At 51.8% G+C, this 123,629-nt stretch overlaps 19 protein-coding genes across 19 annotated transcripts; 9 read left to right on the top strand and 10 right to left on the bottom strand.

The window, feature by feature from the left end:
- Positions 1-4,883: 4,883 nt before the first annotated feature.
- Positions 4,884-9,044, bottom strand: EMWEY_00002340 (hypothetical protein, conserved; the record flags this gene model as incomplete). The annotated part of the gene is made up of 6 exons (XM_013479383.1): positions 4,884-5,002; positions 5,218-5,275; positions 5,534-5,654; positions 5,951-6,037; positions 6,342-6,670; positions 6,855-9,044. The coding sequence occupies 6 exons, from the start codon at positions 9,042-9,044 to the stop codon at positions 4,884-4,886; spliced, it is 2,904 nt and encodes a 967-aa protein (XP_013334837.1).
- Positions 9,045-10,890: 1,846 nt separating this feature from the next.
- On the bottom strand, positions 10,891-15,390 carry EMWEY_00002330 (hypothetical protein, conserved; the record flags this gene model as incomplete). Its single annotated transcript, XM_013479382.1, has 6 exons — positions 10,891-12,461; positions 12,708-12,828; positions 13,098-13,226; positions 13,439-13,541; positions 14,015-14,172; positions 14,521-15,390. 6 exons carry the CDS (start codon positions 15,388-15,390, stop codon positions 10,891-10,893), a joined length of 2,952 nt encoding a protein of 983 aa, XP_013334836.1.
- A 1,008-nt stretch (positions 15,391-16,398) lies between these two features.
- Positions 16,399-20,411, top strand: EMWEY_00002320 (adenylate kinase, putative; the record flags this gene model as incomplete). Its single annotated transcript, XM_013479381.1, has 9 exons — positions 16,399-17,193; positions 17,349-17,460; positions 17,728-17,875; positions 18,315-18,359; positions 18,691-18,792; positions 19,079-19,217; positions 19,505-19,645; positions 19,909-20,076; positions 20,199-20,411. 9 exons carry the CDS (start codon positions 16,399-16,401, stop codon positions 20,409-20,411), a joined length of 1,863 nt encoding a protein of 620 aa, XP_013334835.1.
- A 750-nt stretch (positions 20,412-21,161) lies between these two features.
- EMWEY_00002310 (hypothetical protein, conserved) lies at positions 21,162-22,202 on the bottom strand (the record flags this gene model as incomplete). Its single annotated transcript, XM_013479380.1, has 1 exon — positions 21,162-22,202. The coding sequence occupies one exon, from the start codon at positions 22,200-22,202 to the stop codon at positions 21,162-21,164; it is 1,041 nt and encodes a 346-aa protein (XP_013334834.1).
- A 1,807-nt stretch (positions 22,203-24,009) lies between these two features.
- On the bottom strand, positions 24,010-25,011 carry EMWEY_00002300 (hypothetical protein, conserved; the record flags this gene model as incomplete). Its single annotated transcript, XM_013479379.1, has 1 exon — positions 24,010-25,011. The coding sequence occupies one exon, from the start codon at positions 25,009-25,011 to the stop codon at positions 24,010-24,012; it is 1,002 nt and encodes a 333-aa protein (XP_013334833.1).
- A 30-nt stretch (positions 25,012-25,041) lies between these two features.
- EMWEY_00002290 (hypothetical protein, conserved) lies at positions 25,042-30,080 on the top strand (the record flags this gene model as incomplete). Its single annotated transcript, XM_013479378.1, has 7 exons — positions 25,042-25,124; positions 25,859-25,961; positions 26,402-26,910; positions 27,024-29,282; positions 29,465-29,549; positions 29,732-29,801; positions 30,007-30,080. 7 exons carry the CDS (start codon positions 25,042-25,044, stop codon positions 30,078-30,080), a joined length of 3,183 nt encoding a protein of 1,060 aa, XP_013334832.1.
- Positions 30,081-32,073: 1,993 nt separating this feature from the next.
- Positions 32,074-34,048, top strand: EMWEY_00002280 (Pdz domain protein, related, related; the record flags this gene model as incomplete). The annotated part of the gene is made up of 4 exons (XM_013479377.1): positions 32,074-32,520; positions 32,892-33,223; positions 33,399-33,520; positions 33,705-34,048. The coding sequence occupies 4 exons, from the start codon at positions 32,074-32,076 to the stop codon at positions 34,046-34,048; spliced, it is 1,245 nt and encodes a 414-aa protein (XP_013334831.1).
- A 4,935-nt stretch (positions 34,049-38,983) lies between these two features.
- Positions 38,984-40,424, top strand: EMWEY_00002270 (hypothetical protein, conserved; the record flags this gene model as incomplete). Its single annotated transcript, XM_013479376.1, has 2 exons — positions 38,984-39,684; positions 39,935-40,424. 2 exons carry the CDS (start codon positions 38,984-38,986, stop codon positions 40,422-40,424), a joined length of 1,191 nt encoding a protein of 396 aa, XP_013334830.1.
- Positions 40,425-44,134: 3,710 nt separating this feature from the next.
- EMWEY_00002260 (hypothetical protein, conserved) lies at positions 44,135-46,294 on the bottom strand (the record flags this gene model as incomplete). The annotated part of the gene is made up of 1 exon (XM_013479375.1): positions 44,135-46,294. One exon carries the CDS (start codon positions 46,292-46,294, stop codon positions 44,135-44,137), a length of 2,160 nt encoding a protein of 719 aa, XP_013334829.1.
- Positions 46,295-47,382: 1,088 nt separating this feature from the next.
- EMWEY_00002250 (hypothetical protein, conserved) lies at positions 47,383-55,771 on the top strand (the record flags this gene model as incomplete). The annotated part of the gene is made up of 7 exons (XM_013479374.1): positions 47,383-52,172; positions 52,432-52,663; positions 52,815-52,970; positions 53,093-53,241; positions 53,534-54,500; positions 54,773-55,213; positions 55,511-55,771. The coding sequence occupies 7 exons, from the start codon at positions 47,383-47,385 to the stop codon at positions 55,769-55,771; spliced, it is 6,996 nt and encodes a 2,331-aa protein (XP_013334828.1).
- Positions 55,772-60,166: 4,395 nt separating this feature from the next.
- On the top strand, positions 60,167-61,572 carry EMWEY_00002240 (hypothetical protein, conserved; the record flags this gene model as incomplete). The annotated part of the gene is made up of 6 exons (XM_013479373.1): positions 60,167-60,217; positions 60,329-60,366; positions 60,526-60,572; positions 60,691-60,793; positions 60,989-61,162; positions 61,536-61,572. The coding sequence occupies 6 exons, from the start codon at positions 60,167-60,169 to the stop codon at positions 61,570-61,572; spliced, it is 450 nt and encodes a 149-aa protein (XP_013334827.1).
- A 1,512-nt stretch (positions 61,573-63,084) lies between these two features.
- Positions 63,085-64,637, top strand: EMWEY_00002230 (hypothetical protein, conserved; the record flags this gene model as incomplete). Its single annotated transcript, XM_013479372.1, has 2 exons — positions 63,085-63,141; positions 63,675-64,637. The coding sequence occupies 2 exons, from the start codon at positions 63,085-63,087 to the stop codon at positions 64,635-64,637; spliced, it is 1,020 nt and encodes a 339-aa protein (XP_013334826.1).
- Positions 64,638-65,268: 631 nt separating this feature from the next.
- EMWEY_00002220 (DNA repair enzyme, putative) lies at positions 65,269-67,121 on the bottom strand (the record flags this gene model as incomplete). Its single annotated transcript, XM_013479371.1, has 3 exons — positions 65,269-65,661; positions 65,966-66,180; positions 66,359-67,121. 3 exons carry the CDS (start codon positions 67,119-67,121, stop codon positions 65,269-65,271), a joined length of 1,371 nt encoding a protein of 456 aa, XP_013334825.1.
- A 2,122-nt stretch (positions 67,122-69,243) lies between these two features.
- Positions 69,244-78,100, bottom strand: EMWEY_00002210 (ATP-dependent helicase, putative; the record flags this gene model as incomplete). Its single annotated transcript, XM_013479370.1, has 23 exons — positions 69,244-69,324; positions 69,556-69,808; positions 69,960-70,007; positions 70,100-70,299; positions 70,508-70,640; positions 70,877-71,012; positions 71,419-71,622; positions 71,726-71,923; positions 72,095-72,190; positions 72,403-72,510; positions 72,599-72,764; positions 72,955-73,082; positions 73,826-73,937; positions 74,189-74,287; positions 74,426-74,527; positions 75,085-75,218; positions 75,375-75,564; positions 75,784-75,933; positions 76,115-76,378; positions 76,481-76,632; positions 76,943-77,030; positions 77,143-77,337; positions 77,621-78,100. 23 exons carry the CDS (start codon positions 78,098-78,100, stop codon positions 69,244-69,246), a joined length of 3,717 nt encoding a protein of 1,238 aa, XP_013334824.1.
- A 2,474-nt stretch (positions 78,101-80,574) lies between these two features.
- On the bottom strand, positions 80,575-86,659 carry EMWEY_00002200 (hypothetical protein, conserved; the record flags this gene model as incomplete). The annotated part of the gene is made up of 8 exons (XM_013479369.1): positions 80,575-80,625; positions 80,746-81,393; positions 81,506-81,615; positions 81,897-82,791; positions 82,992-83,423; positions 83,616-83,738; positions 83,972-85,381; positions 85,529-86,659. 8 exons carry the CDS (start codon positions 86,657-86,659, stop codon positions 80,575-80,577), a joined length of 4,800 nt encoding a protein of 1,599 aa, XP_013334823.1.
- Positions 86,660-88,223: 1,564 nt separating this feature from the next.
- Positions 88,224-100,279, top strand: EMWEY_00002190 (hypothetical protein, conserved; the record flags this gene model as incomplete). Its single annotated transcript, XM_013479368.1, has 42 exons — positions 88,224-88,346; positions 88,641-88,745; positions 88,926-89,015; positions 89,171-89,189; positions 89,500-89,611; positions 89,803-89,914; positions 90,073-90,193; positions 90,338-90,484; positions 90,616-90,719; positions 91,181-91,432; positions 91,589-91,689; positions 91,862-91,943; positions 92,085-92,139; positions 92,297-92,397; positions 92,512-92,646; positions 92,734-92,895; positions 93,042-93,121; positions 93,288-93,380; positions 93,510-93,610; positions 94,167-94,219; positions 94,355-94,433; positions 94,610-94,748; positions 95,122-95,203; positions 95,319-95,408; positions 95,946-95,998; positions 96,104-96,179; positions 96,273-96,436; positions 96,639-96,738; positions 96,869-97,147; positions 97,272-97,361; positions 97,471-97,608; positions 97,758-97,806; positions 97,933-98,023; positions 98,123-98,176; positions 98,331-98,497; positions 98,605-98,772; positions 98,947-99,105; positions 99,262-99,367; positions 99,507-99,613; positions 99,723-99,839; positions 100,005-100,110; positions 100,210-100,279. 42 exons carry the CDS (start codon positions 88,224-88,226, stop codon positions 100,277-100,279), a joined length of 4,632 nt encoding a protein of 1,543 aa, XP_013334822.1.
- A 1,445-nt stretch (positions 100,280-101,724) lies between these two features.
- Positions 101,725-107,964, bottom strand: EMWEY_00002180 (MORN repeat-containing protein, putative; the record flags this gene model as incomplete). The annotated part of the gene is made up of 12 exons (XM_013479367.1): positions 101,725-101,778; positions 102,211-102,648; positions 102,869-103,090; positions 103,275-103,452; positions 103,951-104,058; positions 104,210-104,508; positions 104,733-104,959; positions 105,061-105,324; positions 105,939-106,052; positions 106,179-106,370; positions 106,945-107,006; positions 107,471-107,964. The coding sequence occupies 12 exons, from the start codon at positions 107,962-107,964 to the stop codon at positions 101,725-101,727; spliced, it is 2,652 nt and encodes an 883-aa protein (XP_013334821.1).
- Positions 107,965-112,022: 4,058 nt separating this feature from the next.
- EMWEY_00002170 (Ribosome associated membrane domain-containing protein, putative) lies at positions 112,023-112,582 on the top strand (the record flags this gene model as incomplete). The annotated part of the gene is made up of 2 exons (XM_013479366.1): positions 112,023-112,028; positions 112,379-112,582. 2 exons carry the CDS (start codon positions 112,023-112,025, stop codon positions 112,580-112,582), a joined length of 210 nt encoding a protein of 69 aa, XP_013334820.1.
- A 498-nt stretch (positions 112,583-113,080) lies between these two features.
- On the bottom strand, positions 113,081-116,460 carry EMWEY_00002160 (hypothetical protein, conserved; the record flags this gene model as incomplete). The annotated part of the gene is made up of 10 exons (XM_013479365.1): positions 113,081-113,172; positions 113,354-113,537; positions 113,649-113,717; positions 113,841-113,933; positions 114,049-114,110; positions 114,256-114,655; positions 114,792-114,868; positions 115,043-115,199; positions 115,386-116,182; positions 116,364-116,460. 10 exons carry the CDS (start codon positions 116,458-116,460, stop codon positions 113,081-113,083), a joined length of 2,028 nt encoding a protein of 675 aa, XP_013334819.1.
- Positions 116,461-123,629: the final 7,169 nt, after the last annotated feature.

Genomic DNA, 123,629 nt, shown 5'->3' with positions numbered 1-123,629 from the left:
GGACTTTGTAGATTATATATGGTTGGAGATTTTGGTTATTTTTTGTGGAGCTGTTCGGTTGTTCAGGAAGTGAGTTAGAGTTTGCTGATGAAGTAGACAATACATGATAGCACACAAGTATCTGGTGAAGCCCAATATTGGATGTTCTCTGGATGTTGTGTTTCCTTTTGCTGAGGCTTCTGGGTGGATTTTGTTGTTGGTATATGGTTGCAGTTCTGGGTTATTTTTTGTGGAGCTGTTCGGTTGTTCAGGACGTGAGTTAGAGTTTGCTGATGAAGTAGACTATGCAAGATGGCCCAGAAGTATGTGTTAAAGAGCAATGTTGGATGTTCTCTGGATGTTGTATCGGCTTTTGCTGTGACCCTTTGAGGGGAGTTGGACTTTGTAGATTATATATGGTTGGAGATTTTGGTTATTTTTTGTGGAGCTGTTCGGTTGTTCAGGAAGTGAGTTAGAGTTTGTTGATGAAGTAGACTATACATGATAGCACACAAGTATCTGGTGAAGCCCACTGTTGGATGTTCTCTGGATTGTGTACCTCCTTTTGCTGAGGCTTTTGGGTGAACATCGTTGAGAATATATGGCTGCAGTTCTTGGTTATTTTTTGTGGAACTGTTCGCTTTTTCAGGACGTGAGTTATAGTTTGCTGATGGCTTAGGCTATACAAGATGCTACACAAGTACCTGGTTGAGCTCAATATTGCATGTTTTCTGGATGGTATATCTCCTTTTGCTGAGACTTTTGGGTGGTACTTTATTTGCATGGCGTGGCTTTCGTTTGATTGCTCAGCTAGTGAGGCATCTAGAGACGTACTAGAACTGCTGTAGTGATAACACTGTTTGCGGTGCACGCCGTTGTTGTCAATTATCCAGCATGGCTTTGAACACAAATTATTGTTTTCGAAGGCCATCTAGACGGCGGCTACTACGTCGGAGTCTCAGCAACCCGGCGATTGCATTTGTGACTTCCTTCTCAGGGGATATTAGCATAGTCACGGCATGATTCTAGAGGTATTTTGCTCATGGGGAAGATATATTTGGTAGTCATCAAGCAACGCTTTCCGTTTTCCCAGGCCGTGAGTTGACTAGGGACACGGGTATTTCTTAGCTCTAAAACAGACCATTATATAATACGACTCGGTCAGCATGGGTGGTCTTAACTAAGCATGTAGATTTTTGGCACGACGTGGTTTGTTCGTTGCTTCTCTGAAGGGCAGCCTCAGAAGTGCATGATCACGGTCTCCCCTGCGCAGGTAGTATGCACCGTCATGTCGGGAAACGACGGTTTTCTGCTGCAGCATATAAAGCCTCTAGCTTTTGACAAATATGTCCCCTTTCCCGGTTGTTAGCGTTGGTGGGTTTTTTTTGCGGTGCTGGTTGGACGTTCAGTGGGTATGTCACCTTGTCGCATGGTCAGCCTTCGCTTCTTTGTTACTTTCTGGAGACATCTTTAGCTGGGTGGACGGGTTAGATGCGATCCAAACACTGTGTACCAATTTTGCGAGGCGTGGGAGTTATGTGGTTGCAGAGAGTGCGTTTCTAGCAGGTTCTTGAGTACAATATTGGCGCTCGGTAGTGTTATCGTTTTTTTCATTACGTCCCGATGCCAACTGTTCACGCGAAGTGCCTGGTATCCGTCAACCCGTTTGTTCTGTTGTTCGACATTCGTAGTGGATCGGAAGTTGGTGAATACTCTGATGTACACGATTTCGTGTGTAAAATTTCGTCCTTGTGGCATCAGATGTGGACAACGAGGGGCAGCATGTGATGGAAGGGTGCGGTTGCGGTTATGCTTTTCTGGTAATGTAGCTGTTCGCTTGTTCAGCATGTGAGTTTGAGTTTCTCAGTCAGGCTACACAAGAACGTGCGGAAGTGCTGGGTAGAACGAAATTCTGGTTGTTGTATTCTTTATTGTGGCAATTTTGGCTGGCTTGCCTTTTGTCGGACTACTTAGGGAGTGAGTGATCCGCCATTTCGCACGCAAGAGCTGCTGCACAGTCTAGTATAGCCTTTTTGGTGTAAACTTCCCTGCTGGCAGCATCACCTATGGACGGTGGCTAGTGCCGTGCATAGAGCTGTATGCTGGTTCAGAAGGTGAGCTTCAGTTTAGCTGTGCGTTGAGATGTTGTATACTATGGGCTGTTTCTGGGACATTTTGGAAAATTGTGTGTGCCGGTGTGTTAGAGCAATCGTTTTGTTGATTATTTGGAGCCGTTCAATCAGTTTTGACATTTTGTTGCGTAGAGAACGCTTCGCTAATGTGCGTGGTGTGGACGGAGAGTAAGGTGTTTTGGTTGGTTTGTGCTTTTTATGGGCTAGCAGACGGAAGCATGAGGCATATGCTTACTATTATCATGTTCGGCTTTGTGAACAGCTTTACCGGATCGGTGTCCGGCCCCTTGTGAGTAAAATTTCATTCATATGCTGGTGGCTAGCTTCTGGATGGTTCCCATGGATACTTTCCGGCTAGTTCGTCGATTGAACGTATGAGTACTGTATAATGGAATGAACGCTTGAGTAATTCGCACCAACAGGGCGCGTCTGTGTGTAGCCATTCTGACGGCTCCTCTTGTCAGCCCAACAGGGACGAGTGAATGAACAATTGTGGACCCCTTGGTATGGGTAAGGCTCTCAGTGGGTATGTCTAAGCTTTCCTTTTCTACTGCTGGTGCTCTATTCCTTCTTACAGCCGGTGAGCTGCGGTAGTCAACGATGAATTCTTTAAGTAAGAAAGTCACTATGTGGTGGATGCATCTGGCCATTTCCTCGTAACTCCATTTCTGTCTCATAGTGAGTGAGTTCCAAGTAATCTGCTACCCAAAGGACGCCAATTAGCCGTTTCCAAGTCGCTTTAGTATAAAACTTTTGTGTAGAATCTCACAGCCCATTGGCTGCATTTGTTTTGAACAATGACTGACTGTTTTTGAGTTGTTTTTAACACTGACAATCTACCGTTATGTCTACTGCGTAGCAGGGAGTGCTTCAGTCACTGCTTATTGCAGTTTATATTGCAGTTTATAGGTAGTTGGATTGGAACCACGCCAGTACACAGATATGTGCTCCGCACGAGTCTTACATAGGTAGAATAACCAGATGCTCTATCGGAGTTGACGCAGATACCTCCAGCTACTGCACCGCTGTCGCCTGACATTCGATGCTGCCGCTTCCTCGAACGCTGGAATTCCTTTCGGGACCTGCTCTCCCTCCTTTCTGTAGGGAGGAGAATGATCTGGTGTCCATGCCAGTATTGTCCCTCCACGTGGGATACCCATCGACGCATTCTTAACCGTGGTATATGCAAGCGGTTTCCAATTGTTGTGGGTTCGGAGGTATAGTTAGTTTACGCCATCGCCTCATGCAAGCACAGCACATCCCCGTGGCTAGCACAGTTTTGACACAGCGCACCATTTACGGGGGTTGCAATGCGGTAGAGCAACCGCCAGTAACGCTCTGCAACCATGTGCTGGTGACACTTCCGTATGTCTACTTCAATGCTGTCTATGGTAGGTACAAGCCGTAGCCCGTTCCAGAGTTGCAACGAATTCACTTAGTTTAGTTAGATCTAAAGTACGGGACGGTTTGTGGTGGGTATGGAATTCCGAAGTGTGCCTCCGTGTCGTCCTCAGCTTACATCAGGGCATAGCCGTGGCGCCGCCAAAAATATTGCTTCTACTGCCTGCGTCAGGCCTTGTACGTGTATGAGGCCACTATACACCAGACGCCCAATCCCACTAACGCACCCATCATCCCTCCAACTATCACATAGGTGTACGGGTTTGTGTACCAATTGAACATACCACGGGTTTGCTTAGATTCTGTTGGCAACACCCAACTACCTGCAGAAGCAAAGGCAGCCGCAGCACAAAGATATGCATGTACTACGCAGTTGCTGCTAGCTACGGATATTAAGTAGTTCCCCTTTAGGTCAATAGTCATTTAGCCACTCACCATGCTGGAAGAACGATGACGCCTTCTGCATGGATGTCGGCGAAGGGCCAGACACCGAGGACGAAGGTCTTGATTCTTGGTGCTGCTGCAGCGACGCAAGCGAGAGTGGAACGCAATCTGTACTGTTGGATTTTGTATTGTCCAGGGCTTCGGGCTGTACGACTTCCATGTAAAGTTGTTGCTGTGGCAGCTTGCGGCGGAGTGCATGCGAAGTCACAGCGCCCAACACTAGTACCAACAGCAGCAGTGGCTGCTGCTGGTTGAGGCATTTCCAATAGCGCATTATTGGTAATGTAGAGGACTTAGTGTGCAGTGGAACAAGATTATCCAGATCAGCGGCTGTTCCCTGCTGCTGCTTGCGCGTGTCTCCTAACGTGGATTGTTCGCGCTGTAACCGAAGATGGCTGTGATAACGAATTCAAGTACATGCGAGATGAAATATGCATCTACAGCGATAATGAACTAGAAACTTTGTATAGTAAAAGGCGGCGCGCTCCTAAGCCATTCAAAAAACACAGGGCAACAGGACAAGCGGGCGCCGCCGTCGGTCCACGGCTGGTCAGCACTACCACCGAGCGGGCCAACGAGCATTTTAACTTGGTCTAAGTATTCCCTTGGCCCACATCCTTGAGCTAAATGAGTATTAAGAGCTACAAAAATAGATAATCCCAAAACTAGGCGAAACTTCACCATAAACTTCACTGGGTTTGCTGTTCCATCTTAAGCTTTTCCCTAAGCCTAGTGACCCCACCTAATGCCAGCCCCCTTCAGCCAAGGGTGCAACATCAGCCATTTCGGGAAGCCCCAACAACCACAAAGCTGAAAGTTTTCAACACAAAAATTTGAAATAGGCTCTTCTGGTCCATTTCCCTACGGCCAAAGCAAGAGCTGCCCGCTAGAGCCCTACGCTGGTGAATCTCGAGGTATGGATCATTCTCAAAATGCGTCCCTTTGAATGCGCGGTTGCGGATGGGATCGCAGCCATCCAATTACGCGCTCCGTCAGGGACTTCTGCCGCTGCTGAAGCGCAACCCCGCATGACGGAGCAAGCGAGCCTGCGTCACCGGCACACCAAGCGAAAAACTCATGCACAGACATGTGCAACAACGCACCGCTTCTGACCCTGTTGGTTCACCCAACAGGGTGAGAAGCGCTCCCGTTCCTGCTGCAGCAGAATGTGCAGGAAGCTGCAGAAAACTACTTTTAACGTGCATCTGCAGAAGCATCGTGCTTCATTTTCTGCTGCAGCAGGAACGGGAGCGCTTCTGACCGACCCTGTTGGGTGAACCTCTGAATCTTGCCAAGGATGTGTACCGCGGCTCCAACAACTGCGTATACAAAAGCAAAGAAAGGACCTGGCAATGGTACCCCAACAGCACTGACAGAATATGTTGGCTGCTGCAGGAGCAGAAATCCTAGCAAAGGTCGAGCGTTTAGCAGTAGCTGTAGCAACAGCAACAGCTGCTCAAAAGCAAGGGTCACGAGTTTAGCAGTAGAAACAACTACAGCTGCTGCCGCACGAAATCACAGCAAGATGCCGTGGGTCACTGTCCCCGCGTGTGCGATACAAATACGCAAAAACTTACCTTCGAGGGATTCTGTCCGCAGACTGCAAGATCGAAAGCCTCTTCGAATATCTTGCAGCAGCTGCTCGGCAGCTGGGGAACTCGTGGCTGCTGCCGCCCTCGCAATAGCTGCTCGTGCTGTCTGCGGCATGTTCCACTCCACCGAGGCAGCTACTGTTTTCCCTGCGCCTGTCGGCAGCTTCTGATGCATACAACCCTCCAGAAGGAGCGAATGGCATTGAAGCAGCACCAACACCTGCAGGCGGAGGCAGCAAGCCACACAACCCTACACTTGTAGCAACAGCAGCAGCACAATCTGTGCGCCGACAGCATCGGCTCCCCGTGGTGTACCAGCTGCTGCTGTTGCAGTGGTAACACGCACTGTAGCACCGGTATCAAGCTGACCTGCTCTGCAGTTAAGGCTACAGGTGCGTGTACCGGGGCTGCAGCGTCTCGGCAGCTTGAGAAAAAGACTGCAGCAGAGTCATACAACCGAGCAAGAAGACCAAAAACACCCCAACGAGCCTGAACAGCGCAGCAGCAAAACCATCAGCAGAAATCAACACGTATCGGGTGTACTAGCCGCAGCACTGCGAAGATCATTATTAACTGCAGCACCTGGAAGTGGCGCAGCACCAGTTGCTTTATTTGCTGCAACTGTCGCTTCCTTTGACGCCCCTAGAAAGCAAATAGCAGCAGCTCTAAGGAATGTAGCGGCAACGACGACAACGGCAGCAAGCAGCAGAATGCAGCAGGAACAGCAGCAAGGTTAGCTCTGTTGAAAACCTGCACCACCTGGTTCTCGCGGGTGTTACAGCCTTGCAAGCACCGTGTGAGAGCAGCAGCAGCAAGGACCAAACCATTGGAGTGTCTATGCACTGCTGCTGTTGATACACTGCCAGAATGCTGGTCCTGCTGATGTCCACCAACTGCTGATTCTGTTGTGGAGGCTCCTGCTGCTGCTGCGGCAACGATCTCCCCTGTGCTATGCAGCATATTGATCATCTCGCTCAGCACTTGCAGTAGCAGCGGGCTGCACAAAAGACCGTGGAAAATGTCTGCTGCTGCTGCTGCTGCTGCTTTTCCACCTTGCCATGCTTCATCACATCCTGCTGCTGCCACAAGCGGAGCGCTGTTATCTTCACCCAGCTGCAGCAACTGCGGAATAGAAACACCAGCAACCGCAGCAACAGCACAAAAGAAACACCCGAAGCAAATCAAATCTCTCGGGGCTGTCATTCGGGCGGCCGCCTAAGTGTTAGAAGCAGCCGCCAAAGCAGCTAAAGCGGGGCAGCTGCATCAACAGCAATAAAAGACAGCAGGCAAACCACCAACAACCCACAGAGTGAGCCCCAGAGACCATCTTAAGGACCGCAAGCACAACTTGCTGCTGCAGTTCCAGCCGCTGTTCTATGGCCAGCCGCTGCTGGCGTTGAAGCAGCTGGATTTCGAGAAGCAGCTGATCAACAAGAGATGACGCTGCAGCAGCAGTAGCAGAAGATGGAGGCCGCATATGCCTTCTTAAAGACGGGGAAAAGAGAACGTCTGCTAGAACTATCAGCCTCTGGAGTCTGCTGCTACTGGTGCTGTCATGCTGGTGAGGCTTCACATTCCGCTCGATTGCCAAGAGCAGAGCACCAACGAAATTCCCCAAGTCAAGGGCCGGAAAAGGCTGCTGATGTCGTTGTTCCTGCAGCTGCGCTGTTCGCTGCAGCAGAAGTAAAAGCTGCTGCAGGTCGCAAGCAGGCAGCACCTCCCGAGAGACGCAATGCAAGAAGTCGTTTAACTGTTGCAGCCCAGGAATATCGGCAAGCAGAAGCAGCTGATGCAGCAGCCCCAGCAACGCTGCCTCTGAGTCAGTTGACGCTAGGGGGCTTAGAGCACGTGTGCACACTCCAGCTACTGTTCTTGCTGCTGCTGGCTCTTCTGCTGACACTGCGGCTCCTTGTGCTGCACCAGCGCCAACACTGAAGGGAGACAATAGAGAGGGACGAGGCACCGGATGACGGCGATGCATCACGTCGTCCTGTTGCTGCTGCTTCCTCCACAATCGCAAAAATGTCTCCTGGAGAGTGGTTACTGCAGCAGTTAATTCTTCACTGTGCTCTTTTCGTTGTTGTTGCTGCCGCTGCTTTTGTTGTTGAACCAATCGCCGTATGGCCCTCGAAAAGAGCTCACTCCTCGGGTCTGGAGACTCAGGTTCGTCTCCTGATCCTGATGCTGCATTTGCTGCAAACTCAGCCCGCTCACGTATCAGCACAAGCGCCGCTGCGGCTGGCTCTAACATGCGTGCTGCAAGTCTCACCGCTTCCAGCCCTCTTTCCGGCTGCTGCTGCTGCAGTTGAAGGAGAGAACAACAGATGGCTGCCTGTACACCTGGGAGCAGCCGGCGCACGAGCGGTAGCTGCTGCTGTTCCAAGCACAAGGCAGCGGCTACGTCACACCAAGCTGCAAGCTGCTGCTGCTTCTGCAAGAAGAAGTTGCTTCCCGGAGGGGACTTAGCAGCAGTAGCAGACGTAGCAGCAGCAACCGGGATAAGGAAGTTGGCGATCGCATCCTTTACATCTTTAGGCGGCGCAGCAATAATAAATGAGCGTAATAACGCCGCTGCAAGCGCCACGCGAGAGTTATTGCTGCCGACGCTGCTGCTGCTGCTGCTGTCACACATGGAGTGTCTAAGATATTTCGCTGCTGCCTGCTGAAGCAGTTGCTGGAGTCCCTGGTCGGAGGCCTGCACCAGCGCTCTAGCAAGCAGTGACTCCCGCACCAGCACCGGCTGTTCGTGTAGAAGCAGGGTTGACAGCAGCTTCATCGCAGCCATAAGCGCCCTTTGTTGTTGTTGCCGTGTTTGGGGCGCCTGCAGAAGCAAAAGCTCTTCTATCTGCTGCTTCTGCTGCTTCCCACCTAGAACGAAGCTGCGCGGCTGTAGCAACAGTGCGAGTTGCAATATGTCCTCTGCCGCCTGCCGCTGCTGATGTTGCTGCTGCTGACCAAGCAGCAGCAGACGGTGTTGATGCTGTTGCTTCTGTTGGATGGTCTTCTCCGCAGCAACATAGAATGCATCGGCAAGCGGAAGGAGTAAAGATAAATGCAACGAATGCTGCTGAAGTGCCTGCAGCAAAGCCTGAATGCACACAACAGGGGCTGACGCAATGGCTGCTCTTGCGGCAAGAAGAGATGTCGTAGACCCTGCATCTATCCCTTGCTGCTGCTGCTGCTGCTGCTGCCGTTCAAAACTTCGGCAGGCAGCGACAAACCGGCCAAGAATAGTAGGAACAGCATCAGCCCTAGAAGGCTGATCCAGCCCACGGTGATGCTGCGGTAGTTTCTGCTGTTGTTGATGCTTTTGCAGCTGCTGCATTTGCTGCTGCGTCGGCCTCTTTGCTACAGAGTGTGCGCTGCTTTGGCTGCAAGAATACCGCCGCTGCACCAGCTGGTGGTGCGGCAGCTGGTGCTGAAGAAGCCGCTGGTGCAACGCAATTGCTCCCCTGATCATGCAGCAGCAGGGACATCGAGTCCCACTGGCAAGCATCCTGGCTGTATGCCGTGGCGGCAGCAGCTTCAGGATGACTTAAAGCGTGTGGTTGCTGGTGCTTCCGGTTCTGTTTGTTTGCGATTAGCGAAGAGACAGCTGGTCAATTGTGTGTGTTCTGTGCAGCAGCTGCTGCTGCTGCTCTTGTCTCCGCAAAAACAACTGATGCCCCCCGCGAAGAGCCCCAATTAGTAACAGGCCCCCGGCTCCCAACAACCCCCAGGGCTAGACAACGAATTTCCCTGCTAAAGTTGAGGGTTCAGACTTAACAATTTGTTTCCAAGGTACTTAGGCCCATACATTGATTGGCTGTTGGTCAATGGTTTAAGGTTTAGGTTTATAGATGCTCATGTACTTCGCGACAATATAGGCACCGAGAGGCCATAGGGTCCATCATACACAGGTAGCCCGTCAAATAATGTTTTGAAAAATGTTGAATACTTGTATAAAATCTTAGTTATTTAGGCCTCATTTGATATTCTCAGAAAGTAAGATGGCCCGACCCTGACAACAGGTGACCCTACAGACTCGAAGCTACCCACAGAAGAATGCCCACGGAAGAAGACAGGCCTAATTGGTGATGCTGCTTGAGCAGGAGGAAGTTGCTAGTGCTGTAGCAGAAGCCACGCTGGTCCTACACCAGACATGTACTGTCGTTAAATTGCAGGGTACTGGGACGCCTAACCCGTAAACCCACAGATTCCGTCCGCATGTCTGTATCTGGGTAGCCCAAGTTCATATGCACTGCACCTTCATCAGGGCTTCTGTATAACACTTGATAAGGCCTACAGGGATGCATTCGCCTACATTAAGCATTTTCCCGTCCTACAGTTGAGCCATGTACCTTCTGACGCTATTACCTGTGTGATCGGCAGTATGTATATATTCCGGCTCCACTACTGGTGCTGTAGCGGAACAGCAACAGCAGCTGACTCTGCAGCTACTGCCTTTCTAGGGTTCTTTCAGTGAGCTGGGAGACGCCTGCCATCTGCAAGGTGAACTCACCAGCACAAGTCCACACGATGCGTTGCCTAAAAAGCAACCGTAGCTGCAGCTGCACCAGCTAATAAAGCAACCGTAGCTGCAGCTGCACCAGCTACTCCAGCTCTAGGCTAGATGCTGCTGCTGCACACAAGCTTTCCCGCAAGATCAAAACTCCCCTTGATCTCCATAGAGAAGCATCAGGTGCTGCTCCTCCAGCTGTTCGCCCAACAACTCAGCGGATGCAGCTGAAGTGTCGGATTGTTTGCTCCCCCCAAGCCATTGCTGCTGCTTTTTGCTCGTTTTATGCACTGACCAAAATATCGAATTGCATGCATATCCAGCTCTACCTAACCGTGTGCGCTTGCTGCAGCGGCGGCGCGGCAGGGGCTTTTGCCGATGACAAGCTATGCGCTTCCGCGCTTAGCTTGTAGGCACAGCAGCGGAGGCAGCACAGCTGAAAGTATCAGCAGCAGCAATAGAAGCAGAACCTACACATGCCCACGGCGACCTGGTGCTGCTCAACCAATTAAACTGCAGGCGAATTGCAAAAGTGCGCCGAGAACCCGTGGGCCTGCTTAATCCACATGGGTCGTCAAGAAGGGCTGTCTCGAGAATTTGCTGCAGCAGCTGCTACTCGTGCTGCCGCTGCTAATGCAGCGGCAATTGCTGCTGCTGACTGCTCCACTGTGTAATGTTTACCTCACGTTGTTCCGGCAGCTGCTCACGGCTGCCTCCCCGTGCTTCCGTTAGTGTTGCTGCTACTACCAATGCTGCACTTGCAGACACAGTAGCTGAACGCATGCAGGACTTCCTGGTCGCCAGAAAGTTTCAGCAGCATGCGTTCCTGCAGGTGCTTGTAATGCTAATGCTCCTGCTGCGTGCAGCGAGCCCAGAACCGACTGCCTGGTCCCAGCGAGGTAGCCCGTGTTGTTGAGGAGCCAATGGTTCTGCGAGAGTGTAGAAGACGGCGCTGCTGGCGCTGTTCCTGTCGCTGCTGCTGTTCTTGAGTGGGTGGGGTTCGCTTGCTGCCTTCAAATGCAGCAGAGTGACACAACCTTTGCCTCGAGAGGAACTTTTTGGCAGCGGCTGCACCTGCTGCTGCTGTTGGCATTCTGTCGCTGCTGCTTTTAACATATGCAGACACAAATGGACGGTGAGAAGCGTTTATACCCCTCCCCGCTACCGTTGCTGCTGGAGCAGTACCTGGGCCGGCGATTCTAGGCGGCCTTGATGATTCCGAAGCCCCCAAATCAGTAACAACAGCGACAGGACCTTCTACTACTGCTGCTGCACAAGCTGGTTCGCCTACGTTCCCCAGACGCCTCGTTAGTTCAGACGCTGTGGGAGGAGCAGCCGAACCAGTAGCTGGGGCTGCTGCTGATTGTGGCTCTGATTTAGGCAATACGTTTGCTTTGGCAATAGACTGGCGTTGCTGCTGCTGAATGTGCCTGCAGGCTAGAAGCAGTCGCCTGTGGATCTTCGCTTCGGTTGCGAGAAAAGCTCGTGCTGCATTGATGCGTTCTGCTGCAGCTGCAGATGCTGCATCCGATGCCGCTGTAGACACAGCGGTCACTGCTCCTGAATCTGAGCTGTTGGCCCTGAGAAAGTCAACGCTCGTTGCTGCAACCCCAGCACCACCCGCAGCTGGAGATGCCTCACCATCCGAGTCGCCAAAGAAGGCCTGGGGGAGCCGCACCTTCGCAGCGTTCCCTTCTGCTGCTGGTGCCACGGTTGCTGCAGAGTCAGAGGCGTCTGATGCTGCTGCTCCTGCAGCAGTAGCAGCAGCAGCTGCTGCTGCTACTGCTGCAGCACGGGGCGATGCCCTTGAAAGACTGCTGCCAGCGCCGCTTCCCCCTTTTAGCTCCTGCGCCTTCTCTGCAGAAGGATCATCATCCGTGCTGCTGCTACTGGCTTCTAACCTGCTGGAGCGGAAAAGTCGTAAGGATCGATGGTGAAGTAGTGGCTGCTGCTGTTGCATTGAGGAAGCAGCATGCTGCATTACAAGCGGCCTCATGAGTCGCGGTTCAACAGAGTGGTGACGCTTGATGGTGCTGCTGTTTCCACTGCGTTGTGCTGCAACCGGAGCTCTTATACAATGCCTGGTTGAAACGCTACCTGTTGCTGCTGCCTTTTCAGATTGCTGCAGCCGCCCTTGCTGTTGCAGCAGCAGCTCCTGCTGCTGCGACTGCCATCTGCAAACGCAGCTTGTCCTTTCACGAAGCAGACGGGAAACCTGTGGCTGCAGGTGTCCCACAAGTGAGTCCGCAGCAGCCGCAGCAACTGCTGTTGCTGCGGCATTCGCTGCTGCTGCTCTCCTTGCCTGGGCCTCAAGATGCTTCTTGTGGTGCAGCTGCTGCTGCCGCTTCAGGCGGGCGGCACATCGCACCTTCCGAAGAAACAGCAAAAGCGGCTGCAGCACCTCCTCCTTCATTGCTGCATCCACAAGCAGAAACAACGGCAACAGGAGCAACACCATTGGCAGCACCACTGCAGTAAGACAGTTTCGGCTTCCACCGTTGTGGCCGTCAGTGAGTCAAGGCAGCGGCAGCAACAAATGCCAACAGCAGCAGTAGCAGCAGCCACAAGTAACAGCAGCAGTAGCAACGGTTACAGATGCCAATAGCTGAAACAGCGCCGGCAACAGCGGCACCAACGGCTGCAGCGAGAGCGGCAGCATACCTGCGGGATCTAGGCCTACTGAATGGTTGGCATGGGGCGGGAGGTGGGATACGCGCAGAGAAGCTGAGTTCGGGATACTCGACAGCAAACGCCGCGAGTGCGACACCGGAATAATCTCATCCTGTAGCATAAACAGAAGCAGCAACAGCCGCAGTAACAGCAGACGCAGCGGCGGGCGGTCCAATGAAGAGTCCTACGTGAAGGCCCAACCGAGGCATAGCAAAGTTAACTACAGCAGCATCATAGGCAGTAGCCACATAGCACTACAGCGGCAGCAGCAAATTGATCAGTAGAATAAGTTGCAATCGAAGCAGCAACGACAGCTTTTTCATCCCAAAGCAGCTGGACGGCCCAGCGACCCAAATAAGACAGCAGCAGCAGCCGACGGACTTGCTGGCCATGAATGATGCAGAGGGGCAGCCCCTGACACTGCTGAAGCGCGGCCTCTGTGTCCCAGTGATGGGTCACCACCAGGCGAGCCAAAGATTCCGGCAGCTCCGCCATATCCGCCGCCAAAGCCTGCAGCATTGGGGTGTAAAAATACATCGACGGACGACTCAGCACTCTTCTTGTGTAACATCCGTACGCACGGCCAGCTGGCATTGTCTTCTACAGCTAACTAGGATCGCTTCCAGTGGCTCTCTGGGAACGCTTCCTACGACTAGCTAGGATCGTCTTGTGCGAACAGCTGGGATCGTCTCCTGCCAGCGAGAGTGCCTGCAGTCGCTTACCGCCAATGAGGCGAAGGGCGAGATGAGGACTAGTCCCCCCAACTGCAAATTACATTTAGCCAAACGGGAGGCCAAATAAGCCGCAGGACCCGTGCCTATAGACCTGCCAACACACCCAGAATCCTAGGCCCTAGACCCTAAACCCCACAAAAGCGCAAGCCAATCAGTTTGGGTAACGCATGCAGTTATCTCCTTCGAGCCGCTCTGCATGCGGCGTCCGCTGCCAAGGGTGTATTAGCAACTGTGGAGGCTTTTCGATTAGGGTTTACTAGTGTTAATTTGAGTTTATCAATATGGGCTTATAGGTACGGACTACTGACTAGGGTTTGCTTGCTTGGATTTATGGGCTAGGGTTTGTCGTATTGGCTGTCACCAAGCAGGGCTTCTGCTGCAGGGAACTGGAGCTGTTCTAGGCGGGTTTGCTAGTTAGGGCTTGCCAACAAGGGTTTATTGATTAGGGCCCACTGGTAAGGGATCAATGGTTACGGTCTACTCATTAAAATTTATGCATTAGGGTTCAATGATTGCCGTTTATTTACTGGTTCCGGTCTGCTGCACTAGGGTTTGTTGCACTACCTGCCACAGAGGATGATTTTTTCTGGAGGAAAGTGAAGTTGTTCTACGAGAAACTCGAGGGCGACTTTGGCGCAACGGTCGACACCAACAGAAGATGAAGGGAGGCCGGAGAGGAGGCCGTAGCCGGGGTATTCAAATACCAGGATAGGAAGACCCAACTGGCGGAAAGAACAACACAAAACAGCAAATACAAGACGAAAGTGTACGCAGGCTCTCAAAGCAACAAGCAAACAACAGCAGCAAGCACAGCAGATGGAGACAGACCATCAGCTGCACCTGAAGCAGCAGAAATACACCTCAAGCCACATCTGCTGCAGCACGCGCGCATCGGACAGCAGCAGCAACAGGAGCAAGAATAAGCAACAACAGGAGGAACAGCAACAGTAGCAGGGGAAGTAGCAGAAGCATCAATAATATCAATTGAAGCAACGGCGCCAACATCCGAAACCAGAACAACAGCACCGCTGGAGGCACCGTCAGCAGCAGCAGCAACACCAGAAACACACCTCATCTGCGACCACTTGAAGCCAACCCCTAACCATATTCGCATCGCATGCATTTCCGTGGAAGTAGATAATGCAATAATCGCTTCGGCTTAGACCCCCTGTGGCCTCCGTATCCCAATAGCTGCCAGCTGCTGTTGCTGGTGCTGCGCCTGGCATTGCTGCATCTCCTGCAGCAGCTGCTTCTCCTGAGGGGCTATCGTCTGGGGCCGCTGCTGTATCGGAGCTTGTGGAGTCGGCCGCTGCCTCGAAGGCATCTGGAGCATCAGCTCCTGCTGCTACTGCTGCTGTTTCCGCCGCACATCCTTCTACACACCTTGCTGCTGCAGCTGCAGCTGAGCCCATTTCATGCGGAAGCACTGCTTTGCGAGGCTGCCGCCGGCGCAGCACCCGTTGTTGCTTCTGTTGGCGGTGAAGCTGCTGCAGCAGTAGCATGTGCTGCTGTAGCTCTTTCCTCTTCTGATCCAGCTGCTTCAACAGCTGCTGCGTTCTCTCGTTCTCCTCATCACTCGCGGCTGCTCTTTGTGCTGCAACAGCTGCTTCTGTGCATGCTCCTTCAACGTTACTCCGGCGGCGATGTTGCTGCAGCGGCGGAAGGCCACTAGCAGCAGCTGCCGCTGCTGCTGCCGCAGAAGCAGCTGCTGCAGCAAGTCTTGCTGTTCGCAGCGCAGCAGCATGCTTGAGGTGAGACTGTGGAGAAGGGACAACAAGGAAGGCCGGCACAGCAGCAGGAGTTCCAGCAGCAGCAGCAGCAAAGCGAGAGCGCAGCAGCAGCAGACCGTCACTGCTGCAGCTGTAAGACGACGGAGGAGCCGGAAAAACCAGGGAAGAATCTATCAAGGGGTGCTTCCCAGGACTCAAAGCCGCCCCCATTTGGCCCTTGTACTGCTGTTGATCTTTCCACTGCTCCTCCTGCTGCTGAGCGTGCTGCACCTGCTGCTATGCCGCGTTCCGGTGATGCAGCCGCGCCTAGCGATGCTGCAGCAGCAAGAACTGCTGCTGCTGCTGCTGTTGCTTCCGTTGACTTCTACGCCCAACCTTCTATGGCCTAGACTGCAGAAGTACTTTCTCCCCCGTGTAGGGCTTAGACGTTGCACGTGTGAGCTTTTACTGTGGCTACAGCTGTTGGCGTTGACGCCGCTGCTGTTTCTGCTGCCGCCGTTGGTCTTGCTGCAACACCTGCTCGCAGTGATGACCCTGTCAGAATGAGAACAACTGAAAAAATCAATCCATCTACTGGCATGCGCACAAGTCATTGGTACTGCTGCAATGGGTGTTGCAGCTGTTGCATTACCTGGTGCAGCAGCGCCGGCTACAGCAGAAGGGCACGAACCCGTGTCCTACCACACAGATAGATAATATGAAAGTAAAAAACAAAACATAGAACTGAGGTGGACACAAGCTGCGAACACGCAGCCAAACCATTGACTTGCTGTTGCTGCTGCCACTCCCTCCGCTGCTAATGGGACAGCAGCAGAGGTCGACCAGCAGCAGCTGCTGCTGTTTATTTACGAGGACGTCATGAAGATCAACAAATACAGACGACAGAAAGAGGCACAGAAACCCATCGGGCCGACGACAGCAGAGGACCGGCTGCAACAGCAGCTGCAGCCGCTTCTGCTGCTGCTGCTGCTGCTGCTGCTGCCATGCTCACATGCATGGGCGGGAGATCGGCACACTTGTTCATTTACAGTGAAGTTGATGCTGCATTGGAGAATTAAATTGTAAGAGGGGCTCGTAAGGCGTGTCTGTAGGAGAGAGGAGAGTCGTCGTTGCTGTTGCTGCTACTGTTGCTGCCGCTGCTGCTGCGTGCGGCTTTGTACTGGTCTCCTCTCTTATTTAGACGGGACAGACGACTGCGGGAGCACCGGAATTTCAGCTATGGAAACAGAAGAAGTAGCAGCAACTGCTGGAAAGTCTCAACACGATGGCCCGCAGCAGCAGAAACAGCAGCTACCTCAGGAGCAGCAGGAGTACCAGGAGCAGCAGGCTGCGTTCCTGCGACACCGCGCAGCGGCACGGCAGGAACGGTTGCTAGCGCGGCAAGCACAGCGCATGCGCATTGTGCAGGGGATGGAGACTGCTGCTTCTGCCTCTAGCATCAGGAACTGCACAGACCCAAGGAACAACCAGGAGGGCTGTCAAGATGTTGGGCCGAGTGACCCCGCAAGGCTCCCCTCGCCTGGAGCGGACTTGCAGGCTTCATCCAGCAGCAGCAACAACAAGAGCAACGCTAGCAGATTGAAGCAGCGTGTTGATTTGTTTGCGGTTTGCCTTGGTATCGGTGCAGGTGTCAACACGATGCTGCGAGAGGAGGTGTCTCCTCACCGTTTGTTTGAAGCCCTCGGCTTCCCCTACGGCCCCGCTAGTTGGAATGTGCTGTGTTGGATATGCGGCATGTTGCTGTATCTCCCACTTCCTCTTGTGCTGGTGGTGTCTCTAACCGAGCAGCTCTCGAGGAACTGTAACAGCAGCATTAACGGTAGCATAAAAGGTTTCTTGTGCGCAGCAGCAAATCGCATCTCCCCAGCTCCGCAGGCTGGCAGCTCTGATGGGCCTAGGCCAAGGAAGCTGCAGCTCATTTTTGCGGCAGCAGCAAGGACAGCGGTTGCTGCACAGCCCCACTTCACGCGGCTGTCTCTCTTTCTTGTAGCCTTTTGTTGCACCACCACCCTCGTCAGGATACTTGCAGCAGTAGGGGGCTGCTGCAAGTAACAGCTGCAGCTGTAGGAGGAGCAGCAGCAGTAGTAGACACCGCACCGCGAGCATTCGCTGCTGGGCCAGCACCAACAAGTACGGGCGTGCAGTTGCTGATGCTGCGACGGATTCAGACTGCTGCAGCAGCAGCTGGCGCTGTTGCTGCCGCTGCCCATGTGGTGGGTACAGAAAATGCGATGGCAGCTTGCGCGCTTTGGCCACCGATTGTAGACGGGTCGAGTTGGAGTCGGTAGGGTGAAGAAGGGCCAGGGCTAGGAACTAGGAACTGCCAAAGCCTTCCTGCCCGTCGGCTGTTGCTTAAACCTTCGCCCTGTTGGGAGTGCAGCACACAGCAGCTGCTGCAGCAACCTCGTTTCACCAATGCCGCAGTCTCTGTTCCAGCTCTAACTAGCGCTGATCCATAATCAGCCAACACAGACGCCTGCTGCACCCAGCTGCTTTATGGTTATGCTGCACCCACCTACTAAGTTTTGCTAGTTTTTATTGCTACAGGGCAAACGGCCCTCGATGTATGGGTAACTGGCATGCTGTGTAAGTACTATATATTCACACTCATGTACTTATTTTCTAGGACGTACCCGCCTCCCGTTTCCTCCCGTGAGGGCGACGGCGTCGCGTTGGCTGCAGGCAACACCCAGTCGTATGGCTCAGAGCCACGTATTTGACTTAAAGAACAGTTGTTGTGTCGCTGCTGTTGTTCAGTTGCCTGTAGTCAAAAAAATGGGACGAACGAACAGAGAGCAGCGGAAGTAACAAGATGAGCACTGAACACCACGAATAAAACGAGAAGAAGCGCGGGAGGTACCGTAATACAATAATACAGTAGGGGGCCTGTAGAACTTCCCCGTCAGCAGTCCATTGTTCGTTTTGGATCTTGAGTAGCCAGATATATCCTATAAGTTGCTTAAAACATACCAGTCTATTCTATTGTTCTGTAGGGTGCACTAACTCACTCCGTTTTTCAGTAAGAGCAACACAACGCAATATCGGCACATGCAGCTCTGGGCCCCAGAGCAGGAGGGGTTTGGGGCCCTGTTTCTTCGGCGGGTTGCAGGTGTTGTTCGTATCTTACATTAAAGGCGACTCTTTTCCATTTCTCTAATTCCTTTTCGGCTCCTTGTAAGGTACAACCGTCTCGTTCCCCCGCACACTACATACGAGACCGACAGGCTCCGTCGGTGGTTCTCTCCACATCTTGCCAGCAGTTTGCAGTGTTGAACAGGTTCTTCCATGGTTATGACCAGCAGTAGAGCAGCTCATTATGCACCACATGCGCTGTTGGTATTCTCCTCATTAACTTCCGCTTAACGCCACCACCACTCTCCGTGCAGCCGTCTTGCTTCACTGTCGGCTGCATCCCTACTCCTCCATTTCCGATGAGTCGACTAATTATGCATCTTTTTTTCTAGTAGCAAGGCTATTTCGACACCTCCCCTGATGCTGCTGTGCCTGCAGCAAGATGGCGAGCACCGGTATCTCGTTAGATAAGATCCCAACGACCGATCTACTGGAGGAGCTGAAGCGCAGATACAGCTGCCTTTCCAAACCCGAAGGCCGGTAGGATTCAAAGTTTATGGTTTAGGGGTTGCGGTTAGGCCGGTAGGCGGAAGATCTGCTATTGACATATTGCAGCCACAGCAGCAGCAGTAGCACCAGGCACCAGCGGCAGCATACAGTGCCGCTGCAACGAGCAGCAGCCCACAAGGGCCCCTCAACGGTGCAACATTGTTACATAGTTCTGCTGCTACTGCCGTCCATGCTGCGCAAGAAGGATGGCTCTTCACGCAGGCATTGCTGAGTGTCCCGTGTTTGAGGAGGTTGTTGGTTTGAATCTGTTTTCCAGGTATATTTTTTTGGGGGCCCCGGGGTCGGGTAAAGGCACACAGAGCGCGAATCTGCAGAAGTCGCACTGCTACTGCCACATATCTACGGGCGATATGCTGAGAGACGCAGTGGCGGCAGGCACAGAGCTGGGCCAGAAGGTAGACGGTTTCGTCGTCTTCCCGTGATTATTATCCTTGTTCTTGTTGTTCTTTCTGTTCTCCTTGTTCATTCTTTCCTTTCTCTGGGTCGTGTTTCTGCTCTTGTCGTTACGCTCCAGCTTCTTAACCTTCTGTCGATTCTTTGGGTGCTCCGTCGTTCTCCTTCACAACTTTCTTCGGCGGCGTTTAAACATTTCGGGATGAGTTCCTGAAAGCGAACTCACGGGAGACAAGCTGTGTTGTTTTTTCCCCCCTGTCCCTTGCTGCGACAATCTTGTAAACACCAGGCTCAAGGAATAATGGCTACTGGGCAGCTGGTCCCTGACGATTTGGTCCTTCAGCTGCTTTCTGAAAGAATGAGAAGCCCAGAGTGTTCCCGGGGGTTCATCTTGGATGGATACCCAAGGAATCTGGAACAAGCGAAGGCGGTAAGTTGGCGGTAGCCGGTGTGTGTTATATGCAGCATATATATGCATATTATATGCAGCATATATCATATAGAATACGCAGTATTAATGGATGTTAGTGCATATACATGTGGCTCTTGCCGCTTTTTACACAGGTTGAGAATATGTCAACAGTGCATCTCTTTAAGATGTACTGAAGAGAGCGTTTTCAACCATGTATTGCCAGGGCTGAATGATATTTCTGGTAGTTGTGCCATTCTCTCCCCTTTTCCGTTCCTGTTCAGCTGGACAAGCTGCTGGATTCTCAAAAACAGAAACTCGACGGTGTTGTGTTCTTCGACACCCCAGAAGAAACTCTTGTGGAGAGAGTCTGCGGGCGCCGCATCCACCCCTCCAGCGGCCGCGTTTACCACACAGTTTTCCGCCCCCCGAAGGTTGCAGGCAAAGACGACGTGAGGCATAAAGTGCTGCAAAGATGGAAGAACACAATCTCCGCTGAGTTCAGATTAGTTAGCCGTTCTGTCGTTGTTCTTTAAACAGTACGCCTTCTGATTAATCGGTGCGCTCTCTTCAGATTACTGGGGAGGATTTGATTCAGAGAAAAGACGACAACGAAGAGACGCTGCGCAGCCGTCTGCAGGTCTTCAATCAGCAAACGCTGCCGCTGGTCCAGCGCTACGAAAAACTGGGGCTGCTGCACCGCATCGACGGGAGCCTCCCTGCTGCTGCCGTGAGCGACCAGCTGTATGCCTTCGTTCAAAAACGCCCCCATAGCGGCAAAGCATAAACCGCAAACTTAGTACTTCCTACTGCTGCTTCCAGATGACACCGACGCATTGCCAGAGGCCACCGCCTCAACACCGGCAACAACCCGCTTCCTCTTCCTTTTTTTTACTTCTTCACCAACTCTCCTACCCTTTTGAGTTTGAATGATATGCAAAGAAGGCTTCCTTCGCTAACTTGCTTAGCCTTACGAGTTTAGGTGATAGGCATAGACGGCTTCAATGCCTGTTCACTGCCTGCACGGCTTCCTACAGTCTCCTCGGCAAAGACGCTACTAGAGGTGCCACAATATAGTGGGTGGACCCAGATATGTGTGAGTAAAACTTAACTGCATGTTCTGACTAGAGGAAAGGGAAAAAGACGCGGGTTGCTCCTTCCTCCGAGGACGCCACGGGGGTGTGGCGTTGTGGTGTGGTGCGTTGTGTTGTGGCGTGTGGCGGCTGTTTTAAACCGGGTTAAACAATGAGCATTCCCCCTCTGAAAGTGTGTGCTATGCGGCACTATACTTGCTTGAGGAGCATCATAATGCTTGGGCAGGGTATTGCCTAAGAGATCTTACATACATAAATATGCGGCCTGGACGGAAACACTGCAGCCGCGGGCAGCCAAGAAGATGAACTTCCGGAGGGTGATGCATAAGCAGGGAGTACTGCACGTTGCAACAGGCAGAGGCTCTCGGCTCCACTCCTTCAGCTGTCCAGCTACTGTTGTTGTTGCCGCTGCGGGCTTCTTCGTCGTGTCTTTTCTGGCCCCTTCACGATTGCACGCGGTAGTCTGTGCGCGCCTGATTTGCGACAAAGAAGAAGCCGAAGAGGGCGCCGACGGTGCCCAGAGCCACTCCCGCTAGCACGTCTCTGACGCGGTGGAAGTGTTCGACCACTCGTGTGGCGGGTACGTACACCGCAAGGAGCAGCAAGCCGAACTGGATGAATGGAACGGCCGCCTGGGTGATCCAGTAGAGTTGTTCCACAGCTGCAGCGCATCGGCTTTGTCTTGGGCGCATCTGTTTCTTCGGCGCAGTGGTTTGCTGCTGCCACAGCAGGCGGCACTGCAGGTAGAGAATCGCAAACACCATCCCGCAAGCAGTGCAGCTGCTGTGGCCTGAGGGGAATGAGCGTCGCGCCTCTTCCACCCGATGAGGGTCTCCTGTGCAGAAGAAGTCTGGAATATAAACATCGTACAGGCCGCTGCTGTCTCTGCATGATACACGACTCCAGTCTGGCCTGCACACGTCAAGGAAGTGAGGCCTCAACGACCCGACCGCCGCCTTTAGCGAGTTCGTCAGGAGGAATACAGATGCCACCGACATGGCCAGAGAACCGCAGTAGGTGTACAGGTGCACACAAGTCTCGGGAATTCTTCGGTCGAGCACCACCACCACCGCCTGCTGTTCCCTTTCGCTCTTATCCTTTTCTTGAGTCGCACGCACAGCCCACAAAAGCACCTCCACTACCACAATGATGAAAGCGGGCAGCATCGTGCTAATCCAAAAGGCACCGGCAGCAGAAATTGACGCGGGCATGTAGGGAAGCGCTATGTCATCCTCGCCGCAGAAGGCCCCCCTCTCAACCGGTAGGCGAATCAGCATGACGAGGCCCCAAATCAAGATCGCAGCACCGCTCACCATGTGCACCCACAGACGAGAGAAGTACGCTGGGTACACTCGAGATTGAGCTCCTGCAGCACCTGCGGCTGTAGACGGGGGCCCTCCTCCTGGAGAGGCGGGAGGGCCCCTTGAATTCCCGCTCTCCACATCTCCAGAGGCCCTCGTACACACAGACTCACAAACCTCCATTTTCACAACTCCGCTACTGCACAGGGCGGCCCCTGACACCCCAAGGAGAAGAAATCAGCCGCGCTTGAGCCGGTGCGCTGCGGCTTGTTGCGGCGTCGCCGCATGCAAGAGGAACGAATTGCTGCAAAAATGGGCTTCCTCGTTCTCTTACTATTAGTTTTGTTTAGAGGAAAGGCAGAAAAAGGAAACGCACGAAGGGTGGAAGAGGTGAAAAGCCCCAAACCTACAGCCGCTCCTCAGCAATCCAACCGACGAGGACAGCTTCAAGCTTCCTCTCAGCAGTCGTCGGGCTGCTCCGCTCTACCCTGCAATAAACGGAAGATGATGGTAAAAAGAACAATATTTTAAGGTCTATTTAATATGTTCCGGCTATCGGCTTTCAACTTGCGCTTCTGGGTTGAACCAACCTTCCGCTCCCTGGCCCCCACACAGCTCACGCAGCTCTGCCTATCACAGCCTCGATAGGGCTCTTCTTTGCTGCTGCAACACTCGGGCAAACAAAGCAAACAGTAAACCCTAGACTTCAGACCATGAAAAGAAATCAAATTACTTGTTTTCCCTTTCAAATAAATGGGGTGATGAAAAGAGACTGTATATAGTGGCCCTTCTCAGAACAGGAGGCAGCCATCTCTAACAGCTCGCCAGAGTCTGTTTCCACACCGATCGATACAATGAATACACACTGCGCATTACCTACATAGATGCGTGCATATTAATTAAATTAGTGCACACGTAGAAACTTTTTGTGCGTACATTTGCCTACAAAACACGCATAAATCCATACATACACGACACAAATATATGAACACACTAGTCTCGAAACAGAAAAATGGCACAAATCCACACACCAGGCCAGCTCCTCGTCCCCGGTCCTCCGAATAGTATCCCAAGAATTCCATAAACCAACGACGGATAAAACTCACATATGCCGTCGTTCTCACCGATGTTTCCCCTGTAGCTGTCCACAAGTCTAATTCAACTATTCTAGACCTATGACCCCGAGCCCACCTCAATCTCCGGTAACACTCAATGGGCCGGCTACCCATAGGTACATCTTTGACTACAATATAAGCGAAAGACCTAAAAGAAATAACTAAATCTTAACCACTAAGCGAAAGACCTAAAAAAAATAACTAAATCTTAACCACTTAAAAAAAAAAAATGTCCGCTATTCACTGCACCCGGTGGAAACAGCGGGCGGTGGTGGCGAAAAAAAAAATGGCCGAGGGGAGAGCCGTTAGGGTGCGGCGACCGCCTCTGGACCCAGCACTTGAAAAAATAATTGACTGCGCACTGCACTGAGGAGAGTGCATGGGTTGTACATACAGGCACAGGCCCGTGCAGCTCCTGCTGGGCGTTCGTTGGTCCGCACATTCCGCCGAACGCATACATAAATGTTTTATCCCACACATTAATATCGGCGGGGGAGGGGGAGGGACAATGCCGCGCGGCGCAGCACAGAAAAAAAAAGACGTTGGGCTCCCCTCCTAAAAAAACAAGGGCACCGGTCTAACGGTGGACAGGCAAATAACCCGATAGGCGCCCCACTCCCCTTGTATTCCCGCGGCATAATGTGCAGTGAAGGCTAAATGCACACAAGCCAACCACTGCACCCTGCGCGTGTACAAAGACATTACCGTTACAAGGAAACATACGCAGGCGGTGAGTACGAGATGCTATCTCGTTAGGTAGTACAAAAGATGCAGCAAAAAAAGAAACAGAAATGAGGACCTGCTTGATAACAAGAAGTAAGCAGAAAACCAAACAAGAAGCATCCCGCCGTTCGTCCCTGCTGCTGCCGCCCAATTTAGGGGCGCAAGTCGATGATGAAGAAGGCACCGAATATAGCCACCATGCCGCCCAGCAACATTCCCGTGCAGACATCCCGGACGTGATGGAAATGTTCCAGCACGCGCGTGGCAGGCACATACAGGGCGAGGAGGAGCATTAAAGCCTGCAGAATGGGGACCAGGGCCTGAGAGAACCAGAACGTCTTCTCCATGAAGGCACCGAAAACCCCCTGTCTGGTCCGCAGCCGCCGCTTAGGTGCCGTTTGCTGCTCATGCCAACGGAAGCGGGCCTGGAGATACAGAACGCCGAAGAGCATGCCGCACATGGTGTACGTACTGTGGCCAGAGGGGAAGGAGCGGCGGGCGTCTTCAACGCGGTGAGCATCGTTCATACAGTGGAAATCTTCAACGTAAACATACTCGCCATTGCTACCCTTGCATTTCACCTGAGACCAGTCCGGCTTGCAGGCGTCGAAGAAGTGGGGGCGCAGAGAGCCCACAAAACACTTAAGAGAATCTGCAAACAACCACGCGGTTGCCATCGTGAAGCCAAACCCTCCGAGGTAGGTGTACAAATCTACAATCCACTGCGGCACCTCCCAGCAGAACATCCTCACATTGCTGCTTTGTTGTGCTTCCTTGTCCTCCGTTGCCCGCACCAGCGCTATGAGCAATTCCACCAAGATGATAATAATGGAAGGCACAACGAAGGAAAGAACCATCAGCTGCCCCAAGTTAATCGATCCCTTCTTCTTCGGCAACGCGATGTCGGTGTTATTACAAAAGGAACCCCGAACAGTCGCCGTACCGGTTAGGGAATTCGCTGCTATTAAACACACAGCCAACAGACTCAATATGTGCATCAGCACGCGAATAGGGTAGGAGGGGATGACACGGCCCAAAGAAAAACCCAAGGACCGCTTCAACGAACTCGGAACACCCGCAGCATCCACCTGCACCTCGCAAACCCCGGTTTTGGGTCCTGCGGTAGCAGCAACACCCGCGCTGGCGCTATCCATCTTGCGTCAAAAACTCTGGAAAAAAGTCAAATGAAACACAATCAGATGACCGACAGGCCGAGAGATACGGACGCAGTGACCCGAGCCACAGCGTCACTGAGTAGCAGCAACCTGTACGGGATGAGAAAGGCAGGCAAGTAGGGGCGAATGCTCTGCTTCGCTGCAAAAACCAAAAAGGCAGAAAGACTGCACGCCCCACACCTCGTCGGGCAAAAAATCGGACTACCGACTATTCAAAAGCACAAAAAGAACGCTTCCTTCGAATTCAGGAGAAAGCAACGAGGAAGGGGTAGGGGAACACCAGCGGGGTGTTCACTCAAATCGCAGAACCTGATTGGGTGACAGCCGGTGTGGGGTTGCTTGCAGACCTCAAGGTCAGCCCCAATATCAGTCGAGGAAGGGTTAAAATGCATGCAAGAGAATCAATCTGTAGTTTTCGCGATGCTTTTTGTTGTGATAGTTGATTACAACACCGGAAGAGCCTTAACCTACCCTCTAGCACCGGCACCCGGCGGGGGGAGCAACAGCACGAGCAGCAGCACCAGCCGCTGTAGCAGCTGCTGCAGCTGCAGCACCAGCAGCCCCAAGTGGCTGCAGCAGTTGCAATATGTAGAGCAAATATAATAAGTTCTCTAATTCAGTAGTTGGCAAATGCCATTATCACATACAGTTAACCAGGTTAATTAATCTTACCAGCAATTCCCCCTCCAGGCGCCGCGCCAAACCCTAAACCCGACACGCTATGCCCTAAACCTTCAACTGGTCGGAGCCCTCGCCAGCCAACCCCACACGGCCTCCTCTGCTTTGTGCGCACCAACTCTTCCTGCGCTTGTGCCGTTATCAGCAGCATAAGGAGAGCAAAGGGCAGCAGCAACAGCAGCAGTGGTGGCGGCAGCAGCAGTGGCAGGGCTGCCGCAGCGGTAGCAGCAGCAGCGGATGGCCTCGTGACTGTTCGGACTGGTTGTGCGTTTGTTCACCTTACAGGAGCAAACGGGTGTCAATTTCTGCTTTTGTATTACTTATCTGGGGCCTCCTGTAGCAGCCCATACCTACAAACAGCACAGGGGCCCCGCGGGGGCCCTCGGGGGCCCCTCCATCCAGTAGTTGCAAAAAGACACGCAGTGGATCCTTTTTGCATGCAACGGCCGTTCTAGTGGGCATGCGGCCGCGGCAGCCGCACCGCCAGCGACTTCCTCCACCCCATGCGCCCTGGGTATAGTGCTGTTCCCTCTGCTGCTACTGTTGTTGCTGCTACTGAAACTGCAGGTGCCTCTGCTGCTGCTACTGTGGCTGCCACTCTCTGGGGAACGCATATTGCAGTTTCACCTGTACCGTTGTACAAAGCGCCCCCTCGCTGTTGCTGTTGTTGTTTCTGCTTCTTCTGGTGCAGTCTTCCGGCCCCCGCGATGGCAGCGGTGTATCAGAGCCCCCTCCCGCCATGCCTCCAGACCGCTGGGGACCCAGGGGGCCCTTAGAAGGCCCTCCATACGATTACTATGGGGGCCCCCGCGGGGGACCGCTGGCGCCCCCCATGTACTCCTTACGCCGGTGTAGTGATAGCCCAGGACCACCGATGCTGCGTATCGCCTATTATGGAAGAGGGGAGGAGAGGGACGGGGGCCTTGGGGGCCTGTCCGACCCCAGGGGCCCTCCCCGTTTGCTGCAGCGGCGAGTGCCTCCAGACCAACTGCAGCAGCTGCATGCGCACGAGCAGCAGCAGCAGCAATACTACACAGAAATGCGGAGGCGGCCGCCGTCGTCTGCATGGAGAGCCCGACGCAGGAGCTTAAGCAGCAGAGGCAGCAGCAACAGCAGCAAAAGCTGCGGGGTAGATAGGCAGGGGCCCCCTGGCGCCCCCCGAGACAGACGAGGGTCTTTGGGGGATAGAGAGAGAAAAATGTGCGCTTGTTTGTCTGCACTCACAAATAGAAATTATTGTAGCATTTGCTGCTTCTGCCACCCCCAACCAACTGGTGCTGGTATTTATTCTGTTGCTGCTATTGCTGTTGCAGGAGCCGAAGCCGAAGCGTGAGCACTATTAGCGTCAACGAGGCGTCAGACTCGTCCTGCAACGAAGGGGGCAGCAGTTCGTATGAGCAGCAACAGCAGCAGCATCACCGGCCCCAGAGGTCGTGGCAGGAACGCCCCACTGGACCAGCAGCAGCAGCAGCCAGCAGCAGCAGCAGACCGTTGGAGGGGCACTTTCGGAGATCTTTCTCCAGGGCAAGCGGAGTTTCCGCTGTCTCCTCCCGCCGATCCCGTTCCCGATCACGATCACGATCTCGATCTCGATCCCGTCGACGCTGGCAACAGCGGGGAATGGTAATGCTCATGCATCCTTCAGGCTCCCACAACAGCAGCAGGTGGCATTCGGAGCAGCAGCAGCTGCTGCTTCAACGACAACGGCAACACGCGTGGCAAAAGCAGCAGCAGCAGTTTATGCTGATGCAGCGGCGCGCTACCAGGCGCAGCAGGAGCTGCAGCAGCTCTTGCCGCTCGGCCTCTTGCAGTAGCAGCAGCAGCGGCGGGAGGCGGCGGCGGCAGCAGCACCAGCAGCAGCGGAGACAGCGGGACATGTCTCCTGCTAGGTGGCGGCATATGCCCTCCAAACACCTCCCCAGGCAGCAGCAGCACCAGCAGCCTTCACCAGCAGTACCAACTGCAGCAACTGGCGCCCCCAGTGCCCGAGGCAGCCACCCAAGCAGCGGCGACGCCCTGCATGAAAGTGGAAGCAAAACGGTCCACGCCAATTGTGCAACAGACACCACCGGGGACAGCAGCAAGACCAGCAGCAGTATGGACAGCTGCAGTAGTAGCAGTAGTAGTAGTAGTAGCAGTAGTAGTAGTAGTAGTAGTAGTAGTAGTAGTAGTAGTAGTAGTAGTAATAGTAATAGTAGTAGCAGTAGTAGTAGCAGGCCAAGCGGCGCTGCTGAGACGCTGCCGAAGAGGTCCGAGGCCCACGGATCGCCACAACCAGAGGCTGCAGGTATCATCGCCAAGCCAAGCAGCATCAGCAATACCAGTAGCAGTAGCAGCAGCAGTTCAAGCAGTGAAGACAAACCTCACAGCAGACCAACAGGCAGAGCTGAAGCTGCTGGCAACAGCATCATCGCGCAGGAACCCAGTAGCAGCACCAACACCAGCAACAGCAGCCAGCATGCCGGCGACGTTATGGAAAGGAAACGGACGGCTGAGACGCTGCAACCCGCTATTGTTTCGAAAGATCTAGACGCGTGTAGCAGCAATGGCGGCAGCACCAGCAAACGGCCCCGCGCGAGCGGTGCCGCAGGCGAGGCCACTGGCAGCAGCATTGGCAGCGATGGCAGTGAAACAGCTCAGCAAACCTCAGAGCCAACAGCCGCAGCTCCCGCTGCTGTTACTGCTGCTCCAGAGGAATTCCAGGGCATGGGAGTGGCCTCAGGTGATGGCGTAACAAAGTTGGAGGTGACCAACAACCACAGCAACAACAGCAGCACATGCAGCAGCACAGCAAACAGGGAAGACAAAATGCGGTGGAGGCAGCAGCGTTTCAATGAATTCAAAGCGACCCTAAGCAGCAAAGCAGGCAGCCCTGTAACAGCAGATGCTGCAGTGGTGCCTTCTGCGACCGTTGCTCCTGAGGTCCGCAAACGGACCAGCCACGAAGCGCCTCCCTCTCAAGTACCCGCTGATACATCTGCTGCAGCTGCTGCTCATCCAGCCGGCGCGATGCAACATCAAACGCACAGCAGCAGCAATAGCAGCAACTTGTGTCAGGCTCCTCCCGCCACAAGCAGCAGCAGAGGCTCGAGTGTCGTGCAGGCTGAAATTTCCGCAGCAGCCGTTGCTGCTGCTGCGGCTGTCAGCTTGGAAGCCGCACACGGCCCAGGAGATGCAGTGAAAGCTGCAGTGGCAGCAGCAGCAGCCGCAGCGGCAGCGAAAGTAACAGCAGCGGCAGAAGCAGCAAAGGCAGCAGCGCCACCCAAGCAGTCGAGCAGCCGGTGGGACAAGTGCCCCGCGGGGAAATTGAACGGTGCCCTGCCTGCTGCTGCTGCTGCCAAGCAGGCAGCAGCAGCAGATTCCCGAGCAGGCAATAGCAGTAACAGCAACACTGTGAGAGCTGAACAGCAGCAACAGCAGCGGCAACAGCAGCAGCAGCAGCAAGCGGACTCAGATGAGGAGTACACTGTCGCTCTTTCTGGCTGCATACCGCGGCCTCTGCCCTCTAGACTTCCCCCTCCTCTCGGCTGTTCTTATGAAAACCACAAGCGGTTCCTGTCTCTTGTCAGAAGGTCTGCTGCTACTGCTGTTGCTACTGTTGCGGTCGCTCCTGTTGCTGCCGCAGAGGTTATTGCTTCCTGGCCCGAAAAGGGGAGGGGATTGAGCGCTAGCTGTTGCTGCTGCAGTGCCATCCCCTCCTGGTGCTGTTGTTTCCATCTGCTAATGCTGCGTGTGTTGTTGGCGTTTGTTGCAGTCGGCGTACCCTGGGACAGCAATGGCGCATTTCTGTGCTGGAGCTGCAGCAACGGCAGACGGAACATTTGCTGCAGCGCATTGATGTCCGTACCTGCTGCTGCTCGTGCTGCTGCTTTTGTTGCGTTTCTGCACTTGCTTGTGTTGCTAAAACCTCTGTCACCAGCTACTGGAGCGGACGCTTGCAGGCACAGCGTTTTCGCTACCGCCGTACCGCCTGCTGGAGTGTATGTTTTCTGTGCGCTGCTTCATGTCATGTTTTCTGCAGCATGCGGCTGGTGCATTGGCGGAACTGGAGGTCCTGCGACAGCTGCTCTCATCGAAGCAAGCTGCACCCGGTGCGGATCTGTTCGTGCTGCTGCCACAGCTGCCCCTTGTTTTGGTATTGTTACTTCTTGCTGCTTGCTATTGTTGCCTTGTTCGTTACTTGGTGGTGCTGCTGCTGTTGTTGCTGCTGTTGCTTTTGAGTTTTGCTGATGTGACTGTTGATAATTAGCATTTTCTCGTTAGTAGCTGTTGTTGCTCCTGTTTGCGCCGGTGCAGGAGGTGCACAAGCTGCGGACGATGGTTTGCGTGGTGGGGAGGCAGCAGGTGCAGCCGCAGCAGCGATTTCATAGCGTCTTCCTAGCTGCAGCGGCAGCGCGTCCGTGGAGCAGCAGCTTTCGCTGCTCAGGTACATCATTTTTATTTGTTGCTGCCGGCACTAGCCACGCGTTGTTGCGATGACTTATTTGCAGACCTATGCAGCAGCAGCAACAATCTTGCAACAGGAGCAGCAGCCGGGATTGTCTCATCAAAGGGTGCCATTGAGCAGCTCTGCAGCAACAGCAACCGCAGAAGCTTTATCTCTTGCTCTGAATCAGAGGCCGCCCCCTTATTGACTTAGCTAGTAGCCCAAGTAGAGCCAGGCGGGCGTTTGTGTTGCACGTGCAGCCTGGCGGCCGCTGCAGCAGCAAAAGCTCCAGACCCGTGAGGTGTTCCGCAGCAGCGTGCTGCTTGAGTGTCTTAGATTCGAGGCGCCTGCTGCGGCGACTCCGTTGTCCTGTTTTTGTTTGCTTTGGGCAATTATTTGCCCATTGTTTGCCTTCTTGACACGCATATCGTCGTTCTCAGGTGTACAAGCAGCTGCTCAGGTGTAGAGGCAGTAGCTCAGATGCAGCGTTGCGGAACTGTGTTCCAATACTCTCTAGCTTATGTATTGCTGTAAAAGCAGCAGCAGCAATACATACGCTAACTTCGGTAGCTGCTTTTGATGTCGTTGCACCTACAAGTGGGACATCATGTTTGAATGCGCTTCGGGAGCTGGGCGCACTTGGGTGATGGGGATGTTGTGCTGCTCTGGCGGGGTGACGCCGTCCTCTTAGGGTTTAGGGTTTAGTCTCCAGTGTTGCTTTGGAACACGCCTATGGGCATCGTGCTGGTGCAACAGAGCAGCTGACGCAGTGCAAACGGCGAATACACAACAGGCTGCCTGAACAGTACAAACAGCGTATACGGCGTTGGCCGTAGACAACCTTAACCATCGACCATCTTCTGGGCCTGTAAAAGGGGTATTGTTAGGGTGTTGCTGCATCGCTTTTGGCCTTGGTTTATCACCTGTGGATGAGCCGTAGTAAGAATTATTGAATATGCCTCGGCTGCCTTTCTAGAAGGTTGTATGTGTTGGATGGTAGTGAAATAACTATGCTATGGTTATGCGTAGCTGCGTAGCTAATAAACCAGATGATTGAAATCTTTTGCGTAATTAATACATCCTTCAAGATTATAGGCCCTCTGCAGGTGCTTCCACCTCCCAGCCCCGAGACAGCGGCCGCTTTGATGTCTCTGCTAGCAGCTGCTGAAGATCTCCGCCGTTTCCGCCCATATTATGTTCCCTTTTCTTTCAATGTTTAGTTTGTTTTACTAGCAAAGATGGAGGCTTTACTCCTCTCGTAGGCATGGCAAATGGCTTGGAAGTTGGGACTGGCGTACACTCAGGCCCCCCGAGGCCCCATGCGTCTTTCCGCGTTATGTTTGATTTTCAGCATTTTGCTAAATAGTGGAAAGAATGGAGTCATGAGCCTACAGCTGACTCCCCGTACGCAGAGGTGTCCTAACACACCAGCAGCGGTGTCAGGAAAAGGTGCCACTCCTCCCTTGTTCATAGCTTATTCTCTCCCCAAGCCTTTTCTTCTTTTCAGAAATTACCACACCCTTTCAGATGCTTTGATCCCTTCACAGCCTGCTGATGGTGCTGCCTCTTCTGCCGCTGGAGAAAAATGTCTTGGCACGCAAAGGACACCATCTGCAGGAGCACCTTGCTTGCCCCAGTCTGGCGCCGCCTGCTCGTCAACAGCAGCAGAAAAAACGACAGAAACACAAGCAAAAGCAAATATACCAGCACTAACAGCAACACCAGCAGCACCAGCCACTGCGGACGACGAATTGGTAGCTGTTATACAAATCGTACATGCGCCGCATCATGCTGTCGTTGCTGCCTTAACCCAAGAGTCGCTGCAATGTTTGCTGTGGGGCAGCGACAGCGACGTCCAGGTTGCATACGAACTGTATACCACTGAGCAGCTGCAGCATCAGCATCAACACGAGCAACAACAGAAACAACAGCACGACATGCAGTTCCGACAGCAGCATCAGCAGCCGGAGGTGCTACAGGCACTGGATGAAGGAGCAGTGGATGTTCGGGTCTTCTTTGAAAACCGTTCTGGAGCGTCCGTGCCCTTCAAGAGTAGCAACAACAACAGCAGGAGAAGAGAAGAACGCGGGCGAGTGTTGGTGTGGTCTCTGCTTGGAGTTTCTGCTGCAGCAGACCTGGTTACTCCTGCTGCTGCACGTCTGCCTGACGGTGCTGCAGCAATCCGTTCAGCAGCAGCAGCTCTGGAGCAGCAGCATCAGCAGCAACCGTTGCAACAGCAGCTGCTGCTGCTGCAACGGTGTCGCGCTGCGTTGCCGATGCGGCAGGGGGCCCTGTGGTCTTTCCTCCTTTGCGCTGAAGTCGCTGCGAAGCTGCGAAACAAAGTTGGAGAAGATGTCCTTCCACTTGCAGTACAGGGGGTTCAGGTGTATATACGCCTCAAATACTTACAACCTGCTTGCCTCCTCGGCTGCCCGTGTCGTCGTATCTATGTGTGTGTCTCTGTGTGCGTTTCTCTCTGAGTTTCTCTCTCTCTGAGTTTTCCCACCGTGAGACGGTCGTACTATCTGTTCTGTCTCTGCTTCTGTCTTTGTATTTTTGGTACCTACGTCTTTGTCGTGTTTTTCTCTGTACGTATCTTTGCCGGGCTCGTCATTTTTTGTCTCTTCGTCTAGATATTTGTCTGTCTCTTCTTTCCCGTTGCTAAGGCGCTTCCTCTTAAATCCGCTGCTGCTGCTGCATGCTGCTCATCCACCGCCGTGTTGCTGCTGCATTGTTGGTCTTGCTCTTCCTGCAGGCCGCGCCGCAGCTCCCGCTCTCCTGGTGTACGCTGGGACATTCGCTGCGCCTCAGAGGCCGCCTTTGGGAGAGCAGAAGCTGCTACAGAATAGCAGCACATCTGGCTGCCTCATCTTCACAAACTATGAAGTCCACTGCTGCTGCTCCGTCTCCCCCTTCTGCTGCTAAAACCCCGTGGGCTCTCCTGGGTACTGGGCCTAGAGCTGCACTTGCTTCTGCCGCTGCTGCTGCTGCTGCAGTACCTGCAAAGCTGCTTGCAGCGCTAGACGAAACCCTCCTGAGGGCTCGGACGGATCCCAAGGAGCTGAGGAAAGCTCTACCTACGTTGATGTGAGCAAACATCTCCTTGCTTCTGCTGTTGCTGCTGCTGCGTCTCCTGCTGCTGCTACAGCTTCTCTCGCTGCCCTTGCTCTATCGCTTCGGGGTGGTCCCTTGTGGTACTGGACGCGAATCAGCTTCCCTTTGCTACTGCACCTTCTGCTTTTACTGCTGGGTGGTGCTTCAGGAAAGCTGAAGTGGAGGCCCCGTGGGGTTTCGCAGTTGACGCGAATCCGCCGGAGGTTGGGGGCATCTTCGTTGCCTATGTGGTGGAGAACAGCAAAGCAGAGAAAGCAGGACTGATGCCAGGTGAGGCCGCTGCACCACCCAGGGGGAAAAGCAGGAAGCACCGCATACAGCCGCAAGCGCCCACAGAGCAGTAGCAACAGCAGCAGCAACAGCAAGTGACACACACAGCAACAGCGAGAGCACCAACTCCTGGTGTCTTGCAGCTGTGCGTTTCTGTCTCGGTCACTGTGAATGCGTGTATTAGGAGACCAAATTGTGGTGGCAAACAACTCCATACTCCTGGGGAAACCTTTTGAGAGCTGCCTGGCCTCGTTGCGTGCTCGACAACGACCCACAGCGATACAGCTGCAGCAGGTGTTGCTGCCTTTGCAGCTGGAAGTGTACAGGGGGTCGTTCCCAGTGCTCTACGGGGCCCCTGCATTGGCTAGCCTTCAACGGCTGGGGGCCTTGAAGGAGCTGCTGAGTGGTGATAACAGCACGGAGCAGCAGTACAGACAACAGCAGAACAGCCCACTTGTCTACACAGCTGCGGGGAGCCTCAACGCGGTTCTTCTCGGTGGGGACACGAGAACTAGCGAGTTCTTTTAAGACACCACGACGACCCAAAGCATTGCATCCCGTTGCTGTGGTGCTGCAGAGACTCTGATAGCCCCACCAATGCAGGCACGGGGATCTCATTTTCGAGAACATAGTGATTAAGTACAACAGATGAGTAAGTATACGAAATATTTGCCAGTGGACCACTGGAACGTCGAATTCGTTATAACTGCAAGACGAAGTACATTGGCTCAGTGGATTGCGCTGTCTGTCTGCTGTCAATCGGTCTGTATTTACAGGGTATGCAGCACTGAAGGTTCCACAACCACCCTTAGGTTTTTGCTCTAGCGAGCCCGTCGAAGAGGGCCTTCTGCTATAAAACCATCCAATCGCTCCCCCCGTTACCAGGGGATCGGTAGACCAATGCACCATTGCTTTGATAAATGATGCCTGTCACGAGGGAAGGGGCGCTGCAGGCCCGTGTGCCCGTCTGCGCAAGCGGTCTCTCGACATAGCGCTGCTAGTGAAAAGCCCTTTGGGTGGGTAGGTGGGTGTATTTGGCGTATTATATATTTCGCGTGTTCTTTGTAGATGCATGCATGTGGTCAGGCTGTGCTCTCATTGCAAGTGTGTTTTGCTTTCGTTTGCGGGCATTTGGGGCGAGTTTCATTAACGTTTCTCTGATCTGCCATGAGCTTTGCCCCTCCCCTTCCCTCTGGGGTGCATCTGCAGCGTGTATTTGTCTGCCGGCGAGCAGCAGCGGTCGCCCGTTCCGCGTAGTAGAAGCAACACTTACGATGCAGCAACCAATGCTCCTTACGCTTGAGCCACACATACTCTTTTTCTCCTTAAGGATGTGAGCAGCGTACAGCACCACCGTTCAATGCAGTGCGCCACTCTCCGTGTTGTGCAATATACACCCTTGTACCACCCACTGGAGATTACTTGAATACATACCTATGGGTTTCTGGTGCTGCTCCATTCTGGAGAAGGCGATGAGGCGGTGATGCATAGAGCTTATGACTTACAGGAAGACAAAATAAACCCGCCCATCCCATCGCTAAGCAAATTCTACATGGTGAGGACAACAAGGGGAAAGAGTGGAAAGAAACTGGTGGGCCTGCGCTATGCGATTTCAGTTGGCGAGTTTGCCGCTCATTTTTAGCCGCTGTTGAACAATAGTCGGAAGGTCGCGGATTCGATTCTGCCCTGCCCTCTTGCTGAAAAGTTGTGCGACATCTTCAATTTGTCACTCTTTTGGACAATTTTCATTGATTTTGCTGCTGACGTTACGTTACTGCTTGTCAACTCACCGGACGGTCACAGGCGCTGAAGCAGCGACGGTGTCATCGTCTGGAAATCTCCGCACGTGTGCTTGATCGTGTTCGGCGTTCGTTGTTCAGGGAGTTCGGTGTGGAAAATTGCGGCGGAGCTTTTGTTGAGTCTCTACGGGACCTGATGACAATATTTGAAAAACGGAGGCGAGGGAGCAACAGTTGCAACGTCTGGTCTAGCCTGCGCAAGGAGGAAATGCCCGTTGTGCCTTGCTTCCTGTCCCTTCAACTTACGTTGAAGCCCCCGTCACCTGTGATCCCCCGGGCGACTGGATGGTGCAGATGCACCTATATAAGAGGCGAACGCGCATGCTGAATCCCCGGAAACACCGTGTCAAAAGTCACCAGGGAAGCGCATGCACAAAATGCATGCACCAAAGTGCATGCAAGAGAAAAATGCTCATGTATTTGCGTCGGTGTAAGAGACGAAATGGCCTGCATGCACACAGAAGTACTCGGGAAAGCGTGCAGAAGGCTCCAAAACCCCAAATTGCCCATACAAGGCATGTGAAGTTACGGACGCACCGCTCTATACCAAGCACGGCGACGCGTGTAGAAGATCCATTTGTGAAGGAATTGTTTGTAACGATTGGGGTTCCACCGCTGCTACAAAGAAGGTCGATTGCAAGTCGCTGTTGCTGCTCCTTCGGCATATTGGGTCAGAAGCTGTTGACGGTATATCAGTTATGGTCTTCGATGTTAAGCAGTCACATAGAAAACAGACAATTATAGCAGTCTCAGAGGTTCTTGTTCTGCTTACTCTTCGTGTGGCATGTGATAGATTTGTGCCTCCATCTGAATTACCTGCAAACAAATGGACAGGGGGACTAACTTTTGGCTGTAGTGGCGACTTTCGAGGTCTACCTTTTCCGTAGAAAACTCAGTAGCGCATGTACTGCTTCCTGCGCCAGAACTCAGCAAGTGTCGAAGCTGCTTAACGCTTTTAAGAAACGGGATGATATGTTTGTCTTGCAAGGGCCTGCATTAAGGCCGTATCTGATAGTAGTATCTTGGTACAGAGGTTAAAGGTGCCGAGTACCGTTGTACTTGGGAACGTCGATGATGCGCGCACTTGACGTTGCGTCAAGTGCGCGCCAAGACTGACGATTGTGTACTTACAGAAAACCCGATAAAGATGGATATATGCTGATGCAAACATGACTTTAGCATCACAGGAATTTTCGCATATGTAATGACACAGTGTGCAACACACCGACCCCATCGAGGGGCTCGCCTGGTGAAGAGTAGCGCACCATATAGGAAATGTTTTTCAGCTATAACTTCTCAGAAAACACCGACTGCAGCCAGACCGTATTGAGTTTAGCTCCCACATTACAGTGGGAGTCGAAGAGGACTACGGAGCTATCTAAATGGAAGGAAATCATGATAATTCAGCATCTAGCCAGACTGACTCGGGCGGCGTAAAACGGCAACTAACGGAGAAGTAGCAGTGCAAAGCCTCCTTAACGCCAGGTTAAGCTTAGCCCAGCCAGGCAGCTGAGGGTGGCGTTGAAAAGCAGTCCAAGGAGAAATAGCAATGCAGGCTTCTTCGAGCGTTGTTCAAGTTGGCCGACGGTGGGCTCCCGGTACTAAACGTCGGTATCAGCGCAATCCTCACTACGGGTGAAACTTAATCAGTCTACAGCACGGATAATTTTGCTCTACTAGGGCCTATTGTGTAACGCTTGTCACGGATCATATTTGACGACTATTGTGAACTGCGCAAGAGCCAAGGCACTTAAAATGACTCTTCCTTAAGTGCACCTGACCTCTCCCCCGGCGCTTAGCCCACTGAGCTAAGGGAGCCCGGTCTCCCGCACCACCTGGCGCTTAGCCCACAGAGCTAAGGGAGCTCGAAGAGGAAGTGGCCTACCATGCGTTGCAGTGCAGCTTGATGTACCTCAAGGTGCAGGGCAGCCCCACATACAAATACAAACAAGCCCTCCTGGACGTTCGCAAAAAACACTGTAGACAGTTGTTGAGAACTTTTGGCTGAGTAAAGGTTGCCTGCTAGTGTTGCGTAAGTGTTCGTCTGCCCACTTCAAACAGAATTGCTAGCATCGCAGATACAATGCTACAGCGGGCGCCTGTGCCCAGCACCACATGGGAAATGTGTGTTGCTGAGCGAACATGTTTTCGTTAATACTCTCGCTCGCCTTGTGTATAAATAGGAAGGCAAAATTATTATTATGCTTATCGATTTTCTCTCATCTTCTTTCTATTTGAAAACGAAAGTTGGCGTGGCCCTCCTGTCTTTGCGAAGTCCGGCGTTAGCAGAGGGCTCGGCGCGCACACACTGACACAGAAGAGGGATTGTACGCATCAAATAGCTAAACAGCAAAATGTCTTTGAATTTACTCTACAAATCGATTAATACGATGCTATTAGGGGGCTTATCAATGCACTGTGTAGATAGACCTTACAAGGTGTACGTTTGTTTCCGCCCTTGGCGACTTTCGCCTCCATAGGGGGGTGCAGGATTCCTCAAGCGGAGAGGTAATTCGCTGCAAATATAGGGCTTAGCAAAGATCTTCCTGTTTTCTAAGGGTGTGAACCTGGGATTTACAAATTAGGGCTAAGGGTTTCTCTACGATAAGGGGCGGTCGCGCCCCACCTACCAGCAAGGGGTGCCTGCTATGCAACCGGTGCTCTTTTGTCGCGCCTGCCGTTCATCACGAGCGACACAGCTCGAATTTCTGTGGAATGTTTCGGCGTGTGCTGCACTTAGCTTTTTATTTTGTGCCTGTTTCCATAGAGTGCTGCTGACTAAGACGCAGCGGCGTTCGCGAAGGCAGACCAAGCGGGTTCGTTCGGCAGTGCAACCAGAGAGCTGGTAGAGGGGGCGGGTGGCTGAGGCAGTAATTCCTTGAATGCTTTCATCTTTGCGGTCGCGCAAGCTGTTTCCACCTGCTTTTGAAGTGTTATCGTGGGTTGCAGCTGTGTAGCACGCTGGCACTATTGACTCTCCTCTCCTGCAGCTCCCCTGCATCGCCTGTGGCCTGTCTTGACAGGCTTACGGCTTCCCTGCTGCCTTCGGACCCGTACTGTCGGGTCCCACCTGCAGTCTCTTGTGTCTTAATCTTTCCACGTCCCCTGCTTTTTCATTGGCCCTCGAGGTGTCTCCTGCAGGCCGGGAGAGATTGCTGCACTGTCGCCCCCACTTGTCCCCCCCTGACTCTCCGCACATCTTCTGCCTCCACTCTTGACTCATTCATTCCATATCCACACTAGACTCCGTCTCCTGTCTAGCACAGCAGTTTGCCCGTATCTGGCAGCTGTTGCCGTCGCTACGGGCCTTCGTCGCGGGATATACGTGTTGTTTTTTTCTCAAGAGAGGGGAGTGAGAGTCCTTTGTGTGCCGTCATAAGGCTCTTATCTCATGCCGTTGTGTTCCCCGGAAACTCCACTGTGAGCTAAGCTATGGGGCTTTCAGATCGGCAGTGATTTGCCCCGTTCCATTCTTGACAGGCAGCCCCTTCTCATTTTCTTGAACAGCAGGTTCATTAATATCATCAACATCCTCCTGCTTGTTTGTGGGAAACTTTTAGACCAAGACCTCTATTGCTGTTGAAAGTCCACCTGCTGGTGGCGTTAGCGGCACTGCTGCTGTGGGGTTCCTCTATAAGTTCTTGAGCCATTGCCTCTGTCGACAATGCATGCTGATGCGGAGGGCCCTTTGGACCGACACTCGGTGCCGGCCACATCGACAGCCTTTCCGTCTCTTCCCTTCTTGACAGACGCATATATCCAGGGGCCACAGTCTTCTGCAGCAGCGCAGCAGCACTTTTTGCTGCTGCAGCCGAGCAGCACCCCAGAGCCCGTCTGCGGTCCTGGGGTGGAGCGGCTTAGCGCCGCAGGTGTTGAAGGCTGGGTGCCAGACACGACAGCACCGTCTGCGATGCATCTTCTGGGAGCTTCTCGCGACGGAGAGGCGGGGGATTTTATCTCTGGAGTTCAAGACCCGACATCGTTTGCAGCTTCATACTTCGGCTCGTACCTCTGCTCGCCCTCTACAGATAACGCGCAAACCCCTACAGCAGCAAACGCTCATTCTTCTCTATCACCCATTCAACTTGTAACGAGTCCAGAAACAGGAGGCGGCAGCAGCACCGTTGGCGGAGCTCCTCTTGGAGGGCATCCACTTTGCTCTGGAATGCCTTTCCCCTTCTCGCAGCCAAGCCCTGTGACCGGTGGCCTTGCACAAGAAGGCCCCCCAAGTGATGCCAACCAAACATATACTGTGCCGCAGCAAGAAGCTACGCATGACACACAGGGATTCGCGTCTGACTATGACAGACTCACGAGGGAACTTGGCAAGGACTGTGCCACCTTGAGGGATTTGGTAACTGATAAGTAAGTTGCGCAACACAGTGTCCGATGCCTTGTGTTCCCTGAGCTGCAGCGACATCTAAGGCCGCCTGTCTACCCTACCTTGAAGCAACACCTGCCCTTTAAAACTGTTATGAGGAAAGTGTTATGAGTACATTTTATGGGGTCGTAATGCCGTACAGGCCTTTCAGTTGGCGTCAACCAACATCTGCTGCTGGTAGTACGACTTCGCTGCAAAACGTGGTTTGCACTTGTTCTTCTGTTCTGCCTTCAGTCTATCTTCCTCTGATGAGCTGAATTCAACGCTGGATAAAGCAATTCGGTCCGCTGACCAAGTGGCTAGCGTGCAGCGAAAGCTGCTGCTTTCTGTAAATCAACAGAGGCACCTGATTGCCGACAGCAAGATCATTCACTCCAAGCTGCTAATGCTTCACCGCATTTTTCAGAAAGTTGACCCCCAATACAGCCAGTGGCTCGAAGAGCACGACATCCTTAAAGACCATATTCAACGGGTGGAGCAGCAGCACCGGGATTTTGTGGGATCAGAGGATCTGGGAGTGGACAAGGCAGACGTTCCCCTCGCCGCAAGCAGCAGAACCGTGAGCTGCCGTCGCAACAACAGCAGTAGCAACAGCAGCAACAACAGCAAACGGCGCAAAAGCACTCGACAGTACAAACGGCAGCAGCTTGCTCAGCCTCCAGGGTCGTCCGTGGGAATTCCTTTAACCGCCGTCAAGACCGAGCGGACTCCAAGTTGCAGTTAAAAAAACTGCACTTGTTTTTTGTTCCGAATTTTTCGAGCAACCGACGAGGGGGACAATGTGGCCCCTCTCGTTTCGAATACGCCTCGCCAAGTAGCATTAAAGCTGCACTTTCGTGCAAGAGGGAAAACAAGAGCACACCGGGAAAGGCATCAGGGTGCTGGCATGAAGCAGTTGTTTGCGGTATTGTTTGTTGTTGTCTCCACATACTGATGGTGGTTGTCAGGCCGTTGCACCTTGCAGGTTACTTCTTCCACCGTCGAAGCGGAGCAGGAGTTGATTCTTGCGGGAAATTCATAGGCATTCAAGTAATAAGCAGTCTTTCTGCTGGGCTGTTTTGACTCCACACATGTTCGACCTCCTACTTGAGGGTCGGTCAGAGTGTACGCCAACGGGCGTTCACACTGCACGTGCGAAACAATGTGGATATTTTGTGTTTGTGTTACGATATATATCTCTGTTGATATATGCCAAAGTCACAGCCACACGAGCACTGAGTCCTCGAACAATTCCGCACACGTGCAGCGAGAGCTCCCCGTCCGCTTTTGTTTTGTACTTCGTTTCTCTTCACTTCACTTTCACGAAAGAAAGATATTTAGAGGGAATTTGCTTGGTGAAGCAGGCAAGGGGTCTGCTCTGGTCACGGCGCACTTGTTGCGACCAAAGCGCAGTGACGAAAACAGGGCGCACGACGCTTTGCTTGATGGCTCTGCCGAGGGATGCAGTATACTGTGCAAAGCCGTGTATAGCAGCGTTCACTCCACACAGTCGTGCCGCTCTGCCACGCCGAGCAGATGTTGGGTGGCGGTAGGCTCTGAGGAGTGGCAGGAACCTATGTTGTTTTAATCAGCCCACCCACATGCACTGCTCTGCGGAGCATCGCTTTTGCTACAGTTTCCTAATATTCATCATGCTCATTTGCCGTTGTGCTTTAGCTAACCCAGCACACCGCCCACCGCATTATTTCAGGTGCAGGACCGTAGGGGATTCTGTATCCAAAGGCACAGTACAGAGAGAACAATCTCCACGATGAGTACTCACGACAAGGAGATTACTCAACTAGAGGGCTTATGGCCCGGGCTTTCATGCACGATTGCTTGGCGGGGATCATGGAGTCAGTAGGATGTAAGGGGATTCGTCGCCCTCCTGAAAGACCTGTATTGTATAGCGCCCCCAGCAAAGAAGCTTGTGAAGCGTTTTACTTACTGACGTCTCATGTGTGTTTTGGACACTTGTTGATATGGGCAAGCCGCTTCTCAACATCCGTTTAACAGGCTTTGAGGAATGCAGTGCGTCCTCAACATTGGCATAGACGCATTGCAACGGAATGTTTCTACTTGCCCGTGCGTCAGGATTAGGTCAAAATACTGGTTAGACTCAATATTCTCCGTGTAGGGAAAGCAAAGACAGCAAACTGCTAACATCCAACGGGTAACAAAACCTATCAAAACCTATTGCGAGCACACCCACTGTAATGCTGATTTGTGCAGGGGGAAGTGCTAGTCGGAAGCGAGCTCGCGCTAAACAATAAAATTTTCAAAGATGAAGTACACATTAATGGTTGCTCTAAGTAGACCTGCTGTCCGAACGGGAGTGCGGCGCGAATGAATCAGAATCGAGCATGATCCATCCACCAGCATACGTGAAGGGCTCCCCATGCGATTGACCCCTTTGCTTGGTCTTTCTTCGTTTTCACGTTAGACTTCAGCTTCCTGAATTTTCATATTGCCTTATAAGGTTACAGTAATCTATTCCTTGTGGTCCCGCTGTGTAATACTGTGCTCTTACAACATCAGAGCGTCACGGAGGCAATATTTGATGCAACTAAATCAAGTAATAACAAAGCAAAAATCAAGCATCCTCAGTTTAGCCTGTAGCGCATCCGCTAAGTAAGCGGAAGGCTGCCGGTTCGATGTCGGTCCATTGTTTCATGTTGTATTCGGTTCTTGAGGGGTTCACTTCACAAGTGAGCAGGTCACCCGAGGGACAAGGTATTTTCGCTTGCGCCACTCTCCACGGCGAACACAATTTTTGTGTCTCCGAACACCACCTATGTTGCTTCCTGTGTAACTGTGGCAACTCCGAGATTGTCGCCACGAGAGGAATGCCAGGCCTCGAGGGACGTCGTTTTCCCCAATTATGTTTTGCCACCAAAGTCGCGCGCTCAAAGACGTACCTTAATGCCAACTGTGCCTAATTAAGCACAGTGGAGGCTCCAGGAGGAGAGCGCACTGGAGTTTAATGGCCAGATTTGCAGCCACAACCACGTTGAACCCTTAAGAAACAGTCAGCTGAAACAGTGGGATGCGGCATCCCACACTTACGGCCAACATTTCAGTACCGTTTTTATGTCAAACGCCCACAAATAATTTCTTTAACACCACTAATAATCAGCTTTGAGCAGGGAACGTGAGCAGCGCCACCGCAGTGAGGACAAACCGCTGCAAGTTTGGTCTTGCATGCTAGAGTTCAGGTATCTTAAGTTTATTTTGCTGGGTAGAAAAATGCATAGATATAGTTTTGGGCACTCCATTTTGGTGTCCAGTGCATTTCAGTGCAACGGCATTGTATATCCAGCTCTCTGCACGAGTTTGCTCCCAATCGAGTAAAGATTCATGGACATGTTGCTCCCAGTTACGCAGAACTGTGAATCCTTTGAAATTATATACAGTAACATCGTCTTTTATCCCTCATTACTGAATCTGATAGCATCACGTCAACAGAAACTGTTGATGTTGCCCCGTCTCCTGTATGATGGTGTGCACCACTACTCGGTAGGGTCTTTGTATGGGCGTTTTTGACATATCACAGGGAAAAAAAATCCAAAGGAACGTACGAAGGTACAAAAATTTAGCAATTTCTCCTTAGGGCCTCTTTTGAATGTGATGACTTCAAGGAAACGGACGTGATTGTGTAGGATTTACAACTGGCGTACAGTTAGCACCTAATCGGGAGTACCTTTCGAATATCTAATGGTCAGTGGAAGTATACCAACAAGAAGTGATGTCCGATCGAGATAGCATCCCATTCACCTGTTATCCGGTCTACATAAAAGAGTTCCGTCGCCGGGACTTGAACCCGGGTCGCGCGGGTGAGAGCCGCGTATCCTAACCACCTAGACTACGACGGATGGTAGAGCTCCCTGTCCAGAAGCACCAGCTCTCAGAACTGTTCCCCTGAAACCAGTTTGCCCGGCATTGAAACGTGTGGCATATACCAGAGAATAAAAGAATTATTGGGTTGAAGTGTCCTACGTCGTGGACACTAGATCTGCCAGGGCCCCTTTGCTTATTCTTGGCAAGCCATCACAGCCCTTTGCTGGGCTCCACTGGCGGAGCCAGGCAGGAAGGCACCGCGCAGCGTATTGCATACGACAGTCCAAATGCAAGACTAACTGTGCTGGGGGATGAGAAAGCAATGATTGCCCAGGAGTGTACCACCTTAGAACTTCCTGTCGGCGCTCACTGAACAAATACTTGACTCAGACTGTGAGAGCTCCTGGCTTTCGGAATGTTACGTTCTCAGCAAAAACACGGGATGACCACCATGCGCAACAAACACCAAAGACATGCCAGATGTTGCTGATGCCTTGAATTCGCAGGCGGAAAAGAGAATTAAAGGTAGCCATTTCCACAGCACAACAAAAACAACGCAAGCGCCTAAAAAAAAATAAAGTCATCGAGAGAGAGGGATGGAAAGCACGGATTCAGTAATTAGCAATGAGTTAGAGGGGTCAAGGGCAAGCGGGCGGCCTTTTCTCCAGTGCAGTGGCTGCTTCCGTCTTCCTCCCTGCCGAATTCATTTCCCTTCACTTGCTGTCTCCTAGCGGCTGCTTGGGCCCTCCTCTGCTGTATCTGCGCCCACCTTTGGCGGTGCCTTTCTTGAGCCTCCTGGGTTCTTCTCTTTTGCTTGCGATGGAGTTGCTGCTGTGGTCTTGACGCCTCGCATTTCTTCAAGCTGTACAAATTGCATAACACCGCCTCTGAAGAAAGGGGCCTCGCCGCGATCAGCGCATCCAGTAGGCTCGAGTCCGGGGTCCCCACGCCTTGCGAAGCCGTCCTGGGCGAAGAAGGGACAGTTTCAGCAGAAAATGATCCCCCACAATCCCCTGTGTCAGCCGGATTACTGCACCCTCCACTTTCGCGCCGGTAGGTAGCTTCGCCTGCTATTGGAAGCCGAGATATTCTTGCCTGTTGCTGCTCCTGATGCTGCTCTTCCCTCACACCGTCTCCAGTTCCATCTCCAGCAGCGTTTTGCAGAGCAGCAGGAGGAACGGATGGTCTGTCAAGGCCGTAGTCGGATATCTCTCCTTCTTCAGCGTCGGAGCTACCGCCGATCTTGCACGCCTCCGTCGACCTTGATACACACGAGATGACCCCAGGAAGGCCCCCTGTACTGGCCCCTGCGCTCTCGGAGGCCAACGGTGCCCCTGCAGCGGGGGGAGTGCCTCCTTTGCTTGAACCGTTAAATACCGCCGACTGCGTTTCTTGTTGCTGGCGCTTCTGCAGCCTAGAGTTGAGGGTTGCTCTTTCGCCAATCCCCTTATCCCCGTCAGCAGGGGCAATAAGACCATCCGAGCCTTTGTGAGGCCCTGCTGGGCCATCAGCATGCCGCTGCTGAGTTGGCGTTAGAAGCGGGGGAAGAGACAGCGCATTGAGGATTTCAACTGTCTCCTCGCGCTCCCTCTCGCTGAGAGAACTTAACGCCGCCAATGCCTCCGAAGAGAGGCCTGGTACTGCGACAGAAACGGTATTCATCTGCCGAGAGTCAACTGCTGCTGTCGCTGTTGTTGCTGGTGGTCCTGTTGCAGCCCAACACGCCACGGGAGGAGGCGGAGGTGGAGGCGGTACTGCAGCAAACGGGGGAGGAGGTGGAGGAGGAGGGGGTGCTGCTGCTGCTTGGGAAGGCGGCGGCGTGGAATGAGGCGTTGCTCCAGTTGGCCGTTGCATGCGTCCAGCAGCAGGTGCAGCGGCAGTCGCTGGCGGCTCAACAGCAGCAGCACCAGCTGCCGCAGCAGCAGGCACAGTCCCGTCGTCCCGTGGACTATCTCGTCGTCGTCTGCTCTGCTGTGGTTCTGCTGTTGCTGGTGTTAAAACAGCCAGTGCAACACCAGCTGTGGGTTGATCTGCAGTTTCCTGAGTCTGCTTAGAAGGGGCCCTTCGCCTTTTTTCGACGCGTGCATTGCCCAGGTGGTCCACATGAGGCTGCTGCTTAGGCTCCTGTTGCTTCTGGTCATGCTCGTGCAGCTGCAGATGCTGCTGCTCGTGCTGCTGTATGGGACTTCCATCTGGTCTACGGAGTTGCGCGCCAGGACACACTACGGTTGGAGAGACCCAGGACCCACACGCTGTTGCTGGTGGTGCAGCCGTTGTTGCTGTTTCTGTAGTTGCTGCTAGCTTTGCGAGGAAGCTCGCATCCACCCCCGATGCTGGCGCTGTTGCTGCTGAACGGGGCTGCAAGGGTCCCTCTGATGATCCTCCTTGAAGCAATTCTTGCGGGCCCTCCTGGCTACAAACGAGCGATGACAAGAGGTCGGCAAAGGCTTGAAGGTCCCGCACAGCAGTAGCAGCGATATGGTGGTGCTGCTCGTGCAGAGTTTGCTGCAGCTCTGACTCAACTGCAGTAAAAACCTCTTGAGCACGATGCAGCAGCGGCTTTAGCAGCCACAGGTTTCGTGCGGAAGGACAGCAGCTGTGGGTACCTCTCTTCCTCCCATGATCCTTGATTCTGGGCTTGTTGTTGCTGCTGATGTTCAGAGTGCTGCTGCTGCTGTTGCTGCTTGCCGCCTCACCAACATTCTCTGGAGGAATCTTCTGAGAGTTTCTGGGGGGGGCCCGGGCCCCCGAAGGCCTCGAGAGCACCTCCGTTATCATGAAGTAGTCAATTGTGCGCTTTCTGCCCTCCGGCAATCTTCCTTAATTCCGTATTTCTCTTCCACCAGCTTGCAGGAGCATCAGGTACAGCGGCGGCCGCTACGGCTGCCTGCCGTTCCCCCTTGGTCCCCAATGGATTCACCGGTATTTCCGCAAGGGACCTAGCTTTATAAAGTTTCAGTGGCTCCGGGTTAAGTTTGAAGTGTCCTCAGGAGCCAGGACTTGAGGGAGCTCTAGGGCCCTCCGTGGGCTCCAGGGTACAAGGGGCCCCTAAGCCAGCTGGCTGTAGCGAAGGCATCAAGCCACCAACATGAGAGCCAACGAGTTCAAAAGGGTTAAAGATTGGAGGAGACGAACAGAATAGCAACTACCGGTGATAATCCTGCTAAAAAGCCCCAGACTTCGGAGTGAACCCTGGGGGCCCCTCGTGGAGGGGCCCCCCACGGTTCCCGCCCCAAAACGTGTCCTGCTGCCTGCTTTGTTTTTATGAGGTCAATTCCCTTCTGTGGCTTCTCACGCAGGTACAGGGGCGAAGAAATCTGCGATGCATTCCAGTTGGCAGCGGCAGCAGCAAGAGCAGCAACGTTGGCAAACAAACAGCAAGCATCGACTGTGATTTACTAGGAGTAGGGGCCCGCTGCAGCAGCAGCAGCAGCTGCTGCTGCACCTGCTGCTGCACCCTTAACAGCACATACAAGCACGGCTGCACCAAAAGCTGGCCCCTACAGTGAGTCAAAGAACCCCAGGGGTCATTTGTTGCGCGAATGCTGTTGCGCATCTCCTACCCTGCCACATCGGCCCTTGGGGGACCCCCTAGGGGCCCCATGAGAGTTCTTGGCCGCGCCCATGTTGGTTCATCTGCAAGAAGGAACTGTAGCAGCAGGAGCAGCAACGCCGTGGCAGCCAGTACTGCAGCAGCACTTGAAGAGCTAGAACTGCCCCCCCTGTGCCCCCATACAGGCAAGAACACCACTGTTGTACTAGGGGGCTATTGGACGCAATTACATCGGAATGTAGCAGCAGCAGTAGCCGCCGTATTCCACACCAGGCGTCGCCGTCTCTGTACAGCGCAGCCCCGCTGTCCCCACATGGCTCCCTTTCGCGGCGGCCCGAGCCTCTTTGAATTCTCAGAGGCCGCCGCAGAGACTTCACCATCCAACCCGTTTGAGGCCCATGTAAAAGCTGCAACACCAACTACAACAACGGTAGCAACAGCAGACACAGGCGCTGCTGCTGCACCAGAAGCAAAAGCAGCATTCTCCGGAGCTGCAGCACGGAAAGAAAAGGAGATTAGCAGCAATAACTCGCATGCCTATTTGCCTCCACAGATTGACAGGGGAGGGCTCTTTCTAGGCCTGTACAAGAACAGGCCGAGAGCATGTCTGCGGAGTGTTGGGCATGAGCAAGCACAGCAGCAGCAACAGCAGCAGCAACCGCAGCAGCAGCAACAGCAGCAGCAGCAGGAGGTGGGGACGGATTCAGCATTTGCTTCGGGTGGGTCGGCGGGCATTCCAGTTTCAAATAGAGAGAACGGTATTGCTGCTGGTACTGTTGAGGTGCTGCAGGCGCAGTGGAGACTGCTGCGGCGAGCTGCGCAACAGCAGCGGCAGGTGCTGCCGTATAGTGTAGCAGCCAACATCCCGCTACTGTTGCATGAAACAGTTGCGGCCCTACAGCAGACAGTCAAATTCGCTGTATCCGAAGAGATCCGCCAGGCAAATGCAGCAGCAACTGCAACAGCATGGGCTGCAGAAGCACCATGCCCAGATGAGTCGCTTCTGCGGTTGTGCCTGAACGTTCTGGCCTTCGGCTCAGCTTGTTTAGATAGACAAATAAAAGAGTTTGACACGGCAGCACATGCTGCGGGTTCAGGGGAAGAACTCGTCATGGAGAACCTGTCTCTTCAGCATCTGTTGCCCCACTCGCGGCCGCAGCGCAGTGGAGACCGCAGGCAGCTCAGCAGCCGCAGCAGAAATAGCCAGGTCCCTCTTCTTCATATGCCACCTGAGCTGTTGCTGCAGACAGCGATGGTCGTTGTAAGGTGGTTCCAACGACAGCAAGAACGTTTAGCAGCAGGAGGCTCTCGTCTGGAAGCTCTGCAACCCACGGAGGCTGCTGCAGCAATGCGGTCCCTTCTGCTGCTGCTTTGTTACTACGCCCCGTTGAAGCACCTCCAGCCTGCAGCTTCTGCTGCTGCGATTCCGGTGTATATCCACATCTTGCAGCAGCAGCATGCGCTGCAGTGGTCGGTCGCTCTGAGAACTTACAGGGCTCTTCTTCTCCCCGAAAGAGCCGTCCGCCAGCGGCAGAGGCAGCAGCAGCAGGCGGTTACTGTCCCTGCTCCTATCCCACGACTAGGCCAGCAACAGTGCCAACAGCAGCAGCAGCAGCAGTCGAGTTTAGCGAAGCTCTCCAGTGTGGCATCCTCATTTGACTACTGGAACGGCGGCTGCCCGGAGCTGTATGTACTCCTCGACCGTGCGCTGCTGGATTTCCTGAGAAAAAGAGCCCTAACGCCTGTGAAAGATGGAGGTTCTATAGCTCAATCGCAGCAGCTGCAGGAGAAGAAGCAGGAACAGCAACAACAGAAGGAGGAGGAGCAACAGCCAGTTTTGGGAGGGAATGTGGCGGGCCCTGTGTTTTCGCTTGCTCCTGTGGAGTGCTCGCAGCTGCTGCTGCGACCTTCGGCTTGCTTCTCTGTACGGTTGGCAGTCGGTAGCGAGCTTCTGCAGGTGCTGTTGCTGCTGCAACGCGACCCAAATGCTTACCTGCACCAGCTCCTGCGACGTGGAGAAGGCGAGCACATGCTAATGCGGGAGACATCTTCCCTGTCTACTGTTGCAGCCGCCGCCCGCAACGTACTTTCCTGGACTGACGTACCCAATCGCTCAACCGGCAGCAGCAGCATCAGCAAGGACAGCAGCAGCAACATCATTACACCACAGCAGCAGGTGGAGATGTCGTGCTTGCGGCGGGAGTTACTGCAAGCAGTGCGTGGAGCTCTTCTTTCTATGTTGTTTTCGTCCCCTCACCGCCATGCTGTCACTATTTCATCGGATGGAAGGCATCGGCAGCATCGGCAGCAACATGGACACTTGCTGCTTCAACGGCTGCAAGCGGTGGCAGCAATATCCGAGGTGTGTCTTCATCAGGAGGTGTTCACCAGGCCCATTGCATCTGCATTGCTGTGGGAGGCTCTGATGCTGCTGCGCCTGCTGGCGAACAAAGAGACAACAGCCACACCTGGCGTTCCTGCCGCTGCTGCTGCTGCTGCTGCCAGTGACTGGCAGCCACCGAAGCCGGTCCTTACTGCATTGTTGGAGCTTGCACACCGGCTGAATTGCACTCAGTTGCATTCTGGTAGCGACTGGCCTGGAAAAGCAGAAGCAGCAGCGTCAGCAGCAGCAGGCTCAGCATGCGGGGAGCCTGCACTGGTGTGGCAAGCGACGCGCTTCTTTGGGGGGTCGCCGTGGTTTTTATTGGAGCTGATGCGGGAGGTAGCAGTGCAACAGCACCAATGGCTGGTAAAGGCGGCATCATTGTGGGGAGCTATTTCGCTTCAGCAGCAGCCGCAACGACAAGAACAGCAACAAGGCCAACTGCAGCAGCGAGGCAATCAGCAAGTTATGCAACCGCCGCCACTTCTGCACGCCCCACAGCAGGTGGCTTCACTAGCAGCTGCTATCGGCTGCATCACATCCTCTTTATTGAGGGCACTTTGGGGATCTGAGGGAGACGCTGCAGCTCTGGTGTATCTGCAGCTGCAGCGGGCACACAGCCATCTATCTGCGCTCCACACAGATCCCGCGTTTTTGCCGTCCCTTATCAGCATGCGCCTGCATTGGCAGCAGCAGCGACAAAAACAACAAAAACAACAACGGCAAAAACAAAAGCAAAAACAACAACAACTGCAACAACACATAGGCGACACGCAGTCTATAGGCCCCACAGACGCTTGGACTTTGATTAGCCGCACGGACCACGCCTTCAGCTTGTGGTTGAAGCGGCGACAGCAGCAGTGCTTGCTGCTGCTGCCGCATCAACAGCAGCGACTGCCTGTTGTTGGTGCAATTTCTGGCTGCGGTTCTCATTCTATACACAGTACGTGGCAGCACATGCCAACGGACGGCGTACAACAGTGGCAACAGCTGCAGATGATGCAGCAGGAGCAGCTTCGGCATTACCAGCAATCGATTGCAGTGCACAGCTGGGATGGATGGGAGGGACGCAGCAGCAGCAGCAGCAGCAGGTGGAGTGGTAGCTACACGATCATCCCTAGCGGTGTGCTGTGGGAAGCGTCTTTGTTGCAGGAGAGCGCGGGTCTCTTGGCTTCCGCCTACCCGACAGCTGCACTGCCGTTGAATTCACTCAACACCCAGAAACACCAACCGGGGCAGGACCCGCAGGAACTTGTGCTTCCTTTGGGCCCAGTTTTAAGGGCTGTGAAGAGGCAGATTGCTCACCACAGCGCTTCTCTGCACGCAGAGGCGCCGCTTCTGCAACTACAACGACAAACTGATGAGCAGCTGATGCAGGTGTTGCAGCAGCATTTGCAGCAGCTGCAGCACCAGTTGCAGCAGGTACAAATGCTGCAAACGCGGCGGATTGGGGTAGAGGTTCTCGCAGATGCCACAGCACACACTCCAAACGAGCATCGAAATCGGCAGCAACAACAGAAGCTTCAACACGAGCCTATAGCTGCAGCACTGAGGATACAGTGGGTGATGCATGCTTCTGCGTGCTCAAACGTAGCAGCCCCACAGACCCCTGAGCAGCTTCTGTTTCTGCTGCAAGACGTACGCTGTCTGTTGCGGACAGCACAAACTGCTCTTGAGCAGCGAATCCAAGCTGCAGAAGCCTTCATTCCGAAACGCCTCGGTGTAGCTGCAGCTGAACCTACTTCAGAGAAAACCGCTCCAACATCCTACGGCACGACAACGAGTTCGCCTGCAGCCATCCAAAGCGGTGTCGGCCACCCCGCTGAAGTTGCGCGAGATGCTGCTGCTGCTGCCAGCAGAAACACTACCAGTAGTAGCAGCAACAGCAACAGTCGAAGCCCTGTCTTCCCCCTGGGCACCCAGATACGTGTCAGCTGCAGCGTTATTGCTATGCCTCTGGCTAACCCCCCAGCTGAATTGCTGCAGCTACTGGCCCTGTTCGTTAGCCCATTGTGGTGGTTTCAGGTGCTCCCTGGTCTTGCTGCTTCTGCAGATCAGCTGCACACTTGCACTCCGATCAGGGGTGGCGACGCGCAGCACTTGCGCAAGCTGCAACAGCGTGTGAACCTGCTTATGCAGCTGCAGGAGCTGCAGCAGCAGCAGCAGGAATTGTTGCAGGACCTGAAACGGGTCCTGCAGCTGCAGCAACAGCGAGTCACCCAGCAGTATGGTATCGTAAGTTCATTGCGTGCAGCAGCTGAGCAACGACATCGGAAGGTGCCGCGGGAGCAGCAATTCAGGACGAAGCAACAGGAACGCCAACAAGCCAGACGGGAGCGTATGCTGCAACGGCGGGTGCAGCTGCAGGAAATGGAGGCTGAGGCGAATAAGGGCAGACTGATTCTCCTATCCAATGTATGCGCAGCTCTTGCCTTTTCTCATGAGCACTTCAAGCAGTCTATGTTGCGTCAACTCCTGCTGCCGCACCTGCTGCAGCAAGACCAGCTGCTCCACCGCATTGAGAAGCTTCTCCAGCGCTGCCGCCGAATAGGCTTTCTCCGCCGCCAGCTGAAGAAGGCAAACAGCAGCGTCAACAACAATGGAATTGGGGTACCGCATGTGCAGCAAGAGCAACAGCAAGACCAGCAACAGCAGCTGCTGCGCGGGGAGGTGATGGCTTCGTTGGCGCATGGCATTAATGAGCTTCACGCAGTTTTGAAGTGGGCTTGGAAAGGCATAGTGGTGGAGATTTGTCATTTGTTTTGTGGCAGCTGCTACCACTTGTGTGTTTTGCTGCTACTCTTCATGCTGGCGGAAAGCAGCTGTACCAGTGGTGTCTCCCCGAGGCAGTATACGTGCATCAGGATATGAACACGTGCACGTCTGTATGCTCACATGGCTTGACTTTTTTGGCGTGGGACTCGTATTCTTTGTGGGCAGCTCGCGTGTATGGCACTTTTCTGCATGATGGCTCTGCAGAGGCGCAGCGGAGCTCCGCCAGCTGGAGTTGCGGCAACCTTCTGTGCTTAAAAAGTTGCAAGCTGAGATGCAACAGCAGCAGCCCCCGCAGCAGCACCACCAAAAAAGTCGCAGAGACGCCTTCGCTGAGTGGGCCCTCACAGCTCTCTGCAGCAGCAGCAGCAGTTTGCTGCAAGCGGCGGCAGACCTCAAGACTCCTCCAACTGTTAAATGGATCATTGATATATGGCGGGTGGGGCATCATCCGTGCGTAATATGCGTCTTCCGTTTGTTCTTGCTGCTTCTGCTACTCCGGGGGGCGCTGCCGATGGCGCCTGCTACTTCGTGTGCTACACGCCAGTTGCAGTTTTCGCATGCTTGCTGTTGCTGATGCTTCTGCTCAGGCGCTGCTTATTGAAGGCGTTTTGCATGTCAGCCAGCAGCATTCAAAGCAGCAAGACCAGCAGCGCCAGGAGTTGCAGCAACAGCTGTTTGCTGCCCTAGCGCTCCGTATTCGCAATCAAACGGCAGCAGGGCAGCAGCCGCTGGACGTGGCTGAGGTGCGGTGGCCCGTAGCTGTTTTCTCCCCGTTCGCGCGTTCGCCTGGTTCTATCCTTCAAAATGCGCATGTATCGTTTGGTTGGTGTTTGTGGCCCCTGCGTCTGCTTCTTGTGCGCTGCAGCTGTTGAGTGCGGACTGCCCCCTGCCCCCCCGCGTGTCTGCTGCCTTATTTTCGCTGCTGTACCGCCACAGTCTGCCGCTGTTGCTGCATCCTCAACGGCAGCAACTGCTACTTTTTTCTGCTTTCCGGGCAGAACAGGAGCAGCACTGGTGTGGGACTGTCGGCCATTCGGGAGCTGTGCTCTCGTGCATGGCCCGCGGTGTGCTACATGGTTACCTGGCAGACATGTGGAAGATGAGGCAGAGAACAGCAGCGGCCAGAGACCAATGGGCGAGTTTCCGTCTCCTCGCATGTTGCTTGTGAGAGCCGCAACGGCAATTAGTGCTCCATCTGCTACTTGCCGTGCTGCTGCTCATGCTGCCGTTGCTGCTGTGGTTGCCGTTGTTTGCCTAGTGGTTGTATCGCCGCTGTCGATGCCATATACTTCTGGTGTTTTTTCAGGGCACGACGCCGAGTTGACGAGAGGCTGCTTTCGCTGTTGCTTCCTCACATCGAGTGCTTTGCCAGCGGTTATCCCGCAGCAACAGAAACAGCAGCAGCAGCAGAATCGACATCACTAGATAGAGCGCCCTGGCCAGCCGAGTGGCTGGACCAAAGCGAAGAGCTGCCCAGCCTCTTCGCTTACGCAACTCAAATGGCGGTGTTTGCTGCGGCAGCAGTCGCTGCTGTCCCCAGTCCGCTGTTGCCTCAAGAGGTTGCAGACCTTTGGCAGCAGCAACGCCAACAGCTAGTGCAGGAGCGACCAGGCGACACGTCAGCAGCAGCAGTTGCGGTTCCTAGGAAAGGCACAAGCCACACGCTCTCGACAGCAGAGCTACAGAAACGCATTGGGAGTTTGCTACAGAAAATAAATGCTTCCTTGCTGCTGCAGCAGGACACTTGGTACCGTCTGCGACGAATTTTGCAGTACATGGCTCAGCAGCAGCAGGAGCCGCAGCAGAATCCTCTGGCGGTACAGCACGAAGATCCAGCAGTAGCTTCGCAAGAGGCAACATGTTCAGTGCACAATCAGTTTTGTGAGGCGGCCTCGAATTTTCAATCCTGTTTTGTTCGGAGGCAAAGTGCCGGCAACCTTCATATGATCCAGCCGTCGCTGCAAGTGTTGCAGCAGTGCAGCCGTCTTGCTCTCGCGTTTTGCAGCTGGGGTCGCTTTGAGTGCCTAGCGCTGCAGCTGCTACTCCAGGTTGCAGCTGCTGCTGTGCATGCCCTCCGCCCTCTTGCGCCTCTCTGGATGCAACAACAACAACAGGCACTGCAGCAAGCTGCCGCGGCAGAAGACGTCCATCCTCCGCTTGTGGTGCTGCAACAGCAGCAGCTGTCTCGGGCTCGTGCCGCGATTGAAGAGGCAACGAGCGATTTGGGCCTTACTGTATCCTTACTGCAGTGTCTCTGCCCTCATATTCTTAGGGTAGGTACGCTGTTGCTAAGTAAGGAGTGCAAGCTCAGCTTTAGCAGCAGGCAAGAGCTCGACGAGCCCTATGCTGTCGTTTCCTTCTTATCTCTGCAAGTTGTGTGGTTACTAACAACACTAGCAAGCGTTAAGGACTGAAAGGGAATCATTTACCGTGTATCCTGAATCATAGGCAAGCTGTGTGCGTCTCTTTCACTTGTGGCTCTGCCGCTGCACGACGGCGCTTCCTGTTGTTTTTGCTGTGATTGCTGCTGCTTCTGGCTCTGCAGAGCCTTATGCATACGGCTGATCTGCAGCGGCTTCTAAAGGACTGCGATGTTCTTTTGGAAGCAACAGCTGCGGCAAGGCGGCACACACCTCTCTCGCGCCCAGCAGCTGCTGCTGCAGGGACAGCAACAGAGGAAGTTGCCGACATATACACGACAGCGACAGTATCAGCGAAAGCAGACGATACAGCATGTGCAACAGCGGATGCAGATTCCCTCGGGCTTGATGCAGTGACAGCAGTATCAGCCTCAGAAGACGCCCTTGAAGGATTTACGGCAGAAGCAGCAGAATCATCAGGAGTCGTACGATTCGGCAAGGAGTTCTCTGATGCAGAAACCGCGAAACCAAAAGCAAAAGGTGGTTGGGACTGGAATTTGCTGGAGACTGAAGTAGCGAGTATCCTCCGTACGCTTATTCCAACCGCGGAGGGGTCGCCAGCTAAGGTATGGACGCGGGGCACTGGTCTCTGCACGCTACTCTGGTTGCCATTGTTTCTGCGCTGCCTTTAAGGACAGCATATAGTTGCTTGGGGTTCAAGGGAACTTTCAATGTGCCCGTTGAATAGCGTTTTAGTCGATGTTTTATACCTAAGCAAATAATGAGCAACAATGTAGAAGAGCCACACGGCTTTGCCATGCAGCTGCGGAGCGAACCTCACAGACAACCCTATCCTGCACTTTACGAAGCTGCGGTCGTGGCTTGAGCTGCAGCGGCTTGTTCTGCTGATGCTGATGCTGCAGGCAGCGCACATGAGGGTTTGTGGTGTTGCGTGCACCCGTAGTAAGCAGGACATGGAGGAGCCGCCACCGCAGCAGCTTCTGGACCCGTTGCAGCTGCAACGGCAGGGCAAGCCACTGCTATTGGCGTTTATATTCCCAGCGGATACTTGGGGCCGTAGACAGGGGATTTTGTTGCCGAAGAAGCTGCTGCAGTTATTCCTTCTTCGGCGCCTTGGCTGGGAGGTGAGGCCACGATTTGTTTGCCGTCTTACGGATGCATAGCCACAGGTGTCCTTCCAGAATGATGTTGGAGAAGACCTTGAACTGTCTGTTGATGCAGGTGCGGCTTGTTAGCCTCTCTGATTGTCGCGGCAAAAGCCCCATGGAACTGCAGCAATTCCTTGTTGCTGAGTTGAATGCCAGCTGCACACGAACATCCCTTTGGAGTCTGCACGGGCTGCAGGGTGAAGCCACTTCTACAGCAGACTGTTTGTCCAATGCATAGGATTGGCCCATTTGACCGATACTTTTGTGTAATGTTGCATTTTCCGGCGACCTGTGTGGCGAATGAAGTCTTCTTCGAATATAGGCAGGGCAATGTGGAACCCACACGGCTGCTCTGCGTTGTCATCCTCCAGAGGCCGATGCATCTGCTGACTTTTCTGACGTTTAGAGCTGCGCAGCAGCAGCTCTAAATGTTTATGAAGCCTGTCTTGGCTTGCTTCGGGCCGTCATCCACTATGTGTTAAACAGTAAATAGGCAGGGAGAGGCGACAACAGTGTCGTTGCCTCTCACCAGAGTTCATACCTCTTGCGTCACAAGTACATGCACTGGCAGCGCATACGGGCCCTCTGCTGCATTTGGTGGGGAGCTATGGGAGCTTTCAACATTTTAAGCAACTTCGTTGTCCTGCTGACTGACCCGAAATGCGCTAGCTGGCGACGAGTATGTTGAGTTCAAATGATAATCTTAGACCAAGAGTAGCGACGCTAGTGCCTTGTCGTGCGTCTTTGTGCGACCCTGTGGAGCAGACCTTCCCTTGAAGTGAAGCTTCCTCATACATCCATATATGTTCTGCCGACCCACTGGAAGGCTACGCTAGGAACGCAGCTGCCATTCCAGTATGCAAGCATGAGAGATTCCATCATCTAACAGAGTACAAGCCGGAACGCTTCAGCGCCATTTTCTGCAGCTCTCGCCATCTTCACATTTCGCACTTCTTATGTACTTCGGTGGAGCCACGTACAGATGTGTCAGCGCTCGTGGCAGCATACCTTGGCGGGCACTTACCAGAAGGCTCGGCATGTCACGTTCGCTGTGTGCAGACAGTGCAGAAGCTAACTGTCTGCGTGCATGGGACACGATTAAGCCAAGCAGAAGCCGGCATACAGCTGAGCCGTCGCGCAAGTCAGGTCGACAGCGTGTCCGGAAATTGAAGCATAGGTCCTCCAGACGCACTTTCGTCCCTAGTAAAATGCGTCTACGCCAAATGTATGGCGTGCTGTACAGTGACTGCGGATGCGAGATTCGCTGGCCCTTCAGAGGACTGTTGAGAGCTGCAATAGAGTTACAGTACACGCCCTAAAGATTCGTGAAATGCATATGACCCCCCTCCATTCCCAAGTCCTGGTAAGGGCGGGCCAATGACGTGTTTCTGGGGCAGTTGGGGCAGGGTAGGAAAGGAGTTACGCGACACCTTGCCGGAGCTATTGCAACCCTGCTCCCTGTGCCACATGAGCTAACACTGTAAGTGATTATTAGGCTCTTGCTTGGCCCCTTTGAGAGCAGCCTGCACGCAGGTACAAGTACATGCATCGACGGCGCGCAGGCGAACTACATCAGCGCAGTGAAATATTCTCTTTTTCAACGGGAGCTACGACGGGCCAATGCAATATCTCTTTATCCAGTGCTGAATGAAGCAAACCGACGACATCTTTGGAATACTGGGGCTTCACCCCGTTTTCTGAATTTTGAGACGGTTTGTGTCGACCTTCTTCGGCGACTGGTTACCTGTGTACAGCCAGGGTAATCGGGTGTGTATTGGCTTTGAACGGATCAGGTCTTCTGCTCCTTAAGAAAGTGGTCTCTATACGAATTTAATTCACTGTGAGGCTTGGACCTGTGGGAAGCGGCGAACATGCAGCAAGTGGAAGCTACGCAAGCGGCACTTCAGAGCAGCAGCGGCGGTTCTGCTTCCGCACACAAAACAAAAAGCTGTTGCGATGCGCGCGAATTTCCGACTTATCACTACACATTATTTTTGCACACACTGGGTGACTCAGAAGCACAGTTTTCCCCTTATCGACAGGGTGTGCATAATCTGATCGCAGAGTGAACTGAAAGGGTCTTTTAATACTCTGAAATGCGCAAGGTTTAGAGGCATACCGGTGGGGGATTGCTTTTTTGAAAAAATGTGGCTTATATTCAGTCAAATTGGATATTTCTCATACGTCTCTGGTGATGTGTTTCTCTCCTTGCAGACTTCGCTCAGCTGGACCACAGTCATGGGCAGTGTGACCTTGCACACGGCGGGGAGCTGTGCTTGTGCTTGTATTTGAAGCACCATAACATCTTGAGTGAAAGTTACCCCTCTACAACTTGTCCTGAGTGTGTCTGCAGTCTGTTGAATTGGCATCTGAAGCGTTGGCCAGCGTCTGCCGCCGGCGTGTCAAGAAAGCTCATCTCGGGAAAATGTTTCTTCTTTCCCTAACCTTGTTCATTTTGTTCGTCCCGATTCTGCTTATTCTTCTGATTGTGGAGCTTCTGTGCTTGCTTTTGCGTTGCATATGCTGCTGTTGCCCCTGCAAAGCGCTCTGCCACTCTCCCAGTGCAATCCAGGTGTCCAAGCTGCCAGCCAGAATAGGCGGGGGATGGGGTTGTTGTACTATGGATTACGGAGATGATACTGTTTGAGTGAATGAAGACCCCTTGAGGGCGACAGCGTTTTCTGAGGTTTATAACTTTACTATTTCATCCGGCAGACAAGTGCTTAGGGCCTGTCCTGCTCTGCATATGCACAGGTTAATTAATTCTTGGACGTGCTTTTAGCACGATCTGTCGGTTAGTCCTCTCCAAGAGAGATGCAGGGGGACAGGTTATTGTGCCGACCCAGGTGTGGAAATCCTGTCGTTCAGCTAGTTATTGAAGTGCACTGGTCCTGCATGCTGCGTAGGCTGTGCGCCGACCTTAGCAGTGGCTTAGACCCACGGCTTCCAGCCTGACACCCCCTCATCTGCACACCAAGAATGTACGACGTGAAAGCGAATGACACACTCAAGCTAGTTAAATGCAGTGTTAATAGTGCACGTCCAGTGTCCTTGCACGTGTGACCAAGTCCCACAATTTACTCTGTGAATCAAGGATGCGTCCCCGTTACCATTACTGTAGCTTGTGAAATCCAAGGACTGGCAGTTAATCCGCGTGCATACTCCCTATTGAACAGCCAGAGCTGTAGGTGAAATTATGCCAAAGCGGAGTTCAGTGCCACCGCATTCGTTCCAGAACATCGTCTGGCATGTCTTACGGTTCATTATTACTGCATTTTGTTGGCTCCTGCTGACTGAAGACGAACAACGGACAGCACATATTTGGAAAGTGGAGGATATCTAGAGAATAGCAGGGAATTTTGCTAGCATGCGTATACAATATTCTGGGAGGAGGTAGGCGAGCATGCTGTTTTTGCTTACTGATCTGAAGAACAAGGTGACCGAGAACAGGTTTCAACCCAGATTGGTTCTGCTCAGTGGTGACCATGGATACACTATCTGCAAAGGCAGTATCAGGTTAAATTGTATCTTCCTACGTAACTCATCTCAAACCTCAGGCAATAACTACATTGAGAGCAAAGCTGGAACTCCCGGTCTACAAAACCTCATTTTGGAGGTTATCTTCCAGTCAAATTGCCCTTCTGCGAGCTTCGCCTTCTCCTGTGCCTAGTGAGAATCAAGCCTCTCACCGGGTCGAACTCTTGTAGGTGATCTAACCATATGTCCTACACGGTTTTCGTTGTCAAGCTGACGAAACGAATGGCAAAAACGCAACGTGGCCCCAAAAGTGTCTCTCCACCGCTCCCACGAAGTCAGTAACAATCCTGCTTCCGCCTAACTTTGCACGACTCCTCAGCCTGTTGCGGTGCACAGGCTACTATTCAATCACCTTTAACTTGTGCGCCGAGGATACTCGCACTCGGGGAATTACACATGCGCTGTGTATTGGCACAAATTTGGGAATAATTGCTTCTATAACTTCGGCGAACTAATGTAGCTATCATCTCAGCTGGAGATGGCGGCAAGAAGCAGGGAACAAACATACATCGCGCAGCATGAGATGGCACGTACCGGAAGTGTTGCGCAACCCAACACTCACAAGCAATTACAGCAAACAAATAATGACAAAGGCCTACTGTAGTATTCTATTACTTACGAGGAGAAAGGTGCCCTGGAGAGGCTCTTGTATGGAGTAACTGCCCTTCGGGGGCTTTCGCGAGCTGCAGCAACCAGGACCGCATGCACCAGAGTGTAAATTGCAGGAGTTGATCTCGGTCGCCTCTTCCTTCTGTGTGAATTCTCCCCAGAAACAGTTCTAGATACGCTTTAGAAGGATTTGGCTGCTCGTGTTGGGCTGTTGCATCCCGCTTTTCTGTTTCTTTCTCGTTGGCGCCTGCGCGGTTGTCTCTCATGCGCAATCCCCTGCACCATAAGACGTTTTGTATGGCTTCGCCTGTATCGGTTTACTCTTAGAAGTGTCGTGGACCACCTACTGAGCTACCTTCAGCCCGTTCCCTGCACGCGTAGAGCCCCTGTATTCCGGTTGTGTCTGGACGTTGCGTTTACCCGTAGGAGGCCCACTGGTCCACAGTGACCAGTGGGCAGAGGCTGTGGTGATTCCCATGGCTGGAGTAGTTCTTTGACCTTTGTAAGGTGGTATCCCGCTACTACTACAGTAAAGTTGCTGAGGGGCCCCAGGGCGGTGTTAACCCGTCACCGGCAGCTAAATCGGGCGAGCTGTGTGCATCTGCGTTTTGTTAACGCTTAAGACGCAAAAAAGGAAATGGAGTCGCTTGTGGATCGGTTTCCCTTGGGGGTACGGCTGTTCACCGCGGTCTCTGCCTTCATTTTGATGATTGGGAGTATTGCAACTGTTGCAGCTCCTGCGGATTACACAAGTTGTATTGTATGCATTTACCTCATTTGTTTCTCAGCTATCTGTCTGCTGTGCGAATTTTCTCCCTACGGTCTCAATGTCCTCATGGGTGTCTGCCCTCTGCTGGGGGAGTATTTCTTCAGAGGCGTCCTCTACATCTTGTAAGTGTACTTAGCAACCAAATGAGCAGAAGCTTGCTTGCGGCTGATCAGGCGGCAGTGGGTTCATATGTTGATACAGGCGTAGACGAATTGGCCTTTTTGCTATCTCTGAGCGTTGTGCACACTTTTTCAGCTGCATGCAACACGGTGCCTACGGAAGCAAGCCCTCCCATGTCGATGCGCGTATCTCTTCAGGGTGGGATTTTTGCCCTTGGGCATCGACACTTTGGGCCTGTGGGGAGGCATCTTGATGATCATATCGGGAACCCTCAACATCCTCATCCATGCCTTGTTGCCAGTCCACCCGTACAACTTCTACAGCCGCCCCACTTCAGACCCGGAGGACGAAGAGGATGGGGCATTTACCGAGTGAGGCCTACGCAGCAATCGCTGTTGATCCAGATGTCTTATCCGTTCATCGCAATGGACTGTGTCAGGCCGTCTGGCTGGCTGCGGTGTCTTAAAAGATTCTCACTGCCGCTGTGAGATCCGGCATGCAACGGCCTGCTTCCAACATGACCTGGCTACAGCCCCACAGTGAACAGGAGAAGCACAATGATATAGTTGGTGAAAGCGCTGAACTTGACAAGAGTGGAGGTTAAATTACAGCTGTTCCCAATGGTGGCGGGCTGATCGTGGGCTGCTTCGGCAGCCGAGGTTCAACGGTGTCGCTCCATACCCGTCAGACTCCCTGCATTGACATCCATCTTTGCCGCTGTATTAGTTTATGCTGTGTATGCAGCGAGCCGGATGCCGAGGGGGGTGGGGCTCTGCGATAGAGGGTGGGGGAGGGCTGATGGCGAAGGGCCAGGATCCCCTGCCAATTGATTAACGTCTGCACTTTTATGGAGCTTCGGGGATTGGTAGCCTTCATTTTTGCATCCTGTCTATTTTCCCATAACAACAGAACGCCGCGAGGACTCTAGTTGCGGAGCCTCCCTTCCTGCCGCTCCGAAATACGAGGCTTACGCGCCCTCCGTTTCGTTCCTCTCGTGGGCGCAGCATCAGTAGGGAGATTTGGAGGGAACGTTCTGCGGTGCTGCCTTACCAGCACATTGCTGCTCAATAGGTGTACGAATCTTTAGCTGCAGTTCCATATGCGGCTTCGTGGGTCATTACATCTGTTTGACTCCAGCTGCAACCTTCGAGCCGCCCATCTTTCTCCTGCAACGTGGTCTCTCATCGCCAAAACGCGTTAGCATGTACCCATACTAAACCCAGGTGAAGACGAGTCAAGTTGAGTCGTGGTGAGCTGTTCGGGGCAGGGAGGTGATGCGGAGTGGATAGCGGTTGTGGAGGGAGTCGGAAGGCCACAACAGTGATATTGTTGGCGCCCCTGTAGATGTCAGGCGCCTTCTTTTTGTATAAATACATATATTGTACATGCTTTTTTGTCGTCAAATGCTTCTCTATGTTTACTTGTAGTCTGTGTACTGTAACTGCATATGTTGGTGGCATGCTAATGCAAAAACACATAACCCATCAGCTAACGGGGACTGTGGGAAGACTGTTCGACATCTGAGCAGATGACTGTGAATGCTCTGAGGTCCATCAAAGGGAAGCTTTGGCAAATTGGCACATTTTTGCTGACCAATCCGTTGTACGGTTCCAGGCCAATGGCTACCCCATTGTATTGGTGGCTTTTCTTTTTGAACCTCGCCTGCGCTTATGTGTTTTTTGCTAGCATTGGGGGATCAACTTTTGGAGCATCTGCTGCGGTTTTTTTAAGTGCTTTTTGCTAGCTTCCAGTGACATCAACGCTAGCTAACCAAAGCCTCAGCACGCATGTCCTTGTCTCGACATTTGCAGCCTATGTTTCACACGAACGTAAGTAGGCTGGCCACTAGTCGGGGGAATTGTGGAAGGGAAGTGAGGGGGTTCAAGAATGCCAAATCAGTTATTTTTTGTGACACTAGTGCAGTTGACATGAGTAAGGGGTTCATTCTACGAAGTTGATTAGAAGGCAATAATTGTAGAAGTGGGCCATTACGTAATTCATTTGCCTCACCTCAAGGCATTCCTGAAGTTCACATGCATGAAAATTCACTGACTGGACAGACTTGACTCAAAAGTTCTAGGCAACCGAATCTCGGGTTCCCTTCGATTACAGAATATGCGCAATGCCGTCAGTTACTTTGGTGTCCTCTAAGATACGCCGCTTACGCTGTTGCGATGCAGCAAAACAAACTCGCCTGTGCAGGGCAACCGACCAAAAAAGGTCATTCGAGTGGATTACCATATACCCCTCATAACGATAGGGTTGTATAGATGAAGCATTCTAGATACTTTTAATGGAGGCAGAGGGGTATATGGTGTACGGTGGATCCGGTGTGACCAAGCAGAGAGGAGTAAAGGGAAGAACAAACAGTACAACTAAATGGAGGAACGAACAAATGAGCCTCTGTCCCGTTGTGGCTTTGCATGCTGGCATGTCCTCAATGTGGGCAATCTCTTTAGCACCCCATTCCTCTACCCAGCATAAAGTGTGGAGGGTAGAGGAAGAGAAGTTAAGAACGACTTGGAGGGTAGCCGTTGCCATATAGGGGCTATACGGTACAATAATGCTACAGCCTTTTGCAGCAAAAGCTACAGTTCAGGCGAGACTGCTGATCAACTTGCTGCTTCTGTCCGCAGAGTCCAGCATTCTGCGTTTTCGAGTGTACGTGAACATCAGCAATTAAAGTCAAGGCGAAAATCAAAAGTAAGTCCGTTAAAGCTAGCTGTAATTAGTACTGGCCTAGGGCTGTGAGGGAAATGCTATACCGACATCTGCACACATTGCTCCATTTGCCGTAACCTTAGCGGGCAGCTTAGCGGCTGTGTGAAGTACCCACGAAGAGGAAATGTAGGTCTGCACACTTGCATGTTTATGTGTGTACAGGAGGAAGTTTTCATCGGTTCAGCATTATCTACTGCTCAGGTGGGTGTTAAGAAGTGTCGCTCGTGCAATCGCAATGCTTCAAGGCGCGCACGTTCGCTTGTCACCATTCTCATTGGTGGGCATTTCAAGCGTTTTCCTGAAGGCGCTGACGACCTCTTCTTGTTTTTATCCAATCGACCCAACTTTCATTTGGCATATTTGACCCCGAGTTTACATGTTACTGGAGAGATGAGGACTACCTCCAGGCGGGAGCTCATTGGCGGACTTGGTATGGTTGTCTTACTGGACAGGCTTCTTTGCTCAGCTTCGCTAGAGAGCGAAGAAACGGCAGCTTTAGAGGACATCGGAAAAACCCTGTCTCCCCTCATCTTGAGGGGTGATTCTGTTGACGCCAATGCAGCTAAGGATGCTCCCGTAAGCCTGGAAGATGCCTTGGATGGCTGGGAAGTTTCTCCCCAGTTGTTGGAGGAGCTCATTACGCCGACTGAGGAGAAAGTCAACTTGCTCATAGACTCATCAATTGTCTCGTGGACGGACTCGCATGCAGAAAATGTCCCGGAGGAAGTGCGTAAGGAGATGGTGGGCGACTTAGAGAGGGCTCGACAGTTAGGCCTTCGTCAAGTACGTCTTTTCAACTACATGGTTAAACTCAAGGGTCTAATAGACGCCTCAGAAGATGGAGATGGCGTCTACCTCAAAGACCTCATGAAATGGTGCAGGCACATGTTCCTCAATATGCATGCAGCTGAGTCAGAACTGTTTGCCAAACAGGAAGAAGTCAGGAAACAATTCTTTCAGCCAGGGGAGACCACCCCATTTTCCCTAGAGTCTCGGAGCATTTACCTTTTACTAAGGCACCGTGCTGATGCGATAGTCAGGCGATTCGAGGGCTACATGGCCGAACCGAAGGAAGGCACAGGAAATGAAGAAAGAAGTGCAGATGCCCATACTCAGGCTGAATAGGCCTCTGCCTTTTAGACACGGAATATTACTGTTTCTGCACAAAGTGTCCACCATCTCTAGGCGGTATACTTGCTTTTACCTTCAGATCGCTGTGTCTCCCTGCTTGCCTTTTGACGCCCAGGCTTCTTAGCAGTGATTATTCTTGGCAATAGGTTTAATGCTAACGAAGTCGTCTGGTGGATGCAAAAGAGCCGTTGCCACAGCCACCAGGGAAGCAGCCGGCAATGGGCGAATGTTCAGCATGCTGTAGGAACTTAAAGAAACAGCAACGGGGTTACTCGAAGTTCTGCTACTGCTGCTGACCTACTTGTTAGGATTGTGCCTGTGCACGAGTGAAATGACAGGTCCAGAAGATAAACTTTCACACTGATGTCGTCTGCAGGCGAAGCCCACGGGCTACGCATTAATGCCGTCATTCCATACAACTACCTCAGCATGAGAAGAAACGCGGAGCCCCTGTGCATTTGTTGGGGTCGGCAGCAGTGTGGCATGCAGCCATATTCCAGCCTGTTCAATATGCACGCTGGAGCGTCACTGCTCTTGATACTATGTGTTTATCCCTACGAGGTCTTCGTTTCTTTTGGCGACTGGCTTTGATATGGGCTTTGTACGAAGAAATAGCAGGAAAGCCTCAGATGGTCACAGTGACGTGCTGGTCCACTTCCTGTTCAGGGTCTGGGCGCAAGTCGTCTCTAGCGAACCGTTCTTCACTGTAGAACTTTGCTTTAACTGTGCGGCCTCCAAAGGCTCGCCCATTAAACGTCAACAAGGCCCGCGTCGCTTCCTCTTTCCGCTCGTATTCACAAAAGATGCGCACAGCGCAATCATCTGGCACCCCTGCAGCCTCAAATATTCGGACTTGGAGCAGGTTCCCCAGCTTAGCTGCTTCCTCCTCCGTCTCCTCCTTCAGATCTGCATCCACCTGTCCTCTACCCACCATGTTCAGCAGCAACAAAATACGCGTCGGCGCCATGTTGAACGTCACTGCCCTTGGCACTTGACCGAGCGACGTTACATCATGACCCTGTCGGCACAACAGAACTTCAATTATCACTTCGAATCAACGCAGAGCGTACCCGCCGAAAACTGGCACTTTGATTTTCCACCTCCGGGCACACGCACCAGTCACAGATAAACACATGCAAAGAGCACCGCTCCCCTGGAGCAGCTCCAAATAAGAGCACCTTCGGGAGCATAAAATTAACGAGCCTCCGATAACACCAGTGCTCTTTGTAGACATAAGCAGCCGATGCACAGTCGTTGGCGTGTAGGACAGAAGAACACTTCTGCATGGCAGACAGTAATGCACGGATCCGTCTGATGCTCACCTGGACAATAATACCGCTTCTCATTGCCGTTTTCCTTGCCACAAGAGGAGCTGTAATCCCCTGTTTGTTGGCTCCCAACCCCTCCCCCTGTTTCCAGCCCATCTTTTCCATCATCCTCGCTGCAAATGTCTTCTTGTTGGGGTCGATATACGATGGAAGCAGAGGCGCCTGAGGCTCAGGGGAGGTCGTTATATCTCCTCCATCACCCCCTGTTCCTTAAACAGGACAGTCCAACATCACGCGAGCACACACAAGAAAACAGCATTCGTGTGCTAGAAATACGATCGCCTGTAGCCACCGTCGACCAGCTCAGGCAGGACGAACGCAGAACTTTTGCGCAAGGTACGTGAACACTAGACGGGAAATTCAATGTGCCCAATGTTTGGTCCGTACCGTTGCGAGAAGCCTCCTCATCTTGCTTCTGCTTTTCCAGTTCCTGCTGTCGAAGCCTCTCCAACTCTTCTCTCTGCTGCTGTCTCATTTTCTCCTTATGAATGGCAGCGTAATCGTTCGGCTTTGCGGGGTCATACTCCTGCGGCCAAAGACCGACAGGTACCCACGCCGTCGGGTCCAAGGGAGTGCTGCTACCCACAGTTACAGACACCACGTTAACAGCAGGCTCTGTCTGGCACTTGCTAGATTCTGCTGTTCCTGCACCGTCTCCTCCACCTTTCCCGACAGCTCCCCCAGCTGTCCCGGAGGAGCGTGCGGCAGCACCCCCGTCCGGTTTTTGTTCCTCTGCTAGGACCCCAGCATGAAGCTTCTTGAGTCGTTCTAAAACAAGAGCAGCGTCTGCAGCAGCAGCTTGCACATTTAGTGACGGAGACGATTTCGGCGCAGCCTTTGCTAGTGTCTGCCGACGTACGACGGCCGGCGTTAAAAGCTTCAGCCGTTGACTGGCCCACATTGAGCCACTGGAGCTAGATGCATCTGCTGTAGTTGCAGTAGCAGCAGCCGCTGCTGCTGCCGCAACTGCAGCGGAACCACTGGAGCTGGAAGCTGGGGCGCCCGGTGCTGTGGAGGCCTCTGCAGCATCGTCAGGATCATCGTACAGAGAACCCAACAACGATCCACTGGGTGCCGGAGTAGATACGCCTTTGTCTGCACCATCCCCTTTAGTGGGAGGAGGCAAGTCACCATACAGAGAATCAAGCATTATTGGAAGAACAAAAACCCGAATGGGAAGGGGGGACGAGCGGGGAAGCTTGGAGACGGAAGGATTGCAAGTTGTTGCTTACGCAACAATAAATTCCGTATGAAGACGCAGAAACCATGCGGTTCTGCCAGCCAGCCGCTGCAGCTCCAACAGAAAATATGTTCTTGACGTGCATGTAGCAGCTCAATACGTCCAAATAGAGCGGCTCATGTGCAGGATGCAGCTTTTCCATACAGCTTAGTTTGGTGGAACAGCTAAAGCCTCTGTTCTACAAAAGAGGTGGAGATATATGTGGGAAACTCGGCACCCACTAGGGGGTTCTTGTAGGCTGCCGCAGGGCATTAGGCCAAGACCGACAACTTAAAAACCGTGCGACGTAAACTGCTGCACGTGCTAAGAATGAGATACAAGAAACCATGAAAAGTACATCCAGAAATTAGAAATAAGATCCGCCGAAGTGTCTACGTCCGAAAATCGATTTCAGCGCGGCGGTTGAGTTGAGTAGACGACATGCTAACCCCAACACGCGGACTGGCAAGACCCCTGTTGGACAGTGCCTTAGAAGGTTCGATGAATTAAATGCATTGAAACAAAGAATGGACCAAATCAAGCTGCAAAAGGGGCACAAAAAAAGCATATGTGGTGTCCCCAGTGCCTTCCTGCATGCACAGCACCCCGTGGACTGGCACGAAACAATCGCGAATAAGCTTAATCTCCCCACAATTTCGGAATGCTCACAACTAGCCTTTCGCTTCCCTGGATTTTTGTGCAAAGAATAAACAAGAACAACCCAGGCGCCGCCTTCTGTGCTGCATGTTGTCCTGCCGGTACAACTGAGAAAGATTCTGCTCCAGAAGGGACGAGGAATTACTGGTGAATGCTCTAGTACAGAAACACGGGTTCTGATTTATATAATCATGTTCTACCATATCTTGATAAGTATATCCTTATTTGCCGGTGCACGGTTCCGCCCTGAACTAGATTTCTGTGCGGACTGTCTTACAACACCTCACATTCTAACATGCGAAGCCTTTCAGCTGAGCCCGCTATATGGGCATTAACCCCATTTAATTAAAAGTCTAGGAGCATATTTACCTCCCAACTATGAACAAACAGTTCCGCCTCGACCAAGCTATTAGCCCCCACGGGTGCAGGCTGGTGGGGGCAGACTGAAGTGTATGTAATGGGACCTCAAGGGTTCGTAGCAAACCCTCTTGAACTACCAGCGGAACCAACGTTTCCACCCTGTGCAGGCAGTACATATTTTTGGGGGACACACTGTTTGCATCTTCCTTACTACGGAAGGCCCGTGAGACGCGCTACTGGAGTCAAGCAGCCATACAGTGCTGCAAATGCTTTTTGCATCACGCCTTCCGGCGCCAAGTGACTGTCCTATCGACTCAAGGCGGAGACACTAACTCTCATCTGCATTCACAGGCTAAGCTTGCTAGCCCCAGCAGCGGCCTGAATTCCTGTTGCATGCAAAGCGGTTCGTGCGCCAGTAAAGTCGTTGCTCTACGCAGCAGTATGCCAACTATAACAAAAGTACAGCTATTAGAGTACTAGTGTGATCCAAAAACCATTGATGCGCTCCTTCGCAACTTGGCCTTGCCGTACCGAATAGTTCGGATTTCAGCGAAGCACTTAAGGATTCCACGCAATCCACGTAACAAAACAATAGAGAGGCTTCTCTTTATTCTACAGCAGGGATTTTTTGGCTCAAAATGCTGGAATTGGGAAGGTATATCCTGAAGTGGGTGTAAAAATGTGCGACGTAACGAAGGGCGACTTAATGCACTTTTAGCTAGGGAATATCGCGACCCTGCATTATGCAGTACGAAAGAAGACTTATCGATAATTATGTAGCCAATAACGCCCTTCCTGCGATATTCTCTGTAAAAACCTCAATATGACCACTTTCCAATCGGATGTAACAGTCCAAATGACAGCTCTCCTACATCCCCAGTGTAACAGGAACGCCAACCCTTGATAATAGAGAATACGGCACTTTGCAGGATCACTCATCAGCGACCATTGCTTAGTTCGCAGGGGAGCACACGCCCTGGCAGCCAGCCAGTGTCTGAGGCGCAACATGTCGGGGGTGTTGCCGAATAGCGCCAATTCAGCTGCTGTCGCAAGAACGGAGCTCGTGATAACCATGAGGTCCAGAACCTGCGCCAAGCCGGCAGCGTGGGTAAGCCGGCTGAAAAATTGACACCCCAGGATAAGCAACAGCCTGGGAGCCTCGCACGCCTCCCAACGGGAACGATAGCTAATCCCCTATTAAGTTCTTCAGAGGTGTTGTTCCCAATCCTCAGGCACCTCCTCCTCTTCCTGGCGACAACGCAAAATTCATCCTCAAAGTAATAATTTCCGGAAGCAGGAGGTGCTCTGCAAATTAACGTGCTTAAGTGCACACTACGCTTGAGCTTACATGCATTGGTTCGGGTGGAGCTTCGCGCCCTCCCTCTCCCCTTGCGCCCACACCGCCTCCCCCGAAATCAGCTTGAAAACCTTGCGGCATGTAGCCCGTCTTTATGGCCCCTCCACCTGTGTTGGTTGCAGTGACACCCCCAGTGCCAGCCACATTTACACCTATACGAGCAGTTCCTGAACCAACAGGGTTATAGTTGTAGTTGGGCATCTCCAGGTAGTCGTTCAGGCGAGAGATAGGAACAATAGACCTCCTGTATATCAACATCGCCAAACATGCAAAGCTACAAGTCTTCAAGCAATATATCGTGTGTTCTAGACAAAGGCCTAAAAATGTGCGTGTAAACATGGGTTGAACTACACCAATACAAGAATGGCTGTGATGGCAGTCAGCTACAATCTTACTGGCTTCCAACCCAAGAAATCCATGGTCTCCAGTTCACCGTGTCCGCCCTGAGCAATGAGCGCATTAGCAAAAGAGGATTGGCTGACAAGAGCAATGCGGGAAGTCAACAATTTCCGCGTTACAACGTACAGCCACTTACCAAAGAGACAACTGGTCTCCGACCACAAGGAGCCCCCGCCTAGCACGCGTTAGCATAACATTCAACCGGCGGGCATCTTTTAAGAACCCAATTTCCCCTCGTGGGTTGGAACGAACAGCACTGAAGATAATTAGATCCTTTTCTTTGCCCTGGAACCCATCCACCGAGTCGACGTCAATCTGGTAGCACAAAGCCTTATCCTGTAAATGCCCAGTAATTGGGAACATAACGCAGAAGCACACCAACACACAAACACCCTCCACAGAACTGGTCACGGAACTATAGAAGTAAAGAGTCAATAACATGTTCACATTATCAACCGCTGTACAGGTGAACCGCTACGGTATCACACAAGCCAGACCTAAGTAAAGAAGTGGCCAGAAGCCGCGGGCCTGCAATGATACTCACGAAAGAGTCGTTCAAAGCAAAACGAATCCGGGCCTTCTGCGCATCGTACGGGGTTAGAATGCCGATCTCGCTAGGACGAATTGTCCCGCACTGCAGTACCGACCGCAATATTGCCAATATCGGATCGATCTCCCTAAAAAGCAGCGCACAAAAGAAATTGACTATTTCCATAAATAATCCGTCCCCCAGCGGAATAGCGCAAGGCGCCTGGGCCCCGCTCCACGAACATACGAACAGCCCAATCCATAGCCAATCCCCACCATCTATAGTGGGAACGTCTGCTGGTCTTCCATAGTAGGGATAAACCATACTGGCCCATAAGCATAAGCACGCGAAGCCTGCAGCAAGTGTTGTAAGGTGGCTTCTTACACAAGACTGTACTTCGAAGTCCCCAATGACTGCTCCATGTTAGCGAGCCCAGCGGAGATGTCAATAAGGCAGACACGGCTATGCTGGGATGGCCACAGAAAACCTGCAACTGGAGGCCGGTTTCTGTCATCGACGTCTGCATCACAAACAAGGGACCATGCAAGCCACCATCACGCTACCGCAGTGCGTCACACAAAAGCAATATACAAAGGGCGTAACGAACCCCCACTTAACACCAATGAAGAACATTCAGAAGCTTCTCATGCAAGATACTAGCAATGGCATGGCCTCCCAACTCCTGCCCCACAATGAAGTATGTACGTCAAGCTGAGCTATACTGCAAGCTATCATGGTTCAAGAGCGTGCGCATAAATCCACATTCCCAGGGAAAACCCACCTCGGCTGAAAATCTTCCCCTGATAGAACTGCATGTTGGGAAATAGTGCAATGCTCGGGTGCATACGACGTTGCTCATTTAGCAGGTGGATCGGTGCAATGCCGCTCCCAACGAATCTCTCGAGGAGCGAAACGCCAAGCCTGACCATCCAGAGACACACTTAGACACAGAAGTTCCTCAATGGCTGGTAAAAACCATGCAAACTCATCTATGTGCCTCTTCTGTGACGTGATATCTGACCCGCCGTCGCTAGCTTCCCGTGATACGATTGTTGGTGGGAGTTGTTTGTGATCGCCGATGAGGACCACCGAACGGCAACCGTGACCTAGGGGGATCAGGTTGGACGGTTCTGCAAATGCACAAACCAAACGACCAAATAAGGCAGTGCTCACTTTTAGCTAGAGGCATCTGCGCAGTAGGCTCAGAAGAGCAAGCAGCAAACATAGACGCACCAATGGACTGAGCGCATTCATCAATAATGACCCGTTCGAAAGTAACGTCGTCGAACATCTCGTGTCCACTGCCCACACAGGTAGCAATAATCACATTGTACTTGCGAACGGCTTCTCGAACCAGGAGCATGCGCAAACTCCGCGCCTCCCCAGAATTCTTATCTCGTATTCGTAGAAGGTCACGATATCGAGCAAGGTCTGAAGGAACAACATTAGTGGGTCAGAGGAGGGTCTGAAGGAATATGGGGGACTGCAAGCCCATGTGCAAATATTCGCTTACACTACAAGCATCTGCATGCGCCTGAAGCAAAATCATACGCTAGGAGGAATAAACAACAAATCTAAAAGGGGCGAACAAGTGTAGGGTACCTTGAATCGATTCCTCCTTCAAGTCCGATTCACTCCCGCTACCTACACGGACGCTGCGAATGCCTCGATTGCTAAGTCCCTCCATAAGGTTGTCCGCTGTGAGCATGCAGCAGACGCGTGCCAACAGAGCTACGAATGGCTGGTGGATGGCGACTATATATTAGTTACCCCAGAGCAAGTACAAAGAGCTATGCAGTCCCCAGCATCCGGCAGGCATCCAACTAACGATGCTAGGCTGTGCACGCAACCCCTGTCACAATTTAACCCGACAGAGGGAATCTAGATGCGACAAGGCAACGGCGCCAAACCTGCAACATTAGAGTCTGCGACGGCAAGGATCTTCTTTGTCGGATTGATGCGCTGCCACGCGTCAATGATGGCGCAAGCCACATGCGTTTTTCCCGTACCCGGGGGACCTGATTAACGGACAAGAATATTTGCAAAGTCCTTTTAAGAAAAGTTCCTCCTCTACCGCCCCTAGCAAAACAATCCACTGCAACCTACCCTGAACAAGAGTCAGGCGATTCGTCATCGCGCTAATCGTTGCCTGGCGCTGGGCCTCGCTAAGCGGCAAATCCGTCGGGAGGCGAAACCCATCCCCCAACATATCATAGCCTTCGTCCGCAGCACTTCGGCTCGAGAAAGAAGTTTGTCTCCGCGCCTGAAGAGACTGCGATGCACCGTCACATCAACACAAGCGACCGCAGTAAGCATGCACTGAACTGGAGTAGCATATGGTAGCATGCGTGCATACGAAAATACAGATAAGGAGAGCACAATATTGAAATGTGACTTCCCAGGGTTCGTAATCACCAGCCAACCGCAGCCAACACCCCAAAGCCCATGTGTCAAACGCTCACGACTTGCTGTAAAAGCGATGGCTGCACGCGTTGCTTCTTGCAGGAGTCACCATCGGCCAATTCGTCCAGCTGGTGTAGCGGGTTGTATTGTTCTGGATCTGTGTCGCTCAGCTGTGGCACCGGCCCTCCTATGATAGCAAGCCATAACACACCGTCAAATACGGTCAAATATCCACCACTCCACCGCTGTGACCAGAGTGATGCGACCCTCGTACAACTGCCTGTGAAGATATTCTGCGCCTCTGAGCAACATAAGTACGTCAAAGGTTCCCTGGAAGAGCAACTCTCCTAAAAATCCAATACAGTGTGCAACATGCATCCGTAGGGCCAATATCAGTGCAAACGAGGCTTACGGCCTGAGACCTGCTGAGCCTGTGGCTCGCTTGTGTGAAGAAGAAGGTAACGTATCTCGGGGGCGAAAACATACGGGGGCGGCGACTTCTGTGCAACGTAGAAATAACGTCGATGAACTTTGCCCCATTAAGGCTCTAGCAGCGTCAAATGGGGCAAATGTAAACTACCAATGATATGCACTACCTCCCCTGCCACAGGATACGCCGCCCTAAGGCGCAATGCCCAGAAGATGAATTCCACACCAACTGACCCCTGCAGGATGCTTCGACATCGTAAGGCCCCGGAGCGCCTGAACCATTCTGTCGTGCGTCACGGCAGGAGTGAGGTAGTAGAGCTTGAATTTACTGGTTGCTGGTGAGCACGGGAGCAAGCACAAGGATATGCGTGCGCATAACAGTGAAAAACTACACATGCAGGACATTCCGGTTGCAGTGGGAATCTTAGCAGTGTTCGATTCGTGTAATCGACCTTTGCAATTGTCAACCACTCAAAAGGAAGGGGCAGATGAATAACTCACTGAAAACCTCAGGATACTTCTTGACTTCAGCCGTGGCGACGCGAACGTTCACGTTCAACGACTCTGAAAAATCGCCTTTTACACTAGTCACCACGCCTACAAAGCACCTTTGCTGCACAAAACAGCAGTCCAACAAAAGAACATCCCTCCATGTTGAAGCCAGGAATACACAACAGATAGCAAGACGGTCTTCAGGCACTGGGCGCCATTGATGCTACTCGGTGTCTGACAGACGAGGAAGGTGCCCCCAAACTGCCATTTCGTCGAGAGTGATTTGCTAGTGCAAATCCTATGAATTGACTTGCACTAGCATATCAACGCTGTTGCCACCACTGGCACCTTGTAGAGCACTGAGGTACCCACCCATGACTCTCCTTCGGTAAACGCCTGTGAGTCACAGGGCCTCAGGAGAACGATGTCATCCTCTCGAAACTGTACACTCCTGAGGAACATGCGCTCTTCCTCTGCAAAAAGAAGGAAACCAAACAGAACCGTATATGTTCCTCATGGCCACCTGCATCTTTTGCAGATAGCATCTATCGCCGCACGCAGTGGATGCAATACTACGTCTGTACCACACAGGTGTCTCCAGACCTACACACAATCCTCGTCCAGGTCATGTTTATAAGTGGCAAAAACCAGCAAATATCCACGAAGACCCTCCAAAAGACCCTCCAAAGCTAGCAAATCGTCTGTGCAATGCTGTTATGCATGGATGCCACGATAAAACAACTTAGACTGATGTGAATTTCTCCGTATGCACTTGCCTCTAAGGAATGTTGAGAAAGAAAACACCGGGAATGTCACCGACTTCCGCGTGAGCAGCACGTGTTTTCCTTCCCCTAGATCAGCAAAGGCGCGACGGTCGCTGATATTCGTTGCGAGTTGGGCTTGCCACTCCAGAGCAAGCATCAGCCTGACGAGGGAAGCAAGCCATACATCGACGTCATCGTGTCAGCAGCTACACTTACAGGCGTGCCAGATACTCAGTGGTCGGAGGCAGTCAATGGACTATCAATAGGGCAAAGTGAACTTTGTCGCGCAACAGCACATGCCTGTAGTTATGGAAATAGCGCATCGCCAGTGTTGAAGGAAACCAGCTGCTATCAAGGGACAGGCCTCCAAGTTCGTGAAGTACAGACTGCAAACACCACACAACTCTGCTACCACTCTATGAAGAAAGAACCGATATCTGGTCCCCACTGAACTCCGTAGAATTCCCGTTCGACGATCCCATCTGCTGGATTTCAGTAGCCTACCTGGCCAAACTCGCAGTTGGTGAGGACGGTACACTCGTCAAGGAGTTGTTCCCAAAGATCTGGAGGCATCACCTTTGGTGCGTCGTATGTCGCCTTGACAGTCTCTTGCGACTCGGGGCTACTTTGCCCTTCCCCTGCGAACAGCAGAAGAGCGTGAAGCGGCAGCCCCATCAGCTAGTACTCGTGAGAATTTCTACTACTGGATATTTACTGCTATTCTTTGTAATATGTGTTTGCGATTGCGATTGCAAATAAATGTGCATGAGTACTAAGGGACGACGCAGGCCCACCCCGAGCCTGTTCTGCTGTGGCGGGGCGTGGGGCAGCCTGCAACTTGAGCTGATCGATGAGAGAATTCACGAGCGAACGGTTGCCTTCAGCCATTGCCGCTCGCCAGACAACGGGAAGAAAAATACGCCAGACCGCTCCTCTCGTCTCGGCTATGAGGCGGCAAGCACTCTCCACGTACACTGACGGATCCTGTTGCGAGCAGACACCGGCTACAAAACAAACTCATTGTCTGCATGCCTGCAGACCCGGTATTCGCTGGCGTACCAGGTACCGAGCATACTTAACAAGCATGATGAGGCCAGATACTACGTCGCCGGTCTGAAGGTCAGCATAGGCACCGTATGCCCCTAGCTGAAAAAGCACACGACTGCCCCACAACTATTTTAAGAAGCTCTCGCAGAGCCTCACCTTTTTGCTCTCCACCTGGTTAACAACCATGAGGGCTGCCTGCCTGTCTTTGTCCTCGACATGCTCTATGAAGCCAGCCGCTTGCATCATCTGCATGGCTGCTTGAGCTCGGGCTCCCGCCTTAGTGGAGCCAACGGCAACGATAACGTGCTGCAAAGTCAGGCGACACAAAGAGAGACGCAAACTTAACTAGTTTCCTCAGAGACTGCTCTAGCACAAAAGACATGCCAGGTCGCCCCATGCATTTCCGCTATACAGGTTGCCTATGCCCTCGGTAGAGAACCCAGAGTTCTATGGTAAGGCGTGGAGCACTGTCCGGAAGCGTGCGTACAGAGTGCATGCGTCCCTCGACAGATTTCCACTTCCACTCCAGAGCACATCGGTGGCCTTCCGGCACCTCTGTGATGGTTTCCGTGGCTTTGATTTGGTTCTGAGACGTGACGGTATTGTGCAGCATGTTTATTTCCCCTGCTGTGTGCTTGGAGAGCTGCGACGGCCTCGTGATCTGACTCCGATGTTCTTGTGGCTGCTGCTTTCTGTTCCTCGACGCCTCGGCGTTCAAAGCCGCACGACGCATCAGACCTTTGTCTTTCAACTGCACGCAAAGTTAAGCTCGAGTAGAAAAAAGACACGCAAATGGATCTGCTGAGTGCTACGAACGTCATCTCGAACATACTGGTAGATGAAATAGAGATACCTGTGAGCGGTAAAAAGCACACACCTCTTGGACTTTTATGTACATGTCTTGCATAGCAGCGATCTCCGCCTCAACCGGGAAAGAGCCATTCCCTGTAGACTCCACGACAGTGGTCTCCCCATCAAGTAGAAAGTTCCATTCGAAGCTGTGTTCTGCAGCAAACCCACAGAGGCGCACCACACTCACGCGGAGACAAACCCTGTTTCTCCCTCTCCATACAAATCGGCACCACAGGCCTATCCATTATGGCGAACACAAAAAATACATGAAGTGCAAATGGGAACCCACAGGGAGACCTCTCGAACCGCTCTGTCTACCCATCTTCTCGGTTGTACTTGCGTGTGGATCATACGCATGTCTCCAATTTTCTACAGTGGAAAGCCGACACCCGTACGCCTGCCTATACAACGATAGGTATGTTAGAGACCACGGTATTCTGCATAAGTGAAGAGACAGGCTTACTCATTCTGGAGACAGGAATCGCCCTCTGCTTCGCATTTAGCTTTCCTCTAAGGGTGTTGAAAATAACGCGAGTGACTTGCTCATATTCCTGCACGTTTTACGCAAACAACACCAAGCGCAGCTGTAATGCGCCTCGTCCAACCCGCGGCGTCAGTGCACCTCTGATGCTACAAATTGCTTTGTCGTTTTGACGGGCTCACGTGTGGTGTTACAGGCCCCAGCTGAACGAGGAGGACTTTAACTGCCTCTTTCTTTGCGTCCTTTTTAGACCGGCCGACACCGGAAGCACGGAATTCGCGGCCCCTGACATTCCACACAACAGTGTGCTGAAATCCTCCATTGCTATCTCCCCCCGGAGCCCTCTCGCAATGTTCCTGAACCGCGGGCTTCATAAACTGCGTCAAAAACACGACACAATACCTCCACACGCATCGGTCGGAGAGGGCACGCGCACCTCCAAGTAACACTTCCCCTGTCCCTTTCCGTCCGTCCTGGTACATATTGCGCGCTGCTCAGCCCATAACCTCCACAATATGTAGGTAACGGAGAACTAGTGCAAGTGGCATGCACGCTACACACTTCCTGCTGCATTAGGAGCAGCCAGAAGTGTACAGCACATGCAATAACGCGTTAAGTGACCTGCTCAGTGCCGTACATACGCATATAATTCCAACGCACCGTCTGTCGGACTCCGTAAAAGTGCAGGATGTACTCGTCGTCGAGTGTGAGTTTGTTGAAAGCCTCAAGTCCCCTATTTCCGAACAGAAGAGCAGTAGCTGACTGAGGGTCACTCCCTGCAGGCCCCGGGCTGACTGGAGGTGCAAAATTGCCTCGCGCTCCATCCGAACCACCCATAGTATATCTGGGTGTTTCCCCTGGGACCCCGACTGAGGATGGCGACTGCGAAGAAAAGCCCGAAGGGGCTGCACCACAGTGAGCACGCTGGAGACCATCCTCCCGGGAAGGGAAGGCCCCTGAATCGTTAGCGGCTGGCGCCACCCCTTGCATACGGAAGGAAGAGAAGCTCCGCGGCATGTTCGGGGCCTGATGGTCTGAAGGAGATGAAGATCCTGGAGGAGGGCTCGTGTCGGGACCTCTAGAGAGGCCAACATTGTCCCGGGTCCCGGAGCGCCTCCAGCGCGCGACCGGCTTTGCCATTATGATACACGGAGAAAAAAGGCTGCGCTGTTGTACAGTGCAGCTGCAGCGTTGCCACCTCGATGCAGTTTGCGCCCAGACGTGAAATGGCTTTTTGGGGTAACTCGGGGCCACGGAGGGTAACACGAATGGGGTTTCTTGGCAATCAGCCGGGGGAATCTGAGTCGTTTTAGACTGTGCAAATGGGGTCAAAGGGCTACAGATGGTCTGAAAGGAGCACGAAGAGGAGGAATAGACACAATTCTGAAACAGATGCTTCGCAGAAACCTGCGGCAATTCTCGCGTGGGAGGGCTAAGAAGCCTTCTTGACGCCAATACCGACAGGGGCATCACGCCTCCCCTCCATGCAGCAAGGAGAGGGAGGGCGTTCCCTGCTGGGAAAACCTGGGGGGCAGCAATACACCGGGAATGACAAGCTGTTGGGCCTGGCCGTGGGGTGGGAACTGAAGAAGAAAACCCAGTTTTGCTGCCTCTAAAGGGTTTAACGAAGCAGCTGGTGTTCTAAGTATATGCAAAAAGAAGAAAAGTTCTAAATGTAAAATGCGGGGCACGAGAAGGGGCCCTCCTTCTTCTGCTGAGAGGGAGGGTTCGGGAAAGACAGATATCTACGACCAAAGGCCGATCTGCGTTTGCGCCCGTGGCAAGGCGTTCGCAGAAGCCACGAAAAGCAGAGGGCCAATTTCAACGTATAAACAACAGTTTGGAACACGAAAAGAACTCATCTTGGACGAAACGCAGAGTGCTTTCGATCCTTGAGAAGGGCTTTTAACCAGCGCTCTTCGGCTGCGTCTGCATGCAACAGGAGTCACTGTTGTCATGAGCCCTCTCAGGGCCTTACACACAGGACGGAACCTTATCAAGAATTTTATTTGTGAATTTTTGGCTTCCGAAAGTTATCATCCTAAAGTTAGAGAGACTGAATGCGCCGGGAGAAGCAGTACATCCCTGCCCACTACGGAGGCGAACACACGGGTGAAGGCGGCAGCAAACCCGTTAGTGCTTGCTCAACCGCATTCACACCCAAGCACATTCATCGTTGCGTCAGATGTGTGATGTATCGGAACTGGGGATTTCTTTGGGGGTTCCAATTGCATTGGCCTGCAACAGCAGCCAGGAATGTGGTTCTGTTACGTGCCTCCCGTCGTCAACAGTGCTTGACAAATTTACAAGGTAGCCGTAATTCGTATGCAAGTAAAGAAAGGCTGGCTGCACGCGGTTAGCGATATCCAATGAGGTACTTCTTGGTCAAAAACGAGAACGACGGCGCACGCTGATTGGCAACTGCTTACACGAGTTAACCGAGGATGGCAGGTTATTGTGGTTGATTTGTGGCTATGGGATTCTCATAGGGAATTGTTTTAGGGTAGCCCTTGATATGTGCTGCGGGGTGAGGGGAATGCTGCATACTGCACGTGGGTTGGTCCCCCCTGGCGAAGTGAGTGTCAATGCTTCTAAAGTAAAAGAGCATTCTCCTACTAGGACCACCGAGAAGGGCATCCGTACCTCAGTGCGTTGGTAGAGCAAACACAAATGGCGGGAGCTGACGAACAGCAGCTGATATGGGCGGAATGTTGGACGGCAAATTTGCAGGGCTAATACTCGATTGCTCCTCTAACTTGCGTTTGGGTCCCTTCGCACTAAAGCCCGCATATACTTGTAATGCCCCCTTCAGCACCTCTTAACTTATCATGGAGGCGTCCACAATGTGCTTGTCAGTCGGCTGTGTCGCTATCAATTGCCCGCCAGAGACCCGCTGTGCCGTGAGGCCCATTGAGATGCCGATCCCATGAGTGCTGTGTGATTGTTACTGCTGTGGCTGATACTACTTCATTATTAGCAAACTGCCCTACCTGGCGTGTGCACCCGCAGGTATCGCTGGCAAGGCTTCTTCTCTATGAAGGCATCTACTGATGTGCGCAGGAGGTATCCGTTGCACGTTAGCTATCGGCAAAAAACGATTGCCAATCTAAAGAAAATGGGAAAACCGCGATGTGTTGGTGGTATATCGCGCATCAGAACTCGTTGGCGCCTACACAAGCAGTTGGCCTACGTTAGGGCACACGCACAGGTGCAAGAAATTCTACCTTTGGTGCTGAAGAGACATTTCCTAGGTAGAAACATTCAACAAGTCTCTGCGCCGCAGGGAGTTTCCATTAAATGGAGCCCGTCCTCCATTCATAATCTCCCCGTAGTCTACACCGTGTGTGGGGGCCACCGGACATCCCTGAGCCCTCTCCCTCTATATATGCAGCGGCAGCAACAGCTGCTCCAGATGCTGCTGCATCACTGTGAAAAAAGTGGGCACATTCATCCGTAAGAGCATCCCAGTGTCCCTCCCCTCACTGTCCTGCAACTGCCGTAGAAGGAATAGCATACATAGTACCATTCCCATAGTAATAGTATCTCTACCGGATATTCCATGCAAACCAAACGGGGAAGCCCCTACACCTAAGAAACTCCAGGAAATGAAAGGGTCAGCCGTTGGCAAAATGGCTCCAGAAAATCTCTGACTCGTCCCCTTCGCGCTGCAACAGCACACAAAAGAACAGTGCTCCAGTCCGGATGGTGCTGCAGCAGCTCGACCGCGTAGGGTGGAGCAAAAAACGGCCGGAACAGCAGCAGCAACACGCCAGGCTCATACTGACCTCGAGGTAAAGCTGTAGCTGACCGGGCAGGAGGTTGAAGGCCTGCATTACCTGGGCCTTCACAGTTTCTAGATCCTTCTCTGGGAAAAACGCAACTTTGGCCCCTACCCACAACCACGCCGTGACTATCGCTGTCGCTGCTGCTGTGGACGACGAAAAAACAGCAGCATCTGCTGCCCCGGTGCCACAAATCTCGTTACCCTCAGCCACAAGCAGGAAAATCTTGTCTGGGAGAAGATCTTCGGAGTCAAATAGGACCAGTGGTTCTCCTAGGTCTGGGAGACAGAACAGCTTAGCTGTTGACTTGGCACTGCCCGTTGCTGGTGCTTCTGCTGATATCCCATCCGCGGGGTTTCCACACAGTTCAAAAGACCGTCGCAACGATGGCGCAACGGAAGATACTCTGCTGCTCATGTTTCTGCTGCTCTGTGGCTGGCCTGAAGTTATTTCACACGACCTTGCCTGCCACTCTGCTGCTCCCTCCAGCACGTTCGGTCTATGGGTCGCTGGTGAGTCTTGGTGGGTCCCAGCAGCAATAAATGCACCTTCAGAGACTCCAACTTCGCCCAGATCCGCAGGAAGGTCAAAGGCGCAGTAGTCTCTCCAGCGAAACGGCTCTTCGGACTTCTCCGGCGCCATCGGCTCCAACTGAACGGAGCAGAACCACAACAAGCACAGCAAATGTAGTGATAGCTTGTACCCCGGGCTGTAGGGGCAACTGCAGCAGCAAACACAAGGATCAGAAGATGTCCTGGCGTACTCCTGAGAGAAGATCGGGGGTTCCCAGATGTGCTGTCCCTTCCCGTATACCCAGAGTCAGCCAGAAGGCTGACGGTTCCGAGCCTGGTGAAATGTAGTGAAGCTCAATGTCTGAAGGCCATCACAAAAAAAGAGCAAGTACGATGGAACGAGCTCTAAGCATTTAGGAGACAACTCTATGTGAGGGACGCTGCGTTAGCAAAACTGGGGGATGGTCGTCCAGTCCAAAGCTTCAGTCGCAAAACCAAAGCTAGACAGGACCGGCGACTAGGTCTCGCCTACTGCATACTTCATACTTCAATTACAGGCGACAAGACACACTTGGGACGACGATAGAGCCTTCAGGCAAAGTTACTACGAGGGGGTTGCAGGGGTAGGGAGCTACCACTTACTACGACGTTCTACAAGCACCACGTTCTCTTGATAGTTCCGCGCTGCTTCCTGGACTTCTGCCGTCGTGCGAAGGCACCTTCTGCTGTCCATCCACACCCAAGCCTGGCCCCCACCCCTCAACATATAAGCCCCTCGTTCCGAGATTACGGGCAACACCCCTGGTTGCCACTCCGTCATTTCTGACCAAAGTAAGAAATTGGGGGAGTAGGCAGAATGCACAACAAGATGAAGCAATAACACGCAATCCTCCACAACGGAAGATGTCCCTGCGACTGCTGCTGCTACCGTAACTGGTGCCGCAGGAGGCGATGGTAGGGGCGCGAGTGGTAACGCTGCTGTTGAACTTATGGACGCGTAAGGGACATCTCCTTGTGGGGGCATGCCGCTGCCTTCCCCCCTGTCTCCCCCAGGTCTAGGTGGTGCGCATATGCGGGGGGCTCTGGGGCCAAGCCCCCTATTAGGGGTCCCTGGTTCGTCCACATCGAGCGTCGACCCTGCGATTCGGGTTTTCTCAGCAAGCCTAGCAGCACTAGATAGCTCAGAAGAGACGATTGATGAAGGAGGAGCGCGGGGCCCAATAGCCCTCGGTGTGGGGGTCCCCGAAGCCGGGTGTACAACTGGGGAGATGCGGCCCTCCAAGGGAGACCCCGCTCTTTTTGTGCCCTTCCCCGGCGTCGTGCAATGCCTGTTAGATCCTGGAGAAGAAGGGGCTTCTGATAGTAGATCCCCCATTGACGGAGGGCTCCTCAGAGCCTCCTGTCCATCTTTTGAAGCAGCGGGATCGACATTTAAGATAGACGCGCGTGGATTCCGCAGGCCTAAGCGCTTCTGCAGTAGCAGCAACTGAAACGTGAAGCCTGTGTTAGGGCTACAGATAGCACGCCGACTCCTCATCTGAAGGGATGCACAAAAACAACGCAAACACGAGACGTATAAGGGAAGCGAAGAGATACAGGCAAGGTGAAGGATGAACCACCCAGAGAGCCCAGCGAAATAACCTGCTGCTATTAGTGTTGCTGCTGACATGAGTCTTGCGGGTGGCAACAACGACCTCCGCTACTGTTCCTTTGGAGGCGCTACTCTCGAAGCCATACCCGTTCAAAAGCCTCAGCAAAAGGCAGGCGGAGTCTCCACATAAGGAAGGCGATTGCGAGAGTGGCTGACCTCGACACACCTTCTTTGCAGTGTATCAACACTCTGTGGCATGCCTTGCTGCTTCTGCCGCCACTGCTGCTGTTGCAGTCGCTATGTTTGCTGTATATGTTGCTACCTGTGGGACTATCGGCACAGTCTGTGTAAGGGGCGTTAGCACCACCAGCAGAAGCATGCGCTGCCGCTGCTGCCTCGCCGCACTCGCCGATCGCTTCCGATATGAACCTTATGCAATCATAAAAAACACACATGATATCCTGTTGTCGTGTGTCCTTGAGGTAATACGTCTTGTAGGTAAGGATATTAGCAAACACGTTTGGACAAATGTCGCCGATCGTGTTGACCACGTGGGTTATACCGGCTCGCTGCAAACACTGTACAGACACAGCAGAACCCACAGCAGGCACCACTGCTGATGTTTCTGCTACTGCTGTCGCCACTCACACGTGGAGGAAAGGCAGTCACTGGGAAAAACAATCCTCACTACCGATTGCTAGGCCACACGACTCAATAGCTGCCACTGGGGTAGTTCTGTAAAAAGGCTGATCGATCCCTGGTCGCATTACCTCTAAGTTGCAAGCAGCAGCAGCCCCTGACACGAACAGCCGGCCTTCATACACATCACTTATGACACTTCTGAAGTTGACGAGCTGCTGCTGCCGCGTGCGGCTATACAGGCCCATGCCCTCCTGAGATAAGACACACAAAAGCCCCAAACGGGAGGACACAGCTGCCCGTACTAATCCCTGCTGCTTTTAGTTCGGCCGCAGCGTCTACCATAGAGCCGCCCAAAGGGGGCGAGAAGGTCTCTGCCTCCTCCGCACCCAAAGTAGTCTGGTAAACTGCCATCTGCGCTGCTTCTGCCTCGATTCCTGTGATCGTGTCTACTCCTGGCAGTGCCCGCCACGTCACTACTCTGTACCTCCTCAGTGCGTCTCCTTCGAGATCCAAAGCTCTCCCTGAACGATCCTGCTTTGCTACCCTCGCTGCTGTGACACTGCAGACCCCCCGGAGAGGCAGCAGGAGAGAATAGCAAGCCCGAGGGGTGCAGCCTTCCGGGTGACCGTGCTGGAACACCTGACAGTCGAGCACCTGCCGAGACAGTCTGTTGTTGCTGATTCGGGGAGGGACCAGCTGCAGCTAAATCGAGAGATGAGCTGGAGTCCCTACCACCTCCTGCTCGTGGAACGGCGGAGGCAGCATATGATCTCTGGCTATTTAATCTCTCTCCCTCCTTTTGTAAGACCATCGTCGACAGGCCTCTGCTTCCCCCTGTTTGGGGGCTCAAACAAACCTCTGCTGCTTCTGTTCCAACAGTTGCTGCCGCAGCACATGGACTTTTCTCCCCGAACCCCCCCAGTCTGGGAATGGATAGTTTGGGGACGCCCTGTAGGCGAATACCCCCTAGTCGGGGGGGGCCGGTAGGAGCCCCATGTTGCTGCTGTCCTCTCCCTGGACCTGCCGAAGGGGTCATTTCGCCCGACGACGAGGCTGGGGAAACAGGACCAGGTGAGGGCGAAGAGCTGTTCTCGGTGCCGGGGAAGTCAGCAGCATGACGACGAGGGCTTCCGTTGTCCGGGGGGCCCCTGCGATTTGAATTGCTGCCGCTGAGAGGTATGGAATCCTCCAATTTCGGGCTGCTCCCTAACGGCTGCAACTGGAAGTGGGGTAGGAGCTTGATTGGAAGGGTCAGGCGGGGCACGACAGGCGCAGTGTGCGCGGGCCTGCTCTCTCGTTGTTGCTCTTGCTCTTGATGTTCCTGCCGAGTTTGCTGTTTCTCCAACTGCTGTCGCTGCAATTGGTCATTCTGAACGGCTCTCCCGGGAGAAGCCTCTACAGCCTCCTCTTCAAGCTGGGAGGCTGGCACTCCTATGGCTACTGCTGCTGCTGCGGTCGTTACTGCTGCTGCTGCGGTCGTTGTTGGTGTTGCTGCTGCTGCTGCTGTGGTGGTGGTTGCGGTTGGTGGTGCTACCGACTCCGGTTCTGTCGCCAACTCTGAAGCTGCAACACCAGTCCGAGAAACAGTTGGAATAGAAGGAGAAACTCCACAGGTTAGTCTGGGCAGCCTAAGCAGCAGCCGCAGCAGCAGCACATTGCGCTCAAGCAAGGCAACCCCATCCAGGAGGACCGGCTTCTGCTCCTGCGGGCTCCCCGATCCATCTCCTCTCTCACACGCTTCTACCGTAGGCCAACAGCTCGGCCCCCCCTGCTGCGGGCATATAGCGGCGAAGGAAGCCCATGGCAACAGTGTGGCAGGAGATATGGGGACTCCCCTTTGTTCGCAGCTCTCCAGAGCCTCCACGAGACGGAGTGTGCGCAGCCGCGCGTGATCCTGCAGCGGAAGTAGTAGCAGAAGCAAAAATAGAAAAAAACAACCTCTAAAGCAACTAAAGCCACATTCGTTGAACGTCTAGGACAAAGTTGAAGAATTATAAGACAGGAAAGCAAGTCTAAAATCGGCACACAGCGCGACACTCACCAGGATGTAGCGAGGTGCTTCCAATCCTTCCCAAAGGTAAACGGCCCACAGGTGCTGCTGCTGCTGCTGTTGGTGTCCCCCAGGATTGTTCCCTGACCCTGTACTGGGAACTTTGTTGGACTCCTGGTTGCCAATCCTGCTACCTACATCTCCTCGCGTGACGTGCTGCTGCTGATGTTGTTGCGGGCTGTGCGAGCAGCAGGCACACACGTGCACAGCATGCCAGACACTGTGGCGGCGGGTGTCTGCCGCAATACGAGTTTCTGCTTGAGTTAGTAGATGCGCTAAGTCCTCACTGAGCAGCGCTGCAGCGGCCCTCAAGCTGCTGCTACCGCTGCTGCTGGCATTGCTCTGTGCGGTTTGCGTTGAACCGGCGTTGGGCCCCGGTGTCCCGGTGGGGCTTTGGACCTTTGGAGGTGTCATGCTCCGTCTCCTGTCAGGAGGCCTCTCAGAAACGTGTCTCATAGCTTGTCGTTGTTGCTGTGGCTGCTGCTGCTGGTCTGCAGTGTATGCGTGGATGACTAAATAGCAACTTGAGGGGTCAGGCTGAGGGGCCCCCGCGCCGATGACACGCCTCCACGAGCTCCTATCCGGAGCTCCCTTCCCTCCCCTTCGTGGGCTGGTGTCCCCTGAAGTTGAGCTGTTGTGCAAGTTAGTGCTGCTGCTGCTGCTGCTGCTGCTGCTGCTGCTGCTGCTGCAAGGTCTTGTGAACCCCTTGTCAGAGGCATCCCGAGTCCCGGGGGCCCCTTTTATGGATCCACCAAGGGGCAAAAGCGACTCGCAGCAGCCGCACCTCCCTGGAGCACCTATGCGGCACATGCGCCAGGCGACAAGCAACTGGTGGTGCTCCAACAAGCAGCCTAATGAGCTGCTGGGACAAGGTGTCTCCGGGGCCTCCACTTGCTGGCTGCTGTTTCCCCACAACCGCAGCGCCTGGATGACCGCATCCAGTGTTTTGTCACCATCTTGTGTTAGCCACAAACTCATGGGTGGCCTTCGCTTCATAGATGAAGCAGAAGCGGGCAAAGATGGACCTTCATCCCTCTTCTCTGAGGTCCCCGGGACACCGGAGATGGAAAAGAGCTCCGGAGGAGCCTTCTCGAACTGGATTGTGCTTCCTACGCCACCCATTTTCGGTCTTAGGGAGCCTCTGCTCCAGCTCCGCTGTTCAGAGGCCGTGCCGCGGGTCTGGGAGGACAATGTGCTCCTGACGACCCTATAGACCTTTGCTAGCCATGGCGACTGTAGCAGTTAAAGCCACGGTAGGCTTAATGGGGACACCCAGTAGCCAGGCAACAAGATACTCAACGGAGGCGGAGGTGTAGGCTTTCGTTCTCAAACTGAGGCGCCTTTTATCCAAAGATAGCAGTAGGGGCCCCTAAACTCTACTCTAGCCGCGTGCTATGCCACAAATGATTCGGGTTGCCTGCAACGAAGTCTGCCGATCCTGGAGACGACAGCAGCAGTAGAAAGCAGTTCGAAGTGGAGCTTGTGGTCCACTGGTGTAATGCGAAGGGCCCCGCAGATGCCTCACTCCTACAGTCACGCAGTTGTGTCGCAACAGCAGGACGGGTGATGACGGCTGGAGGACAGGGACGTCCTCCCGACCCTATTCAGGCACTGAGAATAGTGTAAAATAAACAATGTCAAAGACAGTCAAGGGCAGGAAGTGCAAAGGGATGCTGTTGCTGCTCCTGCACTGCCCCTGCAGCAGCAGGAGGCGCGACCCGGCTGCTGCAGGCGTTTCGTTTGAGTTCACTGCAACGAAGCCCGTCGTTGCTTGGTGCTATTGTCTTGAGGCTGAGGCCCCGTAAGGAGTATTCAAAGGCCCTAATGACTTGCATGCATTCCTTTTATTCTAGAGAGAGCAAGAAGGGGAGCCCCGTGTGGACTGTCACGGTTCCTGCTGAGGCTGCCGCCGCCGTGGGGCCTGCTGCCATTTTGCCTCTCCGTCAAAGTACAACAGGAAAGGTCTAAGTGCTCTTCTTTGAATTTACAAGATAATAAGGATTTAAGTGTATTCTAATGGGGATGTGTGAGCCTTGAAATGCCTCTCCTTCATGCAGGCGCATGTGCACCGCCGAAAACTGGCTCCAGAGCGCAGACCAGGCCGCCGCTAAGGCCCCAGACCGTCACTGCCCATAACGAGCCTCGGAAAGTGCCCATCTTCCTTGAGAAGAGTCTTCCTCTTGCTAAATGTGTTTAATCTACTAAGTTTTGTCTTCAACTTCCGACTGGACCATCTGCGTCTTGCAGTCAGGACAGGCTTCGCGACCGCCGTGCCCTCTGAGTCGGGCAGCAGACCAGGGGCCCTCGCAGCTCGTAGTTTCGGCTACGCATGCATTTCCGAACAGCGAACTCACTTGATCCGAAGCACGCTGTCTTTTAATTAATAGCACACATCGTTTTGCGCTCTGTTGGTAGTCGGAGTGGCCCTGAACGGAGTCTTGGCGATCGCATGTTACAGGTGTTTAGAGCTGCTTTGCCTCTCCGGACCCTCGTCTTCTCCTGATCAACAAGGAACCATTTGATTCAGGATATCCAATCCTCATCTGGCTAGCCTGAGAGGGGGAAAAACGCCTACAGGGTCCGCTGTGCTCTACATAAACCTGGCGTTAAGCATCAGTCATGCAGCAGCAGCGGCAACGGCAGCAGCCATCTCAAGGGCAAAAGCACACCACAGTTTTATCCGGCGATGTTAACCTATGGGGCCTCCTTGGAGGAGGCTCCTCCAGTGAAGGAGATAATCCTGGAGGTGCGGATGGCATACATGGAATTCAATGCCGAAGCGGTCGCCCGCCTTGAGAACAGGAACAAAGTGAGCTTCAATATGCTTTGGCTCGTGTTTGTCTATGAAATGGAGTATTATGAAATTTCCCCCCTGTCAAGTTGGCTAGCCGCATGCGCCTAAGAAGAAACGTGCGCAAGAACTGGAACGTGAAGAGTGACATAGGCTGCTACGGCTGCTTGTGCCCGATGCGTGGCCGCTGAGGTCGATTGCACCCAGGCGAGGAGGCACAACAAGACCAACGATGGTAATGGGGACAACATCCATCTGGTGGCTTCCTTAAGGGCATCCCTAGGAAATGCTCTTTTGTTTCTCCTGCTGCAGCTCTCCATCGCCGTCATTTACAAGGGAGAGGACCTCGCTCAGGCATGTGGTGATGGTCGGCGGGTCTCTTACAAGGTTTTTAGGAGGAAGATAGATGATATCTCGGTAAAAGCATTCAGTATCTGCCCCGATGCTGCCTTTTTGCGTCTGCTGTTGCTGACATTCCTGCCGCAGTCTTCGAGTTGCCGTGCGCTAGCAAGCTCTGTCGTTGCAAAGCCGCCGAAGCTTTCTGCGTAGATGGTTCAATTGTGGGTTTTTCGCTTGGTTGAATTTGTTTGCATGCAGGTCACTCTAACTCTCAACAGTACCTTTCAACTTCCCTTCAGCTCTGCGTTTCCCATGGCCGCCCCCAGTTTGGAGATTTATGTGATGATGGTGTGGAAGCATCCTTTTTTTATTTTAGCATAGCATAGGAAGCTTTGGCTCTCTCCTGTAGCCTTAGCGCTCCATCTGTTATGTGAGTGAGTGTCTCCCAGCAGCTCCGTCGGTGGGCTCATTGCTATTGCTGTCTGCAATTGCCGTCTGCTCAGGAGAATCTGTCTGACCTCCGTAAGTGTGTTGCCAGTGCAAGGATATCTCTGGGCAGGCGCTGCAGAAGTCTCTCCTGGCTTCTTCGCACCAATAAGTACAGCCTGTACTTAGGCACTAATTCGGCAAGAGAAGCAGGTGGGCGTTGATTGAATTTTTTGTGCAGGAACAGCGGCTGCTAAATCCAGATAGAGCGGCAGCGATATTGAGCGGCCCAGTTGATCCCTCAGCGACTTCCAGGCTCTGCAGTATACGACCGCCGGCGAGGTTGCGGACGATCATTGGAAAAAAGGGTGGCAACGGGGTGTGTGCACACTGCGATGCGGGGTAGGCACTGTGCTCATGGGTGTGCGCCTGGGTCACACTGTCGTCCGAACCAAGAGCTTCAGCTTCTATTGGGGTCCAGAGCTGCGCTTGGGCTTAAAAGAGCCTAAACATGAACGGTACGTGCTCCATAGACAAAGTTTTCAATGCAGGAGACCCATCTTCTGCTCTCGGTTTCATTGTAAGCATTGCAAATCTGAAGTTTGCTACATGATGATGAACACTTGGGGTACATCCAGTGTCAGGTTGCAGTGTGCCTCCCTGGTGCCTTTTAACGTTGGTAGCTGCGGTTTCGTCCTTGATCCCTCAGACAACTGCCGAACTTAGTCCCTACTACGGAGGAGGATGCTCGAGCCACGCTTTCCATCTTACGGCAAACGCGAAAGAGTCTCGTGGAGCAACGAATTGCCGCTGTTTCTATTGTAAGTGCTCGCCTTTTTTTGATTGAGTTTTACGTTATTCTTTTCCTCAAGTCCCTTAGGAGTTCCACCGTCGCAGAGCCCATGGCGCGGTTTGTGTCTTGATGGCACAGGTGAAGATTCGGGCTTGAGTGGTTGCTTTTTCTTTGTGAGATTTGCAGCCAATTTCAGGAGAGCCGGAGTTCAACCTTAAAGGCCTAACATCGCATATTGACGAGCTTCTTGTTCAGATGAAACGTGATGGCGTCGTTGTTGTCCCGATGATTACGCAGTTGAAGGGAGGTTCGTGGGTGCTTTGATTACTGTTGGGGCCATCATGACTGTACTCGTCTTCCCCCGGAGGGTATGCATGTGTTGTTCCTGCATGCTGTCAGCTGTTCTACTCAACAACCAACAGGATGAGTTGCTGTGGGATTGATGGCTCAGGGGACTGCTCTGCTGGCCGCTTTACTTCCTTTTTCCTGGATAGCCATCCTTACCGTATCCTTGCGACCACCCCTATTCCTTGCTTTAGCCCTGACACGGTTGTTAGGGCGACGGATGGTTGCATACATGAACGAACAAGCACACACGGTGAGGTCCAGTTTCCTAGAAGTACAGGTTAAAGCTTCAAACGCGCATGAGAAGCTACTAAGGTGTCTCTAGATACATGTGCTGCGTGCTTGCTAACATGTGTATTCTGCTCTGGACGATATCCAACGCAGGCTTTTTGGGGTGGGATCGATGCGCGACCAACACTTTCGACTATCTCTTGGACAGAGCAGTTTTCATGGAAACCCCCGCCTCAGTGAAGTCGGGCATCTGTTTGGTAGGAATATGATCCTTGCCGTGGTGTCCTCCCATGCTATTTGTTCACAGTAGAGGCACATATTTTGAGGGCAGAAAATGCTTGGAGGCTTCACAGTCGTTCTTTGTTGTGAAAGCTACGAATTTGTTGTGCTTACCCCTACTACAATCAGGCCACGGCAACCCGCTTGCACAAGTGTATCCTCAGCACCTGCCAGGCTGTGTGTTGCGCGTCGACATACTCCTTTTACGCGGCCCAGTTTGCAGTTCAGATTCTGGAGGAAGTGGTCTTCGAGCCCACTGCGGACAGCCTGCTCATTGTAAACTGCCAACGCCCTTCTTCTACGACTCCTGGAGACCCTCATTTCAGAAGCCGTAGAAGTGCTGCTTCATTCCCAAAAGGGTTTGCAACGATTTCGCTTGAGGCAGAAACCCCTAAGTGTGCAACGCCTCTGTGGTTTTTCCGCCCTTTCATGCTTTCAGGGATCGCTTCCGTTCGACAGGACCAAACAAGGCTGCGAGTTACAAGCCGGGAGGCAGCAGCACAGTGGAGGCAATAGTGAGCAGAATTTTTCAAAGGAGGTCATCGAGGAAAAGCCGTATCTTTCTCCCGTGAGGCATTCCCAGCTTAACGAAATCCGAAGCGGCCTGGACAAGTGGAGAGACCGGTGCCACTTCCGCAGACTTGCAGCCGGACATCCCCTACGTATATTTGCCCTATTCAAACGCGACCAGGTCAGCTGATATGTTCCCATCTGCAACATCCTGAGCCCTGTACAGCGGGAATTTGTCTCTTTTTTCTGTTATGGAACTAGGTAACGTGTTTGTATGATGCTGTGTTGACGCTTGATACTTGGGGGATGCCTCATGCTGCAATTGTGGAGTCTGCAGCTGTTTGTGAGCGGGCAAGCCATTGGTGGTTCCCGTTCAGGGTTACTCTTGGCCATTCTTGTCTTAGGAGATGAGCAAGTCGATATGGAGGAGGCGAGCAAGTATGGCGTTCACTTGCAACCACACAAACACTGGCGGCTTAGGTATTGCTGCCTTTGGCCTGTCCGTTTCATGCTTTCCGCTCCGTTGTCTTCTGAGCATTGCTGTTGCAATAAAACTAGCCCAGGAGACATGCAAAAGATATTGTGAGCTGTCAATGCTATTTTCTCACAGGGTATATGGAATAGAGATTCAGGCGCAGAGGATGATGAACGACGCAATTGTCGAATTAAAAAGGCAGTCCACCGAGGGCAGTGTGAGCAAAGAGCTACCTCTTTGGGGCAATGGGACAAGGGTTTGTTTCTCTCAATATAGCTATCAGCTCCGTACCCCCTATGGAAACATGATCTAGGAGCCAGGTGGAATCTCTTTTCAGATGGGTTTCAATTGTTTACAGGCTGAAGGATCGAAAAGCCTAAGATTGACGAGTCTAACGCCCGTCCTTATGACAGGTGAGCCCGAACGTTGGTTTGCACCTAACTCCCTTTTTCCCCCGGCCTTGTGCTGGTATGGTTGATAGTGTATTGCTGGCTTGGGTTTTAGTGGTAGTGCGCATCAGCTTGGTGATCGACCCATCTCCTTTTTGTTTCCATGTGCTATTCCATTCAGCCGTGGACTACAAAGGTTTTCGAGTTGTAGTATTCCCTTTGCCCGAATCTGTACCAGAAGTCATCGCATGGCCTCAGCCCCTGTCTGCTCGTGTTCGCCACGTGAGTCACTAAAGAGCTCCATGTCCTGTCGTTACAGTGCCTTCCACTAATTACTGTGTTTTACGCGGGTATGTCTTTCTTTCATAGACGCATTTCTGAATTTGATTCCTGCAGGAAATCTCTTTCATCGAGAATAAGCTCAACATTTGCAATCTGTTGAAACCAGTTTCATCCCAAAACCCTCCTCAGGACATGACCGTTCTCTTGTCAGTGAAGAACAGAGGCACTGACATGATGATGCTTTACCGCGTAAGTCCAAACATTCTTCCCGGTATACACTCCTTCCTCAGTTCACACCACATTCGCACGGTCTTTGGTGCGCTCACTATCTGGCAGACATGCTACGCACTTCCACCTTTTTCTGGGAAGGAAGCAGGCGACCGCGGCTCTCAGCCATCCATCTCTCAGCGTCTCCGAACTGTTCCGTTTGTATATTCCGCCGACATGGAGATGGCCTTGAAGAATTGCCAACACAATTCCCAGCAGACACCCGCAAAGGTCAGCGTTTAGAGTAACTGACTGAAGATACTTGCCGTTAGGCCTGGCCTTCTCCGAGACTTCCAAAGGAGGCAAAATACAGCGCCAACACCTTTGCCTTGGCATTTCGAGTGCCCGTTAGGTTTCTTGGTGTATTTACTTTGCAGCCAACTGTTCCTGGTCAAACCTATCAGGACCCGATTGTCCGATCGCCGTTTAGTCGCTTGTATGCCCCCATTGACGAACTGTAAGACCTCTATGCCTTTTGAACAGATGCAGATCGAGATATGCCAACAATCCCGTGAACGGACGCAATTAAAATGCAATCCATGGTAGTTTGTTTCCGTATGTGGCTAAATCTGCTCCGAACGCAGCGTCCACTTTATTACAAACGCGTACAGCCGGTCTTATAGGGGCAATGTCGAGCCTGTCGTCTGCGGAGGTGGGATCCCTGGGAGGAAAGCCCAGCGTCTGGGGACTCTGGTGAAGTCGGTTATCCTGGACGAGTAGGTCACCGCTTAGTGCTTCGTGCGCTGCTTTTGCGAATAACAGTTCTCCGATTCTGGAAGTTGTTCAGTGTCTACTTTATATAAAGCGACGCTACACTGAGATTGTGCTGTTCACGGTTGTTGCAGTGCTATAGCAGAACTGGAGCGAATGGACCCTTATGGCCCATACGACTCAATATCGCTGACGAACTATCTTCACCGGCGCGGCATTAACATTCGCCTTTTAGGTGGGCTAGAGGACGGCAAGCCAGTCAAAGGCTTAATTCATACTTCTGGTTACTATTTCTGGATTGTTGGTGAACACACTGGTGTGATTGTGGATTAAGGAGCACATTCAGTTACTTGTGTTTTCTTCAAAGGCACGATGTATAAACGGACAAGAACTCCATGGCTCCAGCACATGCTCTTGGTGGAAGTCGTGGGCAAGTCAACCCCTCTGAGGCCTACGTTGGCTAAGGTTTAAGCACCTTCATCTCAAGCGCATGAATGCAAATGTGCTATGGTTGCGGGTTGATTTGGTGTTGAGTGCGTGCGTGGGCTTTTGCAACTGTTTCCCTGCAGCCCGCACGCTAAAACAACTGCTGAAAGGAGTCTTCCGGCGGTTGGTGTTTTGCACGAATATGGAACTACAAGCATCTGAGACGGCGAAAGTTGCTGGTGACAGGATTGCACTGTTCTTGAACTTAGCCGTGAAGCTTATTTACTAAGTAAATAAAAAATCATATAGTTGGGCATCTGCTTGTCATTTACAGAGAATCAACTTGTCTTGTTCTGTCATTGCAGAGGCTTTAAGCTCTCTGCTGCGGGGCGGAGGCCGCGAAGCTGACGTATTTAAGGTATCTGCCTTCCCATGGGCCCACGGCACACGCGCTTCTGTTTCCCACTATTATGTAGTTTGCATCTATAAGCACAGCCAGTCCTTATGATGTCAGCACTTTTGGCAGTCCGACTTGATTGTTCATATGCTACAGGCAGCCAAAAACGATGAAGGGGAAAGTGTGGCCAGCAGCGATGATTCCTCATACTATGAAGACTTGATTAGGGGGCAAGGTGAGCACTTGTTGAGCTTGTGCTGACAGGCTAACCTGAGCTTACGCGATTCCGCTTAGCCAGAGCAGCAGGTCGCCATTATTTTTTTCCCATTGTGGTATCGTCTCCTTTGTACTGCATCTGAGTTTTCTCATTGTGATATCATCTCTTCGGTACTACATCTGAGTTCTTTGCAGACAAAGGGGTACGGTACAGCAGGGAGTCGTTGCTGAGGGAAAAGTTTCTGCAGCTCCCCCTATCCGTTGCCTCTCGGTTACTGGATGACTCGCCCTACTTGTTAGACTTGACTAGACATAAATTTCGCGTTTTTTTTTGGTAAGCTGTCTTGTAATGTAGCTACGCATAACTGAATGGTCAGCCACGCAGTGGCTGTGTCGGGTTATTTGGCCTTAGATTTTGGATGGCCTCCTATATTTCAGGTAGTTTCACTCTACCAAGCCATGGAATGCATTGCTTTGCCGGTCATTGGATACTTCAGGACGGACCTCGTCGCTCTGAACTTGTTCAACGTGACCCTAGGATCCTGCATGGAGTCTCATGAATTCTGGATAAACTTTCTAAGTCGCAGGTCTCTTTGTTTAAGACTTTACAGCTTTGATCGTTTGCGAAATGTGCAGCAAGTAATGCACAAGCGCTGCAATGCTTTTAAGTTCCAATAGTTGCATCAAGGCGCTTTGCTTTGTATTAGGTGTTCTGAGCTATTTGATGTCGAGGCGTCGATGGTGCGGAGACATAGAATTTACCTGCCAGCTCTTTACATATCACTGCAGGTATGTCAGGTCTCTTCAAAATTTTATGGGGCCAACAAACGTTGCCTGGTAACTAAGTATGCTTATTGATCAAGTTGAGTTTCTCGTTGTGAGGGTATCTGTATTGCCATTGCAGCACCACTGCGGCATCAGCTTCTTTCCTTGCGCGGCCACACTTGGCCGGATGCTGGAAAAGCCATTTCCCCTCATGCCTTCGCATATTCGAGTGCGTAATGGCGACTACTGTAGTAGTGCAATAAGAAGACAAAAGGCCAGCGACTGTTGAGACTAGGCCAACCCAACTTCGTTGTAGGGCGGATCCCTTTATGGCGGGTGGATTTTTGCCTGCAGAGTTGGATGCCAAAGCTCTCGCGTTCCGTCACAGTGCCTAGTTCTCTACCACTTCTTTCCCTTGTCCGAGATCCTTCGAGGCTGCCACTAGCTAATCCATCTTGTTCAACGCTCATCCAAAGCCCGTCTCCAGCTCAGACAGTCGTGTCACGACTGATTGGTCATGTAGTATTCCAGTGCAGTAGCCCCTTGTGGCACACGCGTACGGAAATAAGAAAGGGGCTGAGCGCATCCACTGTTGCCTCGATGTACAGCACCACCCAGGGGCATCCCTTGCTAATCGAACAGGCAAGCTTTCCTACCTCCGCCTCTGGAATTATATATACTCAAGGGGGAGAAATTTCTTTTTGCCATGGCAACCGTACTGTTAGACGAACAGCAAAATGAGCTTGTGTGTTCTCAATGACAACAGGATTCTTGGGATGTTGAGGAGGCCACAGTGGAGCTTGTAGGCGTTGCTTTGAGGTAACGACACCAAAGCGTTTCTGAAAAATGTTTCCACGCTTCTTTTCCCGGATTACTCTAGGGAATGACTGATGCTCGATTATATAGTACTGCATGCGCATGCAGGTATGAGGCTTGGGACGTTGGTCACTTGCTGGCTCAACGGTGTATCATGCAATACCCCGAGGCGCATGCAGCATCGGTAAGCCTGTTTGATAGCACTAGGTCTATTCAACAATTTGGACACCGCATCCAGGCTTGTAAAGGACTAAGGCGGCGTTGCCTTTTGCTGCAGGTGCCGGCACGTTTGTTGCTTCTCCTAGCAGCTACCCATGGCTCGGGGAAGCCCCCTCCTAGCTCACAGCTTGCAGCCACCACCTACAGGATCCAGCGTTTACTAGAATACCACTGGGGAGGTCATCATCCTGCCAGCTTAGATGTGACTGTTGCACAGGCTTGGTAAGCTGGACATGGAAAATTATTGGAAAAGGCATCCGTGCTAATGTCTTAGTCTCCACAGCAGTATCCCAAGCCTGTTTTGGTTTGCACTGTGGGCTTTTTGCTGCCTCTCTACTAGCCTGGATTTGATCAATACGGTTTGGCGAAGAGAGTATGAAAGTTCGAATGGCTCTTGATTGTATTCGTTGTACCATTTTTTCAGGCTGTCATATCTTGGTCGGGACTGGAGAGAGTGCATCTCGGGGCTGCAGGCTGCTGTATCCCTGAGCGCTGCTCTGTCTGTTTCTCAAAACTCGGAGGATGTAAGTGCCCTGCGCTCGTCAACTTCGTAGCGAATATTTCATCACAGATCAGAATGCCAATCGCTTGATGACTTTGGTGTTCACTACAGCCCTTCTGTGTTTGTTGCTTTGTTATGGCGTGGATGTGCAGCTCAAGAGTCTTAAGCTGCTTCTTGACGTCATTGCAACAGATGAAACTTCCAAAGTAGGCGATTTTGCACAGTGGCGCAGGTCAATGCAGACAGGCCTCCCACCGCTTACAATCCTGTCTCCTCAGAGTTCGTCCTGTCCCCGTGTCTCTGTGATCTTTGCGAAGGTCCCCGCTGGAATACCGCCGGCGCCAATCAATCCAAAAATGGCCGGCCTCCTCAGGATGCTCGCACACTGCAAGCTCGTCCTCGCGTTTGGTCGCCGCAGCACGCTACGTAGAGTCCGCAAGCTGATTGGCAGTATCGGTTGTCCCCGTCGTGCCAACAATGCCACTCTTCCTCAGCTCCCAGCCAAGGGAGAGTCTGAGGGTACAGTCTGGCTGGAGCGCTGTGCTATTGCCGTAGGACTTGGTTACAGAGGAGCAGAAGGCTTTGATGGCAAATGGCGCATGCCTCATGCTACAGTGGGCTTTGGATGCCTACGACTTCCATTTTGTAGGGTTTCCCCAGACACCAATTTTTTCCAGGGCAGTGCTAACAGACTCGCCAGTTTACTACTCCGGATAGTATCACAACGGGCGGCCTGTCATGTTTGTTTGTGTAGGGGACCAGACATATGCTGACGATGACGGCGGCGCGAGAGTTTTCACTGTCGTTGTTGCTGCTCATTGAATCGAGAAAGAGCGACGCGGGCGGTACCATTTTGCAGAGAGGAGTCGACATTGCAACCAAAACGTTGCAGGTACTTTGTTCATTGGTCTTAATTGAGCTCTGCGTACCTTCTAGCCACTTTTTCTGGAACCAGCCCAAGGTATTACGATAGGTTATTCTCGCCATTTGCGTCTACGAAGATACGCTTGTGTTGTGTTCTGCTTTGCTCGTGTCGTTCAGTGGCAGGCCATTACCCTCGGGAAGCATCACTTGGAAACACTAGCAACAGGTATTCCACTTTGAATTCATGCAGGCGTGAGCAGCACACACTGCATAACCCTACACAGAATGAAACATTATTGGGGGGTGGCAAAGACAGGGTCTTCCGGGGAACGATGTCCTGACAACTTTACAGGACAGTTACTTGCCGTCTTGTTGGCAAATCAGGGCCGATACCGCCGTTGCATTGCTATGTACGAGGCTGTAATCCGCAATGCGTTTACCAGGTGTGTGCAACGCTGGTTGGATAGCAGGCTCTAACGTGTCGAGGAAATAATGCATGGGTATAATGTGGCATGCTTGCGTATGGCTGAGTGGATTTGCAGGCTAACTCATAAGCCCTCACTGCGTCGCTACAGACCCGAGAATGAGTTTTCAAGGTAAAACGCGACTTCCCTTCGCATTCCCAGCCATATGAGTTTCACGTATGTGCGGCATGCTGCAACACGTACATCTGTTGCCGACCGTCACGCGCTTTTTTCTCCATGAAGCCTTTTCCTGTCCTGGTTGTGTGCCCTAAACTGTCGTCCTCAGAGTCTGTTGGTGCCTTCCGGACCCCTACTTTTACGGCATTTTTGAATCCATACGGCCAATAAACAGGTTTTTTTCAAAAGTCAAGTTTGTGTTACCCAGCTTGGACGACGAGCAAGCCCTAGTATCTCTAAACAACCAGAAAAGTGTGCCTGAGCTTGCGGACCGTGGTAAGTGTTTCCACGGCATGTTGAAGGTACCCGTTGGAATGCGCACTACTGGTTTCATCAGTGAATCCATTCTGCCTCTGTCTAATGCATGCCACTTGCTTGGACAGACACACCATTACCTCCAGTTGGGGCACCCCACGTTTCCGTGTTAAGTACCAGTGAAGCTGAACCAGGAACAGGGCATGAAGAGCATGAAGTTGTATCTCCTGCCATGCACAAGGAAGTTTCAAAAGCACATATGATCCAGCTGGACCCTACAGATCATCCGATATTTCGTAAGTTTGACAACGAACCTAGGGCTAAGGACAGAGTGCCGCCGGCCTTCTTCAAGTCCCATTGGGCTTCATATCCGTCAGAATATATATCTCTAAATACGATCACGTTGGCTCACATCGACACTAGCAGAGCAGCTCCTGAGACGCCCACAATGTTTTTGTTGTGTTATGCAGCTTCAATGCAGTCCAAAGCTGCGAGCGATATGGTCAGTCCGGTTATATCGGACTTGGTAAGCGACATGTTCGTGGTATATATCAACTTCGCCGTGGATACGAAACTTGTTTCCAGGCTAGTTTCTCTATTTCTCTTGCTTGACTATCTTGAAAAGCAAAGTATGCTATTACCGCCGTTTGATACCCCTCAGTAGCTCAATGACTGGAGACGCATGAGAAGTGCGGAAGCGTGCACTAGCTACGCTGCACACATGTTGACGGATGCGCTTTGCATTTATCTTGGTTGTAAATTCATATACGTTTTATGGCTTGCAGGCTTCAAAAATGTCTCCTACGACGTCTTTGAAATCGCCTGTACAAAGTCCGGGGGAGATCTTACTTCACACTCTTTTCTAACATGGCTGTTGGACCTTTCCGGCACGTAAGGCTTCTTCCTCATCCCTGCTCCGGTTATTTGTCAATGCACTGCAAGAAAGTAGACCTGCCAACCTGCCAACCCCTGCCACCACAAAATATATTTCTCGAGGAGTCTTTCGGTCGTCTTCTGATATTCTGAACAGGTCCGCTGTACAGGTTATGGAGTACATCGAGCACTACCCCTTCCGAATCCCTAAAGAGGAGCTTTTCGACCAAGACAGTGATGTTATATTCCTGCTTTGCCATCCAAGTAAGCTTAACTGGACGAATGCACGCGAGTAACGAAACTAACTGCAGTAAGACGCAGCTTCGTTTCAAGTCCAGCCATCTGTATTTTCTTCTATTTTACTATGATGCAGGGGGCAGGGACAACAGAGGCGTTGACTACAATGCTTGCATAATGGATCGTTATCTGAGGCACCTATTGGCAAAGTCGGAAGCAGCAGTGTCGAGCACATGCCAGCTGATCCTTTCAGGTCCGTAAAGGCCATTACGCTAACCTTAAGACGATAAGCATATAGGAAGAACTAGCGCCTGCAGCGTACAGTGCAGCGAATACAAATTTAACTGAACTTCGGAGTGGCGATTGAATCCTAGAGGCGAAGTTGCTGCTGTTGACTGGCTGCGACTGCATTTCACAGGGGACTCCAAAAGGCTCTCTAAAGTAGCCCAGTCGTACTCGTTTCCCCTGGAAAAGCTCAACAGGGCAGTGTCGAGGCTCCGAGTAATACTCATTATGCTAGGAAAGTAAGTTAATGCCCTTACTTCCCATCCCACAAGTCGTTTCGACCCACAGGCATTCGGTTCAGTTCAGAATTGGAATTGCATCCGGTTTTGTGACTCCAGACTAAAGGAAAAGACTGTCCAGAAGGAAAAGAACGATGAGTCAGATATCCGTGGCATCTTTAAGAGGTAACGTATCTCGGAGATGCTGACTTGATGTTGGTTATAGACAGGTACTGTCTGTTGTGATGGCTTGCAACATGATGCAGCATCGTGCTCACCTGTGCAGCTTTCCGTGCACGCTTTTGAATTTAGGCAATCAGTTGAGCTCGGTTTGACCAGCCAACAGCTTGAGGAGACCGTTAAAATTGGCGGAAGTTTCTTCGAGGAACTGGCTGAAAATGCAGCTGAAGCATCAAGTCGGACTGAAATGCGGGTAAATTCTAGTGAATCAACGTGCAGTCGAGTAGGTGTCTCTGTCCCGAATCAAATTTAAACTGGGGTGACGTCTGGCATGTGGAATTCATGCAGCGGCGATATCGTTATTTCTTGGCTCACATTCGCACGACTCTCCGACTACCGACAAACCTCCGGTAAGCAGGCAAATGAGGGCACAACTCTGGTGTTATCTACGAAGTTGCGCGCAGTGCGGTTTTGCAGTAGCATTACGCTTTTCCAGTAACATAGCGCTTTTGTGGTCAATGCAGATGTGAAGAACTTGATATCCTGGCCAATCTTATGTACTACTTCCTTGACATCAATACGTTCCAAAAGTGGTGGGAAAATCGTTACAAAAGCGGCGCGAGTTCGGCGACCCAATTTTCACGTGGGAAAAGAGAAGTTGATCCCCTTGTGTCAGCCTTCGAGGATTATTAAGTTCGCCTTGTAGACCAGCAACTAGCTCACCACAGTCCACAGCGTGGCGTTTAGTGTGTCAGCGCTCCATGCAGCTCAAAGTGGAATGGGCGATCAGAAGGATGGTGCTGGTCCAAAAAGCTCACACGCCTCAGAGCTTGTGAATTGCATCTCGACCATGTTAGACGTGTGACTTGCAATCGGTCGTAGATAACGCATCACCTACGGGCCCCGGCACGCGACTACCGCGTAAGGAGGCCCAACCACATTCGGCTGCCTACTGCAGAGTACTGCATTCCCCTTTACTTCTGTCCTTCCCTTAGCACGCAGTGTCGAGGGCCCTAGTAATACAGTTCCCCGATATATTTTTGAAATTGCCGTCGCTCTGTATAGCGTTACTAGCGACGTCTTCACAATCGGTCCAGCTGCTCAACAGAGGCTGTGGACCTAACAAGTAGCTATCTCGACCACATCCTGCAAGCATCATACTACTACAGTTGTCAGCCGCCGTAATTCCGACGGCTCTCGGACTGTGGCAGTGTGCAAGAAGCAGTGTGCGCCGAGCCACGTGGCTGAAATAGCAGGCAGTTAGAGAGTGGGAACGTATCAAATGCCTCAAATACAAGCATAGGGACTCCCGCTGGCGGCTCTTCACATGCTTCCTCGTTTTCCACTGAGTCGGTTTCCGGCACTAGCTTCCCATAATAAAAGGTGCCCTCAATAGTGCAGCCACGAGTAGGGTCGAAGTGACGGCCTTCCCCGTGGGGATGCCCAAATCGCCATTTACCTGAATGTCTTGCGCCACTTCGCGTAATGCACTCCTACGGGAACAGGCACCTGGACATTGTGGAACAATGAAATTTTCATGTGCACTATGGTGATGTATATGGATAGTGAAGCCTCGAATGCTGCACAAGGGCCGTGATGAGCCCTACTTAACTGAAAGATGTCAAGCGTCGTCTGAACTCGAGGTAGTTGACCGGTCAGCCCGTAATTACATTGGTCAACTACCTCGAGTTCAGACGACGCCTGAAATCTTCTAGGTAAGTAGGGCTCATCACGGCCCTTGTGCAGCATTCGAGGCTTCACTATCCATATGTATCACCATAGTGCACATGAAAAGTGTCTGGTTGTGTCATGTTCCACATTGCATACATACTGTAAACTGTAATGGACGCTTTCCAGCTGAGTATACTGTATACTGCAAGCGTCGCAGTATACAATAGGCTTCGGTGTAGAGCGATGTCGGAGTAGATTTTGCCTCCTTACCCCGTTCCCATGACGCATGCCACATCTCCACTGTCCTTCGTACACTTCTCCGGTGTCCTTGCGCTTGCTTAGTCCCCAACCATGAGGTACAATCCTAGCCAGAGCTTCCGTCTGTCCCACGCTCTGGTCCTTGCCAGCTTCCCTGCCCGTAGTACTACAGACCGAGGGAAATTTTAGTTGGCCTAAATACTTGTCCCCAGTAGGGAATGTAACGCTCCACTCTGCGTCAGGGTCTGGCATATCATCTTGCCATTGCCCATCGACTATCACTGCCTCATGTTCACTCCCCCCGTTACTTACGCTTGTTCTCCCAACAACTCCCACTGGGATGGTCAACACACCAGCTCCGTGCCGCATGCCACTTCGCCACTGACCGTCATACAAACAAGAATCTCTGTAAAGCATGCTGCCACCACCTTCTGGCAACAGAGTCTCAGGCTGCAGGGAACGCAAGAATGAGTGCAGCTGATGAGAATGACAAGGCGGTGAAGACGCCTTCAGAGTGCGACTGTTTAAGAGTGGAAAGGTCAACAATATTTCGGCATATCGTAGTTTGGTGAAAGGATGGAGGGAAGAGGAAATGACGGCACCCTTAGCAGGCATCAACAACGAAAGGCGTACAACAGATCCAGTGGTGTTTTTAAAGAAGGTAACATACTGAAAGCTCTCCAGTGTAAGTTTTCCCATCGGCGTATACCGCGTTGACGACACCTGTTACTTTTCCTCCCTCGAAACTTCCCCTAATAACGACACCTTTCCGGCAGTCCCCGGAAGTGTTTATTCCTTCGTCACGCGAAAGTGACAGTTTACCTAGACCTTCAAAACGGCCCCGAGCAAACTCCCCTTCATACTCAAGTCCGTCGCGCTGTACATATCGGCCCTGGTCCTCACAGTATGCAGCATCCCATAATAAAGGTCCGAATTGTGTATATTCGTGGTTGAAACACCCATGTAGGAGCCATGAAGCAGTTGAGCAGCCACCAGGGTTCCTGTGAAATGCCTGACTACTGTTTGCCACGAATTGTTCGGTCACTCAAGCTCCGTATGCCAAGCAACCACCTCACCCGGCCGTGGTACTTGTTGTCAACAAAATTGCCCCAATATCGCTCTTTACGAGAGTACAGATGACCCTCCCCGCTCTTCTTGTTGTGCTGCCACTGCCCGACGTACAGGTACCCCATGGGCTCGTGGTCCAGCACCCCGTGGCCGTGTCGCTCATCGTTGACCCATGATCCATCATATCTGCCATTCAAGCAAGCCAAAAGTCCAAAGCACACAATCGCAGAGACAGGCACTGATACAATTGGCGAAATATGTAGGAACATTCCATCCGCAAAACCGTGAGGCACGATATTACCTCATTCCATCGGTAGAGCAGTAAACGCCATAGCCATGTCTCTGGGACGCCCAGAATTGGCCTTCGTAGCGATCTCCGTTGCTGTACAAATACTTTGCATAGCCACTGGTGGGCGGGGGATGCAAACTCCCATGCTTCGCCAAAGGAGATCCTTCGTTTGGCAGGTGGTGCTCATATAGCCATGCCTGCGGCTCATCATCGCAACTCGCCGTGCCTTGTGAACCTCTGGAGAGGTTCTATCTGTCCACTAGCAGTTGCATAAGACCAGTTGGTAAGCAACAGGAGCACGTTTAGCGAAGGCCGTAGCAGAGGGTTGAATCTGGGGATGGGGGCATCACATGTTTACTTGGAAGTTGTGAGTCTCTGACCATCCCTTCACCCACTCGACGCCAAACGCACGAAGGTTTTCACCGTCATCCGCAGTTGTGGAAGACAGGTGATGCAACAGCAGCTGTCTTGAGCGCTCGCGGCCAGCCGCAACTGCAGCCCTCCTACACAACACGAAAAAAGACTATCGAGAAACCCTAACGCACTTCTGGGAAGAGTGGAAGACTTCACAACACTCAGCTATGCTATGCTTGCACAGTTGCTCTTAGGTACGCCGCTAGTCCCTCGCCATAGAAACATATTGCCGGCGCGTACCTGCACAGCTGCTCAAGGTGTTGAGCAAATTCTGCACGTATCAAGTCGGCTTGCGCCTCCCAATTCAGATCAACGACAGAAGGAGGCCTCATGGCGTCGCTGCTGGTCCTACTTTCCTCCTGGAAACGGGCTATCCCAGGTAGGCCTCCCTGTCCTGAAGGCCATTCCACAGACACCACAGCAGGTATACTAATGACTGACGGAGCCACCACTTCAACGTGGAAAGCCCCAGGAGCACAAGGATACCTCGAGTTCCTGCCGACAGAGGAGGCAGCACCCGTGAGCGTCTGGCGCTCGGCCTGCCGCTCTCACACCCACGGAATACGGCCACTTAGCCACCCTCACTACCTGTAGAAGGGAAACAGCTGGTCAAAGCACCTTCAGGTCTGTTGCGGTGCTGCTACCGTTGTTGCAGTTGCCTCCTTGTAGCTGTGTCTACGCCGCCCGCGTTGCTCGTAAGGGCTGTGCCGCCTTCACGCCTTGTGGGGCCTAACTCCCGAGAATATGCGCTACTCTGACTCACTGACGTACTGTTATCATCATATCGTTTCCGCTCTTCTGTTTCCCGATGGCGTGAACCGCCCAGGGGGACAGTCTGCTTCCCCCTGCCTAGGCTGCGGCTGCTGTTGCTGTGGCGGCGGTTGTCCCTTGGAGATATTGCCGAGGCAGCCCTTCGTCTGTGCTGCTCCAAATCCGCAGCTAACGTAGCTGCTCCAGAAGCGTGAAACCCGTGCAGTTCTGAAGTTGTTCCTGGGAGGGCGGACACACGCCGAAGGAAATACGACATTCCTTGCTATATCAGAGCAAATTCTATGTTCTGCATTACATGATGGTCTCTGCAAATGACGTACCCTCTTCCTTTGACCTGAGGAAGTGAAGGCCGTGTGCTGCCGCGTGGCTGGCAAGTGAGGCAATCGTTTGCTGCAGCAGGTCTGTCGCATGTCTTGAGATGCTGGTGCTGCTTCCATAGCTAGGGCTCTGTTCTTCCGTGCCTATGCTCGAGAATGACGTTTCCTTGACAATGCGCCTTGCGAACTGCTGTTCCCAAACGGTCAAGCGCAGCAGCGCATCCAGAGACGTATTCTTCACCTCGACAGTCATCGCATCTATGTCCACTGAACAGCGAGAAAGCAAATCCCACACTTCTGAAATGTTGCTTGCCGTTCTCCGTGACCCTAACGGAGTTAATGACGCAAGCTGGGTACGCCGATAACTGACACTACAGAACAGACGAATCCTGTGTAAACTTGCCTACAATATCAGGCTTGGCCACTGGGTGAGTCAAGAGCGCGGGGTTGTTCGAGGAGATGAGGAACGCCCGCTTCTGCAGCAGCAGGTCGTCGACGAGCTCCAGAGGCAAGATAGGGAAGAACGCAGATCGCGCTTCAAACACTCTAAATGGAATCCCATGACGTTTCCACCGGTATTCGTGCTCGCCAAAGCCGTCGCTCGAAAAGCCACAGGCCAACCCCCCTGCGCAGACGGCGCCCAAAAAAGAAGGCACCAAGCATATCAGCGTTTTAAACTCCGCCTTTCCCCACCAGGACTACCAGCTTCATGTGATGCCCCCATTCCCCCATTCAACCCTCTGCTACAGCCTTCCCTAGACAATCCAAGGACGGAAGCATGCCATCACCCACTTTGGGGTTGCTTCCTCTGGCAATACGTAAAACGTGTACGGTAGTGTGGGTGGAAAAGGAGTGACTCTTTGGGAGGTAATACACAGTACCAGGGAGCAGGGAGATGAACGAGAGGACAGCTGTGGATGCCCGTGACGCGTCGCTCGAATAAAACAGAATCTTCTTCTCGAGCAGCAGAGCCTTCACAAGAACCAGGAGTTGCCCTGAGTCCCGGCAATGCGCCACAATAAGAAGCCAGCTGTTCCAGTATTATAGAATGCAAGTTGGCAAGGTGTACTATTTCCAAGTCTCAAGCTGTTGCGAAAAGCTGGTTGGCACGGCCATCGTACCTGGAGTGACAGCCATAATGAAGGGTGGCAAGCCGGCCTCAAGGTTGAAAGTAATTTCCGTGTATCTCATGAGGTGAAAGTTGACGGTGTTGAGCTGATCGTACAGTTGAACGAGCACCTTAGTAGGCAATGCTGATGGCGAGAAGCGTCCCGGTGAACCCGATGCAGCTCCTTCCATGAGTTCGAAGAAAGCTGCGGTGACGGGCAGTAGACGAAACAGCAGAAGGCCCCAAAACGGGACACGGGCCACCAAGCAGACGGCGCACATCCCCACGGCATCATCGTGTGCAGATGGATCCCACTACACGCATATTTGCACACACATGCCCATATAAGCTCTTCCCGTCTCGTCCTGCCTCCACAGAACCAAGCGCTACAGCATAGCACGGGGCATTCTGGCCGCCAGTGCGTCTGACGCTATGCGGCTGACTTTATCCCGCAGAAGCAACGCTTCCTAAGGCGCTCGGACTGCGCATGTCCCATCAACCAATCTCACGCAGGAGGGATCAGGGCCATTTGTGCTGGTCTTCCTACCAAGCGCTCGTTTTGCACGGAATAGCAGGAAACGCCGAAGGCGTAACTGTTGTTCTTCGCTACCGGCAAGGTGAAGAATATATGTGATGAGTGCCGCTGGTCACTAGCGCCATCGCCTTCCCATGAGCGCGACTCTGGCCCTGCTGGGGTCACTGGGATGTGCCCCCTCGTTGGAATCACCTCCGGGAGAGCAAATTTTTCCACCCACTGCAGCAAAGCGGTCTCACCGGACCCGCCATTACACGAAACTTCCCCCGACCGCCCGGCCTCAGATTGCCCTCTCCACAAGGAACGCTACAAACGCACCGGAAGTGTGTCACAACAATCCGGACGCAGTCCACACACGCAGTTGAGACATGCCGTCTCCCAGACCTGTACGTGCCTCTTATGTTTCGTGACCCAAAACCCGCGTTCGGGAAAAACTCCCATCTGACTCCTAACCGCGATTCCCTCGAGAAATTATTGTTGTTCGCACATGCATGAAATATGGGAAGTCAGCGTGAACAAGACAGAACGGGGGAGGGTGATAGGAAAGCACAACGTTACCTCCGAGCAGCGGGAAAGGTCGAGTGACTGGAGAGGCATGCATTCGCAGTTTCCTCGCTGATGATGAAACAGTACTTCTGGCCTCCGCAGCGCTGATTGCACCACTACAAAGATGCTGAGGAAAACACGCATCAAGTCCTGCTAAAAGCACCATCCTCCGTACACTCATCCAAAGCATCAAACTCAAAGGGGTAAGCAGGGACATGCCGTACCCAACAATGGGTGGTCCATCTACCTCAGGTCTGTAGACCGAAGTGTTGCCGTCGACTGCCGAAGTGCGGTGCACAGCGCTGATTCTGCTGCTGCTGTTACTGCTGTCGCTACCTCTTTCTGCGACACGGCCTGCTTGTTCATGTCCTCCACCTGTGCTGCACAGGCTAGGCGTGCCGCGACCGCTGCTGCCTACACCGCAGTGGTACGATTCTAAAAACCGCCTGGTGCCCTCCTGTGAATGGAGGACTCCTGCCGCAGGCGAAGAACCAAATTCAAAAGGATGAGCAGGAGAAACAGGAGGGACGGTAACACACGAAAGCGTTTCTGGTGCATCTGTACCCGTAGTCCCTTCTCTACTCGAAGAGGCGCCCTCTGTAGGTGAGACGTTAGCGGCAATAGCCCCCAGCCTCCGAGTCCCTTCAGCCAGGAGATCTTCTTCCGCTTCCGATTCATCCTCTCCCCCAATTGCGAAAACAGAGTCTGCTGGAAGCATAGACGAAACTTTGCTTGTCTACCAGATAAACCACCAGTGAACGCACCCTCTTTGCGTTTGTGTACATACAGAAAGGAACGCGGTGCAGTATGGGGCGTGCTACGTGCTGCTGCGATTGGTGGTCATCGTGTACATGCCTTTAGCTACTCAAATCAGCCTGTTGCAACGGCGTTTCCTCTCCAACCCTTTAGTGGCAGAAGACATCCACGCGAATCAGGGTGCGCGCCAAAAAACAGCCTGACAGGAGGGATATCCACAAACCGCCAACGTCTCCAGCTTTCTTCATGTAAGCAGGTACTTGGATGTTCGGGGGCTCGCAGATTTTTGTGCTTCTAGGCGGTCCTCTTACTGTCAATGCTGCCAGGTATTACGATGTTTGTGGTTTTCAGAAAGGCACCCGGAGTTTAGCTTTAAATGCGCACACAGAGCTACCTAGCTCTAGGAATCAACAGTTCTGGAGGGTTAACATCCAAGGCAAATCCCATGGAATGCAGAAGAAGCCTTAGCATGCGGTGATTTGCCTAATGAGAAGAGGATATGTCCACGCAACAACCTCAATGTGCTGGCAGCACCCACGCCACACCCACCGGCTGTCTTGCTGGACGTCCCCAGCAGTATCGTCTGTAAATAGGGATATCGTGACAGAGAATGGAATTCGAAGGGGTAAATTCAAAGTTGAAGTGCCAGTGGAAGGAAAAAAACTATATGGGAGGAGAATGTGAGCGAAACGGTGGTAAGCCGCAGGCAAGGCAACCTGGTCCGCACCATGGTCAGTCTAGAACTGAATTTGGAAGGCGACAGAATGCAAATGAACAAGAAAAGTACAGAAGGCTTGGGCTAAACGGGTTTTATTAGAAGCTGGGTGTGACTCTGCTATTGAGAAGGTACAGATAGTCGTGGCTCAAAGTGGATGAGACTGCGTGCATCGCGCGGGTGCGTTCATTGAGTAGAAGCTCAGTTCAACCTGTCTTACTAATTCCCAGATTCCCACAGAGTTGCTCGATGTATTTTTTTGGGTGCAGGGTGCCTGCCGTTAGTGGCAAATCTTTGTAACAAAGCGTCTATGGATGCCTTCGACGTTCACCAGTTGTGAGGATAGACTGTGATCAGGAGGCTTTTGCTCTCCTTTACCAGTTGCTCGTACTTCCTATCTAGCCTTCATATGTACTATGTACATGAGAAACTATATTTTGGGGTTGGTTTTTGTATGCCTTTAAAGCGGTGGCAATTCCCGCCTGCACGTTTCCAGGAGCAGCTTCAGGGACTTCGCACGAGAATATTCCATTTCAAATTCTTCAGCTTGTTCTTCACACCTTGTTTGCACTGACCATGTCTCTAAAGAATCGTATGTCTCCCCTTCGTCTGCTAGAATTGCTTCTTGCATTCAGTATTGAGCAGGGACTGTGCCCTTACGTGCTGGTGTGATCGATGCCTTCCACGCCAGTTGCCGCCGATTGAAATTTACGAGGTTCTTCTTGATTATTATCGTACTGAGCAGCCACACAGGAAGAAGAACTTCAGTGATCCCCTGTGGGAGTCGTACAAGGCCATGACGACAAGCGTGCGCTGGAACGCGAGGCCAGAATCTTATCCGAGGACTATTGTGAGATGTAGTGGAACCAACATGCTATAAATGAGAATTCATTAAAAGCATCGGATCCCTTTCCCCAGTCTCCAGGGGTTCCATGACCACTGGCTCAAGCGCCTGGAGCTGCGGTAGAGGAGGCAGTCTATCATGAATTGCAACGCACCGTGCTTCAACTTAAGGCGAAGAATAGCGCAAGTTACAAACACAAAGAAGCCTTCTTGGCTGTATCTGCAAACAGTGTGAACACTTGTTGAGAACTTCTGTTTGCGTGCCGTTTTCATACAAGGGCTGGGTACGGATTCATGTGGCTGCTTCGGGCGGGCACGGACTCTGCTACAGGCGTGCCCTTCTATGTAGACTGATGCCCCAAACGTTTTGGACTGGCATGGAAGTGGCATGGCCTATACTGTCAGCAGAGCAAAGGAGCGAATATGAACGTTTAAAGGAATCATCCATACAGCTTAATACCGAGGGCAGCCTGCTCCATACCAGTGCGGACGTTGTTAATGCAGCATAAGGTGTCCGCAGTCGGCACATGGAAACTCACGGCTCAGTAGTTTGCAGCCGTTGTGTTGCTGTTGGGAAACTCAAGGAACAAGCACTTAATAAATAATTTGGCCACTCCATTGGATGCCGCTGAGCCTGAAGTGAGCATATTTTTTTCGTGTGCCCACAGCCACGCAAGTGCTACCACAGCTTGTATTTAATGGGGCAAACACTATGGAGGGCCTTTTTGTCTCCTTTTTGCGGATCCCTTCTGGAGTCAATAGCAACGCAGGCATCAGGTTGTGGAAGTGTTCCTCTGCTGTTAGAAGACATACAACGGAGTTTTCCGATGCTGAGGGGAGCTTCCTAGACCGATACAAGAACCAGGTTGTCTGTTGCGTTGAAAATGGCATGGCCCGCACATGCATGTTTGTGCACCTTCTGCAACTCGTTTTAGCGAAGCGACGCTGGAATGTAAAATCGGAAGGGCCTACGCTCCGCCTGGTACCACAAGCGTTCAATGCCAATGCTGTTGTGCTTGATTCGTTATTCGATCTTAACTTTTGTTTGCGTTCGTTCTACTTTTATAGTAAAGTTAAGGTCGAATGTGGGACTACGAGGACCTAACGAACAGTTCTAGTATACAATGAACGGCCGATAAGGCATCAGGAGAGCTACGAAGCAATCATAGTGGTGTTGTGTTAGGCGTAGTAGACGCCTACGGCGTCTTAATGGGCCAGCAGCGCCACCAAATAACTCCTCTATTTCTGAAGCGCTGAAAAATCTTCGTAAAGTGTGTGGGGGATTGACGATCGATTCGCACAGCGAAACTTGCCACGTAATTAGTGTGGACACCTCTTTGGTCCTCATCAGACGGCGAATACTTCCTCCTAGCGCAGCTGATGCTTCTCCTCTATTTCCATGCAGCAGGGTTGGTAGAAAGTGATTGTTAGGCGAGGGAGCGTCACCCCTATCGGTGCATCACCGTTTGATCCTACTAGAGGTCAAGTTACTTGGCCGAACCGGAGAGACTTCGCACAGCTTCTTGCTAGTCAATGTTCTACGCCTGGCTGTGCATGCGCTGTTGCCACGTGTTATTGTGTTATCAGGCTTTAGCCAAGAACCGTCGTTGGGACAATACAGTAGAAATGCTTGGGATGGGAGTTCGCAAACAGCACATCACCCCCCTTCTGCTTTTCCTAAGCCTTCTGTGGCCTGCAGCTCCTACATGCATATACTATTTATACAGATACATGCCTATATATTCTGCAGGATAGGCTTCAGAGCAACTTCACACCCAGGCGTACCCAGTTCCCCCCATATTGCATGCATTTTCGTTGTTGGTGGCAAGTTAACGCTTAATTTGTCCCTAGTAAACAGCTTTTGCTCAAGTAGGACTATAGGCACAGATTCAATAAATACATGCTACAGACATCGGGCTGATCGAACGACCATGCAAACTCGTGCTGCATCACTGCCCACAGGTAATGACAAGCAGTTGAATCTGATGAATGACCGGGCAAAGCAGCAGAATTTGTGTTCCAGGTCTGTATATTATCATCAACTAGAATAGAACCGACACCCGAATTTACCCCCCCCTTGTTCAAAAAACCTTGCTTGAGGAGCACGCTTGTGCGTGGAGGGTTTAACATGCGATGACATATATTCGGCTTATTCATATGAGCAAATACGTAGAGCCTTTTGGTGACCATAGTGCGAAAATTGGACGTCAGCTCTTCTGGACCTCTCCGTGGCCGTGGCTGTGCGCTCCGTCGCGCGCCGCTCTCGTCGGGTCTTTCTCTGTCAGTTGCCGAGACTTGCTGTTGCCCTTGCATCATCGACGTATTGATGAGACTCATTAAAGCGGTAGAATAGGAGTTTTTTTTTGTTACCTTTGCAAAATAGGGTGCCTTGCAACAGGAAGCATCGGCATCGTTTACATCATTTTCAGAAGGGTTTCAGGCAGTTCGTGCCTATCAGCAAAATGGCGGTGAGCGCCCAGGAAGATTGAGGCAGCGAATACCCAATAAGCTAAATATCTCTCAGTAGACCTTGAAATGCTTCTCCTAGCCAGTTCTACTGGAGCATGCGCGGTCGGGGCAACGCACACCGTCGTCTTACGCCTCGGCAGCGCCTTTGCTGGCTTGCTACGGGAGCAGTCCTCTTGTCTTTGCAATGTATTTCTTGTTGTATTACAATTTGCCAAATGTGTCTTTTTGCTACTAGGTTTAGGCCGTTCTGGATGCCCAGTTCATCTTCAGTTGGGTGGGTTGGCTAGGGCAGTGTATTTTGTTTCGGAAGAAGCCTTTTCCTTTTGGTCTGATGCATGCGTTGTTGCAGGGCTTAAACAGAAAATACTCGAAGAAAATTGAAGCATTTGATCGGAACATCACAAAGAGAGGGCAGGTCTCCGAAAGCAAACAAAAAAGGGGAAAGGGCTACCCTGTTGGCCCCATTGTCTTGGGCCTCTTCCTATTCGTAGTCGTGGGGTCTGCAATCATACAAATCATCAGCTCCGCTCAAAGGGGCGCCCCTCTACCGTAGTGGCATGTGTCTAGGTGCTCAGCTTCACGGTATCAGTCTGGCGATCCCTTTTTCTTCGCCAGACGTATGCCGTACCACTGATTGCGTACCGTGAAAGAACGCGCAGTGAGGGCTGATTTCGCATTTGCTGGTGCGAGCCAGGCTGTGCATAGTCGCAAAGTTTTTCAAAGTTGGTAGTCAAAAAACTTTCGATTAGATACAGACTGGACGGTCTCGGTTTTCGGCTGAGCTTTCCTGCAGCCGCTACCAAGCCCTAAATAGGTTTGAAGGTGTAGTTTTTGAGGGTGAAAAGGAGCAAGCTGCTGCTACTCTTGGGGATCCGCGCTACTTGGGCAGCGGGGCCTCCTCCAGAGAGCAAATGCTGAAAATATTCCCCAGTGCCATGTGAGGAAATGATTCTGTTTGTGCACATACATGAAGCAGCATTAGATACTAAAGCCAACGCTCCGCCCATGGGCGAGGCAAGCATGCTTGCATACATGCCTTTGTAAGTGCCGTTTATATATGGAATTGGTTCGTCTGTGCATTTAGAAGAAGCTCGCGGAGGCATGCGGGGGCGTGCACTTTTGTCAGGGGGTTCTCGTCAACAACTGAGCAGATTATTCACACAACAGAGTACAGGGGTGCAGAGCATGGTGTTGTTCACTGAATGCATGGCCTCCCTGATGTGTGCTGGAATGTGCTGCGAACCCAACTGGGGAATGAGAGTAGCTGCGGGTGCAGGCACCCCCGTGTGGTGCTTTTCACCTAATGGTAGTGTTCCCTCCGTACCAGGTGGCTGTACAGATTCAACTAAAAAGCAGTACATAAATGTGTCGGCGACGATGTCCCAAACCGAGAAGGAGTGCATGGCAATCATAAAGCTTGTGGCGGCCGTGAAGATAGACACGCAGAGCGGAGCTGCCACGAAGGACGATGAAGTAATTGCTGAATATTTCTCCGCAGCAGTTAGCGTCTAACGCGGACACACACAGAATCAGGTTCCCTTTACATTATGAGAGCCCAGTAATATGTTCATTTCGATGGGTACCTACGTTTTAAGCTCCCTTATTGTTAGCGAACTTACGGAGTATATCATGATCCCAATCAGAAGAGAAATGAACAGGGAGCCGATTGCAGACGCAATTGCTACGACCTGAGCATACGCCCATAGAGGACAACAGGCGCATACGCGGACGTGCAGACAGCTCATAGCATTATGCACTTATTGTCAAACACTTATGCAGGGGGCAGCACATGATATCGGCACTTCACTCACCCCATGCAAATATGTCGCAGGCGACCTTGCTTGATTCAGACGGGTGTGGGACTTGTCCATAGCTGGGAAGAAAGGCTTGGAGGATATAGACATCTAATGAACAAAATAGCAACCCGCCACAACCACCAGTACATGCACTCCACTCGTACAGCCTGAACGTGCAAGTATGTACAGTCTGGGGATAGCCTTTGGCACAATAGTTACTTACCTCGATGTACCCTGAAGAGGTGAACCTATCAACGACAAATGCCAGCGGGCTTATAATATTCCCTAGATTCGCAGATACATTCCAGAAAAATGCGGAGCAAGAAACTATCCAATGCCTCTCGTGATGGAGTACAAATCTCTAGTAGAAGGCGTGCGCGTGCAGCAAGGAGCGTTAATTGTGCATGCACTGAGAGGCAATAACGCTCACGAAAACTGTCCCTCAAGCTTTGAACAACGGGTGAATCTTCAGTTGAGGCCAAGTGCTTGGTCGCTGCCCACGCGAATAGCAGCCGGATGGGTCGCGTTACCCCCATCACAAGGCCGCCGACTGCGAAACTTCCCAAGTGGTGAATAGAACCAAGTCCTATTGCCACGAGGGGAGGAAACCATCCCGCGTCTCTCTCATCTGCTCCTTCTGGAGGTGAGAAGTACCACACCGTCGCCGTGTACGAAATTACGAAGTGTGCGAATGCCATCAGGGCCTCTACCAACCAAAACAGAGCCAGCCACCAAAGTGCTCCGAAAAATATAAACCGAACGTCCCACACAAACTCCCGGTGCAATGGAAGGATCCCAATGTCGCCGTTTTGCTCCAAACCCATTGGAATCTGCGACGGACACAACAGCGGGGTCCGTGCGGTCAGAAGTTGAAATAGGGAACATTTCTGGATCATACTGGAACTGTTTCGAGGTGTTCTGAGCACACTAAGACTGGCGGCAACGTAAAAACACTCAGCTTCTCACCTCCGTCCCTCCGACTTTCCCAGCAGACGCCATATAGACGTAAGACCAAAGCCACAGCCCAACCCAGACAATGGTGGCTGAAGGCCACACGACACAAATATGAGAACTCAACTGGTGGAGTAGGGGAAGTAACTGAAGCAAACTGAAGAGCAGGGGTTTGGGGAGTCATGCGATGTGCCTGCTTATCAAAACACTTCGTACGGTGCGTGCGTTCTGCAGGCAAATGGGAAGCCACTCAACAAAGGGTTTACCCGCGGAAAAGAACAGAGGGGTAAGGAACACCTGCTGCATATCTCCTAGAGCCTGCGATGTGCACTCCATCACGCGAAGAGCAGTCCCAACAGAACGACGAGCCACGACCAGAGCCGCCAGAAGGAAGCAGCCAATGGCCAGAAGCGCAAATCCCACCTGAAATCAAGTCAAGGGAAGGGGAGTAAATATGAAATGTGTAGTAGACAAACGCAGCAACAGCGCGGGAATAAGGAGGGGTGAGCAAATGAGGTACAGCTGTATGCATTTAAATTTAATGCAGAGATGACAGAACGATTGAGATGGCCAGTAAGGAAGACACAATGAAGGGACAAGACTACTTACAAACATGGCTAATGTGTAGTCAAGAGAGAAGAAGTTGCCTTTGTCTTGGTCGAGTACACCGGAGAAACCGCTTCTTATAAGAACTCCCCCTGCCAGGAAAGCCAAGCCGATGCTCCCGGCAGCTGCAGAGCCGAACAGGAGTCCTGGAGAGAGTCGCATGGAAGCGGAGAAAATGATGGAAACAAAAACCGCCAAGAATAAGTACCCAAAGACACAGCCCCAGGAGTTGACGAAGGAACCAATGGCGAACTGCATCTGACGGAATGTGTTGTTCAGCGCTGGAACGAGCTGCGAGCGCAGCGAAGGATCGAGAGGAATGCAGTATGCGTCTGCCATGAGGGTAGCGGCGTATGCAGGAGAAAGCAGCAGATATTCTGCTGTAATGGCAGAAGTTCTAGCGGAATCGATGCTGGTCTCTCTTATTGGAGTTGGTATCGTAAGGCCGTTCTCCACGTCCTCCTCAGTGGGGCACTTGGCCACGCACCGCGCATCGCTTATCATGATGGAGGCAAAGGACTCGCGAGGGTCGAGTGGATAGTACAAATACGGCAGGTCGCGGACCTCAGGGTCTACCCCGCATGTCTTCCCTTGGTAGTTCATCCCTTTGTACAACCGCGCCGGACTCCCCTCCGTGAATGCCAACATCACGAAAAAGGAGCAGAAAAGCATAAATACAGAAAAGGCCACAAGCCAGTTTTGGTCCGTTACGCGACGTTTCGGCTCATTTTCAGGGTTCGTCACCGTTCCCGTTGAAGCATTGCCAGGTCCACCGTACGTTGTGTCCTGCACGACAGTGGCTGGAGAGGATACAAGAGCGCCCAGACACTCTAGGTTAAATGCATTTGCCACAACAAACAGTGCACTGAAGCTACCAGAAGGATCTGAAGGGACTCTGTCTCAGTATGCTCGGGGGAATCAAATTGCGCATAAGTGCAGTGAGTGCTACACATGCGTACGAACCTGGGAGTTGCGACGGACCATCATGTGGGTGGAAGGATCCCGCAACTGGGTATCCCTGAGGCCCCATCCCGAAGGGTGAAGAGGAGTAATCATCCGGCGACCCAGATGTTTGCATTTTTCAGCTGCAGATACACGGAAGGCGACGGACAACTCCCTACTCAAATGATGCAACCGGCTCCACTCACCCTTCATCCCAGAGCCCCTGGTCAGACAACCGAGAGAATCGGTGGGTTCTTTGTAAGGCCAAAGACCTCTAAAAGATCCTAATGAAAGAGGGAAATGGAAAGAGCTACGGCATATGTCCGAAGCAGAAGGAGCCAAGCAGGACAGCCAGTGCGACCCTGTTACCACTCCGCCTTGGTTGACTATACAACTAGTCAAGTATATACATGCCCTTAGAAAATATCTATGGATATAATTTATCAGTTTAGAGTCGACAAACTCGATCTGCTGTTGCACTTGGCGTTCGGCTCGAGGGCCCCCCCCTGCTGTCCCCTGAAATGTGCTGTCAGCCTTCCCCCAAGTTACCTGTGGTTCCTTCCTATTGCAAATACGTAACGAAGGACAGCAGGGCACCAGCTTCACAAGACTGCGGAGTTGACGCCGTCCTGTGCAATCCAGCAAAAGTCGTCGACGGTGGCTGTCGGCCGCGCCTTCCAACGTGCGGCGCCCTCGAGCAGCCGAGGGGAAATTTTGTCAGAAATGTCTACTAAACCGCTGCATAAAGATCCCGATTTTAAACAAGAAAAATCGACAGGGCTTCGTTCCACTCCACGGAGAGCCCGAAGCTTCCTTTGCTGCCAAGGAGGACTGGTCGCCTCACGGCCGCTAGCCCACGCACAGCTGTCAACAACTGACTGAGGTAGACGTGAAAACCGTCGACACGCTGTAGAATAAAAAGGAACTTGACGAATATTTTAGGGACCTTTTAGCATTATGTTCCCTAATTGTAACACATCACGCTATATTTCCACCTGTGCTGCTTTATGGTCCTGTCAACGCCCAGCGACCGCACGCGTGCTGCGAAGAGGTTAACAGCGCTGCTGCATAGCTCGGAGGTGTTACCTCCATCAGTTTTTAATATTTGTGTTCATTTTTAGGGTACCTTAGACATCATGAGCTTTGCCAGGATTCCCCTCGGGACGCCTGCAGTCGGCGGCACCGCCGACGTCCAGGATCGTGGCTCGCCGTGTTGCTATGAAGTCTTATTTCTGAAGGTTCTACACTCCACACTAGACACAGGCAGGCTCTGTGTACAATGAATAAGAGCGACAACTTTTTCTGGTTCTTCTGCTTCACTGGAGCCCTCGGCCGGGTGGCTAGAGCTGTTCGTAAGCAATTGCATTGCAGGACCTACCATCGGGAACTAGATCTCCAAACCATTTGGTTTAATTCTTACGCTTTGACAGTTTTAAAGTTGATGAAGTTTGAGAGCCTATGTCAACATGTGCATGCAGGTAGATATAGGGAACCGTCAATGTAAAACGGAGAATTACGACTGTACCAAACTCACTTCGCAGGGATAGAAGTTCCAAAGCAGCAGCCAATATCTCGTCCTATCTCCATAGATCTTGAGCACAGCTGTCTACTTGGCTAAATTCGGACAGGAGGAACCGTGCTATGAGCTACAACAAGCCGTACTGGAACTCACGCAACGCGTCACAAGTTGCAGTAAACGGTGTGGCACCCATAGTACACATGCAAACATACCACAATGTTCTTTCCCTTTTTGCAAAAATGCCACTAAAACGTCTGTGTGCAATTACTAGGGTCGAAATAGGCCAACTGTACTGGCTTAGACAGGGAGGAACCATCATTGACACGGCATGTTCCGTTAGCGTCCCCATCCTTCCGGCCCTTTGGTCGCTCCGCCAACAGTAAAACCCCTCGTATACTTGGTTTCCCAACGAGGCTTTGCCGCCCCGAGGGAAAGTAAAGGGGCCTGGAGAGGGTGTAGAACATTTGAGACCGAAGGAAAAGAAAAATGCAAAACGAAGCGTAGAAGGCCAGCAGCATCTGCCGGCGCTGCGTATTCTTGTTATATTTTCTATCGCATATAATTGTGCATCAAGCCTGTGCTGTTGGAAACGCACTGGAATTATAAGGCCCAGTGTCCTCCGTATCGCTCTGGGAAGCCGCTTCTCAATGCGAGCATCCCAACGCAAGCGTATATGTTGTAAGCCGCCTCCGAATGGTAACACCGACAATTATATGAGGGGGCTGATATGGAGAGATCATCAGAGGAGCAAAACCATAAAAGGTAAAATCCGTGAGTGTTTCTGGTTGCTGCATCGTGCAAGACTTAGGAAAAGCGTTAATCTTAACGGAAAGAGCAAGGGTGCGACTGCACGTACATGAAAAGACGTTATCCCTTCTCCACACGTGACAGAACAAGTAGACATAGCCAAACTGTATTATGCCCTCTTCATGAGAATTTTAATGACGGCCCCTGCAGAGTAGTGGAGGATACGTACAGTACATCGAATAGGCACCAATCAGAGACCCATTCTGCATTTCGGTCTCGTTCCCATTAGAAGTAATCTTCTCATTGTATGTGATCACTGCTCGTCATTACACTTGTGCCCAACATCTCGGTGTCTTCCAGTTGCTCCCCGGTATTGAGGTTTCCCACAGTCGTGTTATGGTTGTCCCTGAGTTGTGTCATTGACTCGCGGCAGAAGGCTCTGCCGAACTTGTCTAATAGTCAGGTCTGGAAGATCTACTTCTTTGCCTTTGCATCACTACTAACAAAAAAAAAGATTGCAAAACGCCTGCTGTCGCTGGGCTCAACCAGGGGACGGAGAGGCACGTTTTCAGAGTCTGTGCACAACAACAGAAACTTCTACCAGTCTTTGAGTAAACGCGCGGATTGGGGACTTAATGGAATGTATATGACGACTTATGACAGAGGAAAGAAAGGAAGGAAATATCTCTTTGCCCCTGTCCCGGTGATGGGTCAGTGCCTGATTCGCAGTGCCCGCTTCACAGCCGAGCATGCTTTACTTAAATACCTAAATTCTCAACAGAGTTGGCCATAAGAATCCTTACTGGATACCATTATCGTGCCTACACGTCTAATCACGAAAATGCGAATGGCAACTGCATTTCTTCTTGTGCATGTTGGCGACAAAAATAAAGATCTATAGAGGCAAGAAACATATATATACTGCCGCATTTTTGCAGTGACCGTCTTTTCCGTATCTGGATAGCCAACAAGAGCGTAAGCAAGACATGCTTCATGACTTGTATCCAGCTGGATAGGAAGTAAGAATTGAGCTTAATTCAACTCAACGAGCTCCTACTGTCTAATCTCCTTCCCATAAGAGGGCAGACGGTGGTCTTCGTCAATTTTCCAAGTATCCAAAAGAATATTATCAGCCTTTTTCTGCTCTTGCCCAATGGAGACTGAGCAGAGTGTTGGATACATTCAGAATAGTTTTTTGTACGTATGTATATTTTTAAGTACATTCGTTACTCCTCACGGCTGTGCAGTGAGGTGAGGTGAGGTTCGTTGCTCGTACCTACACTCGCCGACCTATCCGGTGCTACCTGGTGTGACATGAAGCGAAGATCGTACCCGAAGACTATTGTGAGCTGCAGAGGAGCCAACATGCTAAGAATGAGTTTCGTAGAAACATCGGGTCCCCTTTCCCAGCCTCCACGGGTTCCTTGACTATTGGCTTAAGCGCCTGCAGCTGCAGGAGAGGAGGCTGTTTACACATGAGTTGCCACGAGCCTTACTTCAACTCATGATGAAGAATAGCGCCATATACACCTACAAAAAGGGTCTTTTTTTGACTTTTTACAGTACCTGTTCATAAAGTTGCTGAGATGTTTTCCTACTGTACAGCTTCTATGCTACTGCTAAGTAAGGGTCCATGCGACTAATGCACACAAGCTTCCCTACATCGGTGATTCTATGCATGCAGAATCGCCACTCCCTTCAGCCTTCGTGTTGAGGGCACCTAGAGACTGGAGATGATGGCGTATACTACAGGGGGAACGTTTTACCTCTACTGTTTATCTAGAACACCTGGTAACAGTGTGCTGCTACGGTCATGTACACTTCATTGGATAACCGCACCCTTGGAGCACACACTAAATACTACTCCCACTGGAAGGCAGCCCCAGCTGCAAGCATACGTAAAATACTTGCGCACTAGGGTGTATACAACACAGACAGCACCACGTAGTATACGCTAAGCATCTGCTCTATCGCGCATGTACGCGCAAACTCCGGACAGTTAATGCTATGAGTAACACAATGCCAACCATCATAGAGCTAGGGAAGTCGTGATGCGTCAGCAGTGTAACGAAGGATGTGAATACCTTAAAGAATATTGAAAAGGTAGGCAACAAGGAGATATGCGCACTACGGCTGCACTTTTCTTACGCGTGTGCGCTTGCATTAGTAATCGTTACCCACTGAGGGAAGCAGTTAGGTGTCTAGACAGTGACGTTGACCTCTTTGTGTGTGTTATTTGTATTTTGAATTAAAAACGTGCATTAGGGTATATGGAGAAGCCTTAGCTTGTAGATTGAACAAAGATACATATAAAGACGACGGGTGTGGGGGAGTCCGAGGTCCCAGGGTGTTGGGGTGTATGCACAAATAATGTTTGTTGTTGTTCTTGATTTAATTGAATTATTTAAGATATTTAAATATTAAATGGTAAGAAAAAAAAAGTGTACAAAAAATATACGTGCAAGGAAGCTTAACAGCAGCACAGCACCAACAGAAGCTGCAGCAGCACAACAGGAGCCCCCACTGAAAGCCCGATTGCTGCTGCTTGTTTGCTGTTTGTGCTTAACGTTGTTTTATTGTTTAAAGTATTTTAAGGTTACTTTATTTCTTTAGGGTTTTTTTTTTGCCGAATAGGCGTAGTTGGAGGCGCCCCGTCGTGGCTTTCCTTCATAGAGCACAACGGGCTGGGCTGCCTGTGACTACGTGTGTGTTATTTTCCCTTCTTTCTTTTCTTACCGTATATATTCACTTATTCTTATTAATTCATCACCATGGCGGTCTTAGGTATTGATTTAGGTACACAGAATAGTGTACTTGCCACCATTAATAGGGGCGCCGTCTCTGTTATACGCACCGAACTTGCAGATCGTCTTACTCCCTCTCTTGTCCTCTTCTCTCAAGGACACCGATTAATGGGCGATCATGCAGCCCCATTGGTACGTGCATGCAGCCCTTAACATCAGCCCCCACTAATCTTATACACAGACACCTCTTTATTCCTTCCTGTCTCTCTGTCCCTACTACATTCAGAAGCAGCAGAAGCAGCAGCAACAACAACAGAAGCAGCAGCAGCAACAGCAGCAGCAGCGGGAGCAGCACCGACAGCACCATAAACAGCACTCGTGAAGCAGGAAAACAGCAAGATGATGCCTGCACATTTCTGTGACTGTTAGCTACCAATTAGTTCCTTATGTATATGTTGCTCTATTTCTTCTTTTTCCCTTTATGTGTATGGCAAGGAAGGATTAACAATAATATTATCTTCTTCTTCTTATAAATACATTCTCTTTATTTGAATTTACGGTGTATCTTTGTCGTGTACTACCTACTTAGGGTTTAGGGTTAGGGTTTAGGGTTTAGGGTTTAGTGGTAACACACGATTGTTATAGAGGAGGAGTATTTAGGGGTAAATAAGCACTTATTGTACGTCATTTTTTCTCATTTTTTCTATTTTTATTCATTTAATTATAATAAATAATATAATAATAATTATTTTCTTCTTTTTTTCTTATTAATTAGGTAAGAAGTCAAGCAAAATCGTGCTGCAGAGGGTTCAAGAATCTATTAGGAGAAATGTACGCGGACTCCCCTCTAGTTGAACGCGAAAAAAAATTCCAATTGGCAGAAATTGCGGAGGCGGAGGGGGGAGTAGCTGGCTATAAAGTACGTCCTTTTTTTATTTTATTTTATTCTATTTATTTATTTATTTATTTATATTTATTTATTTGTTTATTAGTTATTTATTTTATTTAGCTGTTTATTACTGTGTTTATATCTTTTTCTTCCTTTTTATTCGTTCTTGTTTCCTCTTTTTCCTCTTTTGTTCTTATCTTGTTCTTAACTCCCTTTCTTTTCTTCCTTATTCCCCCATCTTTCCTATTTATACAATTAATTACCTACTATTGTTGTTATTGTTGTTGTTGCTTTTGCTGTTGCTGTTGCTGTTGTTGCTGCAGGTACGTATAGGGGAGAAGGAGGAGGTAGTGAGTGCTGTACGTATATGTGCAGCATTTTTAACAAAATTACGTCATATAGCAGAAACAAATACACAAAGAAAAGTAGGGGAAGTTGTTATTTCTTGTCCTTCTTGGTTTAGACAACAAAATAGACAAGCGCTCCTTGATGCTGCAGAGATTGCAGGACTTAATTGTCTAAGAGTTATTAGCGATATGACTGCAAGTAAGTATAATTTAATTAAATTAATTAATTAAATTAATTAATTAATTAATTTATTTATTTATTTTATTTTATTGTGTTGTATTGTGCATGCTTCTTCTTTTGGTGTGTTTGTTGTTTATGCGTTTGTTTGTTTTGCTGCTGTTTTTCTTCTGCTTTGCATGCATGCATGCATACTTGTATTTGTTGCTCTTTTTATGTTTGCTTGTTTGTTTATTTATTTTAATTCTTTTTATTTATTTAATTATTCCTTTTCTTTCTTTTAGTCTTATTGGTCAGTTATTTATTTGCATCTCTGCATGTATTCATCCATGCATGCATATTCGTATGTTTATTGTTCGCGTACTTTTTCTTTCTCCCTTTCCCCTTATTTTAGCACATTAACGATTTATAAATAAATAAATAAATAAATAAATAAATAAATAAGTATAATTAATTAATTAATTAATTAATATATTTATTTATATTTATGTATGTGTTTCCTGTTGCAGCTGCATTAGACTATGGTTTATACCGTCGTAATGATTTTACAGAGAAAGCAACATATGTAGTATTTATATCTATAGGACATTCATGTACATCTTGTTGTATTTGTTCATTTAATTCATTAGGTTGTGAATTATTAGCAGAAATATCTAATTATTCATTAGGAGGAAGAGATATTGATCTACTTATTTCTGAACATTTTGCAAAAATACACCAAAAACAATACGGAGAAAATCCTCTTGAACATATTAAGGCTAGACTTAAGTAAGTTATTTATTTATTTATTTATTTATTTAGTTTATTTTATTTATTTATTTATTCTTTTTATTCTTCTTTTTATTCTTGTTGTTATTCTTTTTTTTTTCTGCTTTTTTTCT

This window comes from Eimeria maxima, genomic scaffold (genome assembly GCF_000499605.1).
Source record: "Eimeria maxima Weybridge genomic scaffold, Emw_scaff11, whole genome shotgun sequence".
In the NCBI taxonomy this organism is placed as follows: Eukaryota; Apicomplexa; class Conoidasida; order Eucoccidiorida; family Eimeriidae; genus Eimeria; species Eimeria maxima.
The sequence above is the reverse complement of the archived record's forward strand: the minus strand, read 5'-3'. Positions and strand labels throughout refer to the sequence as shown.